Raw genomic sequence first — 119,332 nt, 5'->3', positions numbered from 1 at the left:
TTCATTGTTATATGTATTTATTTTTATATTTTTTTGTTTATTTTATTAAGTGGATTTTATTTTCAGATTATAAAACATTGCCATTTTTTACCTTAAATTATTTATAGATTTGTTTCATTTAGTTGCATCTATTTATTTTTTCTTATTTCTTATTATTTATTGTATGATGTTACTTTTTTCAGATTTCTATTATATTACACTGACTTTTGCACTTTTTTACAATGTGTTATACGAGGATAATGTTCTTTTTCTTCTTAATAAATTGATGCATTTTGTTAACATATTCTACATACTATAATGTCATAATTTTTTTGCAAAGATATTTCTTAGTGTGACTGTTAAAGGGTTAAATGTTCTGAAATACACTGCACACCCAAGATGACTGCCATTCAGCGAAGATAATATCTCGCCCTTCAGTTTGTTTAGACATGGACGTCACCAAACATGTTAACGCTGCACGCAACAATGTGTCTGAGACAGGCGTCAGCTCTAGAGTTGCACTGGATGTATTATGAGCTGTGTGTTTGGGTCTGTGACACTGTACACCACCTGCACGGGCCGGCCGGCCTGCTGGCCACAGTGAGCTCACTTCTTCCACTGACAGCCGGTGACGGGTGTGTATGTTTGTGTGACAGGACGGCGCTTCAAAAACCTGGCATTTAATGGATAAAAATTCTGAAAACTAATAAATATTTGTATATTTTTATTAGGATTGATGCTGGTTAAAAACATAAACTCAATTAAAGTAGAAAATCATACGAATGTACAATATTTTCTATGGCCTGATTTTGAAAAGTGCTCTATGTGAGTATGAGTGAGAGTGTGTGACACTGACAAAAAAAAAATGTATAAAAATCAATGTTCTCCATTGACATATCCTTAGCTGTGATTATCTTTTTTTTGTTGTAGTTTTGTTCATTTTAAAACATAACACCATGACAAAAACCTAACTAATTCTATAATTTATATGATTTTACCACATCAAATTATTGTCAGATTATTTTTCCTGTATACACAGTTTTAATATACAGTTGATTACAGTCATAGTAATATACAGTTGATTACAGTCATGGTCACATCACTGTACATTAAGGAGTAATTTGAACTAAATGAAATCTCCAGAGTTTATTCAAGGTCAAAGTCAAGGCAAACCAAGGCCTGCAGACTTCAATGTAATACTAGAGTCCATCACTGGAGGGTAGTATTGCAATGATATACAGTGCAAAGGCATGTTTGCTGCAGTACAGCAACACACCCCAAATTCTTGTCTCTGTGTACAGAAAAACTTGACCAGAATATTTGACATATTGTTGAGGCGTTTCCTTTGCTTTCAATTTGACAAGAAAAGCTGTCAAGAGTCATAGTGTTAAACTAAATAACAATACCTCAAAACAACTGCAGTTGCAGTATGTCTTTGTGTGTTTTTATAGGCTTTACAGACTATGACTTTTTATTAATATTTTGATAATTTATTTTTCTTTTCATCCTACTTGCATTATGTCTAAATTATGTCACATATGTCAAGTCAGCTTGTAAATCAGAGCCTAATATTCACATTAGTGGGTGCTCCTTTTTCACTTTCACCCCTTCTCAAAAAGTGTGATAACACGGATCAAACTAATCCGCCTAATCTTCGAGTTACAACAGTGATAAAGGGTGAAGAATCTTATTCAGCAGATACAGCTATATAAACTCCACTATCTGCAGCAGTAATGACAGAAGTAGCCAGCTGTTGTGTTGCTCATCTGCAGTGAAATTTTGTTTCCTTAACTGGGTCAGCTCAGTTACGGCCCCACTGCGCACGCGCAGCTTGTAGGCTGCCTGTCAATGCCATAGCAACCAAAGCAGACATCAACCATCAACATGGTGAGTGCGTGTATCCTCGCTTCATCTTCTATTTCGTGTTTGTAGCGACATTTTACAGCCCTAACTGTTGTCACCTTTCCGCACATGCACTGGCTCCGTGTCTGAGAGCTAATAGTTGACCTTACATGCGACATTGTTGTCGCTGTTGGCTAATATGAGCTAACTTTAATTAGCTAGTTAGCTAACGCTAACCCTAAATGTCAATTGACCTAGCGTTGAATGGCAGGCTAACGTGTGAATGTCCGTGTCTGATGGCTGCTCGCTCAGAATGAGCTGTCCAGCTGCCAGGTTCTTCAATTTAAAATTAAAATGATGACAGTGTATGTTTTAAGCCTACAGCTTAGTTTTAAGTGTGTTTACTGTAGTGTAGAGCTGTTGCTAGCTTGTCTTCATTACCCATCTGCTATTTTGTCAACACAAAACAATGTCGCCTCTCCCCTGCCTGTCTGTTATTGAATATTATGTAATGTCTCCAGGCCAAAGCAACGACTGTGAAAGAAGCACTGGCCAAATGGGTGAGTGGAATACAAACACAGCTGAAAACACAGAGAGAATACAGTAATACACTGCAGAGTAATACAGTGATTTATTAATAATGATGCAAGAATGTAGAATAAGTGACTGAATATATATATATATATATATATACACACACACACATATAAACACTATTTGAAACACACATTTACAAAGTGCTTTAGGGATGTTCTGATCAAGGTTTTTGCCAATGATCCCAATCTGAGTCATTTGAAATTTAGTATCTGGTATCGAGTTTACCTGGATTATACAGCTGCGCAATGCACACTTCAAGAAAGTTATTAGAATCAATATAGTACATATGCTTGATAGCTTAATCCTTAGGGACTGTTTGGTGCATTTTATGCACATTAGTATTATAATAAATCTAGTTTAGGAAAAATGAACAACAAAAATTTCAATTCCACTTAAAGTGGTGAAGCAGCTTAAGTTGAACATGCAAAAAAAAAAAAAGAAATCAGTTTCTACTTATTGGAGCAGCAGCTTTACAATAAAAGCTGAATATCGGCCACAAATCGTGCTCTCAGTTTACCACACCTGTGTAACGGCGTAAACAAAGGATCGGGAGGAGCGCATGCTCAAAATAACAAATCACAGTCATTTAAAAAATGCCTTGATCTGGCCGATGGTGATACTTAAGATCTGACCAGGACATCTCTACTTTAAACACACATAAAAATATAAATAAATGAAGTCAAATAAATCACAATAGTTAACTTTGATAACTTGTCTGCAATGAGAAGATTTTCACTTTAGATGTCATTTGCTGCAAAAAGTGGATTTTGATTACCTTTTTTGTTAAAGCTGTCCTATTTGCCCAGAAATCCCGAGAACACATTTTTATGCCAGAAACATGTGAAAATGGAATCATATATGGTTAATAAATATGGTTTTATGTAATCAACTTTGATAACTCGTCTCTAATGAGAGGATTTTACTTTAGATGTAATTTCTGGCAAAAAGAAGATGTTTGTGTACTTTTTTTTTTTTTAAAAGGCTCTCTTATTTACCCAGAAACCCTTAGAAACGCATTTTTTATGTCAGAAACGTGAAAATAGATCAGTATGAAAGAAAACATGGTTCTAGTTAGACAAAACAAAAACAAAGACATAAGACATGAAGGTCATGTATCAAAGGGCTTGTATGGGATGGACAGGATCTTGTAGTTATTTCTGAATTCTATAGGAAGCTAATGGATTCAGGAATGGGTGAGATGTGTGGCCGACAGTGGTGTAGATGCATGATTGTTGTTGGGTTTCTTGTATTTACATCTTGTCATCTCTCTCTCTCTCTCTCTCTCTCATGTGTGTTTGTGTGTGTGTGCAGGAGGAGAAGTCAGGGGAGAAAGTGAGTGAGTCTAAAGCCATAAAACTGTACGGTCAGGTTCCTCCTATAGAGAAGATGGACGCCTCTCTCTCCACACTCACCAACTGCGAGTGAGTCCTGTTCCAATACCACTGCTTATTCCAACAAATTATACATACCGTAAATCTTCAATTAATAGCCCGGGCAATTATTTGCTAAAATCATTGCACTGAACAGACTTATATTTTGGACAAATATCTATATGGGACAGGCTTTTAATTACTTTAACACAGAAGTGTTGCCCAGCAAAGATGGAAATACTATGAAATTATATATTTAATCCTTTGGTTTTTTCCAAAATATGAAAAGACGGTAATGAGCAAAAAAATGACAAGTCAGCACAAAACGTGTGAAAAATACAACAAAAAACCCAGAAAATTTGCCGAATACCCTAACCCTAAACAAACATAATAAATAAATAAATAAATAAATAATTAAATAATTAATTTAAAAAAATGAGAAAGTAAAATATAATTAATTAAGTAAAATAAAATTAATTATGCGATATGCGATTGAACAAAATGTAATGAAGTATTCATTTGAGTATGTGAGATATTGGCTGATACTTTAATAGTTATGCAGCTGTTTCTGACAAAAACTTAAAAACTACATATGAGAGATTATTCCAAAAGATCACTGACTTTCAAGGGCACATCACTAAGCAGCTAATGCAGTGATTGTGTTTACTCACCAATAATATGTTATTGCACTGTATTTTCCACAGGAAGCTGTCTCTGTCCTCAAACTGCATTGAAAAAATAACCAATCTCAATGGCCTGAGTGAGTACTGACTGCACACATACACACACACACACACGCACACACACACACACACACACACACACACACACACACACACACACACACACACTTTTCATTGATGGAAATCTTCTGTTGTAATTTAATTTTTTATTTTTATTGTGTTTTTTTCCAGAGAACTTGAGGATATTATCATTAGGAAGAAATAATATAAAGGGCCTGAATGGGCTGGTAAGTTACATATTAAACAGGATTAACAGTAATTAGTGTTTTATTATTTCTCTCACCTCCTTCCATCTTGATTTCTGTGTTTTTCTTTCTTTCTTGACACAGTTTTTATCATTTCCTTTTTTTCTTTTTTCTCTTTTTTATTTTTACAGAAAATGAGTTTCAGAAGTAGTTAAGCATGCTTAATATATACTTTGAACATGCATTATTTTGCATTTGTGTGTGTGCAGGAGGCGGTAGGGGACACGTTAGAAGAGTTGTGGATCTCCTATAACTTGATAGAGAAACTGAAGGGAATTCAATTCATGAAGAACCTCAGAGTCCTGTACATGTCCAACAACCTGGTCAAAGAGTGGGGTAAGCCACATTCATCAATATTATCAACACATACTGAAACATAAAACTGCTCAGTAGATTGCAGAATTACTGTTTGTTGATTTGTGGGCTTAGGGATCTGTTTAAAAAAACCAAAAAAACTCTTCCTCTTGCCGAACATAGTTTGCTTTATTGAAGAGGATAGATATGTTAGCAGATTTTTTAAAAATCATGTACTCATTTTAAATTTCTCATCAAAACTGAGTTGTCAAATGATATTAAAAGTTCAGTTAGAGGAGTACCTCACCCCCAAATTACCATTTGCACATCAGTTACTCACCTCATGATAAAGTCTTGAAGAAAATATTTTTTCCATGCCCCCACAATGAACGGAGAATCCAAAACCAAAGACAGTTCTTTATAATTTGAAGTCACAGGGGTCAGCATTCAATAACAGAAAAAAATGACCTTTTTAATACCTTTACATAAATGCTCTCACAGCATGAACAATATAATCCAAGACTCATTTATCCAGTCATATTCTCAGCCCTGTCTGTTTGTTGTTTTCAAACAGACAGTTCTTTCCAAGGGAATTTAGTATTTTTTTAGTATTTAGTTTTAGTATATTTTAGTATTTCTTTAATCTGCTGTTTGTGTATTTGTTGGTTGGTGTTGAGGTCCTCAATGTGGCATTCTGCAGTCACTTTAGTATGATGTCTTCTCTGTGTTGTGCAGGAGAGTTTGTGAGGCTAGCTGACCTGCCGTGCCTGGCAGACCTGGTGTTTGTTGGGAATCCTCTGGAGGAGAAGCACTCAGATGAAGGAACCTGGATGGATGAAGCCTGTAAAAGACTGCCTAATCTGAAGAAACTAGATGGTAAGAGTGTCTCAGAAGAAATTTGTTTAAGAACCATGACCTATATTATATATTCCTGCTGCTATTGACATCCCTCATTGCTCTGTGCACAAAATGCTTTTTCCAAAATATTATAAATTAATATGATTTTCTACTTTTATTGTTTTAATTAAAAAAAAAACAAACATCAGTCATAATTAAAAATGCATTTGAGAATTTTAACCCTTTTTTTTAAATCATGATGCTGTTATGTTTTCAGAAGTTAAACAAAATACACAAAAAAATATTATTTTAAATATATCTCATAAAAAGCAGTTTGTTTTTAAGAAAAAATGATCACATATGGGATATGTCAGTGTTTTGCAGCAACATTATAGTGTTATTAGTGCTATTATACATTATAGTGTTTCCACCGCATATTTTAGACTTGTTGTAGGAGCTGAGCTGGAAATACCAAGATTAAACAAAAATCTTGCCAAAAATGTATACCATATGCATGAACACCGCCAAGATTTTAAAAAAGAAAATGAAGACTGAAAAGCGTCAAACAGCCCTTAAGGGTTAGAAGCAGTTTTGAAAAGGTGGGTTCTGATGAGTGAACGGAGAGAAGTTGGCGCAGTCCCAGAAATGTGAAACTAATGAAAAAACTTAACCAATGACAAAAAATTCCAATTTTCTCCATTATTAGTACTAAATTACACATTTCCTCTCAGGACACTATGTGAGACAATAATTTGGTTACATGATTGGAGATCTCTTTTCCTTTTGTTTCCAGGAACTCCGGTCATTAAACAGGAAGAGGATGAGGGAGATGGAGAGAGCTGAGGAGAGTGACCATCTGCAAAACTACAATCCCCTCCTACTGAGAGTCTTCCCTTTTTTAAGTTTTGTAAGGTTTGTCATTGGACTTTTCCTTATATAAAATGATTTCTACAGCAGCACAGACTTTTTTATAGATGAACAAACACATCATAACCAATACACAAAGAGATGTGTTCGTTTTAGAATTAAAAAAGTCTGTTAAAATGTAAATACTCCAGGCCTTGTGGGCTCAGGACAACAAAAAAAAAAAAGGTTTTGATGAGACCTTAAACTGTAAGGGATATACTTGATTAATACATTTCCTTGATTTTTTTACCGACAAAATATGAATGATAGTAACACTAATACTAGTTGTTCTGGTTAACCCTTTGATACCTGAGCAAATTGGCTTGATTTCTCTACAAAACATGGGAAGAATGCAATGAGCAACTTCAGAAGAAACGACCCAAAAATTTGCAACTAATTAGTAAAAAAGTACAAGAAAACTACCTAAAAATTAGAAAAAAAGGAATGTTAAAAAAAACACCAAAAAAACATAAGGAAATCTGAAAAAGATGCTTAAAATATAAATATAATTCTGTAGCATAATTTAAAATATATAATTCTGATTATTATAAAAACAGTTTTCTAGACTTATTTCCATAGCTTTTTAAAAAATAATCGCCCTCTTTAAATATTAGTAATAATAATAATACATTTTATTTGTAGGTGCCTTTCAGACCACTAAAGGTCACCTTACAAGTCAGAGTTAAACAATATTGTAACAACATATTAAGAAAAATAACAAGACAAATTTACAGTGTAAAAAATCATTATGTTTTATTATGTTTGGTTTAGTGTGAGCGAAAAGAGCTGAATAAAAATCAAACTGAATATGCAAGTTAAAAACGATGCGTTGATCCCCCCCCACACACACACACGTTTCAAAAGAATTCAAACCAATTTGTTCAGGGTTCAGAGGATCAATCACTTGTGAAACGTCCCTGAACGCAGCACAAGAAAAGTGATGTGCATCCAGGTTTTAAAGGGTATACTGGAGATTCACTGTTGGAATTTTGTATTATTTGTGGGTCCAAAACATTTAACATTTAAATGTACGATGTGTTTTTTAGATTGTATTTGACTTTATGTGCCTCTATGTTACAGAAACAAACACTAAAGCACAGTGTAGCACACACACACTAGTGGGCAGAAACATTCGTGTGGACCTGATGTGATTAGGTGATTCTGTTATCTCCATGCTAATAGACCGGCGTCAGCCTAATGGAAGTCAACTGTAAATGTACCTGACACTGTTCTCCCATACATATGGTCAAATAAAGCTAAATATTAGCTGGACTATGCTACATGTACATGACACTGGACTAAGCAATAGAACAACAGTCAGGAAAAATTATACACTTTAGTGTCAAGCACAAATAAAAAACAGCTGAATCCTGCTGTGGTACTGAAGCAGCACGCTGTTTTCCTAGTTGTTATCAACATTCAGGAATCCACTGACACTCTGACTGCTCAGATAGAAAGCAGGAGTAGACTTTGAAAAGACAGTTAAAGGGATAGTTACTTTTTTTTTTTTAAATTAGCACGCCGCCAGTTTGGAGAAGCAGGCTGGAGTCTGACACTGAAGCTAAGCAATGCACTGCTGTGGACGTGTTAGTAACAAAACGTATTTTAGCCACCTAAAAAAAGTCTCACCAAAAAACATTGATATCAGTTTAAGTGGACACTATATTAAGAATATTTTCACTGCTTCACCTTGATTCTAATTGGAAAATGACGCTGCTATATAGCTCTCTTCAAAGCCAGACTCCTTTAAGAAAAACTGTGATTTAACATCGGTGAACATTGGAGCTGCTGGTGTACAGCTGCTTTATTCAGTTAGTTTGTTTGTTTTATTCTGTAATTTTGATATTTAAAAGCGTTGGTTTAGATTCACCAAAGTCACATAATAACACAAACTACCTAACTGATCAAAGCAGCTGTAGACCAGCAGCCTCCATGTTTAGCAAGCTAAAATTACGAGAGCATAGATGGGCAACTGAAGCTTTTAATGGCTTCCCCTGCTGAAACAGGCTGTCTGACAGAAAGTTAGAGCAGTGAAAATACTCTCAATATAATGTACACTTAAAGTGATATTGATTTTTTATTTTGTTTTATGTGGGACTTTTTTTAAGGTGGCTAAAATGCATTTTGTTGCTGGCCCCCATCCACAGCAGTACATAGTTCAGCTTCAGTGTTAGACTCCAGCCTGCTTCTCCAAACGGGGGGCCTGCAGACTGACATCTACTGTGTTTAATACACTAACTGTAAATAAGTACCTCATACAACCCCACTTAAAAAAAACTGAACTATCCCTTTAAGTTAGAATTGACTCTCGTTCTCATGGAACATGAAGGAACCATCTCCAGCGACCCTGCAGCAGCCTGTTGGGCAGGACTGTGGAGCTCACATAGCTGAGAGAAAACACGACCAAAATCCAGCTCTGTTTAGCACTGTGTTAGAGGTGATGTAGTATGTCTAAACTTTGAACTTTTTAAAGGGCACAGACTAGCCTACTGTATTTTACTGTCAGTGGATCCATTGATTCCACATTGATCCTGTTCTTGAGTTTGTGATACCAAGCTTAATGCATGTCCTGTTTAATACATTACACATTGTCTGTGTGAAATGATTTTCATGTTTTAAATTATTCTAGGCATGTTTGTACCTACGATTGAGGTGCTTATGGTTTCTTTTTAAATTATTTTGATATTTTAAATAAATACTGTTGAAGTATATCAATTAAACCTTGTCGCTTGAAGTATAACATTAATTGTGGTAATTTATGATAATGCAACATGGAATAATTTAGGGACTGCACTTAATTTTTCACAGTATGTTTTTCAGCTGTATTTAACAAAAAACATGTACAAAATACATAATTTAAAGAAGAACACAAACATATAATAATAATATTAATACTACTGTCAATAATAATTATAATAATCATTTTTATTATAATTTTTGGTCTAATTTAAATTCTCATGATTTTAATAACTGTAATATCACTCATTATTTAACCCTTAAAGATATAATCTATTGCTATGATGATACAAGTAACACATATATAATACATAAAATAAAACAATAATATTATTTTTTATTATTATTATTATTATTATTTTATTGGGGAAATTCTTTATCCATAAACATAAATGTTTAGGTTTACAACTAAAAGACGTTAAAAGATCTAGCAGGATTTAGGATCAGCTAAAATAAAGTTACCTTGTACCTTGTATCTTTCAATAGATTTTAACTCAGTGGCTCTCCTCTCTTGCTCTTACAAACAACAAAAGAAGCAAGACAAGAGATTTTTATACAAAATTTACAAAAACTCGTTTGGCGAAAGCCCTGATTTGATACTAATATGATTATTTTTATTTTTTGGTACGTGAATGTTTGTAACACAGGTCTGAGTTGGAGCGACTCGGAGCGCACCAATGAAAAGAAAGCCCAGCCTACTTCTTTGAGAGTCGCATTCATGATTGGCCAATATAGCTATCAATCACAACTTCTTCCTTTCGCTTCCCTGGCAACGGCCTCGCACCCGGAAGTTATTGTTTTCGCCGCGAAATACCAACAGCATAACTTAAAAGAGGCAAAAATGTCGTTAAAAATGTCGTTAAACGTTACTTTCTGTCGGTCTGTTGGACTTCGCGTGATATACGAGTGGACAGAGAGTTATGTCATGTGTGTGTAGTGTGTGGTGTGTGTCATGCAGCGGAAAAAAGCGGCTGTGAGCGTGGAGGTGAAGCAGGTGATCGCAGCTCTGTGCAGACTGCTGACCGCCACCGGCCTTCATCCTGTCCCCGCACCGGACACCTTCAGACGGGCTAAATTCGGTGCTGGACTCGAAGTGGTACGTTATCATCTGTGTTCACTGTCAGGGCTGGAATGGAGCTACATGTTGTCGAAATGTGCATTTATGTTCTGTTTTGAGGTACTTTTATTGTAGTTTTTAATATTGTACCAGGTATTTGAAAGCTTACGTTAGTAGTTGCTGGATTTTACATAAAGGAGATATGATCATAGAAATGTATGATTAAATAAAGGGGTCGAGCGATATTGTTTTTCAGGGCTGATACTAATACAGATTATTAGTAGGTTATGAAACCGATTACTTATATTTGGAACCGATATGCATTAACGATAAAAAATGAAAATCTTTCTGTCAATCTTAAGAATTTGGAATATACCAAACTCCAGCACAAAACTTTGTTTAAATGCCTTTAGCAAATGTATAATCAAAATGAAACTTGAAATACAGCAAGTTTCTTGGAACTCAAGTCAAGTAAAAATTTAAATAAAAACTGAATAAATAAGAATAGCTCCCTGAGGCTTTACAAAGTAAAAGTTCCTCCCATGCTGACACTGTCTTCACATTTTTTGATTAATTAATTTTATTAGTGATCGTTAAAATAAAATGCCAATACAGATAATAGGCAAATTGCCAAATATCGGCCCCCATAATTGGCCTGGCTGATAATCTGCCGAACCCGAATTAAATTTGATTGATTTCCAATAATGCCAGTAGGATCATATCAATTTTGATCACATGTAAAGTGTAATATGGTGTAAACGTTAACTGCTATCCATGTAGAGTGACCTAGATTAGATATGAGTATATTTTAAAATATATAATAAAATATATAAAAACTAGAATAATATATAAAATTATAAATAAACAAACAGCGATCGACCTCTTATTTAAACTGTCTTAGCATTAAAATGTGAAATGTCTTCTTTGTAGCTTCCATGTTGTACCCACTTTACGAGCTCAACGCTCATGAACACAACGAAGTTGGAAGAACGACTTCCCAACTCAGAAACTACGACCCTCTGACATCACATGAATGCAGCAATGGGCCAAATTAAATGGCCCATTCCTAAAATGGAAAATTTGAAAAGGAAATAGAAAAAAATATCTCAGTGTGCTGCACATGTTGATATACTGTACATATAGTTTTTGATTTCTTTTGTTTCCCAGGAGGATCAGTTTTGGCAGCTGCTGGCCGATATCCTTCAGCTGTCCGGCATTGTTTCCTGTGAAGCGAGTGCACAGCCAGGAGGAGGTAAGTCACAGCGTTTATCCACATAGAGCTGTTCATGACTTTTAATGCAACTTGTCCAACAAGCTACTGATTTGCTTTTTTTACCTTCATGATTTAAAAACATCCCATGAGACAAAACCTGTCAATTCCTAAATACCATCAGTTCTTTGTCATTACACATTATCCCTTTAGAACCTGGAACAACATCAGTTTTGTTGTGCTGCATTCAGGTGCCTTTCACAAGCTGTTTGGATTTTTTAAACCTGAGCAAATTGATTTAGAAAACATGGGGAAAATTATAAAATTATCCAGAAGATAGAGAAAAATATCTAAAAAAAAATATTTATAATTAGGATTTAATATATAAAATATCCGACTCCGGATAAGCGGAAGAAAATGGATGGATGGATGGATATTTAAAATTATGGTACAGAAGGGGTGCACAGTAGCTCAGTGGATAGAGCCCCATGTGCAAAGGCAATGTCCTCGCCACAACACCCGCGTATTCGCCTCCAGCTCATGGCCCTTTGCTGCACTTTTTCAAGTGATTTTCTTGTTTGTTTATGACTTTTCTCCTATGTTGTGATTTTTTTTTTTGCCCATCGCCTGCACAATCATATACGTTCTTGAATTAGACTGAATTTTAACATTGGCTCTTTATAGCACTAAACAGAACAAAAATCAGTTTGTGCGGCTGTTTGCACACAACTGGACCAAACTGATGGATGTGTCTTGATGGGGTGAAAGTAGTTAAGTGAACTTGATGAGTGACTGCGTGTGTTTTCTGTGTCTGTGTGCAGCCTCAGAGTGCAGGAAGCTGGTGGCTGCAGGCCTCTGGCAGACAGGATACCATGCTGACTGGATGTATTGGACGGATGGAGGAGAAGGAAGGGAGGGAGGGAGATCCTCCAGCAGAGACCTCCTGCTGGCTCTGGGCTGGCTGCTTGCTGAAGGACAGCTGGAGAAACTGCTGTCACAGAGAGTCCAGCAACTGGACAGAACACTGCTCACACCCACACCAGTAAGAACCACTGATACACTTCCATATCATACAGGTAAAGCTAGTTCTGTATATGTATTTGTTTACTTTTACATCTCTAATCTCTCTCTCCCTCTCCGTTAGGTGAACCCTCAGCTTTCCAGTGAGCTCCAGTTAGACCCGGCATGTCTGAGGAAACTTCAGTGGCTCGTTGGTTGTCTGAGACACCAGGGCCGGACTTTGCTGTCCATGCAAGAGGAGCGAACCCGCTTACTCCATGTTGTGAGAAAATCCCCTCTTTTCCAACTTTTCCACATGCTGCCATTCTGTATTTGTCATTTGCTGCAAGAAAAACTAGAATTACTTCCATGCGGTTGTAAGCCTCTGTGCACTTACAGTTACAGCTGCACTTATAGTTTACAGTAAGTGCAACTTGATTGCAAAAACATAGAAAACATGGATGCTTCACACACGTCTTTCCACTCAACAGCACAAAAAATCTGTTCATAGCATTTAACTGAGAGGGATCAATGGCCAGAAATGGCTGTTTGGTTACTGTTTAATGTTAGTCTGCATTAAATCAGAAAATGTTTTTAAATCTTAATTGGATTGAGCTTTAAGTCTAACCAAGAAATCAATAATTTTCTCAGGTTTTCTCTGCCAGCCGTCCCTCTTCTGTGTCCTCCTCCGCTGATCAGAGCTCCACAGTGCTAAAGAAGGTAAGAGTTTCTGTCTTTTTTAAAGGAAATACCAACGGCGTGTTCTGCCTGTAGTTAGAATGACTGTATATAACTAAACATTTCCTGTCTGTTAACAACCAAGTATAAAAAACGTTTCCATCTTTTATGGCCACAAAATCATTTTGTAAATGCCAAGAAAATACAATTTTCTTGGCATTACGATGTACCATGTTCTTTATTGTTAATTTGACACTTCATTACCATGCTTTGGCTGTAGTGGGTTTGGAAGTTGTTTCTTTTTTTAAAGAAAGTGCTGCATAGCAATATCATGATAATAAAACAGCTTATTTAACTTGAAAAATAATGATTTATCCAGTCCATCATGTGTGTGTGTGTGTGTGTGTGTGTGTGTGTGTGTGTGTGTGTTATAGGACTGTGTTTGTATACGGCAGCTCTGTGACCTTCTCGAAGCTTATCTGAACTGGAAACAGGTGGAGAAAGTCTTCTGGACCTGGATGGTGAGTTAGACACAATAAAGAGGGAAACAACAGCACAAGTCAACACAGAGGTGATTTCCAACAGTGGGATCATGATTCTTTTACATTCATATATGTATATTCAGCATAATTAGCTAAGCAAGCACAGCTCTCGTTTGGTTTTAACCAGCATTTTGTTGTAGCTCTTATTGTGATGGATTTTATATCTGAAATCAATTTGATTTCAGTTGGATGCTGCCATGTATTTGACCCACTGATATTACTGTCACCAGCCAGCAGATTTGCCAAGCTCTCCTTTCAGTGTCCTCCAAGATGGCAGCAGCCACATGTGCCAGGAAATTTGACGTGCGTGTGTGTGTGTTTGTGCGCGCGCGTGTGTGTGTGTGTGCGTGTGCACACGTGTGTGTAGGACAGTGTGGTGGACTGCCATCTGACAGATCCTGCTGTCAAGAAGCCTACACATGCACCCGATGGGAGTGCAAGAGTGTGTCACCACGGAAACCGGGGGCTAGAGAAATTGGAGGACATGCTATTGAGACTGCCTACAGGCCAGGTGTGCAACACACACACACACACACACACACTCTTTTTGATTCCTACCGAGGTCGATGCCTAATGGTTGTGCTGGTCGTTTTTAGAAAAGCAGCTGAAGTGTTGGAAAATGATCGTGGGGGAGTTAAGTGCTGGAACAGTTCCTTGACAGGCAACATTTTATCCAGCCAATACTTGGTGCAGCATCTCTGGTTAGAGCAATCAGCAAAAACACACTCCTGAACAGCCTGAACAGTAAATCTCTCAAAAAAACATCTTTATTGGACAAATTTTCCGCCTCTGTAGAAACTGTGTCGATGACAATGATCTCCAGTCAAAAGCAATTGAGCTGGAGAATGCTTCAGGGGCAGAGGATTCTGTTACATTTATAGACTCAGCCTATCAGAGAGCAGAGGACATTCTCTAAGACAAATATGCCAAACAGCAAACATCCGGAAGAGTTTGCTTTTCACCTGTTTTCAATTCAGCGTCTGCACAGATGAAACAAACAGCATGGGTGAGCCTTTCAAGGTCTTGCTTCGACATTATTCCTCTGACTCTTGCGATGTTTTTTAAAGGATAGTAGGCAGATGAAGTTACTGATTTGACTATGGAAATGTAGGTCTTAGTCCTGGAGAACCCCGAGGTTTCTTGCTTGACTCTTGGTTTTGAGATAGTTGGATTCAAGGTGAGAGCTGACACTGTCTCTCTCTGAGAGACATCATGTTACTCCACTGTAGGTCTTACTCAATGTCTTCCTCTTATCCAATGCCACAGAAAGGACAGAGAAGAGGCAGAGGGGAGGCTGAGGACAGAGCAGAAGAAGGACAGAGATTGCAGGATGGTTCAAACACCTCCTGCCTCTCTCCTTTTCTCTCCCCTCTCCCCTGCATACCCTCCCATCCACAGGTCTACCGAGCCAGACTCCAGACTGAGAAGCCTGTCAGACACAGCAGCCACCGAGCAGAGGGGCCCCACGGCGGGGCCGAGACTCTGGGCGAGCTCCCAGCATCCCAGGCTGCGCATACGCTTCTTCAGACGGAGGCTCTACTGCTGGAGAGGAGGGACCGACAAAGATTGGCCAATAGGATGCAGCTGCAAGAGATGATCGGCAGGCTGGATGAACTGGTGCTGATCCCACCGTAGAGTTTTTTTAGATCTTTAAATTAAGCTGATTTATTCATTAAGAAATAAACACAATATGGATTTTCATTTTATAGTTTGCCAAAGATTGACTTGGCATGGAAAAGAGATATTTTCTTCTTCTAAAAAAAAAAAAATAATAAAAAAAATTGACAACCGATTAAAAAAAAAAAGAAAAAAGTATCTGGTAGGGGGTCTCCCTGAAAGTCACAGATTCAAATCATGAGTCAAAGACCCTTCAACTGACTGAGTTTGCATCAAGTCAAGCAGTCTTATATTGTCTTTGTTAGTCAGAATGCTGTGCAGTGTACTTCTGGGGGTATTTTGGTCCCTAGTTTTTGCTGTGGAGTGAGCACTCTGTACTTTCATGCTACTCTTTGACATGCAGGCAGCAGCACAGAGGGGCAAAGACTGCACGGTAATACTCTGAAATATCATTTTCCCCTCTCTGCTGCTTAGAAGTGGTGAATTTCAAAGCTTACAGCAAGTTAATACAATGGTCTCTGGCTTTTGTTTCATATCTATTGTCGGCAAAAAATGGTGCAAATTCACGACCTGTCGTTAGCGCTGAATGTCCTGTTGAACCCTGTTCAAACTTTAAAACGTTGTATAGAGAAAAAAAAAAGAATCATGGAATATTTAACTTAAATCTGATTCGACTAACATAGTATCCAATATGGGTAATGTCGTTTTTCACAAGTGCAAGTATAATTTAAGAAAAATGTGTCAATATTTGTGATGAAGGAAAATCCTCATCTGTGTTCAGTGTTTTACTCTTGTGATCAAAGTGATCTAAAGCTCAATCTTCAGTCTGTTCTGTAAATAGTTTTCTAATGAATAATACATATGGCAACTTCTGATCAAATCATATCAATTTTACGCCTAAAATAACTTCAGGTTTGGTCAAATTGATTTCCGGGATTAAGCTAGACTAACAGTTCCCCGACTCCAGATCAGTCCTTTATGCACGGACATGAGATTGGTATCAAGCTTCTTATCTCACTCTCAAAAAGATAGCAAACATTTGTATCTCCCAATGTTGAACCACTAATTTAATGTCTTTTTAGGGTCATTTGAAAGATACATATGTCTATTTGTGCTAGCTGTGTATCTAAAATGCGTTAATCTTTAAAGTGCTTTTGACTCAAGTGAGTCAGACTCAAGACACCAATTTGATGACTTTAAACTTGACTTTAAAAAATTGGAAAAATTCTTGGAAACCAACTTGAACTTTGACAACAATAACTTGCGACTTCACTTGGATGTGAGCCTTTCAACTTGAAAATACCAAAGATTTAAAATAATGTTATTTTAAAAGTGTTCCACAAATCAGTTCATAGCCTAAATGAACTAACATTAATTTGAATCTTTTTATTTCATTTAGACAAAAAATCTGCTACAACATACATTATCATTTTAACACTTACAGAAAATATATAACAAATTCGGGAAGAGAAAGACTTTTTTATAATATGAGATGAGTGAAATATAATAAGACCAGACAGAAACATACAAAATTCTTTCAGTTGTGGTTCAGCTTAATTTTGATAAATGCTACAGAGGTCCAATGTCAGTCAAGTTTTTTAATGGTTAAGTTCAGTTGCACTTTATTTAACTTGTTTTAACAAAGAAGTGCATGTACTTTGTTATTACAATGGCAATACATTTTGTGAAAAGGCCATATGACTTCTTTAGGACTCACAACTCAAAGTTTAGGACTTGCAAAACAGTGATTTTTGCCCATTTCTGGTTTGAAATCAAACACAAGCTATACTTGTCAAAAACACATTTTGCATCTTTATTTATTAATCCAATTAAAAACACATTTTTTTTCAGTATCATATGATAGTGAAAGTGCTACAAAAACTAGAAGTAGAATTTTATGATGCAAAACTTGAGCACTAATAATACAGCAGGTGTAAATGACTTAATGTCTACATTATTTTCATGTCTCATAAATTAATGGACTGAGTAATATCCCTTTAAAAAGTTTTTTGCCATTGCCTCTTTATTTTCTAAATAAAGAACTGTACAGACCAAATTATCATGAAGAATTAACCACCAGTAGTTTGTGCATGTAGGAGTTGAGCCACTTCTGTCTCTCCATAGAGGTGAGGACTTTACTCTTCTCTCTGAAGGCTGCATCATCAGCCACCGCCATGCTCCTCTTCACCCCGCCGACAGGCCACGCCCTCTCCACGCTACAAATACACAGACCAAGACATCAAGATCAGTGACAAGACAACAATCCAGGTACCAGAGACTCTGAAACTAATACTTCACTGGTGTTTTGTTTCGTTTTTTTAGAGTCTATAGTCTATATGCTTTGAAATTAGCCAATACGAGTAGAGTACTTTTTTAGATTGACGTATTACGTAAAGTCATACTCTCAAACGTTTTGGTTAACTGTTTGCATCACACGGCTAACATAACCAAATGGTTATCAATGGGTTTCACAGCAAAGTCATGTGTGGGTAAAGTCAGCGTAGGTATTAGTTTCTTAAATACTGTGTCTTATTTGATAAGAACTTAAATGCAGTCTCCCTCACTATGAATTTACCTGGCCTCTGCCCTCTCAGGGGCAAACAGCCACGCCTCCTTCATCAGTCCTGCCCTGCTGTTGGCTGCTGTTCTGAAGGCGGGCGCTGACAGCATTTTAATGCTCCAGTTACGGAGAGAGATGGAGGGGAAGAGGACATCCCAGTCATCTCGTTTAGGTTCCTCTGAATCATTGGGACTTCTGGAATCAGATAGTATTTAATGTTAAGATTCCATGGGAAACATATTTGATTGTACCATGTACAGCATATTAAATAGACAACAAAGTAAGGTGTTGGAGGTACTAGTTGGTGCGGTGGTCTGCTCTTTGTTTGCTCATTCATTCCAAACCATTGTGCCGTTAACAGTGAAGGCTGCTGTCTTGAGGAGGTTCAATGAGTACCCACCTGAGAGGTATCTGAGGCTGAGGGAAGCCAGATGTCACCAAGGTTATACCCAAAATGCAAAGCACCAGGAATGACAATCGGGGGAAAGCAGGCAGCTCCGACATCCTGAGAAGGACATAAAAGAAAAGAGGCTCTCTTGACAAAGATACAAGTACATCAAGTACATGTCAACTGAGTTGTGCAGTTTTAATCTTAATAATAATTAACAACAAAACAAAACTAAAAAAAAATGCACATGGTTTTATTATCATTAATAAATACAAAAATAAATTCTTGCACATCAAGGCTACCTTATAGCTCACTTTACATTAGGATTCTCTATAGTAGACAACAGTTCTTTATAATGCCAAAAAATGCTCTTTCTCAACCTTGGGGTTGGGGTCTGGTGTTATAAAACTAAGTAAATAAAATAAAATTAGCTAAATTTCATCATTTCTAAGTTATCCACTTGGAGCTCTCATCAAGATGTTGAAAATAGAGAGTTAAAATGTACTTAGATTCACCTGAAAACCTGGAACAAGTTGTTTCACAAGAATTTTGGGACCTAAAATTAGCCATTAAACCATCACCATCCTGATATTGCTGCAAATAACCATTTCAGACTATCTGTGTATTTGACACAGTGGACAAGTGTTTTACAAATATTTTAATATCGAATGTTAGCCCACATAACCAGCAAATCAGTTTTGTTGGTGCTCAGCCTGAACCAAATTCTTGCAATTATGGTCCCAATGAGACACACTTTTACTACTTTTTAAAATGTATAATTTCTGCCAATAAATTCTAAAGCCACTCGGGGAACTAAAACTGAAAGTAAAGTTAACTTCATGCAAAGGTGTTAAAGGACTTGTTTAAGTCTTTAGTAGGCTGGTAGTTGGCTGATTTCTTACCTGCTTCTCAGGTGGACGTGTTTGTCTGTCTATTAAAAGTTGGTACCAGCGAGGAGCTTCTCAAGGCTGGACTTCGGAGGGTAAAGGTCAGGCGTCACACAAGCCGAGATGTTCCGCGCAAACAACTAATCACAGCAGCAGAAATGACTACTGTATGTGCAGTCAGGCACTTTATTGCTGTCTTCTATCTACCACGTATTTCCTTGCTTACCTTCTCTAAATAGATTGAAGAAATTGGATTTCCATTCGTACTATTTGTGTTTGGACTGCTCGTTGCTTCTCTAAGTGGCTGCGTGCTGAGCTACGGTGGTTGAAAAGTATTGTTTTCTTGACTTACATAGCTACTTATATACCCTGGACTGGAGTGTTTTAACTCCCCTTCCCCCCCAACCCTCCCACGCATATACGCAAGCATGCACACTCTTCACCAGATCAAACCAACTTTGAGTTTAGCGTGCGAGAGGACAGCCCTAGTGGAAGTCCTGTTAGCTTGTTAGTGTCCTTTTTCAAAGACTCTCGGTCATGGAGCTGTTGTGGAGAGCCCACTATCTTATTACTGAAAATCATTATAGTGCTTGTGTGTGTGTGTGTGTGTGTGTGTGTGTGTGTGTGTGTGTTCATTCATACCCCGTGGCAGGTCATCACAGGCAGGATGTTTCTTTCGAAGAAATAAACATTACCATCTCCCTTTGTCGAGAAAAAAAAAAGACATTTATATGGACTTGGGGAACAAATCTTATATTACTGAGTATAATCTTTTAACTTGATATGGTGAACGTTACAACATACAGTTGCCTAAATTTTAGCGTTGACTTGGAGAAATGGCTATGTCCATCTGATAGACTGAAGTCAAGTGTTAACTGTCCTTCTGTTTCTGTTTTGGTGTCCACAGTTCCTGAGTTAAATGTCTACCTTTCTCTTGTAACCACTAGCTCATTCATTTTGGCTTTGTCCAGTTGAGGACCTTTGGGATGGTGTCTGGCACCAGTGTGCTGGCAGTGGATCCTTCGAGTCCTATGGGTTGTGAGGTAGGGCACATTCCATGGATGCTTGTTAAGACTGGGATCTGGGGAATTTGAAGGCCAGGTCGATGCCCTCAGCTCTTAGTCCTCAGGCCATTCCTAAGCAGCTTTTGCAGTGTGATAAGGTGCATTGTCCTGCTGGGGGCATTGCCAGAGGGGAATGTTGTTGGCATATGGAGGTGGATTTGGTCTACAATGGTTTTGGGTGGGTTAAGTGTGTCAGGTGTGGTCCATATGAATGGCAGGACCCAAGGTTTGCATTGCATTGTAATGAAATGATTGATGTTATTCATCTGTCAGTGGTTTTAGCGTTTTGGTTGATCTGTGTTTTTTTAGTAGATACAATGTAGATCATTCTAGTAGATCATGTCCATGTTGAGGGCGGCACGGTGGCTTTGTGGTTAGCACTGTTGCCTCACAGCAAGAGAGTCCCTGATAACCCTTGGAATGGGGTTCGGTCCAGGCGGGGGCCCTTCTGTGCGGAGTTTGCATGTTCTCCCCGTGTCTGCGTGGGTTCTCTCCGGGGTCTCTGGCTTCCTCCCACAGTCCAAAGACATGCAGCTCAGTTGGATTGGTGACTCTAAATTGCCCTTAGGTGTGACTGTGAGTGTGTATGGTTGTCTGTCTATATGTGTCGGCCCTGCGATAGTCTGGCGACCTGTCCAGGGTGTACCCCGCCTTCCGCCCGATGACAGCCCCCCCCGCGACCCTTACGAGGACAAGCGGTTACAGAAAATGACTGACTGACTGATGTCCATGTTGATCATCGCAGCTTATCATAAGAGGACCACTCCAAGACAAACATTTGTGAATAAAGGAATCCTTAGATTTTGATACTCTGAAGTAGGACAGCAACATTCTTGGACATGTCAGTTTTAAAAACGTTCTCTGGACTTGTTGCACCCAATGGCATCTACAGTTCTTGAAAGAGTTTGTTGACCCCTCTTTCAGGGAAGGATTCAGCCATTGCTACTGTACAAAGATACCCTGTTAGTGTGCCAGTATTGAGAAACCCTCCGTCTCCGAACATAAGCTGTACAGGAAGTGGGAAGAAATATATTCGACGTTCACACATTAAATTTGATGCTTTGCCCTTGCTTGCTTTGCCCTCATGAAACAATTTCTGTGTGTGGCTTCTGACTAAAATGGAAACAAGAAATAAGGTGAAATGGTGGAGACTCTGTAGAGTTTGTCAGCATACAGGAAGCTTGTTACCTTTTAAGTGCCTCATTATGGGCCTTGCTGGAAATAATGACCTGCAGACAGGAAGCAGCTGGCCTTAACAATGGCTCTGCAACACAATGATTTTTAGAGCATAACAAGCTTTAGACACAAAGTAGTGTCACCTCACACTACCTATATTTTCATCAGAAACGCCCACCATTGCTATGGTCACAGAATTGTTTTTGTATTCATCAGGTGGAAATGACAAATTTGACAATGATCAAATTCTTGAGATATCTGAGTGAACTGTGGTTTTTGAACGATTCGATGTGAAAGCTTGCTGACATCAGCATAGATCGCTAATATTGTCCATTTCAACAGGGAGAAGCTTTTGAGCTCAACATGGTTAGGGTTTGGTACGCTTGAATCAAACTAATCTAAAGAAAAAGCGTCTTTCCTTGTGTCGAGTCTTTTCTTGCAGGCATTGACATCATGTTGCATGTTGTTTGATTGAAAGATAGCTTAAGAAAGAAGTTCAGATCTTACTTGCTTTCTCACCTCTGCATCCTTGACCCATTGCTGCAAGAAGGAAACGTCATTGTTGGACTGTCAGTTGGGGAAAGGTGTATCATATTGTATCGCATCACATTGCATTGTAATAACCAGGGGGCAACAAGTGGTTTTATTTTCTATTTTGTACTAAATACTGGAACTCCTTTACTATAGAGATGGCAATTTAAACAAGAAACAGAATTGGCAAATTATAAAAGCCAATTTATTTACAATACAATCAGTATATCAGTATATAGACAAAAGTGGAATGGACCTATTGATGCTTACTAGAAATTTTGGTATGAAAATGAAAGTTTCTGTTCATATAGCTGCTATAAACCTGTGCCTTGAATAAAATATAGCTGCACAGTCCTTTGCCCCCTTTAAACAAGTATATAAGCAGCTAATTTTCACAAAGTAATATTGATCATATTAAACTTTTTTAAAGACCTTACAGTTCATCGTGTTAATGTAATCCTGAACTGATAATAACTAACTTACAGTCTACCCCAGTTTGAAGCAGAGGCCTGAGCATCAAAGAGTAAACATATATAAACAGTATAAACATGATAAAATAAGTGCATGTTAGGATAACGTGTTTTTACATTCTATAAAATAATTTCCTCCTTCAGTCTATGGGGTTCCAGACCCCATGTTGAGATACAAATTCAGTCCTTCATGTCTTTGTTCTGTCCTTTGAGTTGGTCACTCTTCTCTTTGGTGATAAAATAAATTCAAAACAAGGGATTCATACTCCACGTTTATCACATAATATTCTGTGATATCTTGCATGCTCTAACTCACATCAGTTGTATTTGTTCATTTAAGTTTCAATTATTTCAACACTTCAAGTGTGACCTGAGATTAAAACATTGTCCTAGATTTTGTTTGTTGATGCGGTCACCGCAGTAACACTGTCACCACAGTGATGTAGTTACCATAGAGATACAGCACTGTGATGCTGGAGCAGTTACAAGCTAATCAGACTCTCCTCCTCTGCCTCTGGCTCCACAGAGTCAGAGGCTACAAAGTCTTCTGGGAGGAAGCTCTCTGCAGGCGGAGCTGGAGGCGGGTCAGTGGGGCATCTGCGGCCAGGCTGGCTGATGGGTTGATCAACAGGGTGATAGACAAAGTAATAGGATCCAGGTTGGGAACTGTTCTTAACACTGAGGGCCAGGTCTGTCGGGGCCAGGGGCTGGTGAACATCGTTCTTATACACACTGAGTATGTAGGAGTCTGTGGAAAGTAAACATGAGGCATGACGTTATCCAGAGTGAATGATAACAATATGATGATAGTTTAATAGTCAAGAACAAATTCCTGATACTCGCCAACTTAAAGGTTCTGTGCACAACATTCAGAGCATTAATATATTAGCAAACTATTTGCTATGTAATGTGCATTCCAGCTAGCAGGGAACGTTCCCACAGCATTGGCTAACGTTACCTAAAAGTTTCAATAATGTTTTAAAGAAAATGTTTTAATTTAATTTTCTAAGAACCTTTTAAGAATGTTTGTCATTTAAAATAATGTCCCTTTAAGGTTAAAAGCTGACTAAGGCATAATGTTATAATTGCAACATTCTGAGGATGTTTTGGTGATGTTGCGAGGTGAAAGATCATATTCTCATATAAAACACTCCCACAATGTTACAAGAACAATTGGGGAACATTCTCACACACCATACATGTTTGGCAAAGAGAAACACACTTGAGCTAGAGGTAGGTGCGTGCAAGCTAACTAGCAATCACTATGTCTGTATTTAGTCTTTTTATGATGTTGTTATTATTAACTGTGACATGTATTTCCACTGTAAGCACTATAAGATTATTATCTGAAAGTCACAGATGCTAATATACAAAATTAGTAAATTTAACAATAAGTTTTGCTTTTTGTTTACATATGGTAATGCTAGCTAGCTAGCCATGCTGTTGATGACTCACTCCAAGCCGTAGTGTTGAATATTATTTTGGACAATAGTCCTTCGAGTCTGTTACACAGACCTGAATGGTTGCAATTACCTCACATACAGATGATGAAGACGGTGTGCTGTTGATTTTTAGGCCAGGTAGGTTCATGTTAATGTGAGTTTTGCATATTGTAACTGTATGAAACCCTAATTTCTGTTTTTTGATATACTGTGTTTAATGCGAAATTGGATTTTTATTGAGTTTCACATGCAAGTACTATTTATATTCCATATATAGTTCATGAAAAAAAAAGTTATTTACAGCAAATAACGCTTCTTTCTGGGTAGTTTGTAGAATATGACATTACCACAATATGATCACGTTTCTTTAAATGTTATAACGCTAATTAAAATAATATTAACGGTATGTCAGTGTGTGACGTACTGAGCTGGAGTCAGGAGTCATTTAGCCTAGCTTGATTCCTATTTATATTTATTCATAGTGTAATGCTGTCTAATGTTATATTCTGTTTTTCTGACATTGCTTTTATTACTTTTAAACTTGCATTCATTTTTGTTGCTATTAATTTAACTTGTTTCTCAATTAATAATTAATTAATAATTAATTAATGAAAATTAATAATTAAAGGGGCACTGCAAAGACTTTACACGTTAAGATCAGTTTACTGATCATGGGAAGTGTTACTCAGCCTGTAAAAACAGTTGTATGATGTTTTCTGTGCCTCAGGAGCACTTTTTTCATGTATCCATGATGTATTATAACGAGTTTCACTGTGGGAAGTGTAGGATTCTGCAGTTTTGGGAGTTTGAGCCATACCAAAGAGAGTCAGGATAGCTCTTCCTCTGCCGGGTCAGTGTTGATGACTTTTAAAATTCTGTTTGTGCGAGTTCCCCCTAACTTTATCAAGTGCATTATTACATTGCTGGAGTGCCAGCTTAAAATAGTTTGAGTGTAAACCCAGCACTGAGTGTGACAGTATGTTTCAGACCTTGTTCAAAGCGTGCAGCACACTGCTCAGCCAGCTGTTGCATTGTGGTAGTGGGGAGGACACCCAGAGTTTTGGGGTTGGTTCCGATTTCCGGACAACACACTGTCAGAAAGTCCTGTAACAACAGAAATACACAAAGAGTTAGACAAACTTTTCTGGACACATCTCATCACACTCACAGTTTTGATACCTCTGTACTTCTGTACTTTTGTCTTGTGCACTTTTTCCAGATATAAGCATGATACATTGTACATCTATCTGAGTGTGTTTTCTTTTTTATTGAACTATACAAATCTAAAACTGGAGAAACATCACTTTTCTTATGCTGCCTCCACAGGCATTTCACAAGTATTTAAAACTTTGAACCCTGAGCAAACTTGTGCAATTTCTTTCATAAATTAGTCACAATGTGTTCACTCTGTTAAACTTTTTGAGACTGGATGGTGAATCCTCAAAGTGGATATAAATGCAGTCAAGATCAGGACAGCACTCCAGTTACAACCGTTTTATTGCCACATAGACATTTAGGGTCAGATGCCCTTCTTCATCGTGTACATATGACAATATGACAAAGAAAACCCACAGGTGGGGTTTTAAGATAAGTTAACATAAAAAAATACCTACAGTGCATCCCAGCAGGGGAGCCACCATTTAAAAAACACAGAATCACAGTAATATGTATTTAAATTAAACACAAAGAAATAAACAATAAAAATAAATCAGTAAATGAATAAATAATAACGATAATAATAATAATCATAATAATGTTTAAAATTAATTGTTGTCTTAAAATGTTGGCTCCCCCTGCTGGGATGCACTGTAGGTGTTTTTATGTGAGAATTTATGGTATAACCCCTCCTGTGGATTTTCTTTGTGATACTGCCGAATGTACACAGTGAAGAAGGGTGTCTGGCCTGACACGTCGGTGTGGCAATAAAAAAAAAATTACAATTGTTTTGGTTCGAGTTCTGTCCGGATCATGACTGCAGTGATTTCTTTACAAAACCTGAGAAAAAAAGGCAATGAGCAAAAAAATAAATAAAAAAATTATAGGGACAAAATGTTTAAAAAGCTAAGGAAAAGGTATATTTATGGTTATCAAGATTACATATTTAGAATTATTTTACAAAATTATAGTTTTTAGAGCACTTTTTCCAGGTTATTCTTTTTTTTTTAAAAAACTTTCTTTTTCCTTTAATCCTTTTTATTCATTTATTTATTTAACCATTTTCAGGTTTAAAAAAAAACACTTTAGTAGTTTCTTGCAAACTTTTGGCTAATTTCTTCTTTTCTTGCTCATTGCCTTCTTCCTATGTTTGAAATCAAGCCAATTTGCTTGATTTATATGGTTAATGTAAACTGTATTGTAAATGTGTTGTGCCATAAGATACTTACTTATAAGATACCTACTTGCTTCTGTGAGTCACTCTGACTGTTTTAGATCACACAGTGTGCCATTGTTGATAATATTCTGTGTGTGTGTGTGTGTGTGTGTGTGTGTGTGTGTGTGTGTGTGTGTGTGTGTGTCTACCCGCACAGATCCCTGGGCCATGCGTTCCTGGTTGAGCGTGCGCCGTCTCTCCCAGCGGTGGATGGAGTCCTGAACCTCTCGGCTAAGCTGCCGTGTTGCTGACCTCTGCTGGTCAAACGTCTTAATGTGCTCCAGAGCCCCGTAGGTGGTGGTCAGGTAATAGGAACCTACACACACACACACACACACACACACACAAACACACACAGGGTCATGATCAATAATGTGATAAACACATGGACACATCAACAGTAAAACGCAGCTCAGATATTAACCTTCTCCCAGCGCTAACGATGGGTCCATCAACTCCATCATGTATTCCACATCCAGCTGCAGGGCGGACAGATTGGATCTAGCCAGGACGTACATCATTACAGGCAGGAAGTCATCAGCACCATGGGCCCGCCCTAATCACACAAACACAAACACACATAGACACAAAGACACACAAAACACACAAATATATAAATATTTTGACAGGGAAAAATCCCATAGGATACACTTTTTTTATCAGAGACAGAGATGTTTATAAACTCATTCGTGTTTTTCTAACAGCAGCACAATGCTGTATTGTTTAAATATGTACATCCTGCTCATAGACCTCCATAGACAAGCATCAGAAATTGTGATTTTCCTTTGGTTTTATTGAAATTTATGTTAAGGCTTGCAGTGTGACTGTAGTCTAATGCTCATGTTCGCTATGGGCCCAAAACCACAGGCACCTGAGGCGGCCTGAAAAATATATATGTGACAAGACTGAGACGGAGTGCCAGCTTAAAGGAGAACATCAATGCAAACCAATGAGGAACCCACAAACATGTCACCTGCAGAGTCTGCTTCCTGTTTTCAAAAAAAACAACAGTGACATTAATAGAGTTTTAAGGGTTAACTCTTTAAAGTCCAAGGACGCTGGCTTAATTTCTTTCAAAAACATGAACAGAAAGCAATGAGCAACTTAAGAAGAAATTACTCAAGATAGGACATTAGTAAAAAAAAAAACAAAAAACAAGGAAACTACCAGAAATCAAGACAATAAGAGAAAAAAGGCAAGACAATAACCCAAAAATCATTGAAATTTAGTTGTATGGACATTTTCCCCTAGCTTTTTTATTTTTTTAAATTTTCACTGTACTTATTTTTTGCAGGTTGGGAGACATTTCTTGCCAAGTTGCTTTATGTCTTCTTTTCCCATGTTTAAAAAAAAAATCCAACCAACTTGTTCACGGTTCAAAGATTTAAAGACTTATGAAAAGGCATCTGAACCCAGCACAGGAAAACTGCTGTCGATCCTGGTTTCAAAGGGTTAAAGTAGTGTTATGTGTTCTGACCTGGACAGCTGACAGACATGGAGTCGTAGATGATCTTGCAGGCCTTCAGCATGAGCTCGATCTTTTTCTGGGGAGAGTACTCCAGATGGAGGTTGTTGAGTTTGATGCTGATCTTCTCCATGGCAGAGGCCTCGGGGACGGCTGTGGTGACTCCTAACGCTGTGGTGGTACTGCCTAAAACGACAGACTGACACACACAATAACACACACACACCGTCAGCGTCACAGCTGCTGCTGCTGTCAGCCTGAATACTGCTGTGTGCTGTCTCTTGCAGCTGGAGCCGTCCCGCTGCAGCAGGGCTCCTCTGCGCTCCTACCTGGTTCTGTGCCAGCTGTTTGAGGCTGTTGTCATCGCTGCGCAGTTTCTCCAGACTCTGGTAAATAGGCTCCCTCAGTGGCTTCAGTACACTCTTACACAGAGCAGCTTCTACTATGCTCTCTGCTCGGACACACACACACACACACACACACACACACACACACACACACACACACACAATTAATTTAATCCTTAGGGACTGTTTGGCGCATTTTACATGCTATTCATTCTTATCATTTTTGATCATTTTGGCTGCGCTCATGCATACTGCATACATTTTGGCAACATTTTTGTTTAATCTTGGAATTTTCAGCTCAGCTTCTACAATAAGTCTAAAATACACTGTGGAAACTAAATTGTTACATTCAGACTGTTAAGTGCAAAAAATGCTCCATTGAAACCCATTCAAACTGTAATTTTTGATCCCACAGCCATCAAAAACATGACTCGTATTATTTCTGGGTATCATTCTGGGCTTTTGCCTTGGAATTTGTCATTTTTACTATTTTATTCCTGATGATGTAATTTTTAACCACATTTGGCTTATGGAGAAAATACGTACTATTTACACTAGGTGCACTGTCACAATCAGTGTTGCAGCTAATCATTGACATATCCCAGTCTGTGATAATAAAAAAAATCTTCTCTGCATGTAGCATATTGAAAATATTTCATTAGGTGTTGTTGTTTTTTTTCATTTAAAACATGGTACTTAATTAAAAGTAATTAAGTATAATCAGGAAAATGTACTATAAGTATGAAAAGCAAAAGTACCCAATGCAGAAAAATCTTTTAAAAAATAAATCAAATAGAACACACCCAAAAACTCAAAATCTTTAAAAAAAATGAACCCCCCAAAACAGAAAAACAATCCAAATCTCAAAACAAGAAAACTTATTGTTAAAATTGTTTAAAAAAATAAAAAATCAAAATGATAGAAAATATATTAAACACCCCGAACTTCAAAATTAAAAAAGAAAAACAGAAAAAATTGCCACAAAAAATTCCTAAAAAAGAAGTAAAAACTCAAAATTATAAACAAAATTAAAAATCACACCCCCAAATCTCATAAGTATTTACTCAAAGAAAAGACTGTGTTTATCAAGTTAGTTGGTAGTTATTATGTCAAATTAATTATTTAACTAATTATTGCAGCTTATTACTTGTACAAACTGTTTAGTAATTTAATTTATAACAAGCATCATATTTTATAAACCCCTCTTATGTTTTTTTTGTGCAAAAATCAAAATATGTAAAGTAAATAAAGCTGTCAGATAAATGTAATGAAGTAAAAGTACAATATTTCCCTCTGAAATGTAGTGGAAATATAGTGAAATAAAGTGGCATGAAAATAAGATACTTGAGTAAAGTACAAGTACTTCCAATGCATACTTAGGTACAGTACCAGGGTAAATGCATTTAGTTACATTCCACCAATGAAATAAGCAAAATATAAAAAACAAAGAAATAGCGGCTTAACGAAATTCCACACATAGTCCCACATAACACTTCAGGAATTTAATTGAATAATAATAACAAAAACAAAGTAACTAAAACTTAAGTTTTTGAAGTTACCCAATTTGTCTTGTGTGTATTGATGTTCCAGCATCGCCTGCAGCTCTGTGCTCTGCAGCAGGTAACTCTTGAGCTGAGTCATCATCTGTCTGATCTCCTGTAACAGCTCGGTGGAGGACGAGTGGTTAGACATGGTCTCCAAGGTGAACGCACGATGCTCTTTCACCTAAATACAAAATGTGAAAGCAAAACTGTATCAGCTGATTGTTGAACTCAGATCAGACACTAATGAGTACCTCTCTCCCTCAGCGTACTCACCAGGTTACCAAAGTAGCTGAGAGGGTCCCTGGCCAGCTCGACGATGCGCTGTGTGAGGCGGCGGTCATGGCTGATGAGGCCAGTGAGGACGGTGGACAGGCGGTAGCGGGCTCGGTCCAGCATGATAGTGGTGGGGGTCCTCCTGACTGCTGCCTTCGGGCTGCGGCTCCCTGCAGGACGACTGGAAAGAAATATTCTGTAAGTCTTTCTTTACTTTTTCTTCTTATCTCTTATACGTCTTACACTAACTTTGAACCGTTTTCAGCACAGTCTTTGATTCAGTGTCCTTGTGACTCATGACACACTATTCAAATAGAGAAACTTTCATTGAGGAATGACTCGTGACTTAGATTTCTTTGAACAACACTGTGGCACAGATTGATTATAAGATCCAGTCTTTACTCATCTGAAACTCTCTGTGCAGAGAAGAGATTAAGTTGTACGCACAGCTCAAAACATTTTGATGATGTGAACTCTGTGCAGAGTTTCTGTCTGTGTTTATGAACAACATGCAACCTTGTCCATCCTGGTTTTGCATGTCTAATATTATCCTTGGCTATTGCTGCCTTCACTTGCTCCTCAGAAATATTGGATTTATTTACCGTATTTATGAGTTATGGGCATATGAACAGCCCACCAAAGTCAGAATTATGAGTGGGAAATTTCGATGATAAATGAGTTGTGGAGTTGTGATGTGCAGAAATGGTGGAAAGCATAGAAACAGTGTCAAGAATTGACAGTAAAAAGTTTTTTATTTTATTCCCAGTAGTTATCATTTACTTTAAGTAGTTGCATATTTTTGTATCTGCATCTATTAGCTGTAGCAAGCAAGCAAAGTATAAAGCATGCCAGATGAATATACTCATGTTGATAACAATGATATTTTATAACAAGAGTCGCTGACTTGATGTTACAAATGCAAAAACAAGTCAGTGTTTGGTTAGTGGTAAGAAACTTTTTTATTAATTTACTGGTTTTCAATTTTTGATCACATGTAAAGTGTAATATGGTATTAATGTTAACTGCTGTCCATGTCGAGTGACCTAAATTAAATATAAAAAAATAATGTATAAAATAATTTAGAAAAATATACTGTATAAGATATTAAAAAAAAATAAGATATAGAAAAAAGAAATAACATGTTTAAACACTCTTTGCATTAAAATGCAACCTATCTATTTTGCAGCTTCCATGTTGTTCCCACTTTACCAACTCAGAGCTCATGAACACAAGAAAGTCAGAAGAACTTCCCAACTCGTAAACTCTGACTGTCTTGACTTATATGACCGTAGACTCATATGAGCGTAGTCTATGTATTTGTAGTTTCTGGACCCCTCTCCATTCTGTCATTTCCAGCAATAGATGAGGGTAAACTGATCTTAATGCTACATTTTACGCAATTAATGAAAACAACTTTAAACAGTGCAGACTGCTCTGATCTTTGGGGCCTCACATCTTATCAGAGATCTTTCAGTGGCTGTGTCAACCTCCGCTCTCGTATCTATTCTGGAAAACTTCTTTCCTCTTTTTCCTGTTCTGTATTTGCGTCACATAATTATAAAAACATGACTTAACTAAAATGCTATTAAACTGACCATTGAATATTACCCTTAAAAACAACTTCTAGTCTTCTAGTCCAGGCTTAGCATCGAATGTAGCACTGTGGCTTTTAACCAGAGAGACTCGGGTTAGCACAGTTTGACCCATCTGTGCATCACAGAATGCATTTTTCTGATTACAGCTTGTGCTCTGGTTATATGCTCCGTGAATTCTCTGTGCTGCAGCATCATGAGCTGTGTCCTCTGTAACATCTACAGGGTCTAGCCAGTAAGGACCAAAGCCTGGGACACGTTTATGTCAAGTGTTATCTTGACTTTTATATTTGCACTGATTCTACTGGCACTCCTCCCTCAGGGTAATCGAAGTTTTGTCCTTACCTTATCTGATCTTTGTCCATTGAGCCCTCAGGTTTTCAAACAGTCTTTTTCAGAAGATTAAACTATCCATTTGCATCGAGTTACAGACTGTTTGCTTATTTTATCACTGGAATTGAACATTTGCTAAACCCCTCGCACGCAGAGTTATTGTCCAATCATAGCTCAGCAAACCTTGACTCATCCTGGGGATTTCCCCACATGTTAGTGAGCTTCAGTATGAACAGTATTTAGTACCAGAAACTCAAACAGATACTGCAAATGTCAGGCTAATCATCTGACCACCCACCAGAGTCATCAAGTGTTTCTATAAACGGAGCATGTCAGACATCAGTAGATTGTGCAGTTACAGGTTAAAAAAGCCCTACAGGATCCTGGTTGCTATCAGAGTACAGGCTAGTGTCAGAGGCTCTGATCCTATATTTTTCAAAATTTCAATATTAGAACGAACTAATTAACTGAATAACTGAATCTATCAGTGACACAAGGCAGGTTTCCTTTAACCCTCAATGGAATGCACTCGTGATATTCATACTGGTGGTAGATGGAAATGCACATTAATTAGCATTTTCTGTTGCTGTTTTTCTGTGAATTTGGTTCAGCTTTGTGCTACTCTGGTACAGAAACCTGGCCATTGTTAACATGCAGACCATGTGAGGATGGACAGTTTGACAGACATAGCAACAGTAACTAAGGGTCAATGAGACCTACTTGTTTTGCTCCTGCTCCTGGTTCAGCTCTCCTTCTTCCTCTGTGCTGCTGGCAGAGCAGGAGTCGGGGTCGGTTCCCAGCACAGCGCCCCCTTGTGGCGAGTACAGTGACACATCCGGCCGCCGTGCGGGAGAGGGAGGGGGCACCCTTATCCCAGCACTCTGATTGGCTAATCCTCCTCCTGCGGGCTGGCTGGAGCACACAGGTGCGTCCGGGGAGCTGGGTTTCCTCCTCGGTGGAGGGACAGGGCGGGACGGTTTCTTCACTGATGGCACACATTGGGAACTGGATTTCTGTTTGTCCTCCTCTTTTTCTGTTTTCACCTCCTTTTCCTCCTCTTTCTTTCTCTTGTCCTCTTTAACCTCCTCCTCCTGATGCTGGCTGCTGTTCTCTTGCGCCCCCCCCTCACCCACCTGACCTGATTTACTTCCAGTTTTCTCCTCCCCTGTGTCTCCTCCCCCCTCTCCTCTCTCAGTCTTCTTTGCTGGATTTTGTCCCTTCTCTCTCTCCGTCCCCTCTCCTACCTCTCGGTCAGTGCTTTTCCTGGAGGAGGTGCGACGGAGAGGAGCAGGAGGCAGTGGGGGAGCGGCTCGGCTCTGCGGGGGGACAGGAGGCCTCGAAGGAGTAAGTGATGTCGCGACTGACTTCCTCTCTTCTTTCTCCCCCAGTCCTCCCTTTCCTTCCTCTTTTCTGTCAGCTGCTGGAGGTGCAGAAGATGAAGTGTGAGGCGAGGGGGGAGTGGAGAAGAGGAGGCCCATCCCTGAGCCCAGGCTGGGAGGTCGGGGTGGGGGGCGCTTGTATTTTATCTCCTGGCTGGGTGTGGCTTTAGTTTGACCTTTAACCTCTGTGCTGGTCTTCTGTGGTGCCTCTCCGTTCTGCAGGGAGGAAGCGGTGCTTTGATTGGTGATGATATCAAGTTTGGAGACAGAGAAGGGGTTCAGCTCTCTGCTGGGGCTCTCCTCCACAGGGACTGGGTTGACATATAAGTACAGTCTGCTTTGGTTCTGATGGAAAACCAGGTCCTGGTTCTTTGGCTGCTGGTTCAGATCAGACGTCCAGAAATCTGCACCACATGCAGTCAGTGTTAGAGAAACATTTATCAGGTTTATCACTCATTTATTTTCATTATTATCAGCCACGACAATGTCACAACAGCTAGCTGTTTTCACCTTGTGAGTCTGTGTGTGTGAGTCTGTGTGTGTGTGTGTGTGTGTGTGTGTGTTATCATGGCAAAATGTGGTCCATGTGACATCTATTGTAGCAGGAACCACCACAGAAGACGTTTTGACTTTTCCAGCTGTTTATATGTCTGTCTGTCTGTCTGTGGACAGATTTTGTCATAAGGATAAAATGTTAACCCTGCAAGATGCAGTCACAAAACTTAACAGGCGTTTTAACATAATAATGAAAGTCAAGTCTGAAGATAGGTGTGGTCTGGGGGCCACTGCCTCATCACTTCATGCCCTTGACACATTCATTTTAAGAAAGTCCAGGGCTGCAAAATGAAATGACTACTGTTATAGTATATATGTTGTTGCACTCTGTTAACTGACATTTCTTTGCCCCACACTGATGCAAAAATACAATCGCCAGTTATTACCTAAACTGCATATTACTTCAGTGATAAAATAAATCCATGTCATAACTGTTTTATGTTTAATTTCTATTCTGTTAAGGATATGTGTCCAGAAAGCTAAAGTGATGCTAAAGCTAATGGTGTGGATGTTTCTACCTGCACCCATAGCAGAGATGACCTCCAGCTCCTCTTTCTTAGTTGCTGTGGCAATAACCTGCGGTAACCTCAGTGGGATGGCCAGGATGTCCCTGTTTGGTGGAGTCAATAACAAAAAAGCCAGCATTTTTTTGGGGGGGGTAGTTTTTATTTGCATTTATCTGCACATGCATACACACACACATATAGATACAGATATATGCACAGAAGCCATGTTTTATGGCTGTGCACATGTTTTCTTTGCGTTGCTGCATGTATCTGCACATACAGATGTACATGTGTGCACATATGTGTGTGTGCTGTCGTTTTGTTACCTGCTGGCACAGTAGAAGGAGATCAATTTAAAGATGTCATCAAACACCAGTGAGGAACCATCCAAGTGAAAAACTGGAACAGAAAACAATTTTACAATGAATCACTAACTGCTCTGCTATCTGCCATGCAAATCTGGTATTTTATTTTTTTCACTATTTGAAGCTTTTGCAGCAGCTCTCTCGAGCAGCAGCTGCATTAGTGTGTAACCCGTACATGTCTTGTGTTGTTTGACCATCAGGTTGTTTACGAGCGGCGCTCTCTGCTCATCAGGCAGGCGCACTGACAGTGTCATAGCCTTGTCCTCTGTGCTGTGAACCAGGAATGCCTGCAAATGTAAACATGTGGTTACAGCTCTGAGGTCAGAATGTAGAGTCAAACGCTGTTAAGTTTTAGTGCACAAACACTTAGAATATGCAGCACAGGATCAACAGCAAAAACAACACACCGATCGCTACAGTCTGTGTTAAAATTCAGCCAATGAGAGTTTTCAAAGCAGATATTTTTACAGATCTCATAGTTTTCTATTTTTTCCAAGACTGAAAATGATATTAAATATTAAATATTCATAGGAATAAAGAACCCTACTCAAAGTTTGTACTGTGCAGCTGTATTATCTAGGGAAACAAAGGTTTCTGACTGGGACTCGGTATCGGCAGATACACAGATGACTCGGATCAGGATGGAGCCATCTCTAGTAAAATATGTTAGAAATATGTGTTTTGCCTTGTCATGGTATAAAAAAACAGCAGAGTAAGTGTTTAGAGCATGAAAGTATGTGAAGTGTCTGCCATTGTCGAGGCCACAAGTGGTGCTGCACAGAAAGATAAAGCTTTCCAGTCGATTGTCATAAGACATCCATAACTCAGCCTTTGTTTTAAACTTTATTTGAAAGATCTGAGATGAAATCAGTGTGTAAGAGTGTGTGTGTGTGTGTGTGTGTGTGTGTGTGTGTGTGTGTGTGTGTGTGTGTGTGTGTGTGTGTGTGTGTGTGTGTGTGTGTGTCTCTCACCCCAGCCGTCTCTTTCTCCAGTATACTTGTTGTTTGGTCTTGGCTGAGTCCTTTGAGCTGCCACACTGAGACGCTCCCAACCAGCCTATCTATAGCACTCAGGATCGGAGGAGTTGGAGAGGATGGTGGGATAACAGGAGGAGGTGGAGGAGGAGGTGATGATAAGGAGGAGGAAGAGATTGTTGGTGATAAAGGGGCAGGAAGAGGAGGAGGTGTAAAAGTTGGAGTAAGATCAGAGGAGACAGCTGGCTGGATAGAAAGCAGGGGAGCAGGAGATGCTGGAGTAGGGGACAGAGGAGGAGGGAGAGATGGAGGAGGGTTTAAGGAGGGAGAGGGAGCAACTGAAGGAGGAGGAGGATTGGAAGAGATGGGCGGAGGGGGTTGGGAGATGGGAAGGAGAGGGGGAGGAGGTTTGGAGACAGGAGGGAGAGGGGAGGGGGGGTTGGAGGAGTGGACGGAGGTGGAGGAGGAGAAGAAGGGAGCTGGGAGGACTTCATCGCAGGAGGTGGCGGTTTGGGTCGACATGGCCGGACCGGAGGGTTTGAGGCGGGCAGGGAAGGTGGAGAAGATGGAGGGATGGAGGCAGACGAGGGGATGGATGGAGTGTCGACTGATCCTGTCAGAGGGCTTGTGTGGCTGTGAAGGAAGAAAGAGGTCAAAGGTCAAGGATGGAAATAACATGCGGAGGATTTGTTTATATCTAGTCTGCAGTTTTCCTCCAGAAACAAGCATCTGGTCACCAGAACCTGAGTCATTCTCAGTGACCGCAGGGACACTGACATGCAGTTTGTGCCACACAATGTGTTTCATTACTGTGCATAATTGAGACTGTTGTTGAGAGGATCAGGAGCCAGCTGTGCTTTCAAGAATCTGAGCCATTGTTTAGCTGTGTGGCACAAAACAGGGTCTGCTATTGCAAATAATCTTAATCTGAAAGAAAGTTAAAGGATAAAGCTGGTGTTATTCTAGATTTTTTCATATTATCAATTTCATATATATATATATATATATATATATATATATATATATATATATTCTGATATCTTTATATATTTTTTAATTTTAAAGTTTTGGGTGTACATTATATTTTTTATCATGTTGATTTTTGGAATGTTCTTTTTCTCTTTTTCATTATTTTGATTTTTTTTCTTTTTATAATTTTGTGTGGGGGTGTTGTGCTCTAATTTTTTAAATGATTTTGAGCTTCTTTTTGAAAAAAAAAAAGTTTTTCTGCATTGGGTGCTTTTACTTTTTATACTTAAACTACTTTTTCTTGATTATACTTTCTCTTACATAAGTACCATCTTCAATGCAGGACTTTTATTTGCCCGTCAATCATTCAATCCACCTACTGACAACAAAATCAGCTCATGTGGTCTACAAGTAACCAGAACTACGTCACTTTAGAAACATCGATATAATATGCATACAACATACAAAGTAACATGTCTGTGGTTTGCAGAGATGTTAGACGCTGTATACTGTATAATGCGGCTCTAATGATGCACATTAAACGCGTGTTGAACCCGTTCATATGAGTCAGCCATCACTCTGTCATTGTTAGAGAATAACTGATAATCCAGAATTGTAGAGTAACAATGGGCTTCGTGTGCAAAGAAAGTTTTGTATCACGTCTACACTTCATTTAATATTCACATGCTCCCTCTCTTGTTCTCACTCTGCAGTTGGTGATAAATCTCTTTCGGTTTTTCACTGCAAGCGACAAATTCCACATAATTTAGGCCTTAAATTATTTATGAATGCAGCTTTAGAATTGAGTCATAGTTGTGTAATTTCCTTTTAAAAAAAACGTAATTTCCTAAAACAGCACAGCACAGTTAACATTAGTCAGGAGCAAATAGCACATTTGTTGGGTACTGTTCAGACGGATCCACATTTGTTGTGTTACTGAGTATTTGTGGCAGCAGGACGGTGTATGTGCGACCAATACAAAACAAACAACAGTGTGTGTGTGTGTGTGTGTGTGTGTGTGTGTGTTTGTTCATGTTCATGGTAATGAAGGAACATGTCACCCAGTGCAATAGTGTGGCTAAATTATGCGATTTTGAATGACGATGGAGCTCTGTGGCACAGAGGAATAAGATACATACAGTAACAGGTCAACTGGTCATATATAACTTTAAAGGGATAATTAGGATTTTTTGAAGTAGTAGTATGTGTAATTGTCCTCAGTTTGGATCTGACATGTGAGCTAAGCAATGCTCTGATGTGGATGGGGTCAGTAACATTTATTTTAGCCACCTAAAAAGAGTCCCAGCTAAAAAAAAAATCAATACTGGAATAAGTGTATGCAACATTGTGGTTATTGTCACCACTGCCTGTTCTGATGGTGAAGACTTTAATGGTTTCAGTTTCCCATCAAAGCCACCAGACTCCAATGACAGAAACGTCATTTTAGCTCGGTGAACACAAGAGCTGCTGGTCAACAGTTATTTAGTTTGTGTTATTGTGTGACTTTGGCATTTTAAAAGGGTCAGTTCAGATTCACCAAAGTCACACAATAACACATCTTAAATCTCTGTTTTTCCCAGTGGAGTCTGGCTTTGAAGAGAGTGATGTGACAGCTTCATTTTCCCATTAAAAATCACTTTCTGACAATAAAGGAAAGCAGTGAATAAACACCAAATACAGCGAGCACTTACGTACACTGATATTTGTTTTTTTAGGTGGCACTTTTTTTTTTTTTTTTATTCATGTTTTTGTCAGACAACAGAGCATAAGAATCATTGACTACAACAATCATTACATCCATATAGTCAGCTCTCTGTCCTTTTTTTTTTTGGTTTTGAATAAGCAAGACAAACAGAACTACATAACAGCTAGCACAAAAAAAACCAAAAAAAACAAACAAAAAAAAACCAAAAAACACAAACAAACAAACAAAAACAAAGTGCCTACAAACTTAACTTGACATCTGGGTATACTTGACTCTTGACTTTCACATCCAATACAGAATATACCTAACTCACAATATCTGACAAAGCAGATGCATCCTCTAAATATTGCAAAAAGGGACCCCAGACTTGGTTAAAGATATCTTCTCTCCCCTTAACTCTGTAAGTTACCTGTTCATATAAAGCCATTTTGGTCATTTGTTCAGTCCATTCTTTAAAACAACAAACAATAAATGACTTCCAGTGCCTTAATATTATCCTACAGCCTGTTGTGGTGGCTAGACGCACCCATACTCGCTGTCTTCCAGTTAGATTTATGTTATCTGGTAAAAGACCCAAGATACACAAAGCTGGCGACTTAGAAACATTAATATGAAAAAGACCATTCAAGAGCTTAATGATCCCATCCCACAAGTGATCATTTTTTCCACATCCATACAGCATATGAACTAAAGTCCCTATTTCTTTCTGACATTTCCAACAAGTATCTTTGTCAACTAATTTCAGTTTAGCAAGTTTACTGGGGGTCCAATAGTTTCTGTGGAGTAATTTGTAATAGATAAGCTGGGACTGTGTTTCGTGTGAGCAACCATACCAAGATGCAACCAGTTTCTTCCAGCTATACTCTGAAACCTGAATTCCCAAGTCTTTCTCCCAGCACAGTTTCAGCCCCTCTAAATGAGGTGCACGTGCCTCTCTAAATATCCCATAGAACTTAGAAGCTCTGATTCTTCTGTTACCAGGAATTAGGAATAACTCTTGGATACTAGATGGGGGGTCTAGGCCAGTTTTCAAATTAGTTTTAATACAGTGTCTGATTTGTAAAAATCTCCAAAACTCCTTCTGATCTAGGTGAAATTCTTGTTTAATGTCAATGAATGATTTCAAGCCATTTTGACCAAATACATCCCCCAATTGGTTAATTCCTGCACTAGCCCACTCAGCCCACATGAAAGGTGATTTACCAATTAATAGGTGGCACTTTTTTAAGGTCGCTAAATCACATTTTGTTGCTGGCCCCCATACACAGCAGTACACTGTTTAGCTTCCATGTCGGACTCTTTTCTTGTCCGCTTGTTCTCACAAGGGTCGCGGGGGGCTGGAACCAATCCCAGCTGTCATTGGGTACGAGGCGGGGTACAACCCAGACAGGTCGCCAGACTATCGCAGGGCCGACACGTACAGACAGACAACTTTTCACACTCACAGTCACACCTACGGGCAATTTAGAGTCACCAATCAACCTGAACTGCATGTGTCTGGAATATGAAAGAGAGCCGGAGAACATGCAAACTCTGCACAGGGCGGCCCCCGCCCATGGACCAAACCTTGTTTCAACCTGGGATCAAACCAGGGACCCTCTTGCTGTGAGGCGACTGATGCTAACCATGACACTACAGTGTCTCCCAACTTGGGACATGCCGACTTAAATCTGTTGTTTGTGATATATTATCTGTAGAAAAGTACCCCATACAACCCCACTTCAAAAAATCTGAACTAGAATGCTAGCTAACCTAGCTGGGGTACTGGCTGTTTTTGTCTCTTGTCCAAATTTTTGCTCCTCAGAAACAATTGTCTAACAACAGGAAGGGAGACGAGAGTCAAATGCAACACTGTCATAATAAGAGGAAGCAGAGCTTATGTGGGAATCGGAAAAGGTAGTCATGACTCTGAGCAATAATATCACCATGAGAAAGATGCAACAATAAGATACAACTAGCAACCAACTTAACTTAGCCTTCAGATGGCAGAGAACGCCTTTCTGTTGGTCTGATGGTTTTACTTTGTTGAGCTTAGAGATATGACAACACAATCTTTATTTACTTGAACTCTAAGGCAGTTTCACTCACATTCAATCAGCACTGCCTTCAGTATAACAGCATGTTCATATTAACTCAGTTTAATACAGTGTTTGTTGAGATGCTGTTTGCAGTTAGAACAAAATACAGGCTTTTAATGAGAAAACAATGTGACCACATCAGTCCATTTTTAGATTTTACACGGAGGCTTCCAGTGCTGTTCAGGCTGTTTTCTTGCCCTTTTGGTGAGTTTTGGTTAGGCAATTAATACAAATCACAGCGGATAGTGGCAAATTGTTGTCAAACTTTGTGTTGCATCACAAGCAGAATGACGCAATGCGCTGCTTGTGCCCTTTGAGCTACTGCTCTGTCTCTGTTTGTACTTAAAGCTAAGCTATGTGTTCAGGTCAAGAGAACAACTCCTTTATTGTGGAAAAAACACCACAGTCAATCCCATAAACCATTTTGGGCCTGGACAACCAGCAGCAAATCAAATTAGTATACCCATTATCTGTCCTTACATATGTAATGTTACATGTCAGATGTCCACATGAAACAAGATCAAAGTAAAAAATGATGTAAATAAATGTAAAAGAATTGGGAGCAAAAACTCAGGCATAAGACCTTTCTAAATACTTCCAACATTTTCTACTTTACAAGCAAGCAATTCATGATAGATGTCATTATAAGGTCATCTGCTCCAGATGCTACTATAAATGTTTACATTATGTAGCAAACACTGCAACATGTAGCCACATGCTAATGACAGGTGAAACATCTAGTTTGGGCTGCAGATGTTAATTTCTCCCTGATTTAGGATCACATTCCTGCTGGAACACGTTGGGTTGTGTTTAAACGCTTTTGTTGGTAAATTTTTAGCAAGAGCAAGTGCAGCTTAACTTTGTTACAGTCATTGCCTGGCTACAGTACACTGCTACATGTAGCCATCAGCTAACATTAGGGAACTATGTAATCTTAGATGCTGATGATGTTACATTTCCCTTATATTTGATGGTAGACCTGCTGGAGCATATTCAGTTGTGTTTATTAGCTTTAATTGGAACCTTTTATGTGAGATTTTTAGAAAGATAAAGTACAGCTATACATTGTTACAGTTATTATCTGGCTGCAAGTACACTGCTACATGTAGCTACATGCTAACATTGTGGAAACATGTCATGTTGTTTGCTGATCTTGTTCATTTCTCTGATTTTGAATTATATTCCTGCTGGAACATGTTTGGTTGCGTTTAAAAACTTTTATTGATGCCTTTTAATAGGAGAAGGTGCAGCTGTTCTCCGTTACTGTCATTACCCACCTCAACCACACTGTTACATGAAGCTACAACGTCAAAGAAAATTTAACCCCCATTTCTAATCTACTGGAACATGTCCAGCTTTCATTTGATATTTTTAACAGGAGAATGTGCAGCTATACTCTGTTACAGACATTCCTCAGCTGCAAGCACGCTGCTACATGTAGCTACATGCTAATGTCAGGAAAATATGTAATCTTAGTTGCAGATGTTTTTCACAGTAGAAAGTGCTGCAATTCCCTGTGACAATTATTCCCCTCGCCGTAAGAGTGCAGATGTCACGAGATGCCGGAGACCTTGAAACGCTGACCAATCAGAGCAGACCAGACTTTTCGGGGAGGGGAGCTTAAAGAGATGCTAGAAAATGTTGTTCTTCAGACAGAGGATGAGGTTAACGAAGTGTTTTTGATAATTAAAGTTGAGTAGTGTAGAAGTAGTAGCAGTAGAAACCCAAAATACAAATATTAATCTGAAAATGACCATTAAGTCGTAGGTCCTCTTTAAAGAGAAAGAAAGACATCTTGTGCCAGATCTGTGATTTTAAATGTACCATAGGGAGTTTAGAGGTAATAACGGGTCAGTTCACCCAAAGTGAACCCAAACAAAACAAACAAACAAAAAAAACCACAATATTTTCTCACTTTAATAGACTTTCCATGTAGTTTTTGGCCCAGCTTATCCAGTGACCCCACTGTCTGCACCTATCATTGGATCTCTTATCTACAGTAGAAGTAGCTCTTTCCCAAACTGTGGTCTGTTTAGAGCGAGATCAGTCTTCCTTGAATATCCTTCAAAATTGAGGAAATCACATGTCTACAGAGCTAGACCCCAAAATCCTGTTTTAGCCACATGCACACGTCACACTTGCTCACATGTCCTGCTTGCTCACAGGAAAAGGGCAGAATAACCATGAGGTCAGCTAAATCTTCTCTGGGGTAGCAACGTTGCAGTTGTCAGAAAAAAAAAACGCAGCACACATTCTGGAACATATTCTTTATGGTTTTATCTCCATAACCATTTGGTAACATCATATGCTGATATTCAGTGCATATTATCATAGTCTGAGAGAGTTGTTTTCAAATGTGTGGTATGAGCTTTCTTTGTAGTTCTTGGGATAGCACACCATCACTTTACTGATTGGTGGGAAATAACTAAGTATATTTACTGAAGTACTGTACTTAAGTGCAGATTTGTAATGCAATTGTTTAAGGCCCGCTTTACTCAGGTATTACCATACCATGGCACTTTTACTTATGCTCCACCACAATGTACTTATACTTTTAATAGATTATTTTTATTCAACAATATTAATACTTTAACTTGTAGGAATACTTCATCCACAAAATGACCATTTGTATATAAATTACTCACCCAGTGTTACATAAAATTCATAAATAAAACTTTTTTTTCTTGCATGCCTCCACAGCGAAAAAAGCGAGAAAATTCATAATGAAATTAAGTAAATGGAGTCCGCATTTAAACAACAGCCAAACTATATCAGGCCATCCCATTTCAAACTCTCACTCAACTTGTTCAACATAATCCAAGTCTCATTTATCCAGTTGTGCTCAGTGTGTGTATTTACATGAAAACCTGGCTATTTAAAACACTTTGTTCTGCAGGTAACATGCATGGTCAAGCTTGTTCATTGAAATCTGCTTATGCATTTCACCGAGTTTGAATGTACATGCTTGGCTGGCATGCTACTCCTTTGTGTGTGAGACTGAGTATGTGGAAGTTTTTTTTTAAATAGTAATGTTTTTCGAGACAATGAATGTGATTGTGAAGCACTGAGCAAACAATGAGATAAATAAAACTTGGATTATACTGCACAAGTTGTGTGAGAGTTTGTGAACGGATGTTTGATATAGTTCTTGCTTTTGTTAAACATGGACCTCATTTACTTTAGGTCATCAAGAATTTTATCAGTTTTTGGATTCTTCGTTCACTGTAGAGACGTGAGAAAATCTGTTTTCTTTACAAATCCAGTGTAACATTGGGTGAGTAACTGATAAACAAATAGTCATTTTGTGGGTTAAGTGTTCCTTTGCGTAATACATCTAAATACATCATCCACCCTTGCCTTTGCGTGACCTAACATGACCTTTAGGATAATCACATTCTCATGAAGTAAAGGAAAAAAGCAAAACAATCCAGGCACTAGCCTTTCTAACAAAATAAATGTAGAAAGTTAATCATAATGTACAATTAATTCTTTTACTCTTAATGAAAAAAATATTGTAAGACTCAGCAAACGCTGCAGCCTTGACCAGCCTCAACATGTTAACCGACACAAAGAGCAGCAAGTGCCGCTCGAACAAAACGGCTCCTAAATCACATCATCATTTAGTCGAAAGTTAAAAGTCGGGTGGTTATCTCTCAACGAGTGACATTCAAACGTGCAAAAAGAGTCCCACACGCCTTTTTTCAAGTGGTCAGTGGAAACTTTCAACTTCTCACACAAGTTGGATGAAACAAACCCCAACTGTCGGCATTTCTCTAACTACACGGTCACAGCTCTCTCCGTGCAACTCATGTTAGACATCAGATTTAGTGAAACACCATCAACACAGAATCTGCTATTTTTTTAAAAAAAAAACTGAGAAGCTATTGACCTAAATATTAGTTGGTGAGTCATCACATCTGTTTTTCCTGCTGTTGCTGTCTAACTTTCGACCCCCGACTCCCTCTCCCCTCCACCACAGCTACAGCCCCCGCTCTCTGACAGCAGAGTTCAGCTCTGCGCTGTTTTCACCTCGCTACATTATCACCGAGCCGTCACGCACTCACCCTGCGTCCTGGGAAACAACGCTGGCTTCCATCATATTTCCACAGATTGAGTGCTGGACTGCTCTCTGTCACTGTGTGTCTCTCAGCTCCATCGAAGAACCCCGCCTCTTCTCTGGCCCCCCTCCTTTTTTCTTCTCCCTCCTGTTGATCGGACTGAATAAGGAAAAACGAAAAGGCAAAGGGAAAAAGCGGTCTCTCTGTCAGCCCTGCCCTCCGTTTCTGCCTCGACTTCCTGAGCTGATCGTCAGGCAGGAAGAGGCCGAGCACTTTGGGCAGACTTCTTCTTCTGTCTTTTTTTTTTTTTTTTGGTCTATGACATGTTCTCTTTCAGATTCAGTCTCATGCAATCATGCTTTCTGCTTCTACTTTTCACAGTCATGTGCTATTACTGTACCAACTTATGTGACCCTATAATCTTTGCTCGTTTTTGCATATTCAAACAGTATTTTTCAGTAATTAACGAATCTTACAGAAAAACGACCCCTGCTCAGATTCTGCATATGTGGCCTAAATATTCAGCAGATTCCCTGTTAGCCTCCTCCTCTCCTCCCCTCTCCTTTAAAGATTTCCAGATGCTCCCTGTTCACACTGGAATGTCGCTACAACTTCATGTCTCCCGCAAGCTTCATTCTTTTGAGCCCCCCACCTCTTTTCTGCCCTCTCCTCTTACTGCCTCCTCACACCTCCCACTTCTTTACGTCCCTAATTAACCCTTGAAAACCTAGATCGACGTCAGTTTCCTTGTGCTGTATTGATATGCCCTTTACAAGCATTTACATCTTAGAAACCACAGATTTTCATTTTTAATGAGAAAAAAAAACAATTAGAAACTTGGCAAGAGATGTTCCACAAATTAAAAAAAATGTTTAAGGTAAAGAAAATGACCTTAGCTAAAAAAAAAAAAGAGAGAGCGATAGAGAGAGAGAAAATCAGTAAAAAAAAAGATCAAATAACCAAGGAAAAATAATGAGAAAACTTTATAATTATTATAACTATGTATTACAAATTAGGTTACATAAAATAATATAATGATTAATTTTATATATTTTTTTATTTTATTATTTTACTATTTATTATTATTTTTTATTATTATTTGATTATTTTTTACTTTCTCTTTCTTTTGTCAATTTCAGGTAATTTTCTTGTAACTTTTGACAGTTGTTTTTGCTCATTTTTGGCTCTTTTCTTGTTAAGTTGCTTACCGCTATCTGTCCATGTTTTTATAAGTTTCCAAGGCTTAAACTCACTGCTTTCAGTTGTCTTGTCTTCCCACCTTGGCCTGCTTGCAATCTTTTTTAAACCTTTGTCGAGATCCACTTTTTTAAACCTTTGTCTAGATCCATGTAGATCCCTTTTGGGGTTAGACTGGTGTGTTGGTGTACAGCTTTTAATGTAAAATGTAAGTATCCACACAGTTCCAGGGGCTTTTTTTTTGTACCCTAACAAGAATCAGATCAGGAGGAATGACTTAATACTTTGCAGACAAATACAAAAAACTAAAGAAAAAATCTGAGTACTGGCCCAAACTTTGCACACAAAGCATACTCTGAAGGTCACTGTCTTCCATTTCTTTAATTCACATTTGCATTAACTGTAAAACCCACAGATGTAGAGGTGTGTGGACGTGTACAGGCTTTGTGGTCTCTCGCTCTCACACACATACACACACACACACACACACACACACACAGCCATGCATTCACAGTGCAGCCAAGTGCGACAAATGTGCATCTGCTTCCTGTGCAAACAGAGGTGGTCATACATGCTCTCTGCAAACTGAATTCAGCTGACTGTGACGATTAGTTTTCACTGGCAGTGAGCAGCCACCGGAGGGAGCTGTGGTACTGACCAACATACACCATAGTTACAGTAGTAGTTGCTAAGGCGGTGGACTATTATAGAACAAAGGCCGCTACACAGCATGAAACATGGCCAGTGCTCTTTTAGCCACTGTTTTGTCAGTAACCATGTCATCAGAAGGGATCATTAAAATATCACTGTGGTCACAGCTGTTCACAGAAATGCTCATCTAGCTGCCTCATAATATAAGCTTAGGTTATGGTGGTGCAGCCAAAACAAATCTGACCAAAGCTTGACTTAAATGATCTTAGGTGTCTTAACTGATTATTTTAGCAACAAGGGAGCAGTGAAACTAGCTGCAAATACAAACACTGATCAATACTATCACCTTATGAAGTTGTTTTGTTGAAACATAAATAAAAAAGGTTCAGCAGTGAGGTTTAAAGCTGCATAGTTGTGTTCTTGTCCACTTGGGGGCAGCACAACAAACTATAAACAAAACATTTTGGCAATATTGACATTATTATGATATTATGGAGTTCTTATGACGAGAGTGTAAGCATACTGTTCTCATCCCAAAGTCAAATGGAGCAGCTGTGGCTCAGAGATAGAGCAGGTCGTCCACTAATCGGTAGGTTGGTAGTTTGTTCCCCGCCTCCTCCAGTCAACATGTCAAAGTATGCTTGGGCAGGATACTGAACCCCAAATTGCTCCTTATGACTGTTCCATCAGTGTGTGAATGGTTCAAAAACCAAGTAGCACATGGCACCTTGGACAGAAGCCTCAGCCACCCGTGTGTGAATGTGTGTGTGAATGGGTGAATGTGATTCGTAATGTGAAAGCGCTTTGAATGGTCAAAAATGACTACAAAAGCGCTTGCAGTGATTTTGGCGGAAGATCCCAAAACAACAAGCCACCTTTCGTGTCTGTATGACATGCCTCCAGATGGCGTCAGTTTGGAATGTGACTGGACAGAACGGCTCGGGGTGTTATGACACGCCGCTGGATGGCACATGCTGTGACTTTCTTTTCCTGCACCTTATTATGTGTGTCATTCTCCTAAATCTAACCATCTGTGGCAGCAAGCACATTTGTTGTTTTCTCAGCTTTGGTTGCCATGTGCTTTTGTTGTCAAAACATAACCACATGCAGCACAATCCCAACATGTGCTTTTGTTGACATCACGGTTGGGGCATCCTGGAAGGTCAACAGCAGACGCAGAAAAATAGCCAGAGTGTAATATGCAGATGCAGAAAGAAAGGCTGATAAATACCCATGACTACTACAGAGTCATTTGATGCAGGTTTAAATGCTAGCTGATTCCTTTCAGCTTGATGTTAGCAGGTATTAGTGTTTTTTGGGGTTTTTTGTAGTGGGAATGGGGCTCTAGCCTTTGGCTTGGTTCGACTTCTGTTCTGGGCTGCTGAAGGGGTCAATCTGAGGTATTTTTTGCGGTTTGGATACCTGCTGCTGCTGTTAAACCAGGTTGATCAGGAGCTGAGTTTGTGGACTGTAAAACCAAAACAAAGAGCTAAAAGACACTAAAATGCTTTGCAGAGCTGGGCGAATCTGCAGTTGACTGCTAATTCCCTGCAGATTCATCATTATGAGAAACCCAGTTCACATTACATATAGTTATTTGATCTATTCTAAATGAAATATAAAACTATTGACAGTGTAGCTTCCAAGATATACTATGCACTGTAAGACATGATCATATTTTATCAGCCAGTTTAGGAGTCACACTAGTCATTGCAACATAGCATGTTAAAGACCCCAAAGTCCCTAAAAAGCTTTCTTTTTGTTCTGCTAAACTGTATGATAAATGTTCCATGTTTCACTAGACATTTCTTTCCGATCACCGCTCTACTTGGCGAGCTCACTGCGCTTTCTGTGAAAATGTGATTCGTGGTATTTGTGTCAGTTACAGGCCACCATATGCTGTGCCAGAAGCCTACTGTGGTACTTCCTAGCCAGTACTTTGTCTTTTATCTGCTCTCTGAACACAGCCACTCTCCTCTGTTTTAGCTGAAATAGACACAGAGCATTTGGGTGAGGTGATTCATTTGTTTACCAGGAGCAGGCTGCAGGATTTGACTGTCTTTCAAAATTCCTTAGTGATGATAATAAACCAAGCAGTGAATGAGTGCAGCAGTTGCCTGTTCAAACACAATGAAGTTTTTTCTTGATGGAGATAGACACGACTGATGGAGAGAAGAAAGAGTTCATATACAGCATGATTCACATATACATATTTAACATATATAATTTATCATACACCATTAAACAGTCACTTATAAACTGCAATGATTCATGTGCAAAACATAACTGAATCCATATTACATAGACTGGTTATAACCTTTCAGTTCTCACACACACTAATCATATCTGTACCTTTTCTGCCTTTCTGCTTACTGTTAGCTTATTATTTTCACATAGAATACAGTGCACTACATCAAAAGAAGCATGTAACCTTCCCTTACACCCACCCCAGCTTCTCACTTGTAACAAGTACATTAGCTAAAAAGAAGCTAATATAGAAATATAAAAAATATACAATATAAAAGAGCCTGCAATATATCAGACAAACTTCACAATTTGTCATAATTCATTCAGATGGTCTCCTTGTATCAGTACTTTCCCCAAGTCGCCATGTTCCAAAAAATATGTGAGGGTCCCCAAAACTTTTCATACAAATTCAGTTTACATGTATTTATGTAATATATAACATTTTTTCCATAAAAATTATTGACCCTACATACCTTTTCTTGATTCAAGCCCCCAATTCTAGATATTTTTTTTCTTCCAGTAAAATCATAACTACAGTTTTGCCTGCAGTAAACACATCAGTTCATTTGAATTATTATTTTTTCCTCCAAAGAAGATCAGATGGATTCAATCCCCAAATAACAGCCTTCGCTACCTATAAAGACAGGCTTTTATCAGTCATACAAACAACTTCATCCTAAAAAGTTCTTATCATTTTATATTCCTGTATGCAGTGTATAAACGTCCCTCGTAGAAGGCCACACAAACTTCTGGAATTTTATTGTAAAATCTGTGTATTTTAGTAGTTGACAAGTAAGTGTGCATCAACCAGTTGTACTAAAGAAATTTCAAGGTTGGAATCTGCTGTTTGTACTTGCCCCTCTGTACAGGCCCTGTCCCATTCCCCAGTTGATATTTTTGAATTTAAAGGAAATTGGGGAAGTGGGAAACAGCAGAGCTCAGTGGAGGGGCAGGTCAGATGGTTGGGCTGTTGGGAAAGGGGTTATCGTGGGCAGGTAGGCACAGCTGAGTCTGAAATGAAAAGACACTTAAGCCATGTTTAGATGAGAACGGCCCTACTGAAAACGGAGAAGTCTTTCCTTTGTGTTTTAAAAAAAATCCATGTTCATATGATAACATTGTGCAAAAACGATCCTCGTGTACATGGATCCATAAAAACAGCTGAAAAACGCTGTAGTATGCATGTCAGGCCAGTAGTTGGCAGTGTAACTTTGTAATGACACATCATAGAAGAACACCACAAACATGCGCAAAGTGCGGCCGGAACATCACTGTTCTCACAGGATCCGTGCTTTTCCAGTTTACACGGCGAAAGAAGAGGTTTCATTTTCAGGAGATTACGCTGTGGAACCCCGTTTCAAAAGTTTGTGTTTTCAGGCCCCCAAAACGCTGTTACTGTGTGAACAAAAGGTCAAACTGCAACAAAACTTGAACGTTTCATGCAAGAACTGTTGCTGTGTAGAGAGACTATAAAAGAAGCGACCCCTTAGAGTTTATTTAGACTGCCAGCTAGAAACCATTTTTTGGCATGTCTAGATCCAACACGCCATTGGAAAGCCATGTCACCAGCCTTGCTACGTAGTTACTGACACCTACATCGTTACCATGGCAACCATGGTAGAAAGACTGATGTCTGGAAATCTGATCTGATCACTTGCAAAAAAACCTGTGTGAACAGTCTGTGTCCAAGATCTGAAACAGTCAGAACATATAGCCTTCGAGACATGGAATACCATCCGGAATAATGAATGAATATTGGATGAATGGGAGACAATTTATGACAATGAATTTATGTGCACTTAAGCAGTGGGCGGGTTGGTGGCATTCCCCCAGAAATTAGAAGGTTAAAGTTTGAACCGGTTTAGGCACAAAAACAACCTGGTTGGTTTAGATAATTATTGCAGTTTGGATCATAGTTCAATGGACCTATGTTCTCATTGTGGTTTGGATTTAAATGGCCCTACCAGCTGATCCTTGTTAAGGTTAGGGGACAACCCAAAGCTGCTGGCCATACGTTAAGGTGTACCATTTACCCTAAATTGCAAATAAAACCTCAGAAAACAGGAAGAAACAAACATGAGCTTGAACTTGATTACTGTCAGGCTTCATGTTCTCACAGCTGTTGGTCTTATCAAATATAACATGCTCAGCTGTCCAGTGTGGACACACCAAGCTGTGCAGTCTAAAAAAAATCCAGCCACAGATTTTCAGACCAACTCACTGTTTTTCTTTCAGAAAATGTATTTTTCACGGTATTGACTGAGATCTTTCTTCCTGTCTCTACTTGCCTCTCTCTATCTCCTGTCTGTCTTTCTCTCCAACACACACACACACACACACACACACACACACACACACGCTCACAGAGTCAACACCACTTGAGCTCACATAGCGAACAGGCATAATAAAAGGGAGTGTGAGTCAGTCTCTGTCTCTGTCAATCACACACAACATCATGGAAACGACTGGCTCAATTTTAACAAGACCAGCTACAGCGCACAATTGAAACTGAGTTTCAAAAAGCCCGTACAATTTTCAGTGTGTTTCCCTGCATTTCTGTCATAGACAGTATAAAAGGAGTGGACGCACCCATTGTGACATCACCCATTGGTTTGTGGACTACAGTTTTGAAGCCTCAAGTTGGTGTAGTGTACACAACACGCCCCTATAGACCATGCCCACCACTAGTACGAGACAAACCAACACGTTCTCATCCCAACTTGTCACATGGTGCTGCTCTTTCATGCACATAATGGGACGACGCCACGTGGTTCTTATGTTTACACAATATGAGCACATGGCGACCAAAGTGGACTGTCACAGTGGTTTGGATTAGGCAAAAGTCATGGATGGCTAGGTTTAGGCAAAAGAGGCACATGGTAGGGTGTAGAAAAAAACTCACATCCACACAGGAAGCAAACTTCAGACTCCCGCACAAACTTCTGTTGTTTGTTGGACCCATTCACTTCCCCACCTGCCCGCTCTAGAGGTGCACTTGCGCTCCTTATATTACGTTGTTACCAGCGGTGATGTTACTTGACACTCTCCTTCAGTGACCAGTTCCGTCTGGCCACGTTTTCAAGAGAAGCCGCCTGTTGGCATTACATTCGGACTCGCCTGGTGCCAGGCAGCCGTCTGCCAGCGTATAATTAAAACACCACCGCTTCTGCCTGATCGTGTTTCAGTTGGATGCAGAAGAGAGTTTAGAGTGAGAACAGACTGGACAAAGCCACCAACACAAAAGTTTTCTGACCCATGTTACATTGATTCACTGTAGTGAATAAATATGAGACTAAATGTAGCGATAATCCACTTTATGGTTCAGAATACATGAAGACGTGATTCATTTTGTAAGTAACAAGATGTAGCCTTCCCATTACCCTAACCTCAACTTGCTTTTAAGCCAGTACTTCATAGCCAGCTAATTGCTTGCTCAGCATAAGCATAAGTAACGAACTGAAGCCTTCCCATTACCCTCACCCTAACTTTAACCATCTCTCTTTTATTATAATCTATGATTTTAGCATAATATTTGATAGCTAGCTTATCACTAACTTAGCAAATTTGTTTGGACTTCCGCCTTCAGGCCACGAAGCAAAGGAGGCTGATTGTGGACTGACATGTCAGTATGGTTGGTGAATCCTTTAGCAAGTGGGAGGGTGACGTAGCTGTGCTCAAACACGTTTTACACTGCCTTTTCACGACAGGAGATATGGTGCTGTCATGCTGCCTTGCTGTTCTGTATAAAAGCTACTGTCGTGAAATAGGAGGACAGAATTGTCTGGCAAAACAATGTTTGTGTTAAAGAGACAGCTGGCAGGATGGGACTATGGGCAGGATGGGTGTGGTGTTTTGATGGTGTGTTATGCGTGCAACCCACTGCGGGAGATTTAAAAACCGGCTGATAGCAGTAAGCTGCTAACTCAAAGACAAAATTGGAGATGTAAATTTCTGTCGATTGGGAAAATAATAAGATTCCGGAGTTCTTTTACCCTCCGAGCAGAGGACGAGATCAGCTGACATACAACAGGGACGGTAAATGATTGTTATTGCCATGTCAAGCCATTTTTAGTGTTGCACATTAGAGGCCTATGCTGTTGTGTGAAACGTCACTCCTGTCATGCCTCTTTTGGATCTGCAATGCTGGCATGCTGTCTAAAGTCAAACACTGGAGCAGCATGATGCTACCATTGTTTAGTTCTGGATAGAAATGCAAATGAGGCATAAAGAAGAGACATCATGGTGACCTAATAGCACAAACTCTGTGTAAAAAGGGGTACAGATACACATACACAGACCCCTCCATGTTCCACACACACACAATGTGAACTGGGACCAAAGAACGAAAGACTTTTCAAGGCAAAACTAAAATATACATTAATTTATATGTTATGCCAACCGCACAACATAATAACCAATATCATAATATTATTGTCATTAATGAATCTGTTTATTTCATTTTAATTCAGTTCATCAGGTTTTATTCAGTGGATAATATCAGATTGTTTAGCAACAGGAGGTCTAACTTCCAATATGAAAAAATAGTTACATGAGATAAACGTTAAATTCTTAAGACAAGAAAGATAAAATGGAAAGTGGAAGTTTATTGAAGTTTTTGCCATTTGACATCTGCTCCACACCCCCTGGACAGCAGACTGTAATATCAGAAAAAATTACTCCTCTTGTTTCCTCTTGATTCTCTTTTATCTGCCTGCAACTCCACCGACCCATTGCCTACTGGCAGCCTGCGGGCTACGTAAGGCCTGCCATAGCTTTCCATCTGGCATTTTTTTCTTCCTATATTGAAGCAACCTCATAATGTGAGATGGAAATAATAATTATATTGGAAATGTTTTTCCTACAAGTATGTATGTTCCACCTAGTATTAAAACATCAGCAATTGTCAAAGCACCACTTGGAGTAAGTTAATAAAAGCCAAGCTTTCAGAAAAAAATTGTGCAATAGTCCACCTTCCACCTGTTCTTCTCCTCTCTCTGTCACTCTGTCTGTCAAACTCACACATGCGGCACCACAGTGATTGGGTTTTTTTTCCCCCCTTATTATTTAACATTTATTATTTTTTTATTGTATTATTAACATTTTATTATTAAACAAATATTAATCAATTTAAGCCATATACTGTATACTGTATATAGCAAGCTTGAATTATTGCATTAAAATTATGTATACGTGTGTGTGTATTATTACAGTTAACAAAAACTGGGCAGGGTTACTTTGCCGTTTCTTTATTTTCTGTTAGAAATCCAGTTTTGTCAATGCTTTTTTCATCAGTATGGAGATGTTTGATGACCATGTCAGGTCCTCTGTAATGCTGATTCATAGGAACCTAAAACTGCTCACTTGCTTCACCTCAGCTACATTAATGTAGACAGAGTGTGTCTTCTGTCTGCCTCCTCTTTTCTAAAATCAATGATTAGTTCCTTGGTTTTGCTGAAGTTGACGAGTAGGTTGTTTTCTGTGAACCACTCTGATTTCCTCCTGACACTAAGTGTCATTGTATGTAATCTGGCCGATAATGGTGGTGTCGCGAAAACTTTGCAACAGAGTTCTCTCCATGTTAGGGGCTGGAGTCGTAGGAGTACAGCGTGAACAGGAGGGGGCTGAGCACACAGCCCTGGGGCACTCCAATGTACAACACTAGAGTGGGAGGAGATGTGACCATCAATCAAAACTGACTGTGGTCTGTTTGTAAGGAAGTCCAATATCAAGTTGCAGAACGTAGTAAGTTTATCAGTCAGCTTCATAGGGGAGATTGTGTTTAATGTTGAGATGAAATCAACAAACAGCATTCTGATGAAGGTGTTCATTTCAAGATGTGTGGGGGCTGAGTGGAGGGCAGTGGAAATGGTATCCGCTGTGGATCTGTTGGCTCTGTATCCAATCTGGTGAGGATCCAGGTTGGCTGAGATGTTGTTTTTGATGTGCTGGAGATCCACTTTCACAAAATACTTTATTAGAATGGTGGTGTGCCACAGGGCCATAGTCATTTAGACTAGACACTGCAGACTAAGAGTGATGATGGCTGTCTTGAAGCAGGTTCATACTTGTATTTGAGGTTTCTACTCCAAATTACTTCCTTGCCTTAATAGTCAAAAACATTTTATTTTCCTCATATGTTTGTGCTGGAACACCTGTATTCACCGTCTCTTTAAGGCCCCTCCTGAAAAAGCTCTGATTTCATTGGTCACTATAAGCGGGTGTTCTGAATCTCTACACACTGCACCATCATTGCAGCCTAAATGACTCTAATGAAGAATAGTGGCATTTTCCACTGTAACAAATCATGAATAAAAACTTCTAAACACAGCTGGACATGTACAAGCAGGAATATGAGTTGAAATTGCAGAGAATTTGCAACATGGTCAACCAAGTTTATATGTTTCCCCAAAAACTCTAAACTACTCGCCTCTGCTATCGGGTACTTTTCTGGGGGTCATTTTCCATTAGAAGATAGTACCAGCTCAGTGTAGGTGGTCGTCATAGTGACGCCGTGGGACACTTCCACTTTGGGAGAGCCCCATTTTCCGGTGTGCACCACTTCTGCAGCATGTAACATTCATAAATTGTGCGGCAGCACGCGGTCAGTAACAGGGTTACTGCGAAATAAATTCTACAATATCCGCTGGTAACATTTCATCTCTCTCTCTGTTCCTTCTGTCAGATGATAAGGAGTTCAGGTGACTACATAAATGTAGGAAGTTGAGTACAGCACCGCTTCACTGCAGCCGGAATAAACACGGATGTTAAATAGTGGAGACAGATGTTCAAAAATGGAGTGTAATGAGCGAATAAATACACAACATTGACATATTACTTCTATTTTTAATTATTTCAGGAATCTGCATGTGCAGAAAATATATATTCTGAAACACAAAGGTGAACCATTTTTATAGCTCCCCGTGAACATCTCAGGGGAGTTGAGCTCCCCTTAGCTCCCCCATAATTCAAACTACGTATACACAGACTCGCACTCACTGGAAACGCTTGTTTCGAGTAAATAAGTATATTATGCGGGACGTTTGCACCTCCATGTGCGTCCACAGTGTGATCTTTCTAGTTGCCATTTTGGGAAAGAAAAAAAATTATATGAAACTGCGGCTGCTTCAATAGCTATGCTGTTTGCGCTATTCAGGGTATGCCATGTGTGCAATGCATTGATGACACAGAAACATTTCTCTCTGACCAATCAGTGGTCTGCAGTGTGTCCACGTCACCTTTTAGTACTTCTTAGTAGCCGGTCGGCTGTTTTTGGAACCCCAGGAGAGCAGGTGCTAAAAAGGTGGTACCAGCTACCAGGTGCTTTTTCCTAATGGAAATCCAAAAAAGGGAGAGTAGAGTAGAGTAGAGTAGAACCGGTACCATGAAGTGGAAAAGCACCAATAGATACATGTCGCATTGTACTTGCAACTGGGAATTGGCTGTAACAAGGAATGGGGGGCACTTTTTACGGTAAAAAATCATTAATGAAAACTTCTTCACACATCTCCACATATTCCAGCATGAAGATGAGCCAAAAACATTGGCGTTAAACATGTTTGCCTGACGTTAGCAGCTACATGTAGCAGTTTACTCACAGCCAGGAGAATGACTCTAACAAAAAAGTCGACACTTTCTATTTTGAAAAATCACCAATAAAAACTAACTTTAAAGACACAACTGGACATGTTTCAGTAGGAATCTAATCAGAAATCTGGAAGACATTCACAACAGCTGCAATCAGGTTTACATGTTTGCCTGACATTAGTATGTAGTAGTGTACTCGCAGCTGGGAATTGGCTGTAACAGGGAATGGGAGCATTTTTGACAAAAAAAAACATGAAAACTTCTGAACACAACCAGCTATGTTCCAGCAGGAATATGATCTGAAATTGGGAGAAATTTACACCATCTGCCATCAAGATCACATGTTTGCTTGATGGTAGCATGTGGCCACATGTAGCAGTGTAGGCTACGTAATGCAGCTGTCTGGAGCATGAAGAAATCTGGTTCATTAGGTCATTTTACTGTAGCAAGAGTAAATAAAAACTGTTAAAAAATGGAGCATTTAGATCAGTGGAAAATCTGAGGTTTTTGCTCACAGGGATTAACTCTATGCACGTGTACCTAATTTCAGTCAGGACCACATAGTCAAGAAAAACACTTCTTAGCAGCTTTTATATTAAGCTTTATTCACAGTTATAAATATTTATAATTTTGCAGTTATTGATATTTGGTGGTATGGCTCTGTTCTGGGGTCCCCCTGCCACCCATGTGCTCACGTGGAAAGCATTAAGCAGGAACAATACATTCCTGCCCTTCCTGTGCATACGAGGAAAGCCTGAGCCAGAGAGAGCAGCAGCGAAACATTAACAAAAAAACCCCAAAGAGCAGGCATCAATGACAACAACGACATTGATCAAGTCAGACAGGCTACAGCAGCTTAAATAAGGCGGCGCTAGTGAGTTAAGTGAATCAGATGCTTAGAGGTGAATCAGCTGGCCATCAGCAGATGAGGGCTTTCATTATATCAGCTGAAATCAACAGTAGCAGCGCTAAACTCCATGACCTGCCTGAATGCTTTGCTCAATTATTTGAAACTCTGGCCACAATTTATATGATAATCCTTCAATTTAACAATATATGGAAAAGCATAATGGGTCCCATTTGAAAATGTCCCTAATGACATTTACTAGCTGGTTGGCACATGTTCTTAGTACACGGCCAGGGATATCAGGCCCAGCAGCTTTTCTCATATTCATTCTCATCATCTCTTTTCTTACATCCTCTGTGAACACTGACAGTGACCGGTCCTCTGGAGGCAGAGTAGACTTGGCAGCTGAGTCTTTGTTGAGAAGATCAAAGCGAGCATAAAAGGTGTTAAGCTCATCTGGCAACATGGCTTTACACATAATGGGGGCCCTCCTGCTTTTATAGCCTGTGATATTCTGGATCACCTGCCACATATTGTGGGTGATCCATATTTGGATGATCCTGGGAAAAAATAATTATTTTTTTTGATAGTCCAAATGGTTTCCAATTCCTATAGCTGTGGCCTATTTTAAATAAAATGCTGTAACTTTTAAATATTATGTGAAATTGTGTCCAAATTTAGAAAACATATCAACTATAAGCAACCTTGCAAATAAATGAATAAATAATCAACTGGATTTGGTTAGGTGAAGAACCAGTGAAATAATAACATGGTTGTAAATCAGTGAGGATGACTAACTTTCCACATGTCAAATATTATCACATGATTCAATGGGTGTTACCAGTGGTTATCAGCCCCATAGATATGGGTTAGAAGGGACCTGCTTAACCTACCAGTAGGTTCAGGTTAGGTTTTGCTGCCCACACTACCTGGTTAGTTTAGAGGAAAACAAACTTATGTAAATGAATTCAAATGAGACAGTGTTGACTTTTGGTTTCACATGACACAAACAGTGATCTCTGGGGTAACACGTTGGCATTTTACATTTCTGCAAACCACAAATATGTTACATTTGGGTGTGTTTCATACGTGTCATGGTAAAGTGATGTCGTACCTGTGCTGATGTTGGGGTGAAAGGAATGATGGATGGCGTGTCAATGAGGCAAGCATTTTTTGACAGCAGAGCAGTTTGAAATATTGAAGGGAGAGATGTGCAGTCAGCAGCGGCCACAGTGAGCTGGCCCTGACACACCAGCCAACAGTCAAAGTTGGGCTAATGATGAGCGTCTGTGGCCCTGTGTCCTGCAACGTTGACCTGCGTCAACCCTCATCTGCTTTTTTTCTGCTGATTCAGCATGTTGAATGATGGCCGTGGAGCCCGTCCGTGAATGAAATCTTTCTGATTGGCAGTTAATGTGCAACTTTTTGGTGGAAACACCGTGATGTGCAGCGATACAAGGGGCTTCCGTCGCTTCTAGTTCTCTGATGGGGGTTTGATGGGGGTTTTTAGTGTGTCTGGGCCTTTAGATGAAAAGCTGCAGAGTACAGGCTGCACACCTCCAACTTTAACTGTGCCCCGCTGTTTGTAGTCTCAAGCTGTGTGCATAATAAAATCAAATCACGGTTGCTCACAGAATGATGGAATAATCACCAGTAACTACAGGTGTCGCCAAATCAGCCAGGACTGAAATCTGAAGAGATTGCCATTGAAATATGATCCGCATGAAACATGCAAATGTAACATATCCATGGTTTGCAGAAACAAACAATGCCAACATTATCATGTGGCAACTGTGCTGACAACATGCAGCCTTGGCAGAGGTATGCAGTCTCTTATGCAGTGTTTACTGCTGTGTTTCACAAGATTTCAAGAGATCAATCTCTCAATGTGTCAGTCAAACAATGTGGGTAGCATGATGACACTGTCTTCCTTCGATTTTTTATTTTTTTTAATTTGGATGAAGTTTGTGTTTCTGTAGGTGGTGGCTGCTGCTCAAACTAATCACTCTGTTCTTCCTTTTCTGTTTATTCAACACCAAATGGAAACAAAAAAACATCACTGTCTGTGCAGCAGAGGATTCCACTCTAGGAGTGTTTGCTACAGCATATGTAACAGCTAGCTTTTATGTCATTCAGATAGGAGGACTCAAAAAAAGGTACATCATGATACCACCGATTGTTGTTAACATTGCTTAATAACAAAAAATAGAGCTTGTTTTTCCACACAGCTGCGTATGGCCAAATGATGCTGCCGATGACGATGCTTTTAAATTGCACTGTACAGTATGTGAGTATCCATTGTTGCTCTTTCTTTCTCTTTCTCGCTCTCCCTGCCGCCTCCACAGTGATGCGTGTTGCATTAACGCTGAGGTGAAGAGTGGGAGGTAGAGGGCAAACTGAGAGGGCTACAAGAGGGATGGAGAGAGCCAGAGAAGAAAAGAGTGTGTGGGAGACTGAAACATGGATATGATAGCTAGCTACCTAGCTACCTAGATAGATAGATAGATGGATGGATAGATAGATAGATATGACATTTCTCTTCCCCTTCGTTACCTCATTTCTTAAATGTCTGATAGTGATGATTTCCCAAGGGTAACCCACTCAGGTCAAACTAAATCTAGAGGAGAATGAGAGAGGAAGGAGAAAGAAAGATAGAAAGATAGCAATACAGAGAGATGATGAGAAAGATGTGATGAGATGGAGGAGAGGAGAAGCAGCTGGAGAGGAGAAGTTGGTCTCTTTGCAGCGCCAAAGCTCTTAAAGCCCTGAAGCTGTGTGGAGTGTAAATGGGAGGGGAGAGAGAGAGAGAGAGATAGATAGATGCAGGGAGAGAGTGAGAGGTGGAGAGAGGCTGAATCGAGGGGAAGAAAAGCTAGAAGAGAGAGAGAGAGAGAGTGAAAGGGAGAGGAGGAGGAGGAGGAGGAGGGTTTGCGTTGGTGTGTTGGTTGGCAGAGGGAGCGCTTGTCAAAAAAACCTTCCTCTGACAGAAGGCATGATTCACAGCGGAGGGAGAGAAAGAGGGGGAGAGAGAGAGAGAGAGGGAGACAAGCGTCAGAAAAAAAAGCAGAAAAACGGCAGAGATAGAGAGAGAAACGACAGGGGCAGAGATGCCGGTAAGAAAAAACAAAAGATGCTGATTTGAGGCAGGATGACAAGACGTTAGCGGGATGGGACTGAGATCGACGGACTGGATTGACTGATGCCTTTTAATGTCCGTGACCATGTTGATAAGGTTCTGGCTTTTTTATTGATCAGGGGAAAATAGAGCAGGTGGCAGTGGCAGTCATGAAAGAGTGAGAGAGAGGGAGAGAGGATGCTTAAGAATGAAGGCACACTGAAAAGACAGATAGAGGGACGATTCTCAACTATCAATAGGCTCCTTTGATCGAGCTTAACTAATTTGTGCAGAGAGCATCACTGATACATGAAAATTAGACAGTTCTGACTCTTTAATGTGACATTGTAGATGGATGTTGGTATGGATACTTCAGGATGACTGTGGGAGGCTGTTTGAGATGTTTTTAAATGTGAATGTCTTTTCTTTATATGGGAAAAAGAAGTCTAAGAGCGTTAGGGTTTTCAAAGCACTTGATTACCAGTAGGTTCAGGTAGGTTCAATGATTATTCGATCCTCTTTTAACTTGTATATCCCTTTGAACTGTTTCAAATGTGACGAAATTTTTTGTCCTGAGGTTGCCAGATCTTTCAGTATGTGTAGATGCCATGTTTCTATAATCAAAATTAGTTTTAAATGCCTTTCTCTTGAGATGTTTTCTTGTAAACTAAGCTAATAATCATACTTGTTGTTTTGTCCGACAAAGCTGGATTCAGTGTGCTAGCTGCTGCAGAGGAACCAGTTTGGTTCATCCAAAGCAAGAATATCAAACCAAATTCTCACAATGGCTTTCCAGAAAATTTCAGCTTCTGATTTCTCATATTGATCGAGAAAACAGCTTTGAAGGAATACTGACGTCATCTCGACTTTATTTTTGGCTCCAAATTTGCATGGGGCTTTAGGGGCTGCTTGGCGCAGGCTGTCGTATTAACATCTCTCGAACTTCAAAATGCATGCTGAGTTGTTCAAGGTTTTTTAATTTTGCTGTGTTGGCTCTGTACAGTTTTTTTTTAACCCTTTTGAATGTTTAAACTGTTGTTGTTCTTAGATATAAATCTTAGAAAATTATTAAAGTTTAGATTGGTGTTAAGCTCATTTTACGGAGAAAAAGTTCCCCATAATGTAAATTAAAGGTTTTTTTTATCAATTGTTGACTTGGCGATAACAAGTTTTTTTACCCTTCAGGTTGGTGGAGTGTCCCTTTAATTGGACATGCAAGAATATTTTCATTAACTAATATCTTAATACTTAATGTGCTTAATATCCACTCACTTTTATATATATGGGAAACGTTTTCAACCGTGTTCCCTCAAAATCTTGTCTTGTTTGCTTTGTTTTCCACAGACACATGATGGTAATCAATGAACGCAGCCAAAATGAAAGGAGAAGCTTTAACTGGATTCAATCCACAATCCACTGTGCCCGGCCATTCTGTCGCTTTGTGTCTGACTGACTAACGCTCTACTGGATAAAGACTTAATTGACTCTGAAGAGACAGCCAGAACAATAAACAACAAGAATAAATACAACCACAGACATGTTGGGAAGAGAGTGGGAGAGAAGATGAGCTAAGAACAATAACCCTGTGGACATAAAAACTGGACTTATTTTAACTTATATTTTGATGTTTTGTTTTTTTTTTTAATCTCATTGGAATATACCATCTCTGAATTTAATTTGGACATTATCTTGTATATAACATTTATATGTCATGAAGATTTTGACAAGTGGATTTTTTCTGCAGCAATGCCATGCTTTGATCACAAGACTCTTCTGACTTATCATGTTAATCAAAGGAATATGCGTCAGTATTGTACCTTAAGAGACAAAGCAAAAATTTCAAACTTTTCCATTTCTTCTTTTTTATTTTACCATGGCCCTCTCAAAGCCAGCTGCCATGCATTTTGCACATTCTGAAATTGGTTTTGCAAGCAAAATTTTTCAGAATTAGTAAAATTAACAAATTCACAATTCACTCTTCAAGCTTCAAACGTTCCTCCCACGGACCCCTCCCACCGTCAGCCATCCAACCAATCATGGGCAAGCCTCTAAGCCGTCCCGGGTGTTTCAGGAAGAGCTCCTGCTGCCTGGAGAAGCATGGAGCTGGGGATGGGGGAGTGGGAGGGCGAGGTGGGGTAATGGAAGGGGGATACGGAGACGGCTACGTACCCCAACGGTCCATCTATGATACCATGTGCATCAATCAACAGATTGACAGCCATCACCCTGGTGGGTCCATAAGGCGAGACTTCGGAGGTGAGGGGAGTTTTAGCTACTCTGCAAGCGGCTCCCTGAGGGTTAGCAGGTCTCCGGCTGACATGTTTGATTCACAGCCCCGCTCTCTAACTCCCAACCCCTCGTTTGTTCGGCGACTGGATGAAAGAGCCATCTATGATTCACTGAAGCTGGGCGGTCAGGATGCTGACAATGGTGGCTGCCATTCGCCTGGATGTTTTAACCGATCAGTTTCTCCCTCGGTGTCGTCATTCTCAGCACCGGGAGTGTCGTCCTCCTCATCCAAGAAGCATCACCATCACCCACACCATCACCATGGAGACAGTACAAAGAGCAGAGATGGCCGACATTCCTGGAAAGTCTTGACACCTCCGAAACACCTGGAGTGTTTGGAGCTTACTACAACTGAAATGATGGACAGAGGAGGAGGGTATCTGAACCCCGGGCACTACCCCCCCACTGGGGGTCAATCCTCCTCTCTTACCTCACCCCTCATTTCTCCCTTCTCTGGCTCACCTCTCTCCTCGGGGTACCACACTCCTGTCTTTTTCTCCCCTGCCAAACCTCGCCCCAGCCAGTCTCAGAGTTTGCGTTGTTCCCCTCCTCATGTCATCCAGCCGAGGCATTACTCCCAAACCCAAAGCCTCAGGCTGTCACCACCCCACGAGCTTAGACGATCTCCCTACCGTGCCCCGCTGGTCCAACTGTCAGCCCATGACCTCGAGCAGGACATGAGAGATCGAGGAGGAGGAGGAGGATGGGGCCGGAGTGAACGAGAAAGGGAGTGGGAGAGGGAGAGAGAAAGGGAGATGGAGCGAGGGTGGGCCCAGCGAGAGTGGGAACGAGAGAGGGAGAGAGGCAGAATAGAGAGGGAGAGGGCGAGAGAGAGGGAGAGGAGGGAAACATCGACTTTTGGGACCTTTGGGTATGGTCGACCAGTTCCTTTGCGCTCAGAGAGAGACTCTGTGTTTTTAGAGCCTGACCAGGCTTTAGACACAACACCCCTGTTGCTCCCTCAGCCCTCACCTTCACCCTCCCCCAATGCTGCCCCCAGAATGGGCACTGGTGCTGTGGGCAGAAATAGAGCCGGTTCAAAGATTGGCCATGAAAGTGTAGGTGGGGGTATGGTTTCAAAGTATGACAATGGGGGTGTGGGACTGGTGTTAGTTGACAGTAAATCTGGGTGTGGGCCAAGTTTAGTAGGTGAAGTTGGAATTGGAAATATGTCAGAGGCTGAAGTAAGGGCTGGAATACAAGAGCACCATAGAAATGAGAGTTGGAACAAATATCACAATGGATCCAGGTCTAGCGTTAAAAATGGGTCTGAGACAAGAATGGGCTCCCAGGTGAAAACACGACCAGGGGGACGGGACCTGGAAGGCAAAGTGCAGTCTGGGGCAGAGTTAGAAAATATGGCTCCAGCTGTGAAGGAGGGACACAGGGGAGGGACAAGAAGTGGAGAAAAAACTGGAAGGGGTGCAGCTAAACCAGAACTTGTCACAGAGACTATACCTTCTACTGTGACTGACAATGAGAACAGGGCTGGGCCTGAAGATAAAGTTGAAAGTAGAGGTGGACTTGCTCCAGGGATGAAGCCAGAGATTGAGGCAGAGATTGAGGCTAAATCTAGCTCAAGGCAAGTGGAAAACAGGACTGTAACAGAAGCTGTTTGTGCAGCTACAGTTAACAATGAGGTTGGTTCAGCAGAAGAGTCCAGAGTAGAAGCTAAAATTGAGACAGAAGTTAAGATCATTCCCACATCTGAGTCTGAGGCAGTACCAGAGGATGTGGTTAGTAACGAGACAGCCACTAGAACTAACACTGAGACTGGGGTTGTTAGTGAAACCCAGATCAGCAACAAGACTACAGATAAGGCTCAAATATGTGTTGTGGCTGGGGATAAAACTGATACTGTACCTGCAGATCTTTCTGATAAAAAGTCTTTGGACATTGATAAAATTGAATCTAGCCATGTAGAGAAGAGTTCCAGGTCCCAGAAGTCCAAATCATCCAAGTCCAAGTCCAGTTCCAGGACACGACCTGGCACAGCCACAGGGCTCCGACCAGGCGTGGTAAGTCCTCGACTAAGCAGAGGGCTTGGAGATCTTGAGTCGACAGGTCCTTCTGAGGGCATTGAGTCCACCTGGCCTCGTCGAATCATTGTCAGAAAGAGGACTGTCCGGCAGGGTGGGGCACTTCACAACCTTCCCATTCTGCCCCCACTCCCCTCTGTCCTCTCAGCATTAGAGAAGAGGCGCCCGCATGCCCACCTCCACTCCCGTCAAGGCCACTTCTCAGAGAATCCGCTGACAGCTATTATTAATTCTACAAGCATTGTGGGACGATGCTCACTTAAAGAACCTTCCCACCAAGAACCAGGACTGGGGACCAGTTTGGTAGGCAGGGCTTCACTGAAGGAGCAGAACTTGGAGCACTGGAGAGTCTGCAGAGAGCAGGAAGAACCCAGGAGATCCAGGAGCAAGGAGAAACAGGGAGAGCAGAGTAAGGAGAAGACAGAGGAGAGGACGGGGAAGGAGGAGAAGCGAAGAGAGGAGATAGACAAAAGAGAGGAGAAAGTGGTTAAGGAGAAAGAGAGACTTAGTGTAAGTGAGGGGCTGGTGGAGGAAACCAAACGAGAAACGTCAGATAGAAGTGTTGAAGACGAAGTACAAGAGGATGGAAACGAAAAGGAAGATGTGAAAAAGGAAAGGAGTGTAGAAATAATCTGTGAAAAGGTGGAGGACAGAGAAATGACAATTAAGGATGGAATACAGGAGCTGAACGGACAAGAGTTGGAGGAGGTGGTGGCTAAATCAAAGAAAGAAGAAGGTGAGGTGGAGGGAGGAGAAGGAGTTACATTTGGAGAAGAAGGGGGGATAGAGAGTTGGGACGCTGTCCTTGACATGGTCAACACATTGTGGGAGGATGGCTGGGAGAAAGGGGGAGCAGGGGGAGGTGGTGATACAGACTCACTCTCTGGCTCCCTGCAACGTTGGCCTCTCCTACGGCCTCCGATTGGCTTTGGGGGCTCCCACCCGCCTTCATCAGCAGCCTCTGAGCTCAGCCTGACAGAATTGGAAAGGAGAGCCAGAGAGCTGGACTCTGACCTGGAACACCTAGACCTGTCTCAGCCCCACAGGGACACCCAGGATGCATACCAATCACTGCTGGAGCCACAGAGGGAACGGGCTGACATGTACCAAACACACCCTGGGCCGCAGAGAGAGAAAGCTGCTCTCATGACAGGTAGACTTTTGTTGTATTTTTTTTGTTTGTTTGTTCTTCTCATAGTATTTTATTTATGTTCAAGGGGAACTCTATTGATCTCACCAACAAAGTTCAGTTTATTGTCATGGAAACTACTTCTTTGGAAAAGCTTTGGCCTGATTATGTCATAGTGATATTATTAGGGTTATCTTGGCTCAGGCTTTGAGATTTCAAATTTAGAACAGAAAGCTTGCCTTACAAACTAAAAGCATGGAGTTCGAATGTTGTGGGCTTTTACCATGCAAAGAGGGCTGAGAGAAGATGCTACTGGTTGCATTATAACATGTAGCATCCAGAATTTTCAGAGCTTGACTCCTGCTAGTGGTAGAAAACCAGTATATTTGCCTCTGCATCCTTGATTATTAACCATTCTTTTGCATTTTTATTCTCTATCTGTTTTTGTGGGTACCCCAATCAGAGTTAGATATACCTACTAATTTGGATTGATGTTTGAGTGCTGCTTGGACAGAGGCAGATGTAATTTTGTGTCAGCCCATTATCGCATCTCACTGATAAAAGGGCTAAAATTTATGTCCAACGGGGTGTTTTATTTCAGCCTGTTCTTATTCCAAACTCATAAAATAGTGCTACTTTGTCAGTGCTTTCAGCTTAAGTGTGCAACTCTAAAAGGGACCTTTCGTGTGCACATGAAACACTGCTAGATGGTGTCAGCTGAGACAGATCTGATCGCAAGTGGGTGGGGTGGGGGGATGGCTCCCACAAACCCGGACTTTGATGTGGGAGTCTGGTATGAGTCTGATGTTTATTTATTCATTTTTTCTACACCTTACCATGAGTCTCCTTCCCCTAATCCTAACCATCTGTGCCAGCATGTGTGTTTATTGATGTCCTGGTGTGGGTAGCCATGTGCTGTTTTTGCCTAAACATAAGCATGTACAGCGTCTTCTCACCATGTGCATTTGTTGACATCACGGTAGCGGTATCCTGAAACATAAATTATAGATGCAGAAGGATACCTAACTCGTAATATGTAGACATGAAAGCCCATTGACAAAGCGGCAACATGTGACAAGTTTGGATGAGAGCGTGTTGTGTATTTCCATCACTGCCAATCATAGCTGGAGAAGATAAATACCAATGAGTATGTTTACATGCACAGTTAAGTTAAGCTACTGTTATAGCACAATTATACCATTTAATTGGACTACTGTTCTTGTCCCAGTATACAAGCACCGGGGGAGAATCCATTTGTTGACCGAAGTATGTCCGACTTGGCCTCAGTAGGTTGAGATATGCTCCCTTTCAGTTAGTTGCTGTTGGACTTTCTTCCAGTTGACCTACTACATCACATATCAAACAATTTAGCAAGCGGATAACTATTTGGCACTACACATTTTGTACATACTCTACGTTTTACTCAGTACCTTTGTCTTGTTTTGTTTTCTTCCCTTCTTCTTCTGTTTTTTCCCAGATTTCTTATGCAAATTTATGCTGTTCGACTTCTGGTTCGAAGCCTGGTGCAGGGACTATGGAGTATGCGCAGAATGCCTAGGCCAGTTTAGGTTCCAATGAGGCATATCCATGAAAGAGTAAATCAACCACCACTGCTTTATTTAGGTGTGTTAGTCTGGCCTAGAGAAATTCAATTTAATACGATTTCAGTTGTACTAACACGTTTACATGTATTTTAAAAGTCCAGTTTTAGTCAGACTAACACAAGAATTTGACTTTTTCTAACATCATGTCAATATAGTGAGTACCTACTGAAGAGTCATTTGGTCTGGGTATGAATTCTGATTGTTTACTTTCCCATGATATACAAAACCCTGATGCTAGCAGCTGTTCGTAGTCTTTTTTGAGGAGTGAGAAAGGATATTTACTGGTTCAAATTCATACCAGTTACAAATTTGCCAAACAAACAAACAAACAAACAAAAAATACAACCAAAACAAATACAAAAATTAAATAAAAAATAAATCAACCATCAACATCACAAGATTAGAATAAGATATAATACTTCGGCAGCTCTGTATTGTTGGTCTGAGAGTTTGGCCGGGATACTATCTGTGAATCACTTCATTTAAACATGGACCAAAAAGTGGTGAATTAGTGCCAGCAAAGTGCAACTGTTAATTGCTCTGAACTTATGTATTAATCACCTGCCAGACGAAGACATTGTTTTCCAGTATTTTCTCCTCATCATTATCAGGATGGTACTGTATACTATGACTTGAGCAAAGAATGAGGCGGGTAAGGGAAACCTCTGATGGGATCACACAAACCCGAATCTCTAAAACTTGATAAATATAGTACGCCATTACTGTTTTGTCCATTTTAAAAAACCAAGAACAAGCTTGACTGTACAACATGAAAAAGCTGCAACTTTCAAGTGGGTTGTTTTTCATCTCACCTTTCCTGGTTCCCTCAGAAGTCTTTTTAAATATACTGCCATATTTCAGCGTACTTGTTTCCCTGGACACACAGCTCAATCTCACCATGCACATAACCTTGTACAGAGAACATAAAAGGAAAATATTAATCTTATATGTGTACAATGCCCATGATAACTAAATTCCATTATATTATATGGGTATATGATAATACTTTTTAATAACACCCTGGCTTATTTAAATAGTTCATAGGTCATCTCAGCCTTAAGATGCTTTCAGTAAGGCTAAGAGGCAACACTGAGACCAATTTCCCAATTTTTCAATGAATAGTTCACATGCTTAATATTCAACTGAGATCCACCATGTCTGTGAGTTTTCTAAGTTCAAAGGTGGAATCACTTGAATTGTTTCTAGTGTGGTTAATATCAACTCACAATCAACTATATGCCTGGGTCGAGACCTTTCAATCTGCCAATTCTACCAAGTTTGAGTTGAGTGATTTGTGTAATTTAATGACATGAAAACAGCTTTTTCTCAGTTAAAATGAAAAACAGCCACTGGGCGATGTGTGGGGACCAATGATGTGTAAAAACTGATTTAATTGTACTTAAGTTCTATGTAGATCCTATGCTGTAGCCTATGGAAGTGGTCTAAACCATTGTTAGCATTTACACTTGTTCTGCATGTGTCTTAGTTACTCTGCAATTACACTTCCTTGACGTGTTATAAAGCTTGAATGAAGTAATTAATGCATCAAAGCCCTCAAAAAACATGTCTTCATGTGACAGCAACAAAAGAATAAAGTTCGGTAAAGTACGGATGATGGTCATCAATTATGAAATGAACTTACGACAGAAAACTTGGTTTATGGTCATTTTCATGCAAAGCTCTGCATTTATCAATGTGGACATGACTGGAGGCTACGATCAATTCCCATGTTAGCTCTCAGCTCGTGTGCACAAGTTTGAGTTGGTGTGGACTGGCGGTGCAGAAGGAAAAATCTGGCTTACTTAGAATTGTAATTAGACTATATTCTGACTGGCATCTGACTATTTGCAGGCTCGTCACGTCCCACATGGAAACACTGATCTTAGTACAGCTTAGAATTGGGAGGGGAGTTTTATTGTGCCATTAGGGGATGTCAAGAAATGTTTGGATTGGGGCTTGTGTGCTTGATTGTCATGTGTCTGAGGCGCGAAGCGTGCTTTCTGCATGTCCTGCCATAGCCATACCCATTCTCTACCACATTGCCTGGATTCTAATCCTGCAGAAAGGCCTTGGCTAAAAGAAATAAAATATTAATACAGCTATTAGACGATGGCAAAAATTATTCCACTGATTGTGATTGAATATCCAAAAGCTTGACCACGACGGGAATGTTTGATTTTCATATTCAATTGTGTTGTCGAATTTTCCAGGAGTGGGGAGCAGATCCCAGGTCAGTTTGGAGCTCAGTGGGATGGCCTCACCAGCTACAGACACAGACAGACCTCCGGACTGGCCAAACAAATCTGCTGGGACCTCCACTGTTGGCACAAGGTAACTTCACAAAAATGGTTATTGTCAGCACTGACTCTGAACTGTTCTCCACCAGACGTTTACATACTGTACATCCTCGGTGACTGAAGGTTCATTGCACAGGGTAAAAAAAAAAAATACAGGTTTAAATCCAGCCAAGATATACTGATCAAAGTCACTTCTAGGCAGAATTAAGAATGCACTGGAGCACAATGCTATTGGAAGGTAAGATAGAACTTAATTTAGGGAAATTGCAGTTAGCAGTTGCAGTACAAAGTAGGAACCTGTGCAAGTATAAATTATTAATAAAGGTGCAATAATAATTATATATGCCATTAGTTTGAACTATTGTGAAAAGAGCTGTCAGCATTAACACGTTAATTGCAATGTGATTAAGGCTTTTTTTTTCAATCATGTTAATCGCCAGCCAACATTCCCGTCTTTAAGAGACTGTACTGAGCTGAATCTGAAAGCTAGAGTGATAATACTGGTATCATCCAAAACCAGAAGACCTAAGAAATCCAAAACAGCACTCCAAAGTTGGGCTAAATTTTGGTGCTGGAAAAAATACATGATGCATGGTCATTTCACAGGGGTCCCTTAACCCCTGACCTCAACATATTGGAATGAAAATGGGTTCTGTGGGTACTCATGAGTCACCCCTTTACAGACATGCCCACTTGTGCTAGTCCCATGCAGTTTTTTGCTTCCTAATCAAAACAATGTAGTAAGATTTTTTATTACCTTTTCTATATGACTTCAAAATTGTTTTGAAAAGCAAAATAATTGAATTGATTGAATTCATTTAAAAAATGCAATTAATCGCGATTAATTAATTATTAAAAATCAATCGTTTGACAGCTCTGATTGTGAATAAAGTACATAATTGCACTCCCAGCTCAAATTGTCTTCTCATGTCTATGCTATTTGTTGATATTTACTGGATTTGAGGGCCAGTTTTGCGGATATATTACTTCTAATGGCGTACAGTAATTCTGTATGTGCCAGGGTCATAATGTTGACAATGTGGATTTAATGACCTAAGTGGGTGAATGCAAGTATTAGAACAAGTAGAACAGTGACAAGTTTAGAAAATTACATAGCTTTACTTTACTTTTTACACTTATTTCATATTATGATATGACAATATCCATCTCAGATGGTATGTGGTCTCATATCACGGTAGCAGTATGTATTGTTTATATTGCCCAGCCCTACTAACAGGGCAATGAAATATATCAGCATCCAATTTTGACTTGCAGCTGCTTGCCATGCAGTGTGGTGTCAAGATTTCTCGCAGATTAAAATTGAAAAAGTGTTTGGTTCCTCGTGTAAGTAAATGCAAATGAAATGGCCAAAACGTCTGAAGGATCAACCACAAGCGATATAAATAAAACAAAATAACAGTAGCCCAACACTTGAGCCTTGAGGCACACCACATAGAATCAGTAAATCTGAATAAGAGTAAATTAATTAGACAAGATGGTTAGCAGTCAGTCCCAAAGGAGAAAGAGTCCTGAATCTCACAAATAAAACAACACAAACAATAAATCAAGGTTCCTAAAGTCGTTTTCAGAATTTGTACATTTTCTCCAATTTCCTTTGGCGTTTAGTTATTTTTTAAATTTGGTGCTATTGTTTTAGTTCAGTCCAGCTGACCTCCCATTTAACCGCTGCAAGCGATTTGATGTGTACATGTGGGTGATTTGGTGGGAGAACATTCATGTATTTGTTATGACGGACTAGCAAATGCTTTGTGTTGCTATTTCATAGCTTTTCATCTGTTATTATTATTAACATCTCATACTAGTAGGATAGAGTGAGTACCCACAGTCTGGGATGAGAACAGGCACATTCAGTACATGTGAGTTGTATAGTGTTGAACTGCTAGAGACAAAACCTTAATTTGAGTGTTTTTCAAGAATAACACTGTCACTGTACTCTGATACAATAATATATTCAGTTATATTTATGAAAGCCTCAAACTGCCTTCTGCCCAAGTCCAGACTGCATATTCAAATATGTGCTGTGTTGACTCTACAGCGCTGGCCAGTGTTAGAATCTGGACCATGTGGACCTGGCTGGTAGAAGTTATGCTGTACAACATTTTGGATTTGGGGGCTTTAACTGGCAGAATCTATGATGCAATATATGTATATGATTTTAATAAGCTTAATATCTGTTACCGTTATTATCTCTATCACATCACATTATCTCATTAAACACTTGCCTTCTTTTTGCAGTATTTAACACCCAAAGTAGTATTATTCTGGATAACATTTGTGGTCTGGACCATTTTAAAACTGTGAACCATTATGAAAATTATTCATATGAAAGGAATACTGGTGCACATTAGGCAGCACTTCACACATGTCAGAATGAACTGTAAAAGTAGATTAATTTGACTTGCACCAAATGAAATAGGTGTGAAATAAACACTATCAAAGCGCCCTTTCTTTAGTCTGGCTTTCACAGAGCATTAGAAACAAGTAACTCTTCATGATTATTTGTGTCATTCTTGGCTAATGAAGACATAAACCAAACCATGCCACGTCCTCAGCCAAATCAAAGAGCGAATGTAGTCATAACGATGTGTCCATCAACCAAGATATCTGGGCAAGCATTCAAATTAGAGGCACAAAAATGCACAGTGCTCTGAAGGGCTAAGAGACAAAATAAATCAATGGCCTTAAACTTAAAAAGTAGGTTATGACAAATTCAATGGCGTCTGTGGTAACCAATGATCGAGAGAGCATTAGGGCACATGGGGATGTAGCAGTCATCTGACAGCCTTTTTTTTTTCTAGCTCCGCTAAGGAGGACAGCTCTCCAGACTCCAACCTTACGCTGGAGTCCGACTCCAGCGGCGTCTTCCTCTCCTTATCCAATCAGAGCCAGGAGGAGGCCAGCTCTGACAGTGACCAGCCAATCAGTGGCTCTGACCTTGGCAGCAGCAGCACGTCACTGGAGAAAGACGGGGAAGATGGAGGTTTAAAGGAATGGGGGAGGGAGGAGAGTGCAGAACTACAGTGGTGCTACCCATCACTCCTTAATACCTCCATGAATGAAGACATAGAAGGAGATAACGGAAAAGAGGAAGCAGGACATGGAAAGACAGTGAGAGATGAAGAGAGAGGCAAAGATGATAGTGGAAGAAGGGTTGGTAAGATAGGAACAGTTTCAGTAATTAAGACCCAATTCGACCATACAGCTATTGAGGGCTCCACAACTTTTATTGCCCCGCAAAATGAAGAGGTACCACCCAGGAAAAAAGTGACCCTCATGGGAGGGGACATTCCTCTTCCTCTGTCTCCCTCAAAACAACCAATCAAACACCTCCTAGATCCCAATCAGAAGCCAATCAGAAGCTCAGGACTGGACTGTGGCGACATAGATCCCTTTGTCCAATCAGACAGCTTTGTTTACCTTGCAGTGTCTGCAAGACCTGCCTCCCAGGGTGAAGTCACCTCACTGACAGCAGTTCCCACCCATGGTATTAAGCAAGACACTGTACAGCAACATATGGATAGCATGAAAACACACTTGGACCAGTCCAATACAGAACGGATCACTAAGCCAACTCATCTTGGCCCACAAAAACCAGAGGAAGGAGACTTTCTCTGCACTGATAGCTTTGTCTACCTGGCTGCTCCAGCCTGCCTCCTGTTGGGCCCTGCAGGAGGCGCACCATACAGTGGCAGGTATGTGCATTGTGTGAGTGTGTGTGTGTGAGTGTGTGTGTGCTCACTATTGTGCTAGTGCATTCCATTGTTTGTTATTCAGTGAGGGGTCAGAGAAATATCTAAAACAGGATTTTATACAAGTTCTGTTAACTTAGCTATAGATCCATCCAACTGTTTTGTGCTCCACTTATCCTTGTCACGGTGGCAGTCGGCTAAGAAAGGTATCTACAACGTCTTCCTCCATATAGCTGTGCCTTCTAGCTCTCCTTGAGGGATACTTAGAGGGTTCAAGCCTAGATTCGATTTGTGATCACCCCAGTGTGTTCTGGGTCCTCCACAGGGTCTCCTTTGCTGGGTGTGCTTGGAATGGAAATTTGCAAATCCTAGGATAGCAAAGGACCTGCCCTACTCTCCCCTATGATTGTCATTGCATTCATTGGTAGGATTTATTAAGTTTAGGCAAGAGAAGAGTTTAAGAATGTCAGGGTAAGGAAATAAGAGGTCAATTAGAGCAGAGTAAGGCCGACCATACTTTTGCTATCCTAAGAAACCCACATTTGCACTTAGAATACCACCACAGGAAGCATCTTACTCAGATTCTCAAGCCACCTCAACTGGCTGCTTTCCACATGGTGGAGCAACAGTTCAGTTCCTTCTCTGTGCCTTAGCTCCTTACCCTAACCCCCACCACCCTTAAACAGTAGAGTATTTGCTTTGTTTGCCACTTACCCAAAGCTCTTGACTATAGGTAATAGGGCTGGGTAAAAAAAAAAGATTCATCAGTGCATTGCAACATGTGTTTTGCCAATTCAATATTCATTCATAAAATCCTGAAATCAATTATTTCCGTTGTAATGACTCCCCGCTCCTGTGGGGGCAGTGTGAGTGCTGCCGGAGTGTGATTGACGTTGTTCAGAGGCCCCGTTTGACCCCCAAAAAACATCTGTTGTTTATTCATTAAAATGGCGACAGAGGGGCGAGGTAGCAGTGTGTTAAAATCAGCGCAACATTAAAAGCCAACGTTTGGATACACAAAGTCGATTGTAGTTATGTCGTATGTGAGTCAGTGTTAAAACACTGCAACAATATGACGAACCTATGAAACCATTTGAGCCGACACCACGCAGATGTTTTGCAACCTTTTGCTAACGCTAAAGCTGTGGATCACACACAAATGTAGGTTGACAAATCCTGCATAAATGTTTATTACTTTTGTTAAGTTCGGCTCAGGCAAAAATGTGCACTTCTTTTGTACTTTAAATTTATTTTAGTTTTAATTTTTATTTGATAAAGAATAATGTAATGGTAAAATAAGTTTTGGTGTCAGTTTGTTCTAAATCCATACAGATACTTAACTGAACACCTATCAGAAGGTAATCGAATTAATTATCTTGGTATTTCTGACATTAACACACATAACTGAATCGATATCGAAGCAACGGGATCAATATCCAATCAAATTGAAATCGAATCGAATCGTGACCCTAAGAATCAAAATTTAATTGAATTGTGAGGTTCTTGACAATACCCAGCCCTAATAGGTGAGGGTTGGAATCACATCAACTAGACTGTCAGGCTCAGTTTCCACTTCATCATGACAGTTTGGTACAACATCTGAATCACTCGTGATATATTCCATCTTTTGGAATGCCTGATTAAGGTCCTTGTCTGCAGGGATTTCAATGCTTACCTCCAGAGCACTTTTTCTCACATCATAGAGAGGGTTAGGCACTTGGAATCCAAGTGGCCCCTGCTGAAGAAAGAGTCCGTTCTAACTTGTTTGGCTTAGGGGACTACTTTTTTCAAGTGCATAAGTACTCCCCTGATCAGCAAGTATCAGGAGGCCAAAAGGACTGCATACACAAAAACTTAGGTGTGAGAAAAGTTTGGGGAGGACCTGGACTAAGGCTGACCAGAACTGAGCACTCTTGCATGTTTAAGGAACTTGTGACTCTGAATTCAGTGAATTCTCAATTTAACATACTGAATTCCATTTCCTTGCAAAGGCATGCTTTGATTCATAACCATCATTCATTGCATTTACACTTCAAGGTCATTACAAAGTATTTCAAATGCAAGTGTTTTCCCCTTCCTTTTTAGCACTGGTCATTTTCAATTATATAAAGATTGCTTTTGTCAGAGTTCAGATTTTTGCTGCATTTTTTAAAGACAGCCTTTAGTAGCATTCAAATACATGTAAGAATGAAGATACTAGAGAAATATTTGGTATTGTTTTAATTGAAGAGTGGTAATGACTTGTAGATATGCCAGTAATTACTTTGGTCACTGCAGTTCAATATTATTGTAGTTTAACATTTTACTAAGATTCTATCTGTTGTGTTTTTCCAGGGAGTCAGACTCAGAGAGTTCAGGATCTGGCCCCGTCGATCTGTCAGTACTCGGTTGTGGCTCTGTGGCAGGGGACAGTGACTGGGACTCAGACCTATCAGACTCTGATCCCAGTCGCTCCTCCAGAATCTCTGCTGCTGGTAGCAAAACTGCTGGTGCAGCACGTTCTAAGCGGATGTCTGCTGAACCTGGTTGGGACTTGTTTGGGGAAACCACCGAACCTGAAGTGCTGAGTGAGCTCTTCACGGAACAGGATAAAAACCACAATGGCAAAGCAAGAAAGGTTACCAGGGTCACCACCAGCCTGGCAGATACACCAACCATTCCCATGGCAACTCAGCATGTCACTACGCCAATGACACGGGCGACAACAGTGGAGTCAACATCAAAGAAGGTGACATGGCAGTTTAAGCCAGCCCAGAGGTCAGTCTGCACAGGAAGCAGAAAGGAGAAAGACAAGGAATCGGCGTCATCATCGTCATCTGTAAGGTTCTCAGAACTGGGAGGAGGCGAGACCTACAGACCCTCCCCTTCATCTTCATCGTCTTCATCATCGTCACCATCTTCATCGTCCTCTGGTTGATTTGGAAGGAAATGGTTGGCCTTTTTTTCGAACATTTGGAAGGAGTTCTCATTACCTGAAACTGAGTTTGTTGCCAAAAGGTACAAAAGATCTTCAACTTGTACTGTGGAAACTGATTGTTGGAACAAGAACCGACTTTTTGCCTGTAAATTTTGAATTGCGCATCTAGCTGCTGCCATTGCCTTCTTATGACCGTCTAAAGGCTGCATAAAAGACTAGTTAATTGTTGCGTTTTCTTAGACTAGCCTAAACAATTCCATATATGTATAATCATTTTAAGTTTGAGACAGTGTGAGACTCAGGCTAAACAGAAACCTTCAGGTTGAGATTATGTGGAAATACGGCCAGTGATAGAACACTTAGGTAAGGTATGCAGTGTCAGTCCTAATGGGTTTTATCAACAGTCAAATGAAATGGGGTTGATTTATTAGTTACACGTTCACATTATTCGATATCTAAGTAAGAAATATGAATACATCTGTGTTTTTATTATTCTATTGAATGTACTGTACAGGATAAACACAACTACAAGAAAAATCCACTTTAAAACATAATTCCCATATGATGCATTCTCAATGATTTGGCTTGATCACATGTATTTTAAGGTTATTACAATGATGAAATTCAGTTACAATAACATGCAAATTATTACAGTTGGAAAAAAAAATTGTTGTCGGATTCCACCGTTGTGTTATCCATTCATTAGGATCTAACAATATAATGTGTCTCAGGCCTTATATAAAATTACACTTTCCTCCCCATGCAATGCCTCACTGGCCTTTTCTCACTACTTATTAAACAAACTGTACTTTAAAAACGGACTTTTAAAAATGGACAGGTCAGACTTTACAGTGTATAATGTATTTTATAATCACATCCAACTTTACTGTGTGCTTAATAGTGTGTCAATATTATATTTTGAAAACTTGAGATCATTAAGAGAGTTATATGTGATGACTGTGCAATCATGAACAAATAATGGAAGGATTTAGAAATAACATTTAATTTAAATGTTTTATTTATCAATTACATTGAAATTGTGAATGTAATAATTGAGCAATATGCTTACAGATTCATGCTATATTCTATGTTTCATATGTGGAAAGTGAGTGATGTGTATAATAACGGCTGAGTTTAATTTTGTTTATACAGCCAGATACTAATTGTAAATGCAGTCTTACACTCATTAGAGGTTCTATGTGTAACATTTTTAAACATCAATTTATCACCAGGTAGCTTGGTGTAATTGCTAGATAGAATGAGACCACTGTTGAGATGACTGACAGCCTTTGTCTCACACCAGTCAGCAGTAATTAATAGCTTTTTAGTGCTAGTGACTTAATCTCCCACAATCCCCTTCGCTTTCTTGTCTCTTCGCCTCTTGGCATGTTTGGCTTTACTGAAAATGATAAACATGTGGAGATGATTTTTTTCTAGTTTGCCTTTCCCTCCATCATTTGTCACAGTGATAAAATTTGACAGTTTTACCTCTGTTTGTGCTACAAGTGAAGCAATCCATAAGATTTTGCTCTAGATCCATGTCAATGGATCATAATGTAAAATGCAGTGTGGAGACTGGTAGAGCTGCCAATCATCCCAGTGGTGGTTTTGTTGTTGATTAATTATAAGGTATTCATTTACTGATGTTGAAAATGACACATGTAGCACCTTTAAAAAAGAGTACAGTGCTATCAGATTTGTTATCCTCTTATAAATGTGACAAAAGGAATGTGGCAGGTTGACAAATTACTGTCAGTTACATTTTTTTTTAATTAATTAATTTTTTTTTTACAATGTGATGTGGTTATGAAAGGCTGTGTGGGAAGCTATGGCCTGGCAGGCAATTTGCTTCATAAGCAGGTGTAGTTGTGCTATTCTACATATGCACTTGAATTTCAAATCAGGCAGGGAGAGAAGTAACTGTTCGAAATATGACAAATTCCAAGCCAAGTTAATGTGTCTTAGTGTGTGTTTTGAGAGTGAAGGTGATGGCACTAGAATTTGGAGGATGAATCTATTGTAGGGATGCTGCAGCCATATTTCTTGATTGTGAATGATGGGGTACAATAAGTGGGGGGGTTTGATTTATGTGAAATGAGAATTGTTGCCTTGTGCAGCTTTTACTGCCATTATGAACACTGAAATGCTCCGCCACTCCGCCATTATTCTTGATGATCAGGATTTGGTTGAGCCCTGATTGAACCTCTGGTTTAGTGGTGGATTTATTATTTATTATTGTATATTTTCAGGCGCTTTCAAGCACAGATTTACAAGCACACCCATAGAGGAATTACGTGCTGAACGCGCTGGCATTCTTTTTTAAGCTACAAGATTGTCAGAATATTTTAGGAAATTAATGTTAACCAGGACTGAACTTATGCCTGATGGTTTAAAATGATCACAGCCTGACTTCAAAATGAGTTGAGTGTACATTTGCTGATATTGGTGTAACACAAAATAGCACTCCAAATCCCTGTTGAAAGTCAGCATTTAAAAACATGAAAGGTGAGCTTTGCAGGTATTTTTGCATGGCCGGATTAGTCTGCTAGGGGGCCCCGTGGGTACAAATTTTCTGTTAGGCCCCTGCTTATGTGTCATGGCAGGAGAAACCCACCAGTAAACCTCTGCTTTTTTTTCTTTTCCAGTTTTCTGTGTGTGTCAGTTTGTGGTAATTTGATTAAAAACAAACAAACAAACAAAAAATACAGGAACACGTACCAGTTTGTAATGTACAACTTGCAGTGTTGGCCAAGTTATTTGAAAACTTAAATCAATGACTCATTACTCAGTGAAAAAGTAAATAAGCTTACTAATTACTCAGCAGCGAAAGTAATAAGTTGCATCATATTTTACTTTTGTTACTTTGCCCTGCTCAATCATAGGTGCCTTTATACAACTCCAAATCCTCCACACTCATGCGCCACATCTTTTGTATATAAATGTATAGAAATAATGGAGGAGACATTTTGGTTTTTTGGTTTAAAAAGCAGGCAAGCCTAAAATTTGGAGGGAATTCACTTACCATCCAACCACTAGCTTAGCCTTAGTGACTGCATACTGTGCCTCATGACACACCCTTCAGCTCTACAAAAAATAATGTGATTTTTGAATGTAGATTTACCCGTGGCTAACATTAGCAAGCCAGTGAAGAACATACATGTAAATAAGACAACTGTGGAATTTGTGGTGACCGTATTTCTCTTGTTTTAGTAAAGGCTAACATCCTCTTCACAACTAAAGCCTCTGCAACAAGCTAGCACATCCTGGACCACCAAACTGACAACAACCCACCATCTAACTTTTGGTAAGACAGCAACACTGCGACCCTTAACTGTCAGAGTGATAACGTTACTTGGAATTTCAAATTGTAATTCCTTTTCCTTCTCATTACATTACTGTAACGAGCATTACTATCTAACACTGATAAGTTGGAGGGTATTATGCTAATCCATCACCATCTTGCCAACAAATGCCATATATATTCAAATTGATATGATCAGTTGCTCAATACCTTAAATGATTACTTTTTAGCCATGTTTTTTGTTTAGAATATTATGAAATATTGCTCCTGAATATCAGAATTGCTGTCATTGGTGTTGCTTGCTCTTTTTCGTTAAAGAGGAAGTACATTTTATAAATTTGGATGATGACTTTTAAAATCCTCACAAGTTCATACGCTAGGAGGGAAAAAAATCTCACAGACTGCCTTAAAGTCTAACGCAATTTGCAAGAATAGGGCTATCGCCAACATTATGTAGCTCTCACTTTCGGGGACACAAATTTTGTATATCTAGAAAGGCAAAGGCATGACCTGCCCTATTCTCTCTCTGACTAGCAGACTTGTTGGTTGAATTGGTTTGGTTAAGAAATGAGGAGTGATATTGTGAGTAAGTATGTCATGGTAAGCCAATCTGAGGTAAGGCATAGTAGGGCAGGTCATGCCTTTACCATTCTAGGAAAAATAAATTTGTTTTGAGGACTGCCCATTGTTCTGATGGCCCATTATTCTGACACCCCAACGGTCCAAAAAATGTCCCATTTGACCAATAGTCTATTTTGCTCGACAGCCTGTTATCATAAAAACAAACATCCATTGTGCCAAAAGTCAGTTACCCCACCTGTCATTGCACCCTCCTCTTATAGCAAAGGCATGAGCTGCCCTATTCTCCCTCTGATTGACTAGTACTTGTTACCTTCGTTGGTTGGGTTGGTTAGGTGCAAAGTAGAAGGTACAAAGTAGATTTATTAGTCATTTTTTAAAGATAGTTTAAAAATTAAATTAACACTTTTCTTTGGAGTTGAAGGATGAGTTGATTAAAATCACCAGCTACTATGAAAATTCCATCCAGTTGCTTGGGCATGTGGCTGTTGATGGCATCATACAATTACTGCAGTGCATTTTTTGAATTTGCCTCAGAGTCTTGTGTGCTGTCGGCTCTGAACAAGGTTCGCCCATCCAGTGCAACAGCATGATCCGGGATGTTGGCGGTTAACCATTTCTCTGAGAAGATGTGCGCAGAGCAGTCTCCGATTTAGGCCTGCCTGCATAGTGAAATTGGTAAAGGTTAAGTCAAGAATATCAGGGCAGGGCAGAGTAGAGTGGCTTATGCCTTAACTATACTTGGAAAAAAAGTATGGGAGCTAAGCTTCCTTATGGTTGGATATTTCATCAAACAGTCTTTTTTCTAGATTAGTATAATGTTGCGTTTTATGCAGCAGTGACATTACGAGGGTAGTGAGGGCTTCAACCACTAAGAAGATCAAGCTACTCATGTTTTCTTCAGGAACAAGGGGCTAATTGCCGGATTGGTGGTCTGTTGTTTGGAGCAACTGAGAGGTGTAGGTGGTAAGTCACCAGACAGATGTTCCCATGCCAGTCAATTGAGGGAAAGAGGGTGTGAAACATAAGGATGCCTGGGCTGACTGATTGCAGGGCATAAATTCTTCTAACAGTAGGAAGAGTGCAATGGGCGCTTGTTTTCAAGATAGAGGGCTGTCAAACTAATGGGCTTTTGGTCCAAAGGGACATTTTTCGCACTATGGGGGTTTTGGAATAATGGGTCATCGGAATAATGGCATGGCAGCTCATGTCCCTCACACAGGTTGCCTCTCCATCCCCCTCCCTCTTTCACAGTCCCACACATAGGTGTTCGCTCTCTATCACTTTGCTGCTATCTTACCTTCTACACATCTTTGTTTTTTTGGTAGTTTTGGTCATATTTTCTCTTGTACCTGAGACAAAAGGCTGCCAGCTTCACAAAAGTTAGTGTTGCTGATTTTTAAAGTCCTCCCTTTTCTTTATTGTCAGTACCACATAAAAATCCAACACATTTACAATTCAGTCTGCTGGGTTATTTATCCATTCTTGGTTTTAGAAATAATACTAGCTTCGAGCTCTATAGCTAAACCTTTTACCTAGTCTTGAATACAGATGTACTAGTTTAAAATGACAACACCTGCATGCCCAGTTTTATGGTACGTTTAAAAAAAGTAGTTCATAAAGACGGACCTGCCTTGTTCCGTATTCTTTCTGAGTGATGCCAACAAATCTGCAATTAATCAAATTACCAAAGACCCTTGGCGTACAGTGAACCTGGAACTGTTGGTGCCCCTGGTTATGTTTATAATTCAGCCTTGCATTGTGGGATCTGTGACTGCAATGTTAATATCAGGGAGTGTATCTTTTAGAACCATGACAGAAATAGCTCTTATTTGGAAGTGACCAAGCTCACATTGAGGTATTTGGACAAATTCCCATCACATTTCACAGATGAGCAATATAAAGATATGGAGTGGCTGTATGTGTTATGGGAGATTTTTAACTGATGCAATCTCACATCTCCTTTTTTTCTATATGAAAGATTGCATTGGAACATGGCCATAGATCAAGTTTAGCAGAGCCAGTTTTCCATTGCAGCTCCAAAATCTGGCTCCAGGCAGTTTCTTGGTGATCCTCTGCCAGTTTGGGAATTGTCAGCATGATCATATATGAAGTGTTGTGCTGTTTATTTGAAGCTGACTGCTCCTTGTTGTAGAAATGGGACGAGGCCATGGCATTTACAGATCTACGTGGTCCACACTACCTATTATTACATTCTGGCTGAGGTCTCATTTTAAAAAGGTTGTTTACATGACATTGTTCATTAAGTGTAACCTGTGGGGGATTTTCTCTATTATATGAATCAATTGGCACTATGCTGTGTAGCACTTGAAAACCTGCTTTCCGTTGGAATAATGACATTTTTTTCTAACCCTGCTGCTTTTCATGTCTGCTGAAAGGAACGTTTGTCTTAGTAACTAAACTTTAAAGCTCACACAGTGGACCAAATGACAGGATGAGCCAGATAGTTGTATGTACTATTTTTTATCAATGAAATAATTGTTGATTTACGCTCGCATCAAACTGTGGCAAGGCATCTAGTTTCACTGTGATATATTAAGGATAAATTACTTTACACCTTCACCGACTTTTGTAAATTCAGTAATATCAGGCCATACGCGTAATACTTTGCTGTTCATGTAAACGCTGATCACTGTTAAAAGTTATTGGTGATTAAGAACTAAGACCTGAAAGGACTTCTTAGTTGATAAAGACGATTTATGTGAAATCTTATTGTATGCCGTATTCCCAAGCCTTGTTAAAATGCATTAATGTACAAATAAAGACTAAACTTGATGGTGTAATGTGACTCACTTTGGCCTGTCTGATGTACCTCTCAGCTGTCTTCTCCCTGTTCTGCACAGGGTATGTTATTCAGGGAAGTTCAATGCTTGGATTACATGACACTGTAGGCTACCATATGCTTTAACCCCCTCCAACCAATATACATCAGTCAAAAAGAATATCCAGTGTGATGCAATATTTATGTTAGCAACAGATAAAATGAATATTTCGGTCTGTTCTCACGTACAGAGGCACTCTACGATGCAGCAGGATGTGCAGTGGGTGGTGGTTATTTCTGACACAGCAGGCAGCAACCCAGCTTGTCAAATGCGTGCTGCATTGTTAATGGTTGTTGGCATCAGACACCGATGCACAGAGGCACATTCCACAGGGTATGATACCCACCGTACACCAGGACTACCACAGTGTAAAGAGTGAGAAAGTCTGTATGGTTGAGTAGAAGGGGTCAAACAAACTCTTGACTTTCACCTTCAAGCCTATTGTTTGTGTCCTGTGTGAAACAAAAAGCAATTTGAGTTCTTTCATGTGATCGTCATGTGATCCACTGTACTAAGCAAAAATCATGATGGTTTTTCATAAACCTAACCACTGACTTTTGTTTACTATAATTAATTATTGTAATTTTATCAAACCAATCGAAGGCCGTGTAGGCGTGTAATGCGAGTGATAATGGAAAGGTAAGCCCCTCATTTGTGAGAGGTGAGGTGATAGTCCACGATTTCACAGAGGAATTGTGGATTCAAAACTTCCAGATGATCCGCTCAACTTTTGAAGAGATATGCGGTGCAATAACAGCTCTTGTAGCTCTCGCTGCATCATGAGAGGGAACCAAGTCAAGCACATAGCATCATGTGACCAAGAAAAGCCCCAAAAGTGTTTCCATTGCAGTTTAGCGAAATATGGCTTTTTCAAATTGCCTGAAGTACCACCTCAAACTCAAAAACTTCTTAGTTTTTTAGAAATTGACATTAGGTGTATATTGTATTCACATTTTCAATTTGCACAATTTTAGGATTAATGGAAGCCTGCCTACTGACATAATCACTGGAAAAAACTTCACTGTAATGCATTAGTGGCACACAACAACATTTTTCTAGCACACATACACACACCAGTACACACAGCCTGCGGTGCCATCTGTGTATTAAATAGTACATGGTGTATGAGAAGTTGTGTTGTGTCAGTAATGTAGGTCTGTCCATCTATTTAAGGCTGATTAATTAGAGCACTTTGAATAAGGCCAGAGAGAGAGAGAGAGAGCACCATTATGAATAGTTAATCTATGTGCCAGTTCTTCAGCCACCACAGGGACTGTGGTGATTTATTGGGCCAGATGACACAGTCTGTTTGTCACACAGTCTGTAAAAATATGCGCCCAGATTTAGTGTAATTCTTAAACTAATTTAAACAAACTTTTCAGGATCACTGCATTCTGGGAAAGATGGGAGACTGAACTTGAAGATCTTATGTGGTTAAATATAAATGTGCAGGCTGTTCTGTTTTGTTATTCATCACTCTCCTCACACTGAGGTGGCAATATATCACAAAATAACCATAATATGTCTACAGAGGCCAATGTGTTTGTCGCTCTATTGGAGCCATCTGAAATCCACCAGTAAGTGTTGTCCCTGGATCAATGACTAACTTGTTTGTCCAGGATTCTCTTCACAACCAACCAGTCAGCAGCAATTCTCGATTGTGATGTCATTCACAGTGTGCTACTCTGACTCCCATGAAGAAAAAAAGAGACTGCCCATTTTAAACCAGCAACTGCACACGGAGATTTGCACGTATTTTCAACCCATTTCAATACTAAATATTTATTTAACCTCTGTTAGATCTATTTCATGGGAAATTAATATGTGTGAAAAAAAGATGCTACAACACTATAAGAGGTAGAGCTAACGTTACCACAAATCCTGTAACATCTGTTTTTCACACATATTTATTTCCCATTAAATACAATCCACAAAGGTTATATACATATAAAAACTTCCCAACCCCCCAATAGTTTGTAGCCTAAATGAAGCTGCATTATAAACAAAGACAAAGCCTTAACAAAAAGAAAATGATTGTAAGCAAAAAACAACTAAACATTTCAGTCAAAAATCAAAACGTAGTATGTTAAACACAAGTAGAAAACAATTAACAAAAATGGATAAACTATAAAATGAAAAACTGTAATAAATGAATAAATAAATAAACAACTGATTAATTAAAACTAAATATATTTAAAAAGATAAATTGATACATTAATAAATAAAAAACAAAAATATCACAAAATAAATAATGAATCAATAAACTAAATCTAAATGTTCGTCTGAATACTGCAGGTAGGAATAATGGAATAGGACTCCGGTTCTATTTTGTGGGTTTTCTCTTTCTGAACTGGGGCCAGGATTTGTTGCATTGTGCTGTACTTTGCATATTTATTTTCCAATAATGTAACATTTGTAATACAATTTTCAGATGTCTTTTATGTCATTGAAGGCAAAATTAGAACATTTAAATCACTGTTTTGCTTGACAGACTCCCTTTCACAAAAATCAATTTTTCTCAGCTTTCTAGTAAAAAAGTGGTCTTTTTGATGAAACTAGCCTCTATGTTATGTTATAAAAAAAAACCCAAGTCAAACTAAAACAATAAGTTTTCTAACAGTACAAAAACAATTGATTTGTTTTCTAGGAAAACTAGACTCAAGCAGGCAAACACTCTTTAAGAAGGGTAGAGGAATTACAGTGTATATAACAATACAAACTGATATATTGTCATTTTTACCTTGCACGGCCGCCTCCAGTCCCCCAAATCCCTCAGTGCTCTCAGCACAAAGGGTGGAAGCTGCAATGTCCTCAGTCGAGATCATATCTTCTGGCCTGGATGGTCCTCCCATTTCTGCTTGACTTTTACGCTGAGTGGTGAGCGGTCATTTATCCCTCCTTTTCACATCCTAGAACCTTTTTCTGCATTTCAAGGTGGTTCTGGAGGTTCCGGAAAATGATGAAACCTGCACCGCCACTTCCTCCCATGCCTGCTTTACCTTTGCTGCTTTTGGTGAATTTCTGCTGCTTCTGTAAGTTATTTGCTCCCATGCCACACTTTGCTCCCAGATCATCCACCATTCAATTAGCAAAATGGATTTGGGCACACCCTAAAAGGATTTGTGATGAAGACCATGTGCTATAGATTGTCTAAACAGGATGAGTTGGATAAATTGAACTGAAAAGCTGAGACTCTTGAGTCCAATTTTATTCATGTGGGATGATGTTAGCCCCCATATTATATAAAAAAACTTGACCTATTTTTTTAATTTAAAAAAAAAAAAAAAAAACTATTGTGAGGTCTAAGATATTCAAACCAAATGAAACTTTACAGCCAACAAACAAGAGACCTTGGGCGTTCAGAGGATGTATGGCTCTCCTCATACTGTCTTGTGTAAGAAATGTTATTTCATCTTTCCCTGAATAAGAACAAAAAGTTTTATTTTTGCCCACCACAGTGCTCTAAAGAGGTAATGAAGATGTTCCTATTTAGGAAAACATGAATAAACAAACAAAAAATGTTCCAACTGCAATAAAAAAATTTACATATTTGTTTATATAAAAGACATTTAATGTGACTTATTACTCACCGTGAATGCCTGATGTATCAAATATGATACAAAATGATTTCTATACATGCATTTCTTTTTTCAAAATTTCTCTTTACATTTTGTTAAAAGGACCCATAAACACTTCACTTAAAAAGGAAATTGAATTTTCTGGCAGTTATTTCATGGTTGAGGCTTTACATGGCTGAAATCGGCAAAGATTCATTAAAGCTGGATGCTACATTTTGCATAGTGCAACTCAGTATCTTTCAAACTCGAACCCACTTTTCAGAATCAGAATCAGCTTTATCGGCCAAGTATGCTTAGACAAACAAGGAATTTGGTTTTAGTTAGCTTTGCTCTAAAATTTTGCCCCTAATTAAACCATTTTAGTTAAACAGCAGGCTTTCTAATAAAAAAAAGTTGTCTTAAAGCCAAAACTGAGATAACTGCTGGCATTATCACAACTCATTTCTCAGACATTCAAAAGTCTCTTCTCCAGGAAGAGAGTGAATAATAAAACTGTCCACAAGATGAGTAGCTGTCAACATGACATGGAAACTGAATACATGGTTAAAATCTTGAGACACTCCCTTCGAGGCTTGTGTTTAGTGATACAACTCTGATGTCAAAACGTCTTTGCATTCAAACTTGAATCAAGACAAAAATAAGGTAACCTAAGTTTTTATGGTTCCTCGGAGGTTAAATTTTGCATTTAAACCAACACAAGACAAAAATGTGTACAGATAAGTTTGATTCTTTTTAAAATTGTTTTAGGGAATTCAATTTTATTTTTAAAGGCCAATTGCTCAAATCACAATGTGTCTCTGTACTGCACACGACATCCCTGTCCTGAGACCCTCACAGTGCACAGTGCAAAAGATGTCGTGTTTACAGCACAGATCAACATTCTGAAATGAGAGTAAAACAGTCAAGTCAATTTTATTTCTAAATCCAATCGCCACAAATTCACAAATTATCACAATTTGCTTCAGAGGGCTTTACAGCTCATGACATCCCTCTGTCCTTAGACCCTCACATCGACTAAGGAAAAACTCCCCAAATAAACTCCTTTAACGGGGGGAAAAATGGTAGAAACCTCAGGAAGAGCAACTGAGGAGGGATCCCTCTTCCAGGACGGACAGACGTGCAATGGATGTCATGAAAAACAACAAAACTACAGTAATGATATAAAAAGAAAGAAACAACAATAGAGATCCCATTGGAGCTCAAGAGACAGGACTCTCGGGGACAACACCTCAATAGGACAGTTAGGCCGGTGGGAACAGGAAACCAGGAGACTGCTGGAGCTCAACAGGAACAGCAGGGGATGGCTGCAACTCAGGAACCTGGTTGTGAAGAACAGGTTAAGGGCTGGATGCAGCTCAAGACCTGATGGCTGCATGCTCAGGAATCCAAGCCTATCAGACTGCAGTGCAGACTTAGAGCTGGGTGACTGGGCATTCAGCAACCAGCAGGCGGCCATGTTAGCAGAAATTTCAAAGAAATTTTTGCTAACATTGTCACTGTCCCTGGCTTTATCTGAGCCAGGGATGGTATTTTAGCTGCAGTAAGGTGGCTCGCCAGTCAGGGTCTTCAATAAGACACTTCCTCAGGAAATCTTTGCAGTCTGGAGAGAGAGCAGGAGATCACAGGTTAAGTTGGTGGCTCAGTGATTCATTGGTAAAACATTATTTTTCAAAGATTTGCGTCTATTTATTTTTGGAATGGTGGGTAACAGAAACATGTCTAATTCGGAGTAATGCAAGTGTGAACTGCAACATATCTTTTTGTTCCTTTAAAATGAGATAAAGCTACATTGTGTGATTTCTTTAACAACGCTAAACTGGAGTAAACAATACATAATCTACAACAGGGATTCTGAAAGTTAATATTCAAAGGACTGAATTAGACCAAAGGTCTAATTCAATTGCAAGTCTGCATGGCTATATACTACAAAACATTAAAAAATACTGCAGTGTATTAAAGTAAAAAATAACATCTTTTGTAATTTCACTTAAATGACCCTTTCAAAATGTGTGTGCATGTCTTACCTGTCGTCAGATTAGGACAGATTTCAACCCCGTGCCGAAGATAAACTGATGTTTCGAAGGTTTCCTGATGGTCCAGCAGGTCGTACAACAGTGCTCCCAGCTGCCACACCGTTGTGGGTTCGGCCTGGTATTGTCTGTCCAGAAACCATTCTGGAGGAGCTTTTGTGAAGGTACCTAAAGTGCATAAAGAAGGACAGAGACAGTCAGAGACAATGGGAATTACAACAACAAAAACTGAGAACAGCATAAGAATCCTTCTTTTGATATTCTAAGATATCATACCAGAATAGCAATAATAGTGTCCACTTGTCACAAGACAACCGCAGCCAAAATCAATCACCCGGACACGTGGGACAGCGGATCCAGTTTCAACAAGGACGTTTAGCAACTTGATGTCCCTGTGAAACACTCCATGTTGGTGCATATCGAGTGCTGCATCCACCATCTGCTTCAGGATAATCTGTGATAGAGTGAAAAAGTAAAATAGATGAATGCATACAGTGGAGTTGAACCTAAACATAATAAATAACTGGAAATGCTGCCTAACTCTTCCTCCTTCACCTAGCTTCTGTACCTTTGCCTCGTCTTCCTGCAGGTATCCTCCTTTGGCCCTGCGGTATCGGTAAAGATCCATGGAAGGTGTTGGTCTCTCCATAACAAGGATCAGTTCCTCCTCCAGATCAAAGCAGTCCAGCAGGGAGATAGCTGCAGATGTCCCAGCTGATTCAGCCCCACCTGCTGCTTTTACCATGAGGGCGACTTCATCGATGACTTTAAACTCCTTTCCATCTTGGACCTAAAGAACATACATTAAATAACATAATCAAAAATAACATCAATGTATACCTTACCACCTTAAATGGGGAAAAAATCTCAATCATTGGCTTTGCATGGTCTGAACCACGCAAAGGTGCTGGCACTAGCATTAAAACATGTTACAGTTGATAGTGTTCAAGAAACCCGAGTTAATCACTTACCACCTCCGTGTAATCGACCAGCTCCTTTGGAATGTGTTTAATAGCCACTGGTGTCATGTCGTTTCTCCTGTAGCCTTCATACACAGATCCAAAACCTCCGCTACCGAGTTTGGAAAGCTCGTAGTATGAGCCTTCAAATTCAGCTGTAAAAAAAAAAACACAAAGAGGTGACGTATTTGCATCAATTTTAGATGGACACTTAATGATGGAAATGTGCTTACCCGCTTCCATGCCAAGATTCAGATGAAAAGGTACGGCTCATGTCTGTATGATAACTTTTGATTTTTGATGAATTAAACAAACAACCTAAAAATTGCTAAATTTTAAACTCTGGAGAAAGGTGGATTTTCTTGACTGTTAACAGAGCATTTTCAGTCTTTGTGCTAAGCTAACATAAACTAAACTAAACTTAGCTAAACTAAGATAACCAACTCCTGGATGAACTAATGGCAACAAGGCCAATGATTAGAATTCTCCAAATTTCAAGCCATGAATCAGGTCTAACCTAACTTCTTTCATACTATCTACTTACCTCTGTTGGTTTTGACTGCAAAGGACAAGTCATACCCTTCTTCCTTTTCTGAGGAGGAAGATGAGCATGATGTGCAGATCTTCAGGCTCAGGCCAGATGACATTTTTGAGGACCTGTCTGTGTGACTGTAGGCCCTTCTTCTCTGCCTCCTTACTCTGAAACGCTTAGACACCCCACTACTGGGCTCAGTGATGCTGGTGACAGTGCTAGTTCTGAGCTTTTTGTTGGGGTGCTCCTCATCAGTCTCATCGGCCCTCCGCTTATTCCCCCTCACACCTGCACCCTCATCGACAGTCATGACAGGGGAACTGGTTTGGCTCTCAGTATCACCCCTCAGCTTCTTGTCAGAAGGCCCTTCTTCAGTGCTGGCCTTCCTCTTGCTCTTCCTCTCTTGGACATCCTCCATTACGTTGTCGAGTTTGAAGGTGAAGTCCGCAGCTAAAATTAAAACAAAAACAAAGTTAAACACCTAGTACCAGCATTTAAACATGCAATGATTTGCAAATTCTTTCCATCATATGTGAGGGAAATAGGCCTATTCAACACATCAAACTAAAGTGATGAAGAAATAGAAGGTTTGCATTACATGAAAAATGCAGTGCAATAACATGGAATGACACAGGGAACTTACTTGCAAGTCTTGCATAAAGATTATCAATTTGGCAGTAAATAGCTTGTATTTTAACTATATTCAAATGGATATATTTTCAAAAAGATTACCAAATTATTGCAATCATTATTTTAATGAACATTTTACACAATGTCCCAACTTTTTTTGAGTAAGAGTTGTATTAAGTGGCCTCTCGATCAACCTACAGGCATTATACACATTGAAACTTTAAAGGTTCCTCTCAATATTTCTCTAATCCATGTTTTCCCCATGCAATGTTGGATAGTTTACCCATCTAGGCATTTGAAATGTTTTTACTTATTTTCCTAAATCACACATACTTTTTTAGCATCAGAATAAACTGATAAACTAAAATGTCAGACTGTTGCTACCAAACCAATGCCCATCTCAGCTTCATGCCACTTACCTCTAATTTTTCCAAAGTCCGGAAAGTACAAAGTCTTCGGCTCTTGTGTCGATCTATCAGCCATGATGATCAAATGTTGTTGAAATGAGATGTTTCGAGAAAATGCGTCCTCACGAAGCAGTCAACCCAATGTGTCTCTCAAGTGTCTCTCTGCTATTGTCTGACACTTCTTAAATACACTAATCCGAGATAGAATGCTCTATGACATTGGACGGATCATGATGTCACCTGAAATAAAATGCTTTATGACATCAGGTTCCGTGTGATGTCATGAAAGCATCACGGAATGCAATTTCAATTCTCACACAATTACAAAAAAATTAAAAAAACAAAATCCAAACAAACAAATAAAAAAACAAATAAACAAACCAGTTGTATTAATTTTAATAATATTATGGCAATAAATATTACTAAATACAACAAATGTCCTTGTCATGAAAGCTTGAAGAGCTGACCCAAAACAGGGCAGCTTACCAATGTGAAAAACTACAATAGCAAAATACTCCAATTACATTGTTGTTGTTTTACACTGTCTCTCTTTTACAATTATTGTTTTTGTTTTGTTTGTTCAGTGGCCAGAAAAATAGAAAGCTGTTTTATCTAATGTAATCCAGAACAACATCTTTGCAATACTTACCATCTGAATGACCACCATCCGGCCTGTCAGGAGGGGGAAGCAGTGCTCTATCAACACTGTGTATGGTTGGGACAGTGCGCTGCTGACCTGACTCGGGACGTTGCAGATGGTGGAAGGAATAATTCGAAGACCTTCTCAACTCTCACGACTTCCGGTGAGGAAGCAGGGCCTGGGGACTTGGGAGTGGTCTCTCCCATCTCGGGAGCTGAGGTTGCCGAGGTGTCAAAAAGCTCCTCTGTGGCAGGGCCCCTTCCGTAAGGCCCTGGATGTTGTGGGGCTGTCATGGTTGACACGACTCTGCAGCATTGTGTGGACATCGGGGGCAGTGCCTCTGGACTGGCAGACCAGGGTGGTGGTTCCTCTTTTTAAGAAGGGGGACCGGAGGGTGTGTTCCAACTATAAGGTGGCCCACACTCCTCAGCCTCCCTGGTAAGGTCTGTTCGGGGGTACTGGAGAGGAGGGTCCGTCGGATAGTCGAACCTCGGATCCAGGAGGTGCAATTCGGTTTTCATCCTGGTCGTGGAACTGTGGACCAGCTCTGGACCCTTGGCAGGATCCGTGAGGGTGCATAGGAGTTTGCCCAACCAGTCCACATGTGCTTTGTGGACTTGGAGAAGGCATTTGACTGTGTCCCCCGGGGACTCCTATGGGGGGTTCTCTGAGAGTATGGGGTATACTGATACGGGCCGTCTGTCGCTGTATGACTGGTGCCAGGGCTTGGTCCACATTGCCGGCAGTAAGTTGGACTCATTTCCAGTGACGGTTGGACTCCGCCAAGGCTGCCCTTTGTCACCGATTCTGTTCGTAACTTTTATGGACAGAATTTCCAGGCACAGCCAGGGCATTGAGGTGGTCTGGTTTGGTGACCTCAGGATTGGGTCACTGCTTTTGGTAGACAATGTGGTCCCGTTGGCTTCATCAGGCCGAGACCTTCAGCTCTCACGGGTTTGGTTTGTGGGCGAGTGCACCTCCAAATCCGAGGCTATGGTTCTCAGCCGGAAAAGGGTGGAGTGCCCTCTCCAGATTGGGGAAGAGATCCTGCCCTAAGTGGAGGAGTTTTAATACCTTGGGGTCTTGTTCAAGAGTGAGGGAAGGATGGAGCGGGAGATCAACATGCGGATTGGTGCAGCGTCTGCAGTAATGTGGACTCTGCACCGATCTGTTGTGGTGAAGAGGGAGCTGAGACGAAAGTCAAAGCTCTCAATTTACCGTTGGATCTTCGTTCCTACCCTCACCTATGGTCATAATCTCCTATGGTCGAAAGAACAAGATCGCGGGTACAAGCGACCAAAATGAGCTTCCTCCGTAGGGTGGCTGGGCTCTCCCTTAAAGATAGGGTGAGAAGCTCGGAGTAGAGCCGCTGCTCCTCTGCGTTGAGAAGAGCCAGATGAGGTGGCTCAGGCATCTAATTAGGATAACTCCCAGAAGCCTCCCTGGTGAGGTGTTCAGGGTGGGTCCCACTGGTAGGAGGCCCTGGGGAAGACCGAGGACACGCTGGAGAGACTATGTCTCCCAACTGGCCTGGGAATGCCTCGGGATCCCCCGGGAAGAGCTGGACGAAGTGGCCAGGGAGAGGGAAGTCTGGGCTTCCCTGCTTAGGCTGCTGCCCCCGCGACCCAACCTCGGCGGTAGAAAATGGATGGATGGATGGATGGATGGATGATACTAATATTCTTTTGACAATAAGTTTAAACATGCGTTTGAAACCATGTTGTATTACATCTATATTCAAAAGGGATTTTTGTAAACATTTGATTAAATATACACGGATCTATTAAGTTCCAAAATTAACTTTTTAGGTGTGAGTCATAAGTGTTTTGTGTGCTTAAAGGTCCAGTTTGTATAATGCAGTGACATCTAGTGGTGAGGTTGCAGATGTGAAACTTTTCCTTTGTGCCACACGTGTAGAAGAACTACACTGGCCGATGTGAAATTGTGAAAATGCTGAGATGCAAATGGCCCTTTGTAGAGTCAGCATTTCATTTGTTCTTTCATTACAAAGCAAACTCAACAAACGAAATCAAATCAAGCACTGCATCATCTGCACCCTGGTCAGCACACATTGACTGGCATTGTCCAGGGATTATTCAACTTAATTCTTTGGTGTAGTAAAAGAAAATATTATAGTCATCTCTATTATAAAAAACTGAAACCATAGAGCACTCAAAATTACTAAAATAAATTCCACCAACACAAAACACAACAACTGAGACAATTTATTCTATTTATTTATTTTTTACACTTTTACAACAGGATTACTGGTGTTTCCAGCAATGTTGCTATAAGTCATTCCACTTAGACTATTCACCTACTCCGAGATTCTCCTATTTTTAGAAACCATTTTCATAACATTACAGAAACATCTTAATACTAATTAGACAAACCAGAAAAAGGGTTGGCAAACCATTAATATAATCAAGACTGGCAAGAAATGATGCAACAGTTGGCTGGGATATCCTTGACACTAGGCTCCTAGCCCTATACAGAATTTGTGTGATATATGACGTGATGTGATGTGATGTGATGTGATGTGATGTGATGATCGTATCGTATCGTATCGTATCGTATCGTATCGTATCGTATCGTATCGTATCGTATCGTATTGTATCGCTTCACATCGCATCGTATCGTATCGCATTGTATCACATCGTATCGTATCGCATTGTATCACATCACATCATGTCATCACCTCTTTGGCCGCTACTCTAATCTGGCTGTACAGGCAGCAGGTAAACTAAATGAAGTTGCAAAAAATTTCAATAGCAGAAATGCACATATCAATGCCAGTACCTCAAAACTGTAAACACGGATTGTGGCTTTAATTTGAGCTTGTTTAACTGATTGGTTAATCTTGGCACCAGTCACAGGCAAGCTGTCTGTGGTAATTGGCTGTAAGTGAGCAAATGAAGGTGAGAGGGCGGGACAGTAACAGTGCATGGAGGAGATGCAAAGAGGAGCAGTAGGAGAGGAGGCATGACGGAAGACATGAAGCTGACAAAATGCTGACAAACAGTCGATCGTCTCGTAAACGTTTGAGTAAACAGACGGTGAACAATAGTTTGCATTTTTTGCTTATTTATAGTTATTAGTTGTGTGCAAATGTGCCGGTTGTAAACTAAAGCTAGTGGCGGTGAGTCGCCGGACGACAGGCGCCATGTTTGACCAGAGAGGACTGTTTGTTAGTGAGCTTTCTCAGGAGGATTCTTCTCCACTGCTGGTGTGACAGATTGACTTGTGGTTGAACTGGCGATAGAGACAGATGTGTTTGTTGGTGTGGCCTCTGAGAACAGGCCAACAAACCAAGCCCCCATGAAGTGCGCCACACTCTGAAGCAAAATTTACACAGTAGCCGGAAGTGGAATTACACCGTCACGTGATGCACACTGGCCCAAAAAGACTTTTCCCCATTTGCTTAACACTGGTAAAGAGACTTCCTTAAATCAGTGGATAGATTTTTTTAGAGACATGTTGACTTTTCCGAATGCCTTTTTTTAATGGCCATTATTAAAAACATTGAGTCCTAAAGATGTAAAATGTGCCATTTTCCAAATATAGAGGTATTTCTTTAGACATAAAATGAACGCGCATTGGACCCATGGAACTCCACAGCGTGTATGCGCATGTAACTCTTGGATTCCCTGACACAACACAGGCTTTGTGCCGGCTGTAGTAATGGATATTGTTACAGGATAATGTTACAAGGCACCACCTTTTACTATATTTTTGTGGGCACAACACTTTTTGATTCTGTTAATTTGATTTCTCCGGTCGTGATTACGATATGATTCCCTGATAAGTTGTGTGTGTATGTGTGTGTATGTGTGTGTCAAGCCTCCAGGAAGTGCGCCACCCTCTGAAGCAAAATTTACATAGTGGCCGAAAGTGGAACTACAGCGTCACGTGATGCACACTGGCCCAGAAAGACTTTTCCCCATTTGTTAACATTGGGAAAGAGACCTCCTTAAATCACTGGATAATTTTTTTGAGACATGTTGACTTTTCAGAACACATTTATTTATAGCCATTATTAAAAACATTAAGTCCTAAAATCATAAAATGCGCTATTTTCCGAATCAAGATTTGGAATTCGGTCTTTCTCCATATAAATGAATGCGCATCGGACCCGCCGCACTCTACCGCGTGAAGGCGCATGTAACTCTAAGAGTTTCTGACACAGCACAGGCTTTGTATCGGCTGTAGTAATGGATATTTTTGGATATCCACTACGGATATCCATTATGGATATTTTTTTTTCAGGCTACCGGTTATCAGTGAGCAGCGCGGAGCACTAGTGACAGTTACTAAAAGGAAGTATTTTTAAAAGTTGAGCTGTGTAATAAATGCAATATTACAAGCACCACCTTTTATTACCTTTTTATGGGCACAACACATTCCGATTCTGTTAATTTGATTTCTCCAGTCGTGATTACGATATGATTCCCTGATGAGTTGTATGTATATGTGTGTGTGTGTATGTGTGTGTAGAGAGAGAGAGAGAGAGAGAGAGAGAGAGAGAGAGAAATATACCATTATCTGATAATCACGTAAATATTAAAACCGACAGCGCTTTCGTTATACCGCTGATTAGCTACTGTTGCTAATAAGCTAAGCAACTACAAGAGGAATGCTTGTGAGCAAGCGCTGTTCGCTTCGAGCACTCGGGTCATCTGTGTGAGCGAGCCAGTGAGTTGGAGTCAATGCTCGGGTACACTCGGTCGCACTCACCCGTGTTCGGCTGTCGTTAATCACTTCTACACATGCTCTATGGGCCAATAGATCCGGATATTATACACTTTTCTAAACCAGGAAATAGAGTTTTCTCTGCTTCATGCACCACTGAGCAGCTCTCATAGGATTGAACGAGGTCCTGCCCCCACAGCTGTATCCAGATTTTAATAGATCCATGCGACAAACCAGGAAATAAACATTTTAAAAGTTTCGCCTCACTATCTCATTCATTTATTCATTTATGTATTTAAGTATATTGTGACCATACCTATAGCCTTTAACACTTAACACTTAGCTAAAGTTAACACTTTATAAAAATCCTGTTAACGTTATCTATAACCCTGATCATTTCACTTTTCGACACTTGTGCGTACTATTATACTCATTGCATAACAATTAAAGTTGACAGTCATGTCTGATGTGAATGAAAAAGTATCAGTGAAAACTGTAGAATGTAAATGGGATGAAATACATACACATGTGTAGCTGTAAATATCAGACACAATTGGTGATAGTATCACAAGTTAACTCATTGAGTGCCATTGATGTATATATATGTCATTCAAAAGCCAACGCTTGAGTGCCATTGACATATATATATACATCAAAGTGTGTATTTGGCGGCTGGCATAAGGGGGCGCTCTATTGCTCCCTGTATGTAATTTTGGGGCTGCTGGGATTCGTAGTTGTAGTACAAAAGGTAGATCGGTAGATCAAAGCATGAAGTGGAGTAGACGGGATCAGAGAGCAGAGTGATCTGTACAGAGGTGATTCGAAACTACAGCAACAAAGCTACATCAATTCAATATCAGCATAAAATGCCCCCCAAAAAACGGAGGGGGTCAAGTGGCCAGTTTCACCAGCAGACGCTGGAAGAAACTCTCATGAGTGTCCGGTGGGGTCTGAAGCATTTATTTAAAAAAAAATTAGAGTGTTCAAAACAGGCCCGGTCACCTGAATACTGCAGGTAGGAATAATGGAATAGGACTCCGGTTCTATTTTGTGGGTTTTCTCTTTCTGAACTGGGGCCAGGATTTGTTTCATTGTGCTGTACTTTGCATATTTATTTTACAATAAAATAACATTTGTAATACAATTTTCAGATGTCTTTTATGTCATTGAAGGCAAAATTATAACATTCAAATCACTGTTTTGCTTGACAGACTCCCTTTCACAAAAATCAATTTTTCTCAGCTTTCTAGTAAAAAAGTGTTTTTTTCGATGAAACTAGCTTCTATTCAACTTTAGATAAATAAATAATGATACATGACAAAAATATAAGATTGACGATGGGTACATTTTGTAAAGAACTAACTGCAGTATTGTGAACAGGCATCAACATGGTTACCTATGTTATCAACCAAAGCCATGTTCATCGCAATTTAATGTAAATATACATGAAATATGTAATAAATCTCACAAAGTTTGGAATTAATTGGTGACGTAATGTTACCGTGTGTGAGGCTGTGGTTTCAATTCGGACCTCAGGATGCTCATACTGTGGAGAAATCACAAAGTAGGTGTCAATCACTGTTCAAAACACTGCGAACATCAAATCCTTTGCAAAAAGTTCTGTCATAAATCTTATATTTGTAACATTACTAATCTGATGTATAGATGTGAGAGCGTAGTCTATACAGGTCTACTTAGAGGTGAAACATACTATAGTCTGAGTAGTTTATACCCTGCCGGATCTCAGCGTGTCAACTTGTGATCCACTCAGGTTAACTTGTGATACAACATCTGTCCGCCATATATGTTAATTTATAGCCTACTGAAGGCTACAGACGTGTATGTATTTCATCCCATTAACATTCTACAATGTTCATTTATACTTTTTCATTCACATCAGACATGACTGTCAACTTTAATTGTTATGCGATGAGGATAATAGTACATACGAGTGTTGAAAAGTGAAATGATCAGGGGCATAGATAACGTTAACAGGATTTTTATAAAGTGTTATAAGTATGGTCACAATATACTTAAATACGTGAATAAATGAATAAATGAATGAGATGGTGAGGCGAAATTTTTAAAATGCTTATTTCCTGGTTTGTCGGCCTGTTCTCAGAGGCCACGCCTACAAACACATCTGTCTCTGTCGCCAGTTAATTAAACCACCAGTCAATCTGTAACAACGGCAGCGGAGATGAATCCTTGTCAGGAAGCCCACTAACAAACAGTCCTCTCTGGTCAAAAATACATATAACGTACGGGTTAGGGTTAGCTTTATTGCTGTTAGCTTTAGTTTACAACTCACACATTCGCACACAACTAATTGACTATAAATAAGCAAAACATGCACAGAAATGTTCACCGTCTGTTAACTTAAATGTTTACGAGACTATCGACTGTCAGTATTTCTTCAGCTCAATGTCTTCCGACATGATTCTTCTCCCGCTACTCCTCTTTGCGTCTCCTCTCAGCTGTTACTGTCCCGCCCTCTCACCGTCATATCCTCACTCACAGCCAATTACCGCAGGCAGTTTGACTGTAACTTTTGGGCTGGGGCACCAGGCCCCTAAATCATTAAAAAGAGAGCAGCAGATAGCAGCTGGATGAGAAGTCTGTCACTGCGCTGCTCTCAGTCTGCTCTGATGGATATATCAATCAGCTGTGTAGTCAGCCAGGTGTGATGTTTGTTTTTATTAGGCCCACTTTTGGTCAGTCTGAAAATAGTAAAATGAATCCCTTGGGCTCAGCTTCTTTAGATTGGACAGGAATGTGTGGCACGAGCTGCGCTCTAGTATCCAAATTCGCACACAAACCTGGCACACTGTCTGCATTCAGTCAACAAAACAATAGCTATTTTTGTGCATTTCCAGTATTAACTCTCTAACCAGCTGCTGTTGGATGTTCTGTCAAATTTCCCTCTTTCGTATTTTGGGGGCAATCGTGACTCCTGGTCCTCCGTAGAGATTATGCACGTGGTCGGGGGCTCTAAATTGGGAGAAATATGGGAGAGATGGGATGCCGGGAGGACACCGGGAGGGGGCAGGGAGAAATGCTTCCATTAATGTCGACTGTTTTTTGACTGACGCAGTCTTGTGCGTCTCAAAGTGAGACACATTGTCCCCCTCGGCTGCTGTCTCTGTTTGAGACGTTGAAACAAAGTGGACGTGTTGCTGCCTTTAGTTGCCACAGCCTTAAAACTTTGCAGCGGTCTGTGGTTCGTTCGACATCTGACGCTGCAAAACCGAAACCAGGTCCAAATTATTGTCAAGACTGTGTCTTTTTTGAGAACATATTTCTTTTATACATTTTATATACTATATTTGATCTGCGTTACTCTACATGGACAAAAGTGAACATTAACACCATATTACATTTTGCATGTGATCAAACATGAAATTTAATACATTAATTATGTTTCTTACCATTGACCAGACATGAACGTTTGCCCACCATGGTTATGCATTTATGATGTCAAGTTAGCAACTTGTTGCAACGTTAGTATAATAGCATTGCATGCTTTATAGTTAAAGGTTTGCTTGCTTGCTACAGCTAATAGATGCAAATATTAAAATGTGCAAATACCAAAAGTAAATGATAACAACTCAGTACAAAATATGAAAATATATCATTTTTACGGTCAGTCGTTGACACTGTTTCCATGCTTTCCTCCAATTGTGCTGCCCAGAAATGTCATGAAAATGTCACAACTTGGCAACTCAGGTATCATTGTGTGTATCAATTTTTTCACTTGTAATTATCACTTTGGAGGGCCGTTCATTTGCTCATATCTCGTAAAAACGGTAAATATGATATTGCACTTTACACACAATGACAGGTGTTATTGTGTCCCTCAGGTATGTTGCCATTTGAAACTGGTAGGGCTCTGTTCTTAGCCCCAGACCAGGATTTCTCCACACTGTGTAAAGGAGTATGGTACTGATGCTGCCTTTTTGGAAACACAATAAAGTAGAGCTCAACAAATGTGTTATCAGACTAAAGCCCCTGTACATCCCATCTGTGCAATATTTACTCTTTGAGAAATATATCATATCCTACGGATTGGAAAGTAAGAATGTTTTTCCTACCATTATGCATTGAACCTCAGCTCTATTATTTCCAGCAGGCCCAAAGCAGTGATTTTTATAAAGTGGACTTAATCAGAGACATATCAAAACTCGTTACTGAAAGCTTTACTGATCTATAACAACTTAAAAAGATGTGCTAGTAAAAAACCTAATATTGAGTAGAGCCATAGGGAAATGAAATGAAAATAATGTTGTTGCTCTGAGTTATTGTATCAAGTACTGCCACCAGTGGGACGTCTTATATCACAACAATGTAATTAACCGAATGCTAATGATTAAATGTACCATAATGCTTTCTCTTTTTTCGTTATATATCTTATGTTACAATGTCATTCTTTGGAAACAAGGCCAAAGTTTCAATTCATTACAGACTGCTCTGAATACTCTGTTTTCAGCGTTTTTTTTCCTACTTTGGCTACAAGCTGATATCAGCTTCTGACAGATTTCTTTATATGGCCACTTGCTCCAGGCTATTGCAAGTTTTACATTAGATAACCTACACTGCTACATGTAGCTACAATATAACCTCAAGGAAACATATAAACTTGGTTGCTGATCAGTTTTTTTCCCCTGATTTCAGATCATACTCCTACTGAAACATTTCCGGCTGTGTTTGGAGGCTTATATTGTGATTTTTCAGTTTAAAGTGCTGCTGTGGTGCCCTTTGGATTCCTGTGAGAGCTGTTCAGCAGTGCATGAAGCAAAAATACTCTATTTCCGTGGTGTAAAAGTACCCAGGTCTTCTGCATTACTGGCCTATGAGGCATGCACACTAGAGACTTTTGGTTGCCGACTGTGCCAAGTGGGTAACTTCCGACAATGGAGCAACTGACTTTCAGTTTAGTGCTTTGCTAGCTTGAATGACAGTCAAAAAATGTAATTTGGCTTTTATAGACTTTTCAAATGTTTTCAAACTGAATGGCTTGATAGTGAAATGAGTCAATTTGCTGGGGTTTTGATGCTCAAAAAATATTATCCACTGATACACAGCATAGTATACAGTATAGTATAATTCATTCAGAGGTAGTGGCATGGATAATGAGAAAGATGAGGAAATAGTGCTGACACCCTACCTCTGGAGCGTCCCTAAAGTCCAAATATGTGTCTATTCCTCAATTACTTATATTAATTTCATCTGTAAGTGTCCGTGGATCAAAAGAATCAAGACATTTTTTAAAAAAAAGTCTATTGCAAACTACATGCTAACTCTGTTTGACTGCAGTTCTTCTTACATATTTTCTTTCTTGCTGCACAGTGTTGTTAGGTATGCTTTTTTTTCATTACCTGGTTGACTACAAACAATTTAAGTGTCCCCCAGCATTTTGATATAGTTTACACTCCAGGACAGCTCCTGGAATATAGGAGCACCCCCAGTTTGGACGACCAAAGCGATCTGTAATGAATCTTTTTTTGCCGCCATACTGCAAACATTGAAGGCCTTGTTACTAAATCATGGTTCAATGACAGTCATAAACCAATGTAACATATTTTTGTTATTTTGGAGCACAAGTACAATGCTGATATTATTAGAAAGCAATGGCGCTCCCTCTCAAGTCCTGTACTGGATATGATTAATAAGTACAGGAAAATGTTTGTGAGAAAGATATTGTGATAAACTTCTCTGATTTTGATATCATTTGGTTGTTTTGTCCCTAAGTGTCTCTTCTGTTTTTATGTTCTATGTGAACACCAGGAAGAGTAGCTCATGTTCTGCAGCAGCTAATGAGGAGCCTAATAAATTCTTGAATCCTACTATGACTGATTTTTGATACAGTTGTGGCCTGAGAGGTGTGCAGAACAACTATAGCACATTTGAGCAGGGCACGTTTGATGGAATATATTATCTATAGCAGTGGTGGGAGACGTTGCCACTAATGACTAATCAGATCACCTACTTGTCTTTTCTTCACCAGCAGCAGGGTGCTCAGTGTCACAGCGATCTCACAGGTTCATAATATAAAGAACAACGTGGACTAGATACACTGCAAAAGCTTCCTTTGACTGCAGACATACAGACAACAGTGTATCCATGTGCAGGACTCGCAGAATCTCTACAAATGAATATGACACCTTGAAGGAGGATAAAACATTTAATTACCATGCTGCTCTGATCCTGGCACAACCTTGAAAGAAACAGTGAACGAACCTTAAGAACCAAACCAGTGGAAATCTGCATCATTACCCCTTTTCCACTAACATAGCACCAGTTCTGCAGGGCTTCCCAGCACCTACTTTGAACAGTTCATAGCATTTTGACCAACACTAAAATAGCTGAGAACCCGAAAAGTTGGTTCTCAGCTGAAACCAAAAGATTGCAGATTTTCCTTGACCTGAAGTGCAAACCGTGTCAACATCAGTGGGCGTGTCATATTCTGCAGGTTCCAAGGAGAAGATGATTCATGGTCGGCATAAAATACATACAACAATAATTCATAGATAATCAATGTAATCCATGATTTTGCTACTGCTGTTTACTCCTGTTGTGCATTGTGCTACATCCTCAGCTGATGACATACGTTGATTACAATGGTTCCCCGTAAAGCGGGTGGAAATGCTTGCTGGTTCACTGCATATCACCAAGGTTCTGAGCATCCTGAAGGGAACCGGTTCAAGAACCAGGGGTAAATTGGTTTAACAGGGGAAACAGGGCTTTCGACAAACGATCCCAATGCAAAAAGGCACATTTTGTTTTTGCGCTTGATGGGCCTCTGGACGACATCAGCTGATAATGTGGACAGACAGATCTGGTCGCTGTGTTATCATACATCAGAGGGTGGCTGGAGGGCACATGATATGCGCACCAGCAGTGTCACTTGAGAACATGGCCAGACAGAAACTATTGCATCCACATGGAGCATAGCAGAAAGGCATCAGGTTGGAACGCTGAGTAACGACGTCCAATAAACCCCGGACTTTCATGCAGGAGTCGGGTGTTTGCTTCCTGTGAGAATGTGATTTTTTTTGTTACACCTTACTTTCTACACATCCTTTCTCAAATCCTAACCATCCATCCCAGCATGTGCTTTTGTTGACATCCCATCGTTGGTTGCCATGTGCTGTATTTGCCTAAACATGACCACATTCAGCATAATCCCACCACGTGTTGATGTTGTTGGTCTACCAGGCCCACTGGCAGTTACTGCTCACTGCTTTGGGTATGTGCTTTGTACTATCGGCTAAAAGAGAGTCTATTGCTGCAATAGTCTGATGGCAGCCCGCTCTTCGGTTTGAGGGACATATGTGCTTTGTGCTACTGAGTTAGCAGCTAACGAGAGTCTGTTGCTTCCCAGATGCTTGTTCTTGTTTTCATAGAGCGGGGGAGTGATTATGTTAAGGATGGCTTCAATGCGCAAATTTGCAAATTTGCAAATTTGTTTCCTTTGTTGGTTGAACTGGTAAGGTTAAGGCGAGAGGAGTAGGATAGGTTAGGATGAGGGTAAGAATGTCAGGGAAATCAGTCCTTTGCCATCCTAGGATTCCCTTGCCCAAAAAATCCTGGACACAGAAATGGTTAGAAACAGTTCACTAACTCCACAGTGCACTGTTCCCAGTCTGTTCAACAACTATTTTCCAACATTTATAATGTGCTTAGAGAGAAATCATTGATTAAGCTTTACCCAAACCAGTGGAAAAAAAGTAACATTGGACTATTTCTTCATTAAAGTTACATTTTGTTCTCCAGTGATTTTGTTGTGGGACAAAAAGGGAACAAAATAAAATTACTCTTAAAAGAACTGTAAAAATCATTGCAGTGTTTGAGGTACCTGACTTATGAGTCAAACTCCAAAGATGCCAGATTTTCCACTTGATTTCCCTAGCTTTACACATCTTAACACCATCAAACAAGTACATGCACACTGATGTCTTGTTCCCAGTTCTTTTGTAATTCTGCATGGACTTTTGATCGCAGATCAGTCACACAGTCCTGTGTCGGTAGCCTTTTTGTTTGTGGAGCTTAATGTAAAAGTTATGGATGTGCATGCAGTCTCTCTAGCTATCTCCATGACAACTGAGCAAACTCCATCCACTGAGGGAGGTCACAATATGGCTGAAGCTGAGGAAAAGTTTGATTTTGTTTTGAGAATTTCTGCAGCATACTCAGAGGTACAGGTCTTCTTTCAGACAGCCAGAAGAAAATGTTGGCATTGTACCTTTCTAGAAGCCTCAGAGATCTTACATTTTTATGTTTTTTTTATAATTCATATCATATCAGCATTTCTATAGTTCAGATTGCATATATATGAGCTGAGTTTCTTATCAGTTGAAGGATGGGATGGTGGATGGTGTGAAGCCTAGGTAAGACAGCTGCCAAGCAAGCAGCAGATAGCTGCAGACCACTGTTCGAGACAAAGTGTGTGTGTTTTGTTTTATTTAAGATTATTTTTGCGGTGCTCGCCTTCATTTGAAAGAACAGGTTAAGTGTCAAAGGGGATGACATGCAGCAAAGGGCCAAGGTTGGAATTAGAGACTGACCAATTTTGGTTTTCCAGGGTCGATTCCAATTATTAGTAGTTAATGAGACAGATGACCAATATTTGGAGTCGATATGCATTCACAATAACAATGAAAATCTTTTTGTTAATATTTAAAATTTGAAATATAGTAAAGTCAAACTCAAAACTCTGTTTAAATGCCTTTAGCAAATTTTTAATCAAAACTGAGACTTTAAGTAGCAAATACAGCAAGTTACTAGCAACTTTTTATAAAGTCAGGTGAAAATTTAAATAAAAAATGAATAAATAAAAAAAGTTCCCTGAGGTTTTACAAAGTAAACGTTTCTCACATCCTGCCACTTTTTTGGACTTTTTCATTAATTAAATTTATTAGGGATCATTCAAACAAAATGCTGATATAGATATCGGCAAAATGCCAAATATCGTCCACGATAATCGGCCAGGATAATAATCTGTCTTTTCTTAATCTAAACTTGAGCCCGATGGCTCCCAAAAACTCTGTCGGGTCAGACCAGTTTAGGGCCAAAATGTGTGATGAAAAATAACATTATGAGAATAGAGGTTTAATGTTGAGAAAAAAGTTATAATATTATGAGATTAAACTTGTACATTTACAAGGGAAAAGTCCTAATATTACAAGATTAGCCTGTTTTAATATTACACACACCCGTGTCGCTCTGCACACAAAGTGCACTATGAAAATCAAGCTTTGAAAAATGTTATGCATCAATATTATTTTCTACTTTTTACTTAAGTTTATTTTTATCCAACATCAGTCCATTTCCTAAATATCAAATATTCATTTATTTTCAGAATTTTAACCCTTTAATGACAGGTTTTTGTCATGATGCCACTATGTTTTTAGATTAACAAAGCACAACAAATTAATTATGTCCAATATACTACATGCCAAGTCCATTATTATTATTTTTGATTATAACAGCCTGGGATATGTCAATGATTAGTAGCAACAGTTATTTTTTTATATCATTATTTTTTGTATAGTGCCAAATACTCACACTCATAGCACTCTGCATAAAATGTGCTTTTCAGAACTGGGCTTTTAATATATCATACATTAATATGTTTTTTTTTTACTTTAATTGAGTTTATTTTTAACCATCACGAGTCTTAATAATAAGGAGATACTTTTAATATTATTACTGCCTGGGATATGAATATATATAAAATTGCAGTTTGAATGGGTTTCAGTGGCGCAGTTTTTGCACTAAACTGTATGAATATAACAGTTTAGTTTTCATATTTTAGACTTTGTTTAGGACCTGAACTGGAAATTCCTAGATTAAACAAAAAAAAACAAAAAACAATCTTTCTCATGATTTTAATCATTCAATATTACGATTTTTTCCCCTAAATTTACTAGTGTAATCACATAATATTCATACTTTTTTTCCACTGACTTCATTCTTGCAACATAATGACTTTATTTTTAAAATCTAAGATTTTTTCCCCAATGTTGCCCTATAATTCTTCTTCATAAAATACAAATATGTTTTCAAAAGAAAAATTGACAGTATCTTTTTACAGCACCGAGTCTGCAGGTATACCTTTCAGCTGCTTACAATCCAACGACCTTGACCAATTGGAAAGGCCAGCCTGCGTTTAGTCTGAAAGCTGAAACCCCATGACAGAAGACTCTGTAAAAGCACTCACTGCATTGCTTTGAGCTGCTGATAAGCTTATTGTCCCAATGAAAACGATGCCCTTGGTGAATTTAATTGTGGTTCAGCACATCCATGACTTGAACCTCTGCAAGCTAGCCATTATTAGAAGAGCTGCACAAGGTTGTAATCAAATGGCTGATGCTGTTACAGTGTGAGAGGACAGTGTCATGGCAGTAGCTGGTGAGAGGATGTGTTCATGTTCTGGTAATCAAACCAGAACATGAACATGTAGCTTCACACCAGGTGCTTCTGAGCAGGTGGGTGGCAGCACTACACTGATTATCCAGGCTTTGCTGAACATTCAGGTCCGTGTTTTATGTTTGCGTGCAGTCATATTCATGGCAATTTATCAAACGGGAACAGATAAGAATAAAAGCTGTGCAAAGTATAAATGCCACACCGTGCAGTGTCATAGAAACAGTTTTTTATCTTCCCACTGACAAGATGTTGATAGCTTTCTGTATCTGACCATTACCAGTGTCCACATTTAAACTCGCCCACTGCAGGAAAACCCAGCAAATGACCAAGTTTAGTCCATTACAGCTCTTTCAACTGTGTCTTCATCCTTTTACTGATTATAAAACATACAGTATTAATGTTAACAGAAGATAAAGCTGCTCTGCCTGTCAGTGACTCGCTCTCTCTGTTAGGCATCTCTCCTTCACATTGTTGTGTGTTTTACTGTGTGGGCGTGTGTGTATGTGTGTGGGTGGCTGCTGGATTTTTTGTTACCGATGTGTGTGTGTTTGTGTGCGTGTGTTGTTCTGTGTGGGTGCTAGCTGTTTGTATGCACTGCATGTGTGAAGAGAGGAGGACGAAAGGAGCTGCTGAATCTCACCAGAATCTAACAAACAAACACGCGCATGGGCACACACACACACACACACACACACACACACACACACACACACACACACACACACACACACACACACACACAAAAACACAAGCATTCAAGAATATAAAGTGGAAGGCATCAGGATTCAAGGTTGTATCCCAGGCTGCATGGTAACAAGTTATATACACTGTAAGCTTATAATCTGGGTGTCTTATCTCTGTCAACAAAAACTCTCCTTACTATTAACAATAATAAAAATCAGTTGTTACAGAAATTTTCTTGTGCCACCTAAAAATTTCCAGAAATTTGCCATCCAAAGAAAAGGTAAAGAAATAAGCAAATTGAGTATATTTGCCCAGTTGTGTGCATAAAATGTTGGCATTGAACATTTCTGAAACCCATGGGTATTAACATTTGTAAGTTTCATATGACAGTTTATATTACATGTTCACGGGTTTTTGTGCAATGGAAATGAGGCTTAAGCGATGCTGCTGGGTCTGGAGTGAATGACTGTCATGATATCTGACTTGAACTAGATTGACCTTGGTGAGGCGGTTGCTGCTGGCTTGACAGCAGTGTTTTGGACTGAACTGGAGTTTGGAACTAGACTGATGCTAGATTGTTGTTAGCTTCTGTGCTGGCCCTCAGAATAACGGCATCCTTATGGCACTCCATGGTTCAAGGGGTTGAAGCTTGTTAAATCTGTCCACAACTAAAATGCAGTTTTGGTTGTTTAGCCAGGGCAGACAGCCATCCGCCGCAGTTGCACAGGGCCTACTTTGGTAGGGTGTATTTCCTGGGGCTTCATGTTGTTGTGCTGTTTGTTGCCATAACTGTTCCAGGAGGTTTCAGGATGTGCTTTTCACACTGCAGAAGAGTCTTGGTATCACTACCTGGAACAATAATGTTCTTTTATCTTCTTGTCCTCCCGACAAACTCAAAGTAATGGGCAGACTTTAAAGGGAAAGTTCACCCAAAAATGAAATTTCAGTTGTTACCAACTCACCCTCATATCGATGGAAAGTCGGGTGAAGTTTTTTTGTTGTTGTTCTTTTTCAAGATATTTTGGGGCTTTTTATTGCCTTTATTAAATAGGACAGATATAGCATGAAAGGGGGAGAGAGAGAGGAGATGACATGCAGCAAAGGGCCAAGGCGAGACTCAAACCCACAGCCACTGCGGTGTGTATACAACCTGGGATGCCTGCTCTACCAACTGAGCCACTGGGTACCACTGGGTGAAGTTTTATAGTCCACAGAACATCGCTGGGGACCGCGATTCAAACGTTAAAAAAAAATACAGTATAAAACCACAACATATCTCCATACTGCTTGTCTGAAGTAATCCAAGCGACCTGAAGCCCAGATGTGCAAGGTTGTTTTGAAAAATGTATCTGGCACAACGTTTTCCGCCTTGTTGCAGCCTTGTTGTAGCCTGTAGGTCATAGTGCTGCTTTCACATATGCATGCTCACAAAAAAAACCTCACCCAAACTTTCCATCGACAAGAGGGTGAATAGATAATGACTGAATTCTCTTTTTATGGGGGGTGAACTATGCCTTTAAGCCACAAAAGTAAGCATTTTCATATTTCAAGCTAGCTTGCCACTTTGTGAAGTGTATGCACAGAGATTACAAAAATTAATCCAGAAATGTGTTTGATTGTTGGAGTGTCATTTTAGTTAGATATTCATCACACTACTCCTTTCTAGGATAAGCAGTAAACATGTCCTAGTACTAGCCACCCAATGAACATTTGTTCAACATTAATTCCAACATTGATTGCACCATCCATTCATGAAGAACTGAGCATTTTTTAATGTTACCTGTCTTTTCAGTGTAGGTTTTAAAAAGTAGCCAGTCAGAAAGGTGTATTTTTAAAGCTAAATATTTCCCTGAGCAGCTGCAGTGGACCAGACTCACTTTCTGTATTTGATATAATTTAGTGGAAAAATATCTTCAGACGGTAATGAAAGACCTCTGTAGCATGCAGGAAACTGATTAGCAGCTAGCAGGGGATTGCAAGAGATTGCCACAAAATAAACACCCTCTTTTGGTAGACCGAGAATGAACACAATCCAGGACCATTAGCACACTGACATCCTTTACATTGCATTCCTCAATGACCATGTCAAAAAATAAAAATGGTAGGATTTTAATGTTTGCCAGTCTGTAAGAGCAGGAGCAGAGCAGACCAGCTACCTTTGCCATGAGAATGACTGGCAACTTTTTATTCCTTCTCTTTCAAAGGTACCGAAGAGAGAGTGAGAGAGAAACAGATATAGGCAGGCAGAATGGAATATAAGCACTTGGATGAAGAGGAGGAAAAGATCAGGGGGTGCCGATTATATAAGACCATCACAAATATCATGGTAAAGACCTGAGAGGGAGCGGAGCTATTTTAAACCTGGGCTTGAGCTCAGAGAAAGAAGCAGTGTGGGCTGGTATGTTGGCCATAACAGAAAACTATGCTTGTGTTTGTGTGTGTGTGTGTGTGTGTGTGTGTGTGTGTGTGTGTGTGTGTGTGTGTGTGTGTGTGTAAAGCGTGTGTTTCCCTCCCTGTAGAAACCTGGCAGATTGCGGGCTGGGACTTTAAAGACATGTTATGTAATGCCGACTGGGGCTGTTATCACCGAGAAGCGCCTCCAAATTTGTCTCCTGGTCAAATCATTCCAAAGAATCGTGACTGTTGTGTCAGGATTTTGTAGTAAATGGACAGCGCTGAACAAATCCAGACTGAATTGCCCAGGGTCATAGTGACATGTACAACATGGTGGGTGGAAGTGTGTGATGCTGGTATCGAAATAATACAGGTCTTGCTGGGTGAAACAGGTGATTAAAATCAGCTCAGCTGCAGGAAGAAAATGTTGGCATTGTAGGTTTCTGTGTATAACATAAGTTACATTCATAGGTTTCATAAGTATTATATAAATGTTTCTAAAGTGAGGTAGTTCTAATTACATGTAAATGAGCTGACTTAGTCATCAGGAGGAGAATTGGATGGTGTGAACCTAGGCAAGATGGCTGCCAAGCTGCAGGCATCTGTTTGACACCATAGACTGTATATAAGCATGGATGTATTCAGAAAACCTGGATACAGCCATGGAGGCGGGGCCCCGGTCTAGGGGTTGACAGATATTGGCCCGGCCAATTTTAGGGGGCAGATATTTGGCATTTTGTTGATTATCTGTATCGGCATTTCATTTTAATGATCGCCATTAACATTAATTAATTAAAAAGTGCAAAGTAAATGTCAGCAAGGGAAACTTTTACTTTGTAAAACCTCAGGATGCTGTTTTTATTTGTCATTTTTTTAAATTTTAACTTAACTTTAAAAAAAAAAGTTGCTGGGAACTACATATATATATATATATATATATATATATATACATATACTGTATATGATGTTGAAAGTTTCAGTTTTTACTAAAGGCATTTAAACAAAGTTTTTTGTTGGAGTTTGTTGTATTCCAAATTGTAAATGCTGACAGAAAGATTTTCATTTTTATCATAAATGCATATCAGTTCCAAATATCCAGTGTTTCCCTTAATAACTAAGACTATGGTGGGCCACCACAGTCTAATTTGCCCCGCCATAGTAGAGTGGTATTAAAATATATACACCATTGGGTTATTTATAGCACAGTAGAGGCAGAGACGCGCAGCAGAACATCAGTTGTATTAAAAGTGAAACTAAACTATTCATTTGGTTGGGCCTAAAACTGTGTTTCACTTATAAAAATCAGCAAATATCTCCTCTCATTTATCAGTCTGATGAGCTGTGATCATATCAACAGATCAATTATCCACCATAGTCTTGGTTATTGATGGGAAACACTGATAATATTCACCTTATAAAGTTGTACATGGTGAACGTGTCAGGAAACAGTTCCTTATTCACACATCTAGCAGACAAAAAGCAACATTAGCATTCATTAAAAAATGTGTTACTGGTCACTTAATGAATGTGCAATTATCACTCTCCTTTTACCTCTTCCTTAAGGGACACTTCTGAGACCCCATTTACACTTCATGCCCCCCTGGGGAAATAAGATGGCCATGTGTAAATTGCAACTGTGAAGCATTAAAGAAAATGTCAGTTTATGAACTATAGTTGGCTAGCTAGTCTTAAATAGTCAGATCTATGGCTGCACTTTGCCTTAAGGGGAAAAAAAGCTCTGGTTTGTTTTTTATTTCTTTAAACAAATCCCAGTCATCTTGGCCGGCACTAGGCCCAGGATGCAGCAACAGTGCAAGATGGCATCGGGCCAATGGCAGGCTTATATACGCTGTCTAAATTCTATGAGTCAGACTGTTAGCTAGCAGGCTAAACTCTTATTGTGGTAACTTTCATGGATGCATAAAGATATAGCATTGGAGGCGGGAGTCCGTTCAGTCCTAAGTTGCTCAGTGGTTCATGAAGCCAAAAATTTTCTCCACCTAGGTATTAAATTTCCTGCATGATCTACTCTGCCTCCGCATCATTGGGCCCATAGATCAGGCACGGTTCAGATTTCTGCCAGCCAAGGCAGCTATTTTTGTGCTCGTGTGACTTAAATGGGGATCAAATTATTTAATTGTGCAGCTTCTCTAGACTTTCAAATCAAATGAATTTTAAAAAAAGATGATAATAATAACAACATTAATAATTGCTTTATTCATATAGCACTTTAAATTAGAGTTTAAGAAAGCTCTTTGACAAACAAGGCAAAGCAGCATTGGGATACATAGATGGCGTTATAACAACGGAAAGCAAAAAAAGTCCTATTGAACACAAACAAGATGAAACTAGGGTAGCGTTTGGATAAAAATAAAACCAGAACACAAATAATGCAAGATGAAGGAAGCATATTTTCAGTATAAAATAATACAAAGAACAAAAACCAAAAACCAAAAACCAAAAACAACAATAACAAAAGCAAAAAAAACCCAAAAAACCCACAAATAAAATGAAACAAAATAAATATAAACAAGGTATAATGAATGAAAAGAAACTTAAAGAATCATAAAAGCAAGTCTATAAAAAAGGCTTTTAAAAAGTGATTTAAAAGATGTCACTTTTTCTGCCAGCCTGATCTCCTCGGGCAAGTCTGTCTACAGCTGAGGGGCCCCGATGACAAAGGCATGGTCCCCTTTAGATTTAAACCTTGACTTTGGAACGGCCAGAAGGGCCCCACCTAAAGATCTAACAAGGCTGAGAAGTGGCTCATAAGGGGTCCACATTTCTACAATATAGCGTGGGTCCAGACCCAAATGAGCTGTAAAAGTTCAGATCAGTAAAAACTTAAAATCAATGAACAGGGAGCCAGTGGAGGAAAGCGAAGACTGGGGTGATGTGGTGTGATGTAGTGTGTTGAAACCCGTGAGAAGCCGAGCTGCTGCATTCTGAATTAGTTGGAGGCGGGAGAGTGATTTTTGATTGATGCAAGAGGGGTGGAAGTTACAGTAGTCCAGACTTGAGAAAATTAGTGGATGAATTACTTTTTCTAGATGTGAGTGAGAGAGTATTGGTTTGATTCTGGAGATCAAATTGATAATCAATCAAAATCTGATACAGAAACAAATCACTTCTCACAGGTTGTGACACTAAAATTTCTTTTTCACTGATTAACAGATGTCTATTTCACAATGTAAATTTACATTGAAAAGTCGGGCCCAATGTTATCATGTGATGGACTCAGGAGTTGTAATTTCACTGTTTGGCCAGTAAGAAAATGTGTTTCAAAGCCCAATGCACTTCCAAGCTGCCTAGTAATTACTCTGTGTACTGAAAGTTCAGGACCCCAAGAAGTACACTGCACTTTAGTGGCCAGAAAGTGTAACTACACCATCACATGATGGCCTGTGGCCCTAAAAGACTTTTTCCCATTGACTTACATGGCAAAAGAGATAGCTGTAAATCCATGGATACATATTTTTGAGAGTCAAAATGATTTGTTTCTCTATCAGGATTTGATCCATTTGATCAAATAAGTTTTTGAAAATCTAGAGGAGCCAGATTGATTAAATCATTTTATCCCCAGTCAGTTTAGCTGAGCGCCAAAACAGAAGTTAGCTGTTAGGCCAGTGGAAGTTAACCACTTGGTGCTCATGTCCAATGGGCTGCACTGTGCAAAAGTTGTGCAGGTAATTTCAGAATGAGTCCGATAATTTTATTCATAGCAGTTGAACCATTTCGGCATCATGTGCCACTCTCAACAGAACAGATGGGGCTCTATGTTCAATGCTGTATCCAGTTCTCGTAATACATCCATGTGTAAGTTATTTTTCCTGTTTTTTTTTTTTTTTTACAGTTATCAACTTCATGTGCCATGAATGGAATGGAGGAAGGCTCACCCAGACATACATGGAGGTGGAGAAACCAAGACTATTTGCAGTTTGCTTGTTGTAATTAATAAAGATATGTAAATGTGGCTAAGTGTAAATGGAAGGGTATTAAATCATTAAATCGTATCTGGATCTAGTCTTTCCAGCTAAATGTTCCATAAATACAATCCTCACTGCTGGACCAAAACAATGACCTAAAAGGGACCCTGTTTAACCACAATGTTATGCACTAGTATGTCCTGTCATGGATATATAAACATCAATATTTTGAATTCATGAAAGTAAAACAAAATAGGCATACAGTAAAGATGTTTGAAATTGAAAAAAATTAAGTCTTAAATTTAACTAAATGAAAGGGAGAATACATGATACATGCAATTAAAAATAATTTTATGATTGTCCTGCTTAATACAGCACAGGTTCATACGTAACTCAGAAGAAAATGAGCATTATGTGTGACTGCACTCTCAGTCACTGCAGGATGTTGTTTTACTGTATACTTATTGATTTTACATGTTGAGTCATTTGTATCAGTGTAGCTCAGTGATCAGAAGTCATGTAGTGTTGTTTCACAGCTTTTCTGTTCCACAAACAACTTGTTAAATGTTTGACCTATTCCTTACAAACATTAATCTACATGAGGTATTTGTGAGGTATTGTGAGTTGGACCAACTCAAGTTCAGGAAGTAAAGTCGCGTCACACTGATCTTTGATGGCATGATAACTACCCAATATTAGTAAATGACCGTTTCACCTACTTTGTGTATTTCCTGTATTCTATTTTCTCTTACAAGAAATATTTTCACGCTAACATTTACATGCTGTTATTGTATAACACAAAGTGAAAAGGAGTTGAACACAAAGCAAATTTGACCTGCTTTACTTTTCCGCTTTACAACAGAAATGAAATTGATGCAGGAGACCATACTCTTTTCCTACGGGCTCCCAGACCAGGTCTGCCCATCTGGTTGTCTGTAGGGCTGCAAATAGTACGCACTTTCCTTTACTGGTAAAATTAACAATAAATTGTTATTTGAAACATAAAAACTTTGCTTATTTCAAACAATACCAAAAGTGTTTTTGCCTAAATTGCAGCTCACAGCAACATATTGCATATACTGATATACTGATACTTGCACATACAGCACTGTATGTCTGTTGATTGATCATTAAATTTCAGGTTCGATTAATCGATCATCAGTTAATTATCATCCCTAGTTGTCTCTATTCATGAAGACTTGTTCTACCCTGTCTTTTTGGAATTTATATTTTTGTTATAGCACTGTCACATCATGTTGGTGGATTTATGGAACAGATGATGCAGATCTGAAGCAATCAAATCTCTGAAGTGACACAAAAAGCAGTGTGTCGACATATTCTGGGTCATTTCTTTGATCACATGAAGTTTGAAGTGCAGAGCCCACAGGGAAGCTGTCAGTACATCATCATTTGATGTTGAATCTGGTACTGGCCTGAGCTGAAATAGAGCAAAAGGTGTGTGCAGAGTTCCATAACAATTTCATCAAAACCGAAAGATTTTTAAACTTTATTTCTTTTTAATTATATGTATTCTTTCTATCTGTGTATTTATACAAAGTACACTGATTCCTCCACTTGAATGAAATCTAAAAGGTTGGATACAGCAGTGAAAAATGTCTTGCGCTATTTCTCATATTCTATGTATTTCTTATTTATGATCATTGTAAGAACAACAGCAACTCAAAGCATTCTCTGTGTGCTTCAGGGCAAATGATCAAATAAATCCCCCCGTCTGTGTTCAGTTTTCACACTCCGCTCTGTTTACGTCTGTAAACCAGCCAGTAGTGCCAACTGATATGACACGTCCTCATGACGTCTTCCCTTCCTGCCGCCGAGGTGTTAGGCTCACCTTGAAATAAAGGACAGTGAGCCTCTGCAGGCTTGTTTCACACAGGGGGAAAAAAGGCACATTTTTCAGTCAACAACAACATTCCCGCGCCTGATACTTAAGATTTGTTGGCTTGGTTTTAAACCTTTGAAACCTGAACTGACATTACATCAAATTCACATTCATGTGCTGCATTTAGATGCCTTTCACAAGCATACCCAGGAGCAACTTGGCAAGAAATGAGCAGGAAATTGTAAATAATAAGTAGATTTAGAAAAAAAAAAAAAGAGGATTGTAATTATATATTTAAAGTTGTTGTTGTTGTTGTTTTACAGGATAATTATATATTTTAGATCCTTTTTTTCCTGAGTAATGTCATTGTTTTGTTTTGTTTTTTTGTCATTGTTGGGTTCTTTTTTTGTTTTTTTATTTGTTTGGGTTTTTTTAGGGTTTTTCCAGGAAATAACCTTGTGCTTTTTAATGTACTTTTGTGGTTGTTTGTTTTGTTGTTGTTTTGTTTTTTTGTGTGTGTGTGTGTGTGTGTGTGCTTTTGAAAGCAATCAAGTCAAGTTTCCCAGCTTTCAGAGGTTTAAAGCAGTTCGGAGCATCGTTCTGCTGGCAGCTTTGAGGCCAGCTCTGCGGTCCTGCTTTATGAAACACCCTCCAGGTGAAGCAGGGGGAGTGCAGTCTGTCTCTCAGGAAAGTGTGGTGCCCTTGACTGGTTTAACTACGACAGTGCTGTGTTTACATATAGCCTAAAGACTGAAGAAAAAAAAGAGGAATTTGACCAAAATTTAGATGAATATAATAAGACTGCCCCATTTACCATCAGCACTTTTCTAGAAAAAAAGACCAGAAAAAAAAACAAAGTTTAATAATATTTCCTATCAAAACTTGATGCTGACCTGCTCCTGCTGACTTAATGATGGAGTTGCTTGCCTTGATTATTTTTTTTTACTTATTTAGTTTGAGGGCGAGGTACTGTAGAGCATAACTTTATTTCTTGTGGTCTTTTGTTATGAGTTTAACCCTTTCAGGCATAGTGGTCACTGCAGTAGACAGCTAATTAATCTCTTAAAAGCAAGATGGCTGACTGGACACAAGAAATGTTGCTCAGGAATGTTTTGCCAATCCTTCCATAGTAGGAGATCCTTGCACTTACATAAAATTTAGTAACATCAAGCAACATTAAAGGAGCAATTGATACTTTTACTGCAACTTCAGTGCTCTTGAAGATACATCATCTGCAGTAACTTTTTTTGTTGCTTAAACCAGTTAATTTACATTATTAGAATGTAACCAGAAGTGTTTGTAACAAAAACAGTACTTTGACAATATATGTATTCTTTTATTTTATTAGAAAAAAACTTAATTGAAAAAAAAAGTTTCAGCAGGGAGAATTGTGTGGGGAGGCGAGGAAGAGGAAGGAGCTGAATGAGGGAGAGGAGTAAAAAGAGAGAGGGGGTAAGAAAGGCAAGGTCCAACACTTTTGCTTTGCATTTAACAGAATTAGAAAATGTCAAAATATGTGAACGCACTAGTAGTAATAATATATTGTTATAGTTTGACACATTATATTTAAATGTATGTTTTGGTTTTACGTGAAAACTCTCATGCATGCTTTTCACCTAAGTGGACAAAAGCTCTGAGAAATGTATGTTGTTTTTTTTTTTTAAAAGAACTTCATTTTTTTCATGCCTGAAGAGGAATAAAGACACTTGACTGAAGTACTCATAATTCATGCATTAAATCTCCACTATCAGTCATTTTATAAGCCTTTAGAAATGTGAGAAGTTTGTCTGCAGGGTATCACTAAATTGTCCTGGGCTGGTCTTGAACCTGCAGCTGTGAACTGTAGGAGGGTCATTAGCTTTAGTGTTCCATCAGTTTGTTTTCATGAAGTTGTGCAATTCTGAGCAGACAAATTTTAAAGACTGGTCAAATCTAAAGCAGTTAAGCCTGAGATATTCTGACTTTATTTTTTCTCATGTACAAAATGAAGACAAAAATTATCCGCAGGTAAACTTTAACAATAAAGTGTCAGAAAAGTTAACATGAGTTAATTTCTCTTAAAAAAACAAGCATGTAAAATACAGCAGAGCTTTTGTTTAACTGTTAAAAACATGTCCCCAAAAGTCATGGCCCCTAGCAAAGAAGCACAGACACCATACACTTAAATAAAACACCTAAACAATATAAAACCCACCCACACGGATGTCGTCATTTCCGGTTAAATTAGCGTTCTACAACAGAGCATGCGCAGACGAGGTGGCCGAGTGGTTAAGGCGATGGACTGCTAATCCATTGTGCTCTGCACGCGTGGGTTCGAATCCCATCCTCGTCGGAATTTTTTATTTTGTTTTTAATGGTAATTACACAAATAACACAAAAGATGACTCAAATCTATCACCGAAAACAATATGCCTAAAATAGATTACATCAAACATTAAAATAGCGCTTTGATAAGTCACAGAATCCAGTTTATATCAGCGTTCATATACCGAAAAATGAGTGAGAACTCCGTTTTAGGGGTTTTCAGGACGCACTTGAATCAACAACTGTTTGTTGGTTTGCCTCGTGTCCGTGTGTTTAGTGTACCTGCGCCGTCACATGAACAGCTGTGTTCACGGCCGCCTGCACGTGATTGGATACAACGTGACAGGGCTGCGCGAGCGGTGACGTGTACTCTTACCTTGATGATTGATCAATAAGCTAAGGCTTCTTCCTCAGTCCCTTTACAAAATTTAAAACGTATCCTTCGATAAAGTCCCCTAAATGTCCGCAGATAGACACTGTAGATGCAATTGGATTCTTTTAACTTGGAGAATGCTGCCATCTAGTGGAGAAAAGACATAATATAACTTGTCAGTCCACATTTTTACTGCAGTGCTTCTTAACAAAATGCTCCATTTAACCCTTTGACACTTGAGCAAATTGGCTTGACTTCTTTCAAAAAACCCCACGAGAACAAGGAAATGAGCTACAAAAGAAGAAATGACCCCCCAAATTAGCAAAAATTAGTAAAACTTACAAGAAAATTAACTGAAAATTGGTATTGAATAAATAAATAAAAACAAAACACTTGGAAAAGTGCTTAAAAATGTCTAGTCAAGTCTAACATAATTTAAAATATGTAATTATGATTATAAATATAGTATTTTCCCTATTTTTTCCTCAAAACATTTTTTCCCTAGCTTTTCAAAAAATAATTTCTAAATCTGGAATTTTCTTGCAATTTGTAGAATATTTCTTTACAAGTTGCTTGTTGCCGTTTTCCTATGTTTCTATGTTTGACCCCAAAAAATAAATAAATAAATAGATTTCACAAAAATCACACCAATTTGCTCAAGGTTCAGAGGTTTAAATACTTGAGAAAGGCATCTGATTATTCATTAAAAGTGATGCCACTCCAGGTTACAAAGGGTTAACCAACAAAATAAATTAATCCATTTGCACCATAGGCTATTTTAATGAAAAGTAACGGTGTATAAAACAAAGATAATGAAGGCTGAATTCCATTTAGCTGTGTCAGTATCAAGATCCTGGTTTCATGCCCCCTGAATCTCTTAAACTG

The 119,332-nt window shown here is 39.5% G+C and overlaps 6 protein-coding genes and 1 non-coding gene across 11 annotated transcripts; 4 read left to right on the top strand and 3 right to left on the bottom strand.

Annotated features, from left to right (window-relative positions):
- The first annotated feature begins 1,802 nt into the window (after positions 1–1,802).
- Positions 1,803–8,085, top strand: dnal1 (dynein, axonemal, light chain 1). The gene is made up of 8 exons (XM_042501267.2): positions 1,803–1,866; positions 2,343–2,381; positions 3,730–3,839; positions 4,493–4,548; positions 4,703–4,758; positions 4,986–5,112; positions 5,806–5,946; positions 6,701–8,085. Exons 1-8 carry the CDS (start codon positions 1,864–1,866, stop codon positions 6,748–6,750), a joined length of 582 nt encoding a protein of 193 aa, XP_042357201.1. The 5' UTR covers positions 1,803–1,863; the 3' UTR covers positions 6,751–8,085.
- A 2,216-nt stretch (positions 8,086–10,301) lies between these two features.
- On the top strand, positions 10,302–15,736 carry tedc1 (tubulin epsilon and delta complex 1). 3 transcript variants are annotated; one of them, XM_088087772.1, is made up of 8 exons: positions 10,302–10,645; positions 11,774–11,858; positions 12,638–12,858; positions 12,961–13,098; positions 13,467–13,535; positions 13,928–14,014; positions 14,403–14,546; positions 15,434–15,736. In XM_088087772.1, exons 1-8 carry the CDS (start codon positions 10,502–10,504, stop codon positions 15,668–15,670), a joined length of 1,125 nt encoding a protein of 374 aa, XP_087943898.1. In that variant the 5' UTR covers positions 10,302–10,501; the 3' UTR covers positions 15,671–15,736. The 3 variants fall into 3 exon arrangements, with proteins under 3 accessions (XP_087943898.1, XP_087943899.1, XP_042357357.2); XM_042501423.2 differs by having other exon boundaries at positions 10,304–10,645; positions 15,302–15,736; XM_088087773.1 differs by lacking the exon at positions 14,403–14,546 and having other exon boundaries at positions 15,302–15,736.
- Positions 15,737–17,253: 1,517 nt separating this feature from the next.
- pth2 (parathyroid hormone 2) lies at positions 17,254–19,525 on the bottom strand. Its single transcript, XM_042500210.2, has 4 exons — positions 19,503–19,525; positions 18,613–18,717; positions 18,228–18,407; positions 17,254–17,868 (listed from the first exon to the last, which is right to left on the bottom strand). The coding sequence occupies exons 2-4, from the start codon at positions 18,714–18,716 to the stop codon at positions 17,712–17,714; spliced, it is 441 nt and encodes a 146-aa protein (XP_042356144.1). The 5' UTR covers position 18,717; positions 19,503–19,525; the 3' UTR covers positions 17,254–17,711.
- Positions 19,526–22,441: 2,916 nt separating this feature from the next.
- rin3 (Ras and Rab interactor 3) lies at positions 22,442–44,938 on the bottom strand. Its single transcript, XM_088087466.1, is given in 15 exon segments — positions 22,442–23,476; positions 25,160–25,274; positions 26,691–26,857; positions 26,966–27,097; positions 28,019–28,205; positions 28,336–28,457; positions 29,913–30,078; positions 30,171–30,351; positions 32,816–33,878; positions 34,548–34,639; positions 34,862–34,934; positions 35,076–35,187; positions 35,872–36,311; positions 36,314–36,507; positions 44,691–44,938. Coding segments are annotated over 15 exon segments (3,345 nt in total). The 5' UTR covers positions 44,726–44,938; the 3' UTR covers positions 22,442–23,210.
- A 15,233-nt stretch (positions 44,939–60,171) lies between these two features.
- On the top strand, positions 60,172–82,994 carry LOC121953639 (uncharacterized). 3 transcript variants are annotated; one of them, XM_088087544.1, is made up of 5 exons: positions 60,172–60,323; positions 61,670–65,806; positions 69,597–69,717; positions 72,503–73,396; positions 75,728–82,994. In XM_088087544.1, exons 2-5 carry the CDS (start codon positions 62,362–62,364, stop codon positions 76,308–76,310), a joined length of 5,043 nt encoding a protein of 1,680 aa, XP_087943670.1. In that variant the 5' UTR covers positions 60,172–60,323; positions 61,670–62,361; the 3' UTR covers positions 76,311–82,994. The 3 variants fall into 3 exon arrangements, with proteins under 3 accessions (XP_087943670.1, XP_087943672.1, XP_087943671.1); XM_088087546.1 differs by having other exon boundaries at positions 60,174–60,442; XM_088087545.1 differs by having other exon boundaries at positions 60,174–60,818.
- Positions 82,995–88,119: 5,125 nt separating this feature from the next.
- LOC121953638 (serine/threonine-protein kinase pim-2-like) lies at positions 88,120–91,245 on the bottom strand. Its single transcript, XM_042500827.2, has 7 exons — positions 91,182–91,245; positions 90,145–90,582; positions 89,613–89,755; positions 89,210–89,431; positions 88,918–89,095; positions 88,636–88,809; positions 88,120–88,211 (listed from the first exon to the last, which is right to left on the bottom strand). Exons 1-7 carry the CDS (start codon positions 91,243–91,245, stop codon positions 88,120–88,122), a joined length of 1,311 nt encoding a protein of 436 aa, XP_042356761.2.
- A 26,775-nt stretch (positions 91,246–118,020) lies between these two features.
- On the top strand, positions 118,021–118,102 carry trnas-gcu (transfer RNA serine (anticodon GCU)). The gene has a single exon. It is a non-coding gene; the product is annotated as a tRNA-Ser (tRNA).
- The last annotated feature ends 1,230 nt before the right edge of the window (positions 118,103–119,332 follow it).

Source organism: Plectropomus leopardus, chromosome 14, assembly GCF_026936395.1.
Source record: "Plectropomus leopardus strain MGB_pleo_1.0 chromosome 14, ASM2693639v1, whole genome shotgun sequence".
Classification (NCBI taxonomy): Eukaryota; Metazoa; Chordata; class Actinopteri; order Perciformes; family Serranidae; genus Plectropomus; species Plectropomus leopardus.
Note: the sequence above shows the minus strand (reverse complement) of the source record. Positions and strands in the feature narration are given on the sequence as shown.

Excerpts from the sequence above, each read along its gene's own strand:
- dnal1 (XM_042501267.2), top strand. Across the intron at positions 4,549-4,702 it reads AACCAATCTCAATGGCCTGA|AGAACTTGAGGATATTATCA; the intron begins GTGAGTACTGAC and ends GTTTTTTTCCAG. Across the intron at positions 4,759-4,985 it reads TAAAGGGCCTGAATGGGCTG|GAGGCGGTAGGGGACACGTT; the intron begins GTAAGTTACATA and ends GTGTGTGTGCAG.
- tedc1 (XM_042501423.2), top strand. The coding sequence starts at position 10,502 with ATGCAGCGGAAAAAAGCGGCTGTGAGCGTGGAGGTGAAGCAGGTGATC. Across the intron at positions 12,859-12,960 it reads CACTGCTCACACCCACACCA|GTGAACCCTCAGCTTTCCAG; the intron begins GTAAGAACCACT and ends CCTCTCCGTTAG. Across the intron at positions 14,547-15,301 it reads TGAGACTGCCTACAGGCCAG|AAAGGACAGAGAAGAGGCAG; the intron begins GTGTGCAACACA and ends CCAATGCCACAG.
- pth2 (XM_042500210.2), bottom strand. The coding sequence starts at position 18,716 with ATGTCGGAGCTGCCTGCTTTCCCCCGATTGTCATTCCTGGTGCTTTGC. Across the intron at positions 18,408-18,612 it reads CAGCCTCAGATACCTCTCAG|AAGTCCCAATGATTCAGAGG; the intron begins GTGGGTACTCAT and ends ATCTGATTCCAG. Across the intron at positions 17,869-18,227 it reads CCTGAGAGGGCAGAGGCCAG|CGTGGAGAGGGCGTGGCCTG; the intron begins GTAAATTCATAG and ends GTGTATTTGTAG.
- LOC121953639 (XM_088087544.1), top strand. The coding sequence starts at position 62,362 with ATGGGCAAGCCTCTAAGCCGTCCCGGGTGTTTCAGGAAGAGCTCCTGC. Across the intron at positions 65,807-69,596 it reads GAAAGCTGCTCTCATGACAG|GAGTGGGGAGCAGATCCCAG; the intron begins GTAGACTTTTGT and ends CGAATTTTCCAG. Across the intron at positions 73,397-75,727 it reads GGCGCACCATACAGTGGCAG|GGAGTCAGACTCAGAGAGTT; the intron begins GTATGTGCATTG and ends GTGTTTTTCCAG.
- LOC121953638 (XM_042500827.2), bottom strand. The coding sequence starts at position 91,245 with ATGGCTGATAGATCGACACAAGAGCCGAAGACTTTGTACTTTCCGGAC. Across the intron at positions 90,583-91,181 it reads GGACTTTGGAAAAATTAGAG|CTGCGGACTTCACCTTCAAA; the intron begins GTAAGTGGCATG and ends TTTTAATTTTAG. Across the intron at positions 88,810-88,917 it reads ACACTATTATTGCTATTCTG|GTACCTTCACAAAAGCTCCT; the intron begins GTATGATATCTT and ends TATGCACTTTAG.